Below are 127,409 nucleotides of genomic sequence, written 5' to 3'. Positions count from 1 at the left end.
AGATCAGGCTGGCTCAAAGCCCCAACCCTTTTATCTTGGGGTTGATCTTTCTGGTGACCAGTCCCCCTCCTGAGTCATCTCATATCTTAGCAGAAATTCATGTTTATGACCTAAATAGCACATGACCTTACTGGCACACAGTAAGTTCTTAGGGAATATTTGCAGAATGAATGAATGATTTGTTAAATAAATAACATGCTGGGTTAGGGTGTTATTCCATCGACCTATTCATCCACCTACCCACATTCAGCCAGCCAGCTAGCCATCCATCCATCCATCCATCCATCCATCCATCCATCCATCCAACATCCATCCATCCATCCATCCATCCATCCATCCATCCATCCATCCAATGAATAGTTACTGCACTACCCCACCCCACAGTGTGTCCCAGAGATACAAAAATGAATTGGCACAAAAGTAGAGGAGATGTGTCCACAGATAATGGCAGTAGAGTATGACATGAGCTACACAGTAAAGAGACCCACTAACTGTATGCAGGCATACAATGATTCAACAACATTTATTTAATTTTGGACCTTATTGTCAATCAAAATTATTTGAAAATCTTGATTATAACAACATAATTAGTGACTTTGCTAGAATGAAGGAAAGAAAAAAATTTATGAAATAATTATTCATGAGTCTTGTATTTCTTTTTACTCATACAGGGTGGGGCAAAAGTAAGTTTAAAGTTGTTTGTATAAAAAATAATACAATAATTAATAATAATAATACAAGAATAAACTGTGTTTCACATACTTACAACTGTAAAGCTACTTTTGCCCCACCCTGTATATTACTGTCCATCAAAAGAATGCCATTAAATTCAGTAATCTTTGATATTTTGCTTACTTTCAATCATAAAAAATCCATAGCTTTTGAGCAAAAGAAGCCGGACACAAAAGAGTGCATATTGCATAATTCCATTTGTATGACATTCTGGAACAGGCAAAATTAACCTATCATATTAGAAATTAGATGGGTGGTTGCCTGGGGCAGAGGACAGGGGAAGTTGACTGCAAATAGACATAAGGAAACTTTTGGGGGTAATGGAAATATTCTATATTTGTAATTGGTTGGCGTGGTGATTACACAAGTGTAAACATTTGTCAAAGCTCCTCAAACTATGCACTTAAAATGTATGCATTTCATTGTATGTAAAATATACCTAAAAAAACTTAAGAAGACTTTATCTTTTACTAAATAACTGATTTAATTTGATGTATAACATAAATATTTAGACTTACAGTATGTGAGCCCCATTATTCTGGGCTGCAGGTATAATAACTCGGTTTCCAGCAAGAGTACCTGGGCATATGATGGTGCCATCCCTGAGGTGGGGAAAGCACAGGATGGTTAGGTTTGGTGGAGGCAGGGCTGATGTGCAGCTGGTGCATTTCAGGGCTGTATTACTGTCTGTGCCTGTTGGAAAAACCACTGCTGCCCTAAGCCCCTTTGCTGCCTCCTTACCCCCAGCTATGTGGACTTTCCCCTGGGATTCTCAGATCCTCTCACTCTCCAGCAACTAAAGAGTTAATACTTGGCACAGTGATGGGCCTTCAGGATGCTGATTCAAAACTCTGCGGACCTGTTTGTGCCTGTGCCTAAAATATTTTGAATATCACTGCTGGTAGGATTGGGCAAGAAAGCATGTCAGTCAGGGTTCATTTTGGGGAGTACAAAGTTAGAGATGACTATATGGCATCCAAGTGGAAATGTCAACATAATAGCACATATATGGCTCGAAGTTGAGAGGAGAGGTCTGGGCTGGAGATGGAGATGGATATTGTTGTCTCCCCACTGCCCGCAGAATCAAGTCCAAATTCCCTCTGTTGGCAGTGCAGGCCTTTACCATCCAGCCCTCACCTGTCTTTTTAGTTCCATCTCCTGCCACCTCCCTGCGAGGACCTGTGCCACCTTGCTGCTTCCTGATCACTCTGTGTTGTAGCCATGCCATTCCCTCTGCCTGGAATGCCCTACCATGTCTTCTCCACTGGTCAGCCTCCTCCTCACCCTTCAGGACTCAGCTCACACGTCTCTTCTTCCCGAGGCCTCCTGCCTCATGTTCTGCCTCCCATGGCCCTACACACAGACAAGAGCACCCTGCCTTGTGCACCCCTGTGCAGATCCCTGCCTCCCACACTGGGCCGTTAGCTCCTCCCAATCAGGAGGAGGTCTGGTGGCTCTCTGGGCCCAGCAGACACTCTGATATGGAGCAATTTTCCAGTAAATACTGGAGGAATGGATGGTAATACTGAGTCCTAACTGCGTTACCACAGCATCATCCTTACTCTATAGCCTCTCAAACTAAACTTGGTCTTCTTGAAAGAACAGGCTCTTTAAAGGCAAAGACCAATCCTTCCACATCACTTCTCGGTGTCTCACAGCCTGAGAAAGCACACAAATGCGAAGGGTAAAGGAGCCTGGTCAGACAGAATTGAATCAGCTGGACTGAGCTCAGTGATGTCTATGAGTGTTCAGTGGTTTCAAGGGGCTGGGAGGAGGGGAAGTGGGAAGTTATTAATGGGCACAGAGGTTCAGTTTGGGATGATAAAGTTTTTGAGATGGATGGTAATGATGGTTGTGCAACAATGTACATGTACTTAATGCCACTGAACTGTACACTTAAAAATGGGTAAAATGATAAATTTTATGTATACTTTACCGCAATAAAAATAAATACATAAATATCCTGAGTGAAGGAATCCAAACCCCTCTTCCCCACACAAAAAATGCCCTGTCCCAGGTACACAATGGATGATCCACATGTCTGAGTTTCCATTTTTTTTCCTTCTGGATTTCTCATTACCTGGGTTCCACGGCCTTGGCCAAGAGGCAGGATGAGGGAGAACAGGATGGGTGTTGAGAAAGGAAGTGATTAAATGTTGAATGAGGATCTAGTGGTTGTGGAGTCAAAGCCAGGAGGGCCCACTGGGAAGGCCAGGCATGAGGAGGTGGGCTGCCTTCCTGCCTGGAAGGAAGAAGGATGTCTGGGGTCAGGGATTACACTAGTGTTTTTGGCCATGGGAAAGAAGTGAGATATCTAAGTTAAGGAGGAAAGGCGGGTGAGAGTTGCAGGATGTCCATATTGGCCTATGTTGCAAAAATAAATGCTTCTGGAAGTAAATACATACGTAAATAAATAAGTACAGATTTTTTTTTTTTTTAAGCCCTCAAATCCACCTTCCTGGCCCACTTTACCAAGAATGAGGATAGCATAATAAGCTGAGAGGGAAACAAAGAGATTTTAGATTTCAGCTACTGTGGGGAAATTACGAACAAGGTCTGACGCTATCTTTGTTTCTTTTTCATTATGAAAAATACCTTCCCTGACATGGGCACATTGCCACCATTGGGAGAACCGTGAGAATCCAGTTTGTTCCCAAAACATTGCCATGGGGAGGGGAGGTCACAAGGGAACTTACTTTCCCCCAAGGCATCCCTGGCCAAAAATAAATAAATGAATAAATGATAAATAAATAATGTCCTGGAAGAAACCCTGAAATGGGAATCAGAGCATGTGGCTTCTGGTCTGGTGCTTTCACATCCTAGCGAGGTACCCTGGGGCAAGTCATTTCCCCTCTTTGCATGTTAGCTGTAGTCATCTTATAGGGCTCTTCTCTCTCATATTCTATGAGTCTAGGTAGAGAACAACAGTGAGAGTTGGTGAGAAAAGAAATGCTGAGCTGGATGGTGGAGCTGAATATCCCAGAGCTAGAAGAGAGGTCACCTATTCATTCATTCATTCATTCATTCATTCACCCATCCATTCAGTATCCCTCCCTGAGTAAATACCCTGTGCCTGGCCCTGTGTTGGGAAGTGAGGACCAGAAATGGGTCAGACTTAGTTCTTACCTTCCCTGAGCTTGCAATCTAAGAGATAGAGGGGATACTCTTGGGGTGAGGGAAGGCCCTACGGGTCTGTGGTCTGGGTGTACAGGGTATGGTAGGGGTGCAGAGTGGGTGAGACCCACTTAGCTTGTGGAGGCCAGTAAGGGCTTTCAGAGAAGAACTCACCCAAAGGACAAGTAGAAGATCACCAGGCAGATAGAGGAGGAAACAAAAGAGCAGCATATGCACAAATGTGTGACCCAGTCATTCCAATCCAAGGGACGATGTTCCTGTGCCAACTGAAAGTCAAATGGGGTCTTGAGGGTCTGTCGAAATGAAGATTTTCCAGGAGTGTGACCAGAGAAACGGGGCTGCCTGCTGTACACAGTGCCATGGGTATGCCAGACCAAAAGAACTGTGCCATAGTCAGGTTTCAAGTGTGGTCTTTTGTCACATTAAATTGGAGTTTTATTTGAATTTATAGGTTGAGTAGTTTTGCTTATTTTCTGTTTGTCTTGGCTTAGAGCTGTAGAAGAGCTGTAAGCACAGAAATATATATGCTGAGTTTTGTGCTTATAAATATGTAAATAGCATTAAAATTAAAATAATTCAAGTCAATTTTGGGGTGAGTCTGTGGGAATTTTAAACAGGGGCCCATCTATTGCTTGAGTTTGAGAAACATTCTGTTAGCTACTTGGAACCATTCTCATTGTTAAGAATTTCTTCTTTGAGTCTACCAGGAGTCTGTCCTGCTGCCACCTGAGATCAAAATGACCTCCAAAAAGATGAACCATAACGTAAAGTCCTTAGTTTCTCCAAGCTCTAGGTCCCTAATCTGTAATACATTCGTGCTAATAAAACTTTATGCCTCAAGGTTGTGAGGATTAATTGGACAAGTGCCTGGAATACAATAATAATAGTTCTAATAGCCACCATGAATGCTAAACACATTCCTATTTTATCTCAGTCTTCCCAACAAGCCTGCATGAAGAGAGTATATCTTAATTTTATAGCTCAAGAATCACTTATATGTGGAATCTGAAAAAGCCGAATTTATAGAAACAGAGAATTATGGTTCTGGGGGTTGGGGGCTGGGGAAATGTTGGTCAAAGGGTCAAAACTATAGTTAACAATACTGCATTATATGCATGAAAGTTTCTGAGAGAGTAAATCTTAAATGTTCTCACACAATTAGAAAGAAAAAGGTAATTATGTGAAGTGATGGAGGTGTTAACTAACCTTATTGTGGTAATCATTTTGCAATATGTACATGTATCAAACATCATGTATGCACCTTAAACTGAAAATGTTATGTGTCAATTAAATCTCAACAAAGCTGGGGGAAATGCTTGAAAAAGAAAGAAAGGAAGAAAGAAAGAAAGAAAGAAAGGAAGGAAGGAAGGAAGGAAGGAAGGAAGGAAGGAAGGAAGGAAGGAAGGAAGGAAGGAAGAAAGAAGAAAGAAAGAGAAAGAAAGAAAGAAAAAGAAAAAGAAAAAGAAAGAAAGCTCAGAGAGGTGAATGGAATTTACTCAAATGGGTAAGCTGGGATTCAAACCTAACTCTCAACCATGCAAATAACCTTTGCTTGTGACCATTACCCCAAATACTCACACCCTGACAGCTCCACCTATGGAAATCCTGCCTGCATTTTAACAATTCTTGCCCGAATTAAACTCTCCTCCTGTGTGTTTGGCCACCTTTGCTTGGCCTCGTGGATTGCAGGAATTTAATCTAGCTTTGTATCGTACAGGGTCAGTTTAACCAGGACACACCCGCTGGGGGTGGGGGTGCGGACAGATTATTTGGGGTCTGGGAACAATAAAATGTTCTCTGGCTCTGAGCCCCAACCCCGTGAAGTCACAAGCATCCAGAGCCCCTTCCCAGAAAACCCCACCACTCCTTTTCCTTGGCCGGGTTCCCAGGGGCTCACTGAAGTGTTTGTCGTATTGAATGGAATTGAATGGAGTCAAGAGACTCGGGCTCCAGCCCCTGCCCTGCCACTACAGTGTCTGACTCTGGACAAGTCATTTGAACTCTCTGGGCCTCATACTCAGTAAAATGGGGTGGAGGGGTGTGTGGAACGGTGCTTGGTGAAATTCTCTCTATCTTTATTTAACATTCTCTGCTTCTGAAGTTGTAGCCAGAATGTTGACATGAGACCTGTGGCCAGACTAAGCTTCTTGGAGCAGGGCACTTCATGAGATTACAGTTATTGTAGTATATCTTCATGAATTATAGCAAGAAAGGGGGGGGCGGGGACACTGAAGACAAAACTTACCATAGTCACGTTTGTCTTCCAGGGACTGCTATATTCATCAGGAGAGACAAGATTTTATTTGTCTAGACAAAAACCGTGATGAGCCTTCTTGGATGTGGAAGGTGAGCTTTTCTTGCTCACCTCTCGAATGGGGTATGATCTGGGGAGGGAGGGCGAAACGAAGAAATGTACAAATTATGCTGGGTAAGAGAATAATGAGAGTTTAGGTATTGTTCATGGGCCGCTTGAGAGACTAGAAGGGAGGGAGAAGGGTGCAGCTGGCACAGAATCCTCCCGACGGCATGGCTGATTTATCTTTAGAGAAGTAGTATTTGTCATTCCATTTCTTCCCTGACTGATGCAATCACTCTCTGTCCCCTGTAACTCTTCAGTAAGAGCCTTGTATTGTTAATGCCACTTTGGGAAAAAGGAGGCTAGAGGTGGGGGGTGGGCGGTGGGGACAGGGGTGGGGGGGTGGGGGGGGTGTCCAGGGAGTAGCAAAGTGGGTCAGAAACAGCACAGCAGGGGCCAGGGCAGGGTCAGAAACAGGACAGGGCAGAGCTGCGGCGGCAACTCAGCACAACCTGGACAGACTAGAAGTAGGTAAAATACCTTCTCAGACCCGCGGAGATATTGGGGAGGGCTCAGAATTGGTTCGTTTTACTTTTTATCCTTTAACACTTTATTGAGGTATAATTGACAGACCATAAACTGCACATACGTAAAATGCGCAGTTGATAAGTATTCACCTATGAATACGCCTGTGAGATCATCATTGCAATCATGATAATGGATGTTTCTGTTATCCCCGCAAAAGTTTTTTTATGCCCTTTGGAATCCCTTCCTCTGACCCCTTCATTCATTCCCAAGTAACCACTAATCTGCTTTCTGTCACTTATAGATTAGTTTGCATTTTCAAAAATTGCATATAGATGGATTCATATAGTATGTATGCTTCTTGTATGGCTTCTTTCACTACATGTAATTATTTTGAGATTTATCCATGTTGTAGCATAAATAATTCATTCCTTTGTCAGACTGGGTCATATTCCATTGTATGGATATATCTGTTTGTTTATTCATTTACCTGTTGATGGGCGTTTAGGTTCTTTCTGGTTCAGGACTACTACAAATAAAGCTGCTATGAATATTTGTGTACAAGTCCTTGTATGAGCATATGCTTTCATTTCTCTTGGGGAATTATGTAGGAGTGAAATGGTTGGATCATATGGTAGGAGTATGTTCAAATTTTTAAGAAACTGCTAGAATGTTTTCCAAACTGGTTATACCATTTTTCATTTCTGCCAGCAGAGTATGAGAGTTACAGTTGCTCCACATCTTCACCAACAGTTGGTATGGTCAGTCTTTTAATTTTGACCATTCTAATAGTTATGTAGTGGTATCTCACTGTGGACTTAATTTGTATTTCCCTAAAGACCAAGGAGACACACACACACACACACATCATATAGCATTTAACTTTTTGAACATATGGAATATACTTATAACAATTGTTTTAATGTCCTTACCTGCTCATTCTAAGATCTATACCAGTTCTGGGTCAGTTTCAATGGGTTAATTATTCTTCTCATTATGAGTCATGTTTTCCTGTCTCTTTGCACATCTCCTAATCTTTGATTAGATGTCGGACACTGTGATTTCTACCTTGTTGACTGCTGAATATTTTTGTATTTCTATAAATATTTTTTAGCTTTGTTCTGGGATATAGTTAAGTTACTTAGAAACTGTTTGATCTTCTTGGGTCTTGCTTTTATAGCTTTCTTAGGTGGATCTGGAGTAGTGCTTATTCTGTGACTAATTATTTCCACTAGTGAGTCCAGAACTTCCTGATTACTCCATCCAGTGCCCCATGAAATATAATTTTTACCAGTCTGGCTAGTGGGAATTACTGGCTACTGTCACATCTAATCCACTATGGTGATCTTTCCCCCTGGACCTAGTCGTTTCTTCACGTGCATACACTGATCATTAAGTAAGATATTCTGCAGATCTCTGGAGTTCTCCCTGTGTGAAGTTTTTTCCTCTCTGTTCAGTGCCTTGTGAACTCTAGCCATTCCTCCCTATTGAAAATTTGAAAAATTACTGTATGTTGCAATCAATGAATATATTAATAAGGATATTTATTAACATTTATTGAACAATTCCAATTTCTGAAAGAAGAAACTGATCTTAGAGAAGTTAACTAATGTATCAAAGGTCATTAAACAGAGGTGATCTCTCTCTAGCACCCACATTTTAAACCATTATATTGTACTGCCTTATCAGATATTTAATGTATTATTATTTCCTTATTTTTATGATTAACTGATCTTAAATCTATGGTGTGGTTTATAATTAATAGCAGTTTAGAATAGAGAACATTTAATAATTTAAAAAATAGCACAGAGAATAAGAGAATGTGAAGTCATATGAGTAGCTTAATAACAATAAGTATCACTAACATTTATCAAGCACTTGTTGCAGACCAGACATTTGGCTGAATGCTCTGCATGCTTTACCTATTTTATCTTCACATTCTATTCAGCAACTATTATCTCCATTTTACAGGTGAGGAAACTGGAGCTGAGGAAGATTAAAGCACTTGCCCACCATCCACAGTAAGATGGTGGACTTAGACCATACCTAGGTCTGTCTGACTGCTTAATCCATGCTATTTACCATTCCACTAAATTGTTTGTTTTTGGAGGGTCCAGAAAGACAAAAATAGATAATACAGGATCCCTGCCCTCTCAGAGTTTATAGTTTACTGGAGTATATAGGTGTGAAAACAGTTGCATTATATTCTTCACTTAGTCAGGACTTTCTTGAGTGCAAGTGACAGAATTCCAGTTTGCCCTAGTATAGTAAAAAGAGAATTTTTTCCCCAGGTAATCATGAGAACGGAAAGAAAGTAGCTGGGCTTTTAAGATAACTATACCCAGAGGCTGGAATCTCCCTAGGATTCTCTCACTATCTAACTCTTGTTGGTTTCTCCTCCCCACCCCTTCAATAATTATAAAAAATTTCAATATACAGAAAAGTTGAAAGATTTATAGACACATATGCCATCACTTAGATTTTACAACTGTTACCATTTTGCTATATTTGATTTATCATGTAGCTGTCCATCCATTTATATTTTATTTTGCATATTGGATTTATTTTCTCAGATTAGCTTCCCCCTGATGTGCAAGATTCCCATCTTATTTCTTCTTCAGCTCCAGTTCAAAAACTCCTATGGAAGGACTCCAACTCATCAACGTGGGTTGTACACCTTCCCTGAACTAAGGGGAAGGTATAATGCACTGGGCAGCTCCCACCAGGACTATATGGCAGGCAGGAAAGGGAGGCAACCAAACAAAACAATACAGGTGTGGTAAGTGCTGTGACAAATGGGAACATCAGGGGATTGTGGGAGTGTAAAAGGAAACACCTAATCCAGTTGGGATAGTCAAAACATGACTTCTTTCAAAGGAGGTGATTCCAGAACTGAGTCTTTAAAGATGTGGAAAGTTAAGCATTGGGAAAAGGCTGGAGGCTAATGAGATCATGGAGCTTGAAGTGCAAAGTAATGAGAAAGCCTGGGGAGGTATAAACTAAGAAAATAAAAATAATGTGGCCGCACAGTTGTGCTCCAGTGTTAAAATACTTTTTGATGCAGGCAGTAGTGAACTGGTTCTCAGAGATGATTATGTGCATGTTAGTAGTTTGAAATTGGCCATTGAAGGAGTGTTTACACAATTGAAATCAGCTAACCTGCAAATGAAGATTTTTTTTCTTAGAGATTGGTTAAACTTGAACCAACACCACTGGTCCCAGGATATAAGGACCCTTTTCCTGATGTTCTCTCATGGAGGTTGAAGTCTTTCTATTTTAAAAGTTTCTCTTAAATATTCTGTTTCTGGCCTTGAATTATTTTCCCTCAAAGTGTCACACATTCATTCAATTTACAAATCTGTCCACATGGTGCCATGCTAGTGCTGAGTGCTTTCAATATGACACCACCAAAAAGTCATGGCACCTGCCGTCAATTACTCCCAGGAGTCCATGGCCAATGCCCATTTTCCTGTCTGGACTTTTCAGAGCCTTTTACTAGGAGCTAAAGCAGGCAGATTGTTATCAGGAAAGAAAGATTCCTTAGCCTGTGGGGTTGTTGTTTTTTTTAAAAAAATAATCCATTAACATCGATGGAGTCATAGTTGGCTCCAGAGTACCTCCTGTCTGGCTCCCACAGGAGATTACAATAGGGGTTGGCAAACTTTCCCAAGTACTCTACCAAGTCCATGTATAACCATTCTCCTATTCAAAATTTTCTTTCCCTGCAGTGGTGTGTTCTATCTTCACTATCAACAATTATTTATCAAAGTACCCACTGAACCATGCTAAGATGAATAAGACATCTTCCTGCCCTTGAGGGGACTCAGGATACACTTATAAATATATAAAGAAAAACAAAAACAAATAAGAATAGTATTCAAGTTAGAAAATCATAAGAGTGGAAGGAACTATTTGATGCCTCCATTCTGGCTGTTGTGTTTTCATTTTCTTAATGGTGTCCTTTGAAGTACAGAAGTTTTTAATTTTGATGATGCCCAGTTTATTTTTTCTTTTGTTGTTTTAGTTTTTCATGTCATATCTAAGAAATATAAATATTTCTTAATACAATTACTTTCAAAATCAGTTATAAGAGGTAATAATTACCTTTACTAGCACTCTGTTTTGTTTTGTTTTCATGTAGATTTGCATTACCATCTGAGTGATAGTTGCTTTCAGGCTGAAGAACTTTACTTGAGAATTTATTGTAAGGTGCGTCTGCTAGCTAAAAATTCTCTCAGCTTTTATTTCTCTGGGAATTTCTCTATTTCACCTTCATTTATAAAAGATAGTTTTGCTGGATATAAGTTCTTGGTTGACATGTTTTTACTTTCATCTCTTTGAATATGTTATCCCACTGACTTCTGGCTTCCATTAAATCTTATGAGGAGTCAACTGTTAATCTCCTCAGGATATTTTTGTCTTTGCCTTTCAGCATTTTTTTTTTTTTTCTATGATAAACCTGAGTGTGGATCTCTTTCTATTTATCCTTCTTAGGATTCACTGGGCTACTTGGATGAATGTAGATGAATGTTTTTCATCAAATATGAGATATTTTCAGCCATTATTTCTTCAAATATTTTTTGCTTTTTCCTCTCCTTCTGGTACTCCCATTAAACATATGTTGGTGTACATAATAGTGTCCCATATTTCTCTGAAGCTCTGTTCATTTTTCCATATTTTTCTTTCTTTTTGTTCTTCAAATTGCATAAACCCTATCAATCTATCTTCAAGTTCAGTCATTGTTCTGTCAGATCAAATCTACTGTTGGGCCACCCTCATGAATTTTTCATTTTATTTATTGTACTTTTCAACCCCAGAATTTCCATTTGGTTATTTTTTTATAATCTCTGTCTTTGTTAACATTTTCAATTTGATGAGACTTTGTCATCACTCTTCCTTTACTTCTTTAACCATGTTTCTTTTGAGTTCTTTGAACTTTGAATGCTGAACATTGAATCCATGAAACATAATAGCTGCTTTGAAGTATTTGTTATATCTGACACATAGACTTTCTCATAGGCAGTTTCTGTTGGCTGCTTTAAAAAACAAACAAACAGTGTATAGACTACACTTTCCTGTTTCTTTGCATGTCTTAAAATTTTTTGTTGAAACTTGACACTTTAGGTATAATGGCATACCTCCACCAGCAATGTGTAATGATATCCATTTCCTTACTCATTAGCAAGGGCTGGATGTTCTCAAACATTTACTTTTTTGTCAGATATATTGTTGATAAACTGTATCCTATTTTTTTTAACTTGCATTTTCCTGACAAATAATGGGTTTGAGCATTTTTCATATGTTTATTGTTCATTTGCGTTTCCTCTTTTATGAATTGCCTGTTTATATTATCATTTGTCCATTTTTGTCTGTTGATAGTTTGTCTTGTATACATTTCGCACTGCAACTTAAGTGGTCAGTGAAAGAATCAGGACTACAGCTTGTTCTCCCAACTTCCAGTCTGGGAATTCCTTCACTAAAGACACTTCCTAAACGAAGTTTTTGTTATTGTGCTGTGTACTTGTTTTATTGTACTTGTACCTCCTCTGTTACAATGTAAGTGTAACTAGTTTGTTGAATGAGCAGGACTTGTACTGTTACAGATATATACCTTATTTTTCCTACCAGTTTCTAAAATTTAAGTTACTGTATAGGACTTTCCTTGCCACTAGATGAAATCTTGGGCAGATTCCCTCAGTTTTTGGTTTATCTGTTTTTTTGTGTGTGTTCAGTTAATGAAACTTCTCCAGTTCCTGTTAAGTATTAAAAAGAAGGTGAAGTCAGAGAGATGCACTCTGTCTGATCTGGAAGAAAGCAAACATTTGTGTTGTGAACTGAATGGGGAGGTACACAGTCAGCTCAGGCTGCCAGAGCAAAATACTATAGACTGAAGGGCTTACACACAGGAATTTATTTTCTCATTGATTTGGAGGCTGGAAGTCTAAGATCAGGGTGTCAGTTTTAGGTGAGAGCTCTCTTCATGGCTTTTTGATGGCTTTTTTCTCTTTGTATGCTCACATAGCACATAGAATGTGCTCTGATGTCTCTTCTTATAAGGACACTACTCTTGTTGGATCAGGGTCCCACCTTTATGATCTCACTTAACCTTAACTTTAACTTCCAATGGACCCATTTCCAAATACAGTTCACATTGGGGGTTAGGGCTTCAACATATAACTTTGGAGAGGATGGGACACAAACATTCAGTCCATAACAAAGGGCCACATGGCAAAGTATTGTGAGTGGTCTACAGGAGCCAAGAGGAGTCCTCAGCTGATAGCCAGCAGGAAAATAGGGGCGTCAGTCCTACAACCACGGAAATGAATTCTGCCAATAACCAGTAAGCTTGAAAGAAGATCCTGAGCCCCAGATCTCACTAACATCTTGTTCAGCCTAGAGAGACCCTGAACAGAGAATTGAGTCATGCCACGTCCAGACTTACAATCCCAGGTCACCTCCCTTCTTGTAGGTCCACATCAGTCCCTAGGACACATCTGGATTTGCCCGTGGCCAGTGGGAGAACAGCTGGTTCTCAGCACAATCATCTCTCTCTTTGTCCTACAAAGTTCCGTCAGTCTCTCATCTTGAAGTTCCTCAAGCATGTGTCAAAGCATCCCCAAACTTCAGGGTCACATGTCAAGCTTTCTGAGTGGTTTTCTAGAAGTCCCTTAATCTCCTTTGCATTGATTGTCACCCAGTAGAGAGAACATTGGTGTGGGATTCAGGAACTCTCTGAGGTCTAGTCTGGGTTCTGATACTAACTCAGTGTGTCCTTGGGAAGCTTTCTTTTCCATTCCAAGCTTTTCTTCCCTGGCTCAATGAAATGAAAGTGCTAGACTAGATTCACTCATTTATTCAGTAAATGTTTATTGAGCTCCTATTATATGTTGGGAACTGTTCTGGGTACTGGGAATCTGCAGAGAGCAAACTAGGTGACCTCTGAGGGCCCTTCCAACTTCACATTCTCTGATGCTTCTCCTCCACCCAGTTCCCATTCACCTCACCCACCCTTACAATAGACAGTCAGACCTGGTCTCTCACATGACCATCTTTCTGACCCCAGCAGTGTGCGTAGCCTCTTCTTGCTGGAACCTTCGATGGAACTAGGGGTGACCACCTCTGCAGGCAGTATTGCTATTTCTCTCTGCTACTGCTCATCTCTCTGTTACTGGTCTGTCTGGCCTGGAAGTACTGCCTCACCAACGACAACGGAAAGGTTTATTTGTTGAGGTCAGGAAGTCCCCCATGACCCTTCTCCATCCACCTCTGGGACAGGAAGCCCCAGGAGGAAAAAACAAAAGATGAAACGTTGGCTGACTTCCCAGCTTCCAAGTATTCAGCAATACTCTGGTCTGGAAGATTCTTTCTGCTCAATGGACAGTGACTTCCCTCAGTAACTCCTTCCTTGTCATTGGGCCCCGGGCCTTTGGTTCCTTTCCAGGGAACCCAGAAGGATTTAGGTGACGTCAAGGGGCAAAAGAAATGAAGACTGACTTTATGGGAAAGGATGCATGTTGTCTTATCTTAAGCTAAGCCTCTGCATCTGGGAGGGAGGGAGACTGAGTTCAGAGTGGAAAAAATATTCTCAGTGATTAAGGAAGCAAGTGACTCACCTGCTCTGACCTTCATCTATGTCTTCCTATGGCCAAGGTGATTTCGGGGAGGGGTGATGATGAAAGAGTTTCTCAAACTTTGATTTTTGCTTCCTGGGTTGTTTGGGCACCTTACCCGTGACACCACCACCCCAACAGATTAGCTAACCTGCCTGGAAGAAAATTAACATCGAGAGGATGACCCGTGTACATGGCCAGGTCCCTGTGCTGAGAAGGTCTCATGCTTGGTTTAATGCTCTGCTGTTGCCATCTTGAAATTCTAGATAATTTCTGAACAAAAAGCCCACATTTTTGTTTTACAGTGGGCCCTATGAATTTACATAGCTGGTCCTGATTTATAGTGTCTGATGTGTTAGGTTCTAAGCCAGGTACTTGACATACTTGTCTCATTCCAGCCTTTAACTGTGCTGAGCTAGGGACTGTTAGCTCCTTTTTACCATTGATGAAAATTAAGTTTAGGTAAGTAACTTGCTGAAGGTCACATACCATGTACAGAGTGGGGCCAGGATTCAAGCCCAAATGTAACTCTAGAGTTAGTGCTCATTCCGGTCCACATTGCTGTCTCACCAGGAGACATGCTTATACTTCCCACTTCATGGGAGAGCTAAATCTGGAAAAGCAATTCAAGGGAGTCAGGCAAGGGTGGATGAAGGGCTTTCACGAGAGCTGGAATTCCAAGCATGCCCTGAGTACGTATCTTTTTTGAGGATCACCTACATGCACATTCACAGTCACACAAACTTAGACTGAAACTCTCACACACACATACTTGCAGATATTCACATCCACTGACACACTCCACCTAGCCCAAAGGCTGCCTTCAGAAGCAGTTCAATTATGTGTATCATTATAGGGTCCTAAATAGAGTGTCAACACCTCAAGGGAAACACTTAATCTGATAATCTGATTCCTTCTCTTGACAAATGAGAAAATAGGCTTGGAGAGGAAAGAGACTTGTCCAGGTCACATCTTTATTAGTGGTAGAGCTAAGGGCCAAATACTAGCCTCTCAATTCAACAGTACAACATAAAGATGAATTGACAGGAGGTAAGATGAGGCAATTACAGGCATATTTGAGTAGAAAGGAAGCTCGAGCCTAAGGTTAACTAGGCTTTCTTTCTCTCCTGGCCACCCTGGCAAAACTTACCCATCAGTGTCTGAGAAATACTTTGCTTTTGATGCTGGCTGGGCACAGAATCTACCCCCACCTCCGTATAAATATTTATAGTAATGTTATTGTTCAAGACCCAAAAACACCTGCTTTAAGGAGTCAAGCAATTTGGATTAGCAAGACTGAATTGTTCTTTCATTCATAAGCAAAACAAAACAGAGGAAAAATGTAAACAGGATGAGGCCTGAGGGTTTAATTACCCTATAGAAATGGGAGAGTTTCTGTGAAGTAAAACAAAACAAAGTGTCAGGATGTGCCAGGTACTACCCTGGAGGGGTAGGTGACCTGGGGCTGGGCCCAGCTTTTGGACTTCCTGGGCAATCTCCCAATGCCAGCCCCTGAGACCAAACTGGGCTTGAAATGGAATCACGTGGCTAAAAGAGCAGGGTTTTGATATTCGAAAGACCATTCTCCCCATTCTCTCTACACGTTTCCTCCTAGACAGAACCAAGTTCAACTTTTGACTCTGTAACTTACTAAATGTGATTTTGAACATGTTGCATAATCTCTCTAAGGCTCAGTTTTCTCACCTGTAAAATGGACATGACACTCAAACTTATGTTCAGGTCTCTGGGATTCCGGGGATGTGGGACTTTCAGTGCTCAACCCAGGAAAGTCCTAGGCAAACTGGTCAACTTGGTCACCTTAAGCTATTAAGGAAGATAATGTTGGTAAAGCATTTATTATGGTGGCTGACACAGTAATTGCTCCAAAAATAATTATTATCCTTTCTTCTTACTTCAAACATTTAAAGAGCACCTTCTTTTTGCCACATCTTGTGTTAGGCACTGTAAAGATAAATTACAAGCATCCATAGAGCTCATTTTATAGTTTACAAAACAATTCCATGCCTATGATCTCATTTGATCTTTACAACAGCTCCATGAGCCCTCTCCATTGCCACTGCTGCCACCCTGGTCCTCTTCTGCCATCTAATGTCTGGACCATGGCAGGAGCCCACTAACTGACCGTTGCCCAGTCTCTCCTTCAGTTCATCCTCTACACAGCATCTAAACAATGTTTCGAAAACAAAATCTCCTTCAGTAGCTCTATATTGAAAAGAAGGAAGGCCAAACCGGTCTGAGCTATGCGGCCCTTCGTGGTCTGCCCAGGTGACTCTCCAGTCCTTCTTGCTGTGCTTCCAATGCAGCGTTGCCCATAGTTTCTCCAGTGCACTTGGCTGGTCCACGCCGCTGGAGTCTTCCCTTCTGCCTCGCAAGGCACCAACCCACCTTTTAAGATTCTCCTCAAGGTCACCTTGTCTGCAAAGACTTTCTAACCTTCTCCCCAAGGAGAAATGATCAGTCCCTTGCTTGTGCCTCTTTTTACTCCTTACATTTTTAGCCTGGGATCCATAACGTTCCTTTTTTCTTCTCCTGCTCGCTGTGAGCTCCTTGAGGGCGAGGTCAGTGTTTCACTTGTTTCTAACTACATGGGGCTTAGCATAGGGCTGGCAAAGAGTTTTTAGGTACTTAAAGTGCTTACAGTGATTGCAGGCATACATGAATGAACGGCTGTTTGAAAGACAGATTTTAACTGGAGTTATATTTGCGTTTATTTGTGTGTTTTTAAGAAATATATCTTTATTGATTTCAGAGAGAGGAAAGGAGAGGGAGAGGGAGCGATAGAAACATCAATGATGAGAGAGTCATTGATCGAGCCTGCAACCCGGGCATGTGCCCTGACCAAGAATCGAACCCCAATTGCCTGGATCCCAGGTCCACGCTCAACAGCTGAGCCACGCCTGGCCGGGCTATATTTGCATTTTAACTGGAGTTATATATACACGTATAAGGCAAGAGTTTGTTGTTGTGGTTGTTGTTGCTTGGTTGGTTGGTTGGTTTGCTCACTTGCCCAACATCTAAACAACTTTCTTCTAATTGAGGAATTCTCCACCATATGAGTCTTGGAAGGAGGCAGACCTTGTCTTCCATTATAGAAGAAAAAAGGCCAGATTTTTGCTTTCCCAGTCCTCCCTTGCAGCTAGGGTACACACATCTGACCTACGCTCAATCAGTCAGGTACATTCTCCTGGAACTTAGAATAACACACTTGTGTTGCAAAAAAGCAGGGTCAGTGGAGAGAGTTTGCCTTGGCCGTGGTAGGGCGCTAACATCTAGATTTCTGGGTAGCAATGCCAGCAAAGTGAGTGGTGGCCTCAGGATCCCGTGTTCAGGGCAGGGGTAGAGGTGGCAGTGGTGTACTTATTGAATTGGTTCTATAGCATGATTTGGGCTGAGGTTGTACCTGCCTTGGCTCCCTTTGTTTCTACCAGTTTTAAAAACTGCTTTATTGAGATATAATTCACATACCATACAATTCACCCATTTAAAATATACAGTTCATTTTTTAGTATATTCATAGGTATGTGCAATCATCACCATAGTGAATTTTAGAACATTTTTATTATTTTAAAAAGAAACCCTGTACCTTTAACTATTACTCCCCCACCTCCCCAGCCCTTCCCACCCCTGGGCAACAACTAATCTGCTTTCTGTCTATAAACTTATCTATTTTGGGCTTGCATATGACTGGAATCATATAGTATGTAATTATTAGTAACTGGCTTATTACATTTAGCATAATGCTTTCAAAGTTCATCTATGTTGCGGCTTGTTTCAGTACTTTATTCCTTTTTATGGCCAAATAATATTTAATTGTATACCAAATTTGGTTCATCCATTTTTCTCTTGATGGACATTTTGGTCTCTTCTACATTTTGCCTATTATGAATAATATTGTTATAACATTCCTATATAAGTGTGTGGATATATGCTTTCATTTTCTGCCCATCTTTTTAGCCTGATTCTCCAGGTTTTCTGGTGACTCCATGAGGTACAGAAGATAATCTTAACAAATTTATTTCTTATTCATATCAGCCTGAGTTGATTTCTGTTCTTATAACCATGAGGTCTTTTACCTTTCCCCTGGGGCCAAGTTCTTCACCCCAGAACAAAAGAGCTATAATTGGCTAATGTGATAAACTTCCCAATTAACCTTCAAAGTCTCAAGTTTAGCTTTCTCCATACTTTGATGTTCAGAATGAGATCCAGAGAGTGTAATTGACTTGCCCAACATCACACAGCCAGTCAGCAGTACAGCTAGGACTAGAATCTAGGACTATCCATCACAATTTAATATTCTTTCCTCTACACTATACTTCCTTTCATCAACTGAACAAATGTTTGTAAAGCTTTATGGCCACTGGGCATATGGATAAGCAGAGGCTATAGAGTGCAAAGATGTGATTTCTGTCACTTTTCATCTTTGCAACCTTGGACAAGTTACCCAATGTCTTTGGGCCTCAGTTATGTCATCCATAAAAGCTGGGGTGGGGGTGGTTGGGGAGGAAGGGTTGAGTTAAATGGTGGAATCTCAAATGCCTGCAGCCTGTGTAGGGCGTCACTCTTTCACTTATTCTATTTTATTCACTTATAATTTATTCCCACTTAATTAGTTTATAGCAGAAACATTTGTGTTCAAAAAAATACATTCTGTTGAGATTTTAGACCTTTTTTCATGTTGTTGCTTTTTCATCTCACATCTTTCGCATATTCTTCTTAGTTCTTACTGCGCTTTATTTCCAGAATGACATCTTAGGTTGCATTCTTTCGACAGTAACACTGTGCTTACTTAGTTTTCACAAAAGATGGGTTCTTCCCCCTTCCCTTTAAAAAAAACAGCAACTTGTGGTCTTCTCAATCTAGCTTTTATTTATTTTTTCCTTTTGCTGAAGACATGGTTAAGAAATATTTCACATATAAGAAAAAGGTTTAAGAATGATAACAGTACAAGTACTTGACCAGTGACAAAAGACATGTGGCCTAAGGACTGGGGAGACCATAGGGAATGATACGGACCGAAGTCCCACAGAACAGCACATGCCTTGGCAAAAGATGGCAGCTAGATGTTTGGATTAATAATAAAGCCTGAAATATGATTTTAATGTGAAGTTCCCCTGTTCTTTAAATCCAGGCAATCAATTCAATTAACGTTGAGCCCACAGAGTGTTTTCTAATCGGTCGTTAAGGTCCTATGTTCATTGCTATGCTTCAAGTGATAGGAGCACCAGCCGCTGAAACGGGAGATGACAAAAGGAGAGGTGACTCTGCCACCTGCTGCTCACTGACGGTATATACCTGCCGATCCTTTATTAGGATTCAGGTACCACCTACTGCCTGCAAGGGTCAGATATGGAAGGCCTTTGTGTGGGCCCCTCGTCTTATGGATGGGGTGTTCGAGGCACCCAGAAATCTTTCATCCCATTACCCAGAAGCCATCTAGCCAGCTCCCGGGTAGAACCCATGAGCAGAATCTGTCCTCTGGTGAGCATCAGAAATGTGCAGGCACAAAGCCCAAAATGTGTCTGGAAAAGAGTGTGAGGAGAAGAGAAAGGACTGGAGTGGGAGACACCAAAGGAAGTTGGAGGCTGTTGCAGATTTCCAGGAGTGTGGCAAGGTAGGAAAATGGACAGAAGAGAGTGGATGTGAGAAACAGCAGAGAAAGAAAACAGACTTGACGTGGGGAGATATGGGATCCAGAGGATGAAGGAGTGGGACTGCCAGTGCCTGCCAATGAGGTGCACTTTGTGCTACCAGATTAATCTTGACAAAACTTCAGTTTGGTCATTTATTAACTCCAGCCTATTTTGGCTTCATACTGAGACTATACACAAGGCAATCTGTCACCAGGTAGACACTGAATGCCCCTTCCCACCAGAAGCCAATCTCCCCTACTATTCTATTAGGAATCTTAGACTGGGTAGGGGTCAAGAAGTCCCATTGAGAGTCCCAAGTTCAGTCATTTCCTTGACATGTGTGTGTGGGGGGGACCAAGGAGGGGGAAGGTCATTAAACATCTGGGACTTTAGTTTACTCATCGGAACAATGGCTCCCTGTATGAGGCAGTTCTGCTGAGTCAAACAGCACATGAATTCAGGAGATGGGCACCACCATTATCCCCATTATTCAGATGAGGGCACTGAAGCTCAGGAAGATGGAGTAGCTTGCCCAAAGCTGCATATCTAGTAAGTGGCAGAACTGCAGTTAAAACCCAGGCTGCTTAGCTCCAAAGCTTTATTGCTCTGACTCTGTATCAGCTAGCTTTTGCTATCAAATGACTCACCCTTAAACATAGTGTGTTAAAAACAATGATCATTCTATTTAGCTCTCAGCTCTGTAGGTTGTCTAATCTTGACCAATTCAGCTGGCCTACTCTGGGATCCCTCATGGGTCTATGATCAGACATCAAGTCAGGTGGTGGCTGGGTGACCTAGCATAGCCTCATTCCCGCATTTAGTGATGGGCAGTCGTTGGCTGACTGTTGTCTGGGCACCTTGGTTTTCCTCCATGTGGCCTCTTGTCCCCCAGCAGCCTAGCTTAGACTTATTCACCCGGTGGTCTCAAATGCAACAGGAGAAGGCAAGCCCCCACACTCAGGCATGTTTCTTCTAGTTGAAGCCAAACCAGTCAGTTTGGAAGGGCACTTTCAAAAGGTGTAGACAGAAGAAAGGGGATAATTCCTGGCCATTTTTACAAGCTGCCATAGCTGCTAGACTACAGTCCCTGTCTATTTATCCCACAGAGTTGCTCAGAGGATGTGAATCACCTTTGTAAACTTCTATAAAGCACTGTCCAGATGAGAGGTGTTGTTTAATTATTAGCTGTTTTCCACTAGTACCTCAAACTCGATATGTCTGATTATTATCTCCATTTTACAGGTGTAAAACTAAAGTCCAGAGGGGTTAGGTAGCTTTCCCAAGGACACACAGCCAGAATCAGAACAGAGGTTCATGTGCCCTTCAACAACTTACTTTTTTGTTACTTTGTATTCTAATCAGCTTTTGTGAATAGATCGTGTTTCTCCAACTTAACTAACAATTCCTTGAATACTTCATGCATATCTTTTATTTCTTTTGTGGTCCCTGTAATGGTTAGCATTATACCCAACACATGGTAAGCACTCAGTTCAGACATATTAAATGATTGAGTCATTCATTCAGTTATTCACTCTTTAAGCATTTACTGAGCACTGACTATGTCTGAAGTAACACACCATCCCTTTCCTTAAGAGCTCATCACCTAGTAAAAGAAACAGTCAAACTGACATTATAATCTCATTTGATAGAGAGAAGCTCAAAGGGTTATGGGAGCAAAGAGAGGAAGTCCTAAACTGTCCTTGGAGCCAGAGAAGACACCTACCTTTTTATTTTTTAAATTTATCTTTATTGTATAAAGTATTACAGATGTCCCCCTTTTTACCCCCTTTGGTCCCCTCCTCCCTGCTCCCCTCCCCTCCCCAGGCCTTCACCACACTACTCTCTGTGTCCGTGGGCTATGCCTATATGCAAGTAAGTTCTTTGGTTAATCTCTTCCTGCCCCACTCCCTTCCCTCTGAGATTTGTCAGTCTGTTCCATGTTTCCATGTCTCTGGATCTATTCTGCTTGTCAGTTCATTTTGTTCGTTAGATTCCATATATAAGACACCTACCTTTTTAAGTGCAAAAGAAACTGGGAGGGTAATTCTAGAAGCGGGCACAGCATATGCAAAGAATCATAAGTGAGAGGTAACATAGTATGTGCGAGGACTTATCAGCAATGTGTGGTGTTGGAGCATAGACCCAGCAATGAGGGGGGAGAGGTGAAATAGAAGAGATAAGAAGCTTAAACTTGATCTCGAAAACATTGGGATCTACCAGAGAGAAATGAAAATATACATTCACACAAAGACTTGTCTGCAAAATTTTAAGCAGAAGTTTTAGCAGAAAAACTGGAAACAAATCAAATATCCATCCACTGAATAAATAAAACAAAATATGGTGTGATCGTACAAATGGAACACAGGAGTTCCTTAAATAATGTTGTTTCATTACAAAGTTGATGAGATGACATAGGAACTTCACTCTTGTTTATATCATTTAGCCTTTGGTGAAATTGACATCATTTCACTTAAAGTCACAGAAACTACCAAGGATGTTGAGTGAGGACTTGCTCTACTACTCAGTACTAGAAAGTAATAAACTACTGCCTTTTGCCCTGTCATGAAAGAATCTCAAAAAATCATGCTGCATGAAAGAAGCTGTATCTGTATTAGTTTGCTAGAGCTACCCTAGAAATAGTACCACAGACTGGGTGGCTAAAACAACAGAAATTTCTTTTCTCACAATTCTGGAGGCTAGAAGTCTGAGATCAAAGTATTGGCAGGGTTGATTTCTTCTGAGGCCTTTCTCCTAAATGGCGATTTTCCCCATGTCTTCACATGGTCTTCCCTCTATGTGTGTATGTGTCTTAATTTCCTCTTCTAATATGGACACCAGTCATATTAACCCAATGACCTAATTTTAACTTAATTACATCTTTAAAGATCCTGTTTCCAAACACAGTCACATTCTGAGGTACTGGGGTTAGGACGTCAACATATGACTGGGGGGCACAATTCAGCCCACAGCAGAAGCTGTACACAAAAAAGTACATGTTGTATGATTTTATTTACATAAAATTTCTAGAAAGGACAAAATTATAGAGATCAATGATCTGGGGCCTGGGGTGGGAACAGGGATTGATTATGTCAATGGAGAACGAGGGTATGAGGAAAGTTTTGGGAAGTGATGGAAGGGGTTCTAAAATTGGATTATGGGCCCTAGCTGGTTTGGCTCAGTGGTTAGAGTGTTGGCTGGTGGACTGAAGGGTCCTGGGTTCGCTTCCAGCCAAGGGCATGTACCTCGGTTGCAGGCTCGATCCCCGGCCCTGGTCGGGGCGCGTGTGGGAGGCAACCAATCAATGTGTCTCTCTCGCATGGATTTTCTCTCTTTCTCTCCACCCTCCCTCCACTCTCTCTGAAAAAGCAATGGAAAAAATATCCTCAGGTGAGATTTAAAATTAAAAAAATAAATAAATTGGATTGTGGTTTGAAGTGGAGGGTAACATCATCAGATCTATGTTTTAGAAACACCATCCTGGAACTGGTGTTAAAGGTGCATGGGTGAGAGTTGGGAGCAGCAGATTGGAACAGAGAAGATGAGGGTGAGCATGAATTTCCTTTATAAGGAGAAAAATGAGTTTTGTGTGTGTGTGTTTTTAAGACTGATGGCAAGGAGCATCTGAAATAGGGCAAGTGGAGAGTGATCAGAGGTGTAATGGAGGCATTTCCTTGTGGGACCGAGAAAGGGGAAATGAAAAGAACTAGTTTAGGGGAAGTCTACCATCTGATTTTGTCTTTTACTCTAAAGTCTTGGAAGAAAATATTCAAAGTTAAGATACTTTAAATTAGTAAGCCCTAAATGCAGGGAGTGTTTACTAGTGAAAATACTGTGTATTAAAGTTATACATATAGGGATGGATGAAGCCTCCCTTTGAGGTCTCCAGTAGCAGTGCTCTTTGCTGCTGTGAAGCCTGTTTAGGACCTGGGCTTGGTCCTAATTTTTTTCTATAAAAGGTCACCCCTCTCCCCTCATTTTTAATCACTGGGGCTTTGAAGGAAGCTGAATTTCCCGGCTTAGCTTATCAGTAATGCTCACCCTGATAACAGACTATTCGGTGGTGGAATGAAAGGTAGACAACACCTTCCACAAACACTATTCTGTAGATTAACAAAAGGGATTTTAGAGCAGAACAATAATTAATTCAATTTCATCCAGCCATTCATTCTGTTCATTCAGCCATTCAGTTATTCAGTCAACAAATATTTGCGAAGGGCCTACCCCATGCCAGCTATGGCCACAGTGGGAGCTGGAAATCCAGGGATGAAAAGACCTTTGAATAATTTCCATTCCGTGGGAGCTAAGAATTTGCTACATGCCTTCCTCCTGCAGATTCGGGCCTGCAGTTTCTGAGGCATCCCTGACTGAGGACATTCTAGATGGAAAAGACCCCAGAATGGCTGTCATACTGTTTTCTAAAACAAACGCCCACCATCACCTCCCACCCCTGTTACTTAGGCAGACGTGTTGTGAAGTTCATGACCACCCTCACCCCCACCACTTCTCCATTTCCACAGAGCGAATCTGCCAGTGTTGGCCCTACCCTCCATCTTCAATTCCTCTTCTATCTTTTCTCCTTAACTCACTGCAGTCTGGCTTTTGTGCCTCTCACTCCTCAGGCCAGTGTCACTAGAGGCCTCTAAATTGCCAAATTCAATGCATTGCTCTCAGTTTCTACCCAACACCATTTTGGGGAAGCATTTTACACTGTCCATTACTCTGTCCTTGAAACTCGCTTCTCCTTTTGTTTCCACACCTACCCCTCCCAGGGCTGCTTCTCCCTCTCAGTTCCCTGTTTTTCCCTTTTTTGCTTGTCCCTCAGCCTCTGATGTTCTCTGGGATTCTGCCTTCAGCTCTGTCCTTGAGTGACCTAATCTCCTCTGATGGCCTCAGTTACCATCTGTATGTTGTGGATCCCCAATCTCACTCTGCATCTGAGCACAGACATTTCCCACCGCCTCCTGGACATCTCTAGTGGGTGCACCCTGTTCATTTCCTCTTTTATAACACGATCTTGAAACTCTTAACTTACCTGTTTCCAACCAGGGCCATATGTGTCTTGTATTCTCCTGTATCTAATAATTATAGTGAGTTAGTACAAGGAATTCCATGAGCAATGAAAGAATGAATGAAAGAGCGCATGTCTATGAGGAACCTGCCCACTGGCTGCTCAGCATGCTGAAAAAGGTACTGGCAGTCCGAGATTAAAAAACCCAAAAACCTGAGATAAGCTGAGCAAATCAGGTTCAACCATTTAGGAATTACAAAATGAGGAATTATTGAGAAAATCTGCAGTGACAGGGCAAATGATGGAGGGACTGGTAGAGATGAGCCATGGCAACCTATGGCTGTGTTTAAACTAAAATGAAGAAGTAGAAACTGTGGTTAAGCCACAGAAGAAAACAGAATAGTCCTAGAGAAGCAGTGACGCCAGGAGAGAGACAATAAGGCAAAAAGAGCCTCCCACTTCATCACGACTGTGTCTGGAACAGCTTTTGCCCCTTCTTTAGGATACTGAAACTCAGGCCACATGACATTTGCTCAGACCAGCAGTGCTGGCAGCCAGAGAGCAATGGTCTGTGGGAAAAGGGTCATATGCTTCTTTCCAGCCCTGAATGCCAGCACCTCAACCCCAACCCTCACTTTTAATAATTCAGAAGTGATGTGCTTGCTTAAGATAAAATTTCTCATAACCAATTTCCAGGTATCTTCACTTTCACCATCACCCCTCCAAAATACCCTTCCAGCCCCCGAGGGAATGGAGCAAGGGGAACAATATACAAAGCAAGTGCAAGGTGGGGGCAGGTGTCCTCCTGCTCTTTTTCTGAATGTCCAAGGCAACAGAGGTAGCAGTGTGAACCCCTCCTGATTGAGCTGAGGGATAAACTAGCCGGGGTGTGAGTGTGAGAGTGGGTTGCAGTGGGATGATAGTGGGTGTGAAACAGGGGAAGCGGTGTCTGAGTGCCCTCTTGGCTCACCCATTTTTGTTTTGGTAACTGTTTTACACTGATTTGTATAGAACTGATAAGGTGTTTTGGAACAGCACTAGGAGGCTTATCTCACCATCCCATGGACTGCTTCCCCAGCTGTCAGGAAGGTTGATATGCCCTGGCCTTGGTGGCTGTACATTCCACAAGACAGTGTACTTTGGGTCTACAAATGTCTGCACAAAGTACACATGTTCTCGTAAAACAGCTTTTTAAAAAAAGAGGAAACAGTAGCTTGTGTTTGTTGTTAAAAGCTATAACTGACAACATGCTGATTTCCTTTTTTATATATTTTGCTTAAAGCTTAAAGTGAAAGAAGGGATTACATGGAATCTAATTCTGGAGACCTAAGTCGAGTTTCTCCCCACATTTCCTCTGATCCTCAGGCTGGGTTAGTTGCTTCTGCTGGGTTCCCATGTACCCTGTGCTTCCCTCTGCCCACTGGCTGCTCAGTATTCTGAAAAAGGTATTGATAGTCTGAGATTATAAAAACAATCCACTGTATTGCTGTTTACTCCCCACAGACTAAATCCTCAGGGATATAAACTGTGTTGTGCTCCCGATAGTCAGTCACATAGGGTCTGGTAGACCGGAGGCCTTGAGTAATGCTTGATGGATGAATGGACGAATGATCTAGTGCTAAATACCTGGTATTAATAAGTCTGGGGGCCCTGGGACTCTGGAATGAACCTTGGACAGTTATGTGGCTCCCAAGTCATAATCCTTAATCTTGTACTTCTTGATTCTGACCTGTTCCCCTGCCTGGAATGTTATCCCCCAGAGATGTGGAGTTCCTGAGCTGCTCCTGCAGGCCTCCTTTCCTGGTCAGAGGCCTGGCTCCCTTCCCCTGCTCGAAGTCTGGAGATCCTGCCTATATATAGGTTGATCTTACCCTCTCCCCAATATTGAGTCTTATATGGATTTCCCATCCCACGCCTTGTCAGAATCACTAGGCTCTCTGATGTCAGTCATTTCTGGGATGAAGTGGGACTAGCAGGAGGAAAGATGAGGGTCAGCCTTCTATTTCTGACATCAACCTTAGGTACTCTTTTGAGACACAGAGGCTAAAGAATCTTGATTCGATGGCTCCCACTGCAGGTATCAGCTGACTTTGCCATCCCCAACAGTTTTGTCTGGCTCCTTCATTTAGCAAATACTCTGGTTGATTGGTTGGTCCAGTCTCTGGAGAACTGCTCTTGTTCTTAACATTGAAGTTAAGCTTCATCCTTGAGGAACATGGAGTGAATTGTTTTTTGTTTTTGTTTTTTTAAGAAGCAGCATTTAAGGTATAGGTAGGAATGGTGATACTTTTACCTTTTGGAGATTTGCCTTTTACATTTCAAATAGGGAAAACATTACAGATGTCTAGAATAAGTAGATGAATTAATTTTACATTGCTAAATGTCCCATTTAAAAAAAAATGTTTATTTTTTGGTGATAAAAATGACATGGACTCTTATAAAAGTTCAAACATCTAGGAGGAAAAAAAAGAGAGAATAAAAATCAGCTAACTGCTTTCCCCTAAAGCCAAGGACAGTATTTGAGCATGGGCTTTGGGCACGCCTGAGCATAAACTCATGGCCTGCCACCACTTACTACCCTTATGATTTGGGGCAAATTACTTAACCTTTATGAGCTCCAGTTTCCTCATCTGTAAAACAGGGATAATAGAAGGCCAGTAATAATATTTAGTTACTTTACAGAATTGTTTTGAAGGTTAAGTAAGAATATTCAAGCAAAAGGCGTAGCATGGTGCTTGTGCACTTTACACACTCAATGAATAAGTAAGAGTGAACAATATTTCAGGACTCCTTGTTTGTTTGTTTTTGTTTGTTTTAAATACTCACCTGAGGATATTTTTCCATTGCTTTTCAGAGAGTGGAAGGGGGAGGGAGGGAGAGAGAGAGAGAGAGAGAGAGAGAGGGAGAGAGAAACATCGATGGGAGAGAGACACATCATTCGGTTGCCTCCCGCATGTGCCCCGACCCGGGCGGGGGATCAAGCCTGCAACTGAGATACATGCCCTTGGTCTATGGGCTGACGCTCCAACCACTGAGCCAAAACGGCCAGGGCTCTCCTTGTTTCTTAATCCAGTGTTTCCCTCCTCAAATCTCACTTCCTTCAGTGTAATTGAACTTAGGTCAACAAACATTTACTGAGAACCTATTAGATGCTCCTGTGGTAGTTGTTATTATATTAGAATGAGGCCAGTTCTAAAACCCTACTTAGTTATTAGTTTAAGAAAACCTTGTCTTGGAACCTATATGGAATCATTTCCTATTGACTCTTATCACTAACATAAAATTGATTAAATATGAGTCCTTTTTGGTGAAGGAATAATAGAATTTAACAGGATTGTTTGAGTATCAAATGAATCATTCTAAGAAGGCACCCACAACATGGTAGGTGCTCAGTTATTCTCACCCCAGCAATGCACAAGACTTTCACACCTGTGGTTTATGGGAGTGAAAGTACAGAGTGGTCCTCTTTTCTGGTTTCAGGCATTATCTAGATAAAACACTAATCTTCTGGACACAGTCCTAGGATTGTTTACTATCATTTGGTTCCCTTCTTAAACCTTACCAAAGATCTATCCTTCCTAACTTTCTTTCCCCTTATCTTCCCACTCCTCCCCTCACCCTCCAGCAACTGCCCTGACAACTTCCAAGATTAATTCCTGTTTTGCCTCAAGAGTCTGATCCCACATCCTGTAGATATTCAATATATACCATTTGTTACTTGGCTTCCATTGAAAGCAATTCTCATTTTACTGATGGTCTCAAAGTTCTACAGTAAAATGTTCTAGAGTTCACTGTACTTATTATTGGTTTCCCTACATGCAGTTATAAACTAATTATGAGACAGAAAAACACAATGTTTAAGATCATGGATGCTGGAGTCAGACTGCTTGGGTTGTAATTCTGGCTCTGCCAGTTATTTTGTGATCTTGGCCAAATTACTTAACCTCTCTATGCTAATGTTTACTTACCTTGAAAAAGGGGATAACAGCCTTATTTTCTAGGGTTCTTATGGAGATTAGATGGGTTAATATCTGTAAAGCACTTGGAACAGAGCTGACATATTGTTAGTGGTAGATAAGTGTTAGTTATGCAATAGTTATAATTTATAGAGCACTTAGCTATCTGCCAGGTACAGAACATATTACTTTCAATCCCCTCAATCATGCAAAGTGGATATTATTTGTAGTGATGTGTAAGAGCTGGCCTGTACCTGTTTATGAGAGTTGGATTTCAGCGTTTCGGAAAGTTTGCAAGTGAGTTGTTAAACAGAGCCATTATTAAAAATTATATAAATTTACAGTTAGATAAATTATATTAAAAACTAAGATAACAAATATTCAAATCTCATCACTTCCTAATTATTTTACTAAATTGTACTTTTAAAAGTTATTTTTTTCAATTACAGTTGAGATTCAATATTATATTAGTTTCAGGTATACATTTAGACATTTATATAATTTATGAAGTGATCCCCCAATAAGTCTAGTACCCACCTGCACCATACATAGTTATCACAATATTATTGACTATATTCCCTGTGCTGTACTTTGCATCCCCATGTTTATTGTACTCATATGGTGGAAATATGATGTGATGTTGTGCATCTTTACCTAACTGCATTCCGTGACATCAATATCAGTAGCTTGAAATCTGCTGTGGTGGGAGTATTTACACCATGGAAGTTGGTGTCCACTACAAATCAGGGCTTTTAAAATTTGGCTAATTGAATATTAAACTTTTGTCAATACACCACTATATATTATTGTTCCTTCCTTAAAGGGACATTTTTATTGTCCCAGTCTAGTCCCACTACTCAACCCAGACTTGGACATGCCTTTGATCATTTATCTTAATTTGACGATGCCATTATTGTCTTGCCTGGGCTCCATTTTTGCCCCTTTTTCCTTCTCCCCAGAATCTCTATTTTTGCGTGTCCAGGGTTAAAATTAGCCCATTCTTTCTAACAGGTTTTGCTGACTCTAAAAAGAAAACCAAATCACTAGGTTCTCTCAATTTTTACTACTATTATCCTATTTTAAGCCACTACCGTCCCTCACTTAAATATCTTCACAAGAATGTAAGCTACATGTGAACAAGCTCCCTGTATTACTGATCACAACTGTATGCCTAGCACCCCAGTACCCAGAACAGTGCCTGGCTCTTAAGCTTTTGCTAATGAATACATGTTGCAACAAATTTTGAAGTGGGCACTACTATTATTTCCATCTTATAGATGGGGAAATAGGCTTGTGATGGTTAAATAACTTACTTAAGGTCATAACAACAGATTCAAAACCAGGATTCAATTCCAGGGCCTAATTCTAGAGCCTGCTCGATTATCCACTATGCAGCCTTATTGAACTACACTGGCTTATGCTGCAGTCAATCATCAAGGGATTTTGGGCCGATGTTAAGAGGTATTTTAGTTGAAATTCTCCAACCTGAAAACTTCTCTTTAGAATAAAGTCCCTGTGCCCGTTCACACCGCCTTCCAGGCTTCTCCTAAGTCTCCTCTCTCCTCACTGGCCTCTTCACCCAGCAGTTCAGTCCTAATGAATTCTTTTCTCTTCCCAGCAAATGCTCCTGCCTCTATGGAACCACCGCCCCCTCCCACCCCTTCTTGAAAACCGTCCCTAATTTCTCAATTCTGAGGGATTATAACAAGCAGTACTTTATCCCAGCTGGCATCACTCTACTAAAATTACTTATTTCTTTATTGCTCGCTGCTGTGTCCCCAGTGCCTAAGAAGTGCCTGGAATAGACTAAGTACTTGATAAATGTTTGTTTAATAAAGATATGAAAGGTCAAGGATTATTTTATCAATTTATAGGTGGGGAGACTGCGGCTTCTAGAGGTCAGGTATTTTGCCCGGGGTCAGTCCCTAAGGGGCCGAGGTAAGATTTGAAACCAGGGCTCCGCGCACAGCGCCGCCAGACCGCGCCCGCTCTCCCAGTTCCTCTCTTCCGCCCTCTCCCATAGCCCCTCCCACTTCGGCCTGCGCCGTCTCTGAGACTAGTTTGACCCTCGCACGGCCGCCGTAGCGCGTCGCCGCCGTTGCCGTGGGAAACGACCCGGGACCTGGGTGGAGGAAAGACGTTTCCCGCCGGCGGGAGCTGGGGTTGTGACGGCGTAGGGAGCCTAGAGGCTGCGGGGCCCAGCGCCGCAGCACCATGGCGGACCAGCTTTATCTGGAAAATATAGACGAGTTCGTCATGGACCAGAACAAGATTGTGAGGAGCTAGGACTGGGGAACGCCGGGCGTCCTGGGCCCGGCGAGGGCGGCGGGGTCCTTGACCCCTCTGCGTGTGGTCTCGTAGGGGCTGGACGAGGGAGACAGGTCCCCACGCCTCGTACCCCAAGGGAGAGGTCTTCTGGTGCGCCCGCCAAGTCCCTGTCCCTCGGGTGGGCGTGTGGGCACTGTGCACCGACTAGGGGCCGCGGAGGGAGGATATTGGTTGTTAATATTTCTAAGGCATCTCTACACCGGTCTGATAAGGTGGTGGGCGTTTAAAGCTCCAAATTTACTGTTGAGGAAATTGTAACCGGGTTCAAGTGACAAGTTGTTTAACCTTCCAACACTCGGTTTCCTCTTACTGGAAATTTGGTATTGGTACAGGCTTGAGTTGCCTCACTAGGATGGAGTATAGATCAAGTGAGACAATGGACGTGAATGCACCTTGCAAATCGTGATGATTGCCTGCTGTGACCTTTGGATACACATTATTTCATTTACTCCTTGCAGTGACCCACCCTGAGGTCGGCAGATAAGGCAGTTGAAGCAGACGGAGGGGCCAAATAACATTTGTGGTTAGAAAGGGATAGGCAGTTTTCCAATCTAGGTCTGTCTCTCTTGCTAATGTTTTCTTTCTTATACATTACTGTCTTTGCCTAACCTCTGTAACACTTCTAATTATTGGAAACTCAGCGTTTAGGACTGGAAGACTTTGAGAGAGTGCCAGGAGAGTTCAAGGAAGGATGGAAGGAACATCTAGTCTTGAGGCCAGGAGTTCCCACTCTAACCTAAGATACAGCATTCATCCGCCTCATTCATTCCCTGACCCTGCAGCACCTGTGCCCTTTAATGTTTGTTTATAAGGCTGCAACTTTCCTTAGAAGTTTTTCTGAGTTATACACTTAAAAGTAATGTAGCTTCTGGGTGAGTTTTAGTATAGTTTTCCGTGGTGGTCCTCAAAAAGGACAGAATGTGAAAAAAGGGCCTTTCATAAAACAAGGAGTGGGAGGAAAATGAGAGCTTTTTCTTTAATGTATACCCAGCCGTCCTTTTTATACATCCTTTGCATTAATTGGTCTGTGAAACAAACTTCTTAATATTTGTAAGATAAATATATCAGTCCTGCCTGCCCAGACGGATGGTTCTTGGCAAAAGTGGAGTGGCATCTATTATAATTTATAAGGCATAATCATCTAAGACTGGGAATCTTTAGGAGCCCTTAGAACTGATCTGCACTCTGGAGTTATCTAATAAAACGTTAAAAAAAATTCCTTCTTTTTGCAGGTGACATACAAATGGCTGAGCTATACACTAGGAGTTCATGTTAACCAGGCCAAACAGTAAGTCCAATTTACTACTAATTTTAATCACATTGGAGTTTTTTGTTTGTTGTTTTGCTTTTGTTTATAGCCTTATAGATAGATTCTAGGTCAGAACTTTTTTTTCTGGGAAATGGGAAAGAATACAATTTTTACTAGTTTTGTCTATTATTTAGGAGATAGGTTAGACTTGTATACAAATGTGTAGTACACTTACTGTAATACATTTACTGGATTTATTTGTAGTCTTGTCTTCTGGTTAACATCACTTTGTTATTTCAGATTTATTAAATGGGCTAGCCAATTCTGTTTACATCTCAGATTTATATGTCTGTTATCTTACATCTTCATTAAACTTCACACATGTTCCTTAGGCCCATCTCTGGGTGTTGTTGAAATACCTCCAGAATGAGATCAACAGGTGTTTGACACAAGCTGTATAACAGTATAAGACAGGGGAGAACTTTTTAAGCAAAACTAAAACAGAAATGTTTAGGGTGGTGCAGAGCATTGCACTTCTTGAATTTTGCCATATCACCTTTCCTTGCTGAAAAGGAAAAAAGCAAGCTTAAATTTCTTGACCTGCAAATGTGCTGATGTTGTCTGTGTCCCAAGTGGAAGAATGGGTGAACAGGCTGAGGACACATATATTGAGTTAAATACTCATTTAGTTTATTTTATTCCTAAAGGTGGTCTGATTTTTTTCCTGTTCCTTGAGTCACAGGAACTTTCTTTAAGTGGTAGGAATGTTCCATCAGCCTTGGAAATTCCCTCTTCTTTAGAGTGGGTTGATTTGGCTTTGTTGCTGTTTGACAGTTCTAGGAGTCTGATTTTGACTGTACGTTTATGCCTTCCTGACTTAAACTCTTGGCCCAGGGCTGATTTTGACTAAGATTGCTGTTGTGTTCTGGCTCAGTTAATTAGGCATTGTCCCGTATACCGAAAGGTTCCTGGTTTGATTCCTGGCTAGGGCACATGCCTGGGTTGTGGGCTCAAATCCCCGATAGGCAGGAGGTGTGCATGAGGCAGCGGATCGATGTTTCGCTCTCACATCGATGTTTCTCTCTCTCCCTCTCCCTTCTTCTTGCTCTAAAAATCAATTTAAAAAAATCCTTAAGAAAAAAAGGTTGCTGTTTTAAGACCAGTCCTGTCCCAAACCAAGAGGTTCAGGTAATTTTGGGAATGGACACCTGTAAGAGTTATTATTTGTTGTCATTATAGGTGTTAAAATGTGAAATAAGGTAACTATTATTATATAAGCTTGTTGGGGTTTAAAGGTGCATATTGGAGATTAAATAAAATTGCCTGCAATTTTATTGTAGCTCTCCTATTACCTATAAGTTTTTAGAATTAACAGACTATCTTACCCCTGTCCCTCTACCATCTTCATCCCACACCACTCTCTACCTCTTATACTCCAGACATATTTGCCTTTCTGTTCCTCAAATATGCCAAGCCCATTCTCACCCTAGGACATTTGCACCACTCCCTCTGCCTGGAATGCTGTTCTCCCAGCTGTTGTCATCCCTCAGGTTTCCACTCAAATTTCACACATTACAAGACTTCGAACAGCCTTCCCCTAATGCTCTATTTCAGGTATTGTCAACCCTCCCTAACTGTGTCATATGTATTTCTTTCATATTTAAAAACAACACAAACTTTATTGAGATAGAATTCACATTCCATACAGCTCACCCACTGAAAATGTATAATTTAAAGGTTTTTAGTATATCCAAAGAATTGTGCAGCCATAGCTACAATTAATTTTAGAACATTTTCATCAGCCCCAAAAGGAACCCTGTATCCTCCCACAATCCTGCCTCATCTTCCCCTAGCGCCAGGCAACTACTAATATATTCTCTGTCTGTAGTTTTGCTAATTCTGAACATTTCATATAAATGGAATCATGTAATATGTAAACTTCTGTACCTGGTTTCTCTCACTTAGCATAATGTTTTCAAGGTTTGACCATGTTGTAGCATGTATTAGGATAATAAGTGCTCACTTAACATCATCTTGAAACGGCTTCTAATGAAACCAATTTCACCATAGGCTAACTGATACAGTAAACGAGTTAAGTTCCTACAGTATCTCATCAATATTGCAGTGGTACCTCGGTTTTCGAATGTCTCCATTGATGAACATTTTGGTTTAGGAATGCCATAAACCCGGAAGGAAATGCTTCAGTTTTCGAACATGCCTCGGAAGTCGATCATGCCACGCGGCTTCCGCTGAGGGCAAGATCCTGAGGCCTAGCTGTCGGCTGTTGAGACCTCAGTTTTCGAACATTTCAGAACTCAGTCTTCCAGAACGGATTATATTAGAAAACCGAGGTACCACTGTATAATGAAATGACCTTATTTGAGGAACTGGTTTACTGCATTCCTTTTTATAGCTGAATTATTCCATTATATGGTGTTATTCATTTCTTAGGGCTGCCATAACAAAGTACTGCAAACTTGGTGGTTTAAAATCACAGAAGTATATTATCTCACAGCTCTGGAGGCTAGAAGTCCAAAATTAAGGTGTCAACAGGGCCACACTCCCTCTGAAACCTGTAGAGCCTGTAGAGAAGAATCCTTCTTTGCCTCTTCTAGCTTTTGGTGGTTTGCTGGCAATCTTTGGCATTCCTTGGTTGCATGATCCCAGTCTCTGCCTTTGTTGTCACGTGGCATTTGTTGTCCCTCTGTGTCTCTTTCTTCACATGGCCATTTTATAAGGATACCAGTTATACTGGATTAGGAGCCCACCCTCCTCCAGTATGACCTCATCTTAACTGGTTATGTGTGCAAAGATCCCATTTCCAAGTAAGGTCACATCCTGAAGTACTGGTGGTTAGGACGTCAACATATATTTTGGCGGGGACACAATTCAACCAAGAACATATGGATAAACCATATTTTGTTTATCCTTTCATCAGCTGATGAACATTTAGGTTGCTTCCACATTTGGGTGTTATAAACAATGCGACTATCAACATTTAGTATAAGTTTTTGTGCAGACACGTATTCTCAATTTTCCTGAGTATATACTAGGATTGGAATTCTATATTTAACATTTTGAAGTATGGACGAACTGTTTTCAAAGTAGCCGTGCTATTTTACAATCCCACCAGCAATGTTTGAGGGTTCCAACTTCTCCATACTCTTTTCAACTCTTGATTATCTGTCTTTTTTTATTTTAGCCATCCTAATGGGTGTGAAGTGGTTTCAATTTGCAATTCCCTAATGACTAATGGTGTTAATTATCTGTTCATGTTCTGTTTGGCCATCTGTACATCTTCTTTGGAGAAATACTTATTCCAATCCTTTGCCCATTTTTTCATTGGGTTATTTGTCTTTTTTATTGCTGAGTTGTAAGAGTTCTTTATATATTCTGGACACTAGACCCTGATCACATACATAATTTGCAAAAATTTTCTCCTGTTCTGTGGGTTGTCTTTGTACTTTGTTGATAGTGTCTTTTAAAACACAAAGGTTTTAATTGTTGAAGTCCAATATATTTTTTTCTTTTTGCTGTTTGTGTTTTTTTATATAATGTCTAAGAAGGCTTTACCTTACTCAAGGTCAAGAAGATTTACTTCTATGTTTTCTTCTAAGAGTTTTATAGTTTTAGTTCTTACACCAGTAATTATTGCTATATTTAAGATTTCTGCATATCGAGTGCTTGTTAACTTGTTAAAAATGCCTCAGTCCTCACAATAAGAATACACTATAGTTTTCAAATTAGGTAGTTCACAGTGGGAATAACTTATCTCTGCTCTATAACGTCTGGTGCTTCAGCTGAGAAGCCTCAGTGGCGGAGCCCTATCATCTGTAGGCTTCTTTGTGCATGCCTGGCAGTTGATGCTGGCCATTAATTGGAACTTTGGCTGGGGCTGTTGACCAGACATTGCATTGGTGTGTCTGTATGGCCTGGGCTTCCATCAGAGTGTGCTGTCTCTGGGTAGCTGGACTTCTTACACAGCAGCTCAGGACATGAAAAGCTAGCTCTCCAGCCCAAGGCAGAAGCTGACTGCATCAAAAGTCAAGCAGTATCATGTTTGCATTATTCTTTTGGTTAAAGTGAATCACTAGCCTTCCCAGAGTCAAGGGAGAGGGCGGAGCTGACCTCTCTAGGTGGACGTAGAAGAGCATGTGGGATGAGTGACATTGTTGCAGCTACTTTTGGAAAAAACAGTATGCCATGTTGTATCTTTAGTGCTTGGCACATAATAGGTGTCAGTAAATATTTGTTGAATACTAAGCACTATGGTAGATATTTTCACAAACGTTTATCTCAACATCTTTTTAGCAATACAGTGTGATGGGTGTTATCAGCCTCTCTTAACTGGTGATAAAATTGAGACTTCAGTGTCCTGTCACCTTTTCTTATTTTACCTATAGTGTAAACATTTATTTATTTAGTTTAACATTTGAAATATTCTGACTTTTTAAAAAACTTTTTATTGAATTTATTGGGGTTACACTGGTTAATAAAATTATATAGGTTTCAAGTGTACAATTCTATAATATATCATAATATCTATAATATATCATCTGTATATTGTATTGTGTGTTCACCACCCAAAGTCAAGTCTCCTTCCGTCACTATTTATCCCTCCTTTGCCCTCTACTCCTTCCCCCTACCCTGCTGGTAATCATCACACTGTTGTCTGTGTGTGTGAGTTTTTTGTGCTTTTTTTTTTTTTTTTTTAATCTCTTCACCTTTTTCACCCAACTCCCCAACTCCCCTCCCCTCTGACAGCTGTTAGTCTGTTCTTTGTATCTCTGAGTCTGTTTCTGTTTGTTAGTTTATTTTGTTCATTAGATTCCATATGTAAGTGAAATCATATGGTATTTGTCTTTCACTGACTGGCTTATTTCGAAGTATCACTGTTGGCATTGAGGGAAGTGACTGGGCATGATTGGATTGATTTACTTGGATTCATTAAAGAAGTATTTTTTTCAGTTCTTACTATATATATGGCATTATTTTAGGCTCTGTCATAAAACAATAAACCTGATAGACAAGGTCCTTCCCATCATTGATTTATATAAGATAATTTCAGTTTGTAAAAATACTGTGAAGGTATTAAATTGAGTTAGGGAAGGCAGTATCCCCATACACTGTATTTGCCTGGGGAAAATTATAGGTGCAACTGATCACGAGGGAAAATTAATGAATTAAAATTAAGATATAGTTAATCATGTCTGTAAGAAGCGTGTCTTATAAGAATTCATATATGTTGTCATTCATATTTAAGAATATTTTGCATATTTTGTTGGTAAAATATTTGGTGTAATCAAATTAGATAAACATGTCTTAGAGACTAAAGGTATGCAGAAATTACTTTTTTTCCAAAAAGAGTTTGTGCAGTTTTGACCTCCCTGTTAATATAAAAGAACTGGAGTTGATTTGGGAAGACAAGTACATAGAGGATGTCTGTAATGATACATGGGTTGTAGATAAAAGATTTAGCCAGCAAGCTGGAGAGGATCTTGGGCATGGTACCTGCCTATCATTTCTTCTGTTAGCATGGTCCTAACTAGCATAAGTAAACCAAAATGTTCATGAATTTGTGTTACCTCATCTTCCCTAATGCAATTGCTGCATGGAAGGAAACACTAATGAGAACACTTAGAGCAATCAACAAAAATGGTAAATAGGGCACATTTTTGTCCTTAAGGAGCTTATAGTTTACTAGGGTGGCAGATATATAAAGTAAGTAATTAGAATACAGTATAGTAAGCACTCTAATAACAGATATGGGCTAGGCTCTGTTAGAGTTTAGAAGGCAGGAGTGTCCTGCTGGTCTGTGGTTTTAGGGAATGCTTCACATAAGAGGTGATAACTGAGCTGCTGTCTGGATGAGGAATTAGATAGATGAAGTCTGAGCAGAGCATTCCCAGCAGAAGGAGGGGCATACAAAGGAGCAAGGGGAACTGCAGAATGTTTAATGATGTTACTAGACAGGGGACCTGTCCCTGAACATGTCTGCTTAGGGTCAGTTGGTAGCATGTGGGTTCTTGACTTTGTGCAGGAAAGATTTCACAACACGCGGCCAGGTGATTGTGGGTATGTTTATTAAAGCTGGGGACAGTGAAATAAGGAAAGGCTTAGCATAGAAGAAGCAACAGGAGAGCCCAGGCTGGGCTGATTTAGCTTACTGGGAAGTCAGAGAAAAGGGGGCCTTGGAGACAGGCTCAGGAGATTAGCCCTGGATGAACTGCAGCTGCCCATTGCTCCCCTGGTTGCAGGTCTCTTGAGGACCCTCAGAGTTTAGGAAATGAGTGCCTGTGGGGGAAGAGGAAGAGAAAGGGGAAGGAACGGGTGTGCTCCCCAGAGGGAGAGCAGGAGCTGGGTCCTTTGTCTTGAAGCTTTTATCTCTCTTGCAGGCAGGAATCTTGGGGGAGGTCTTATGGGGGGGTTTCAGCAGAATATTCACTAATTTTCCAGGTGTGCTTTTCAGGGCCATGGTTTCCACTGATTAGTCAGTATCAGGGCAGGAGGTCTTCAGTCATTGCAGCTGGTCCTAGCATCGCCTACCTGATTTTGCTGGTTTTCTGGGCTTGGAGCTGAAATACAACTGAGGCCTAGATGTTATCCCTAGGGAGGTGACCTTCTGTATCTGGCTGTAAATTGCTTGGCCAGTTTGTTCAGCTATCTGTCTCAGTTTCCCTATTCCACTTGCTAAGGAATTTTCCTAGCTTCTTCTTATCCTGCCTCAATAAGGCTGAAAATAATGTGAGTGTGAGGGAATGGTGAGAGATACAGGGGACCAGAACAAGAAGGGTCTTACATGTCATTACTAGGGAGTTGGAGTTGATCCATAGGGGATGGAGAGCTACTGAAAAATTTTGAATAATAATATTTCACACAAGGATATCCAGCTACCTTTTCAACAGCACCTAATGACTAATAGGCATCTCAGAGTTAACATGCCCCAAAAGCTAACTCCTGATTTCTGTCCCCTACACCTACTTCTGCTTTTCTCCATCTTAGTGAATGACAACTTTATTCTTTGAGTTGGTTAGTTCAGTCATCCATAACTCCTTTTTCTCTATACCAATCAGGAAATACTGTTGTTCCTCCCTTTAAATTCTCCCAGAATTCATCCACTAATTTACTACCTCCATTGCAACCACCCTACTCTGAGCCACCATCATCTCTAGCCTGGATTACTGCAGTAGCGCCTCCTAACTAGTCTCCCTGCATCATCCCTTACACCTCAGCAGTGTATTTTACACACAGCAGTCAGGGACCCTTGTAAAAGGTGAGATCATGGTATTTCTGCTCTAAACCTTCTGATTACTTCCTTGCTTCAAGTTCTACATAGGGCCACAGAGCCCTGCATGTCTGGCCCTTAGCTGTCTCTGCCACCACTATTCTTATTCTGCTTCAGCGCACTTGCCTCCTTTCTGTTCTCTGGATCTTGCCTACATTTTTGCCTCAGAACCTTTGCATTTGCTATTCTCTGTCTGGAACAGTATTCCCCAAGATCTCCACAGTGGTGGCTTCCTCGCTTCCTCACTTCCTGCAGGGCTCTGCTCATGAGGCCTTTCCTAATCACCTTATAGCAAAAGTTCTTCTCAGGCACTCTTTACTCTTACTTTTTTCCCTATAGATTTGCTACCATTTAACATCTGTTTACTTGTTTGTCTCTTTTCTGCAACGTTAGCAGAAAGGTTAGAACTTTGGTTTGTTCGTTGCTCTCTCCCTAAGGCATAGAACATGAAGGAGCCACTCAATAAAGTTTTGTCGACCTAACGACTTGATTTGCATTTTCCTGTTGCAGCTTTTTGGATAATGAAGGGGTGAGAGTGCAGAATTGACACTTGGAATTGAAATAGTCCAGTCAAGAAATTTGGAGGGCATGGAGTCAAGAATTACTTGGGAGAGAGAACGGACCAGATTTGGCAACTCACTGGATAGGGAGAAGTGAAGGGTAATGACTCCCAGATTTCTGGCTTGGGTGGTTTGGGCAGATGTTGTTGTCAGGAATTAGTGAAGCCATGGGGATGAATGAAATAGACCAACCATCCTGGTTGGCTCAGGACTGTTGATTTTAGCACCAGAAGCCCATGTCTCAGGAAACCTTTCAAATCTAGGCAAACCCAGATGGTTTGTCACTCTAATATGTAGAGTGAAAAGATAGCTGAAGACAGAACTCTGTAATGGAAAAGGGGGAGGTAATCAAGTCTGTGCAGGAAATGGAGCAGGGGTAGTGAGAGGGGTGGGTAGCAGGGGACTCAGTGCGGAGTCATGGAAGCTGAGAGAGCAGATGCTTCAGCAGTGTGCAGCAGTGTAGGTTGAGTTTCCCTTGGAATTTTTGAGTTTGAGTTTCTAGCTTTCCTTTGCAAAAGTATGACGTTATAGAGACTCTGTATATACTTCTTGAAATAAAAAATACAAATGATATATCTCTTTTGTTGTTTTCATTAATCTGTAAAAAGTTATTTAGGGGAGCCAACCTCTGATACTTGCTGGATCATAAGGATAAAATGAATTTAGGGATGTTACTAAAAGCAGCATCGAGTGTTTGGTGTCTCGGGTTAATGGATACTCTGAACACTGGGCAGTGGAAGTAAGCTGCTACATTCTGTAGTTCTGAAACAGCATTGAGTCTGAGTGATTATCAAAGCTGGACATTTGTGATCATCTACTTAGTGGTTCTTAATGTTTTGGAACCCTTTTGAGAAACTATTGAAAATCCTGAACTCCCCGCAAAAAAGCACATTTTACCTCCAATTTTGGGGGTGGAGGGTTATAGATGCTACATGAATCCCATGGTAAAAGAATCACTAATATATCTAGTAACCCTCCCGATTTATACTGCAGGATATTAAGAGGCCTAGAAAAATTAATGAACTTATGCAGGATCACATAGTGACTGAATTCATTCTTGGTTGAGTGTTCTATTTGTTATATGCTACTGTTTTATTGCAGGTTCACTCCCTCTGGACCTATTACTAGATTTCTTTTATTTCAGTTATGAACTGGGTCACTGTGCCAGCTCAGTAAGTTCACCCCAGCTTAACTCTCTGTCCATAGACTGAGCAAAAATTCTGTAGAAAATCTGATGAAGATTTAATATACCTAACTTTTAAGTCACAAATTAAGAGTTGATGCCTGGCCAGGCGTAGCTCAGCAGGTTGAACATTGACCTAGGATCCAGGAGATCCAGGAGATGATGGTTTGATTCCCAGTCAGGGCACATGCCCAGGTTGCGGGCTCGATCTCCAGTCGGGGGCGTGCAGGAGGCAGCCAATCAATGACGACTCTCTCATCATTGATGTTTCTATCTCTCTCTCCCTCTCTCTCTTCAAAATCAATAAAGATATATTTAAAAAAAAAAAAAAGAGTTGAGGTAAAAACTCTTACTAATGATTTTGTGCCTTTTGTTTGGAACAGGATGCTGTATGATTATGTTGAAAGGAAGCGAAAGGAAAATTCAGGAGCCCAACTGCATGTCACCTATTTAGTGTCTGGAAGTCTTGTTCAGAATGGACATTTGGTAAGTTCTCAGAATCTTGTAATGAGCTTAAATATGTTTGAGCTATAAACTGTTAAATAACAAGATGAGGTGGGAAAGGAGGGGAACACAAAATTTAGTATTATGGAAATTTTAAAAAGCTACCTGAAGATGACTATTTTGAATTTAGACTAACCCTAAAACTCTGAGAAGTTTTGGTAGTATCTTGGCTGTGATGCGGAGACTGTATTATTATGCAGTTTTCCTAGGCACAAGACATTAGGAGACTGCCTCTGTTATTCCTCTTTCTTCCTCTTCCCTAAGGTGTATAAGGGAATCGGATGGTTAGTTTCCATCCTGTTCAACTGTCAAGTCACATACTCAGGTGTTCAGAAAGCATAATTTTATTCTTTTTAACTGAAGTTGATTTTAATTTGAGCATTAATTTTATTTAGTAGACTTATGTCTAAGTGACTGAAAGATGGGAGTGTTGGCAGGGGGTTGAGAATGCAGAGGCATGGGTTGGGAACATCTTTATTCTCATGCATTTTTTTCCAGTCTGGTATGTGGTCACCCTTCAACTCAGGTCACTGCTGCATTTTCATCATCCTGACCACGAAGCATTCTCAGGTCTGCTGACTTTCTCTTGGCTACTTCCATGTCCCTCTTAAGGGCAAAGCTCTGCTGAGATAACTTGTTCTTCTGCTCCAGACTGATCCTTGGGAACTTTGATAATTCTTCCTCTCTGGTTTTCTCCCAAAAGTATGGCACATTTTCTCTGTTCTCTCTTCCCCTAACCTCTAATCTGAAGGTTCTTTTGTTCCTTCCACCACCACCAGCCTTACAGAACTTAGCCCAAGGATCAGGGCTCCTCAGAGATCCACTAATAATATACGTGTTCCTCTTCCCTTTGATTTTTCTTCAGACTCATAAGTTCAGAAAACTGATTTATCAAAATACTGACTGGAGTCCCAAGCATGTGAGATTTAAAAGTAGAATGGCAATTTAGTAATTTACAAGGGGAAACGAAATTGCTAGGGGGATCAGATCCTTATATTCTCTGAAGAGCAACTTCTTTCCTTGTTGGTAAGCTATTTGGCAAGCCAGGTGATAATCAAGATATTTGCAAGTGTAGGATCAGATGTCATTGTATATCTGAAACACAAAATTAGGCAGACCTGATGCATTTACTCTGGCAACAGAATCCTCTCTTTGCATGGCTCTTGAATAGATATTGCCAAAGTTTGCGTCTGAATGTCTCCTTTCCCTTCCTTTCCAGGGTTAATTAACTCTCTTCTGTCTCTCTTTAGTCAATGCCTTCAGTCTAGTCATAGTCAGTTCTTTACCTGGGAATCACTGTGTTTCTTTAAGACAGTAGGTTTTATTTCTTTTTTGGTCACTGATTTTTTTTGAGAATCTGAAAGAAAAATTCATATGTTGACATTTATAAAGTTTTGAGTATTCACATATCTTCTGGAGCAGGGTCCAAGGTTAAGAATTTATGTTTTAAGATAAAGTTGTAGATTTAAGTTGTAAGTCACATGACAAAGTTTCTTAATTTGGGATCTTTGCAAGGTCTTTGAGATTCAAGGGATTCCTGGATAAACCCCTGAAAATGCATTCAGATTGTGTTCCTTGGTGTGTTTTTTGGAAACCATTTTTCAAAATTATGTGTAATCCATATCAGTTAAAAACTTCTAAGCTGATGCTTATAAAGTCTGTTTATTTTTAAATTTAAGAGGGCATTTAAATTCTGCCAACCTTTTTTTAAATAGCAGAATGCTTTCAAACAAAATCTTAATTAGAATCCTAATATAAAAAATATACTGAGAGTAGGATTGTTGTGGTTGAAGTGACTGAGGATTTTGGAGCCTTGTTCTCACCCTCCTCACAACCCCACAGGGCAGCTCTGTGGAACCCTCTAGAATGACTGACCAAGTGTGGCTGTTACCCATGTTTTTTCCCTTAAAGAGAGCCCTTCTATGGGAAGGCAGAATATTAAGCATAATTTCAAATTTTGTTCTTTTTAATTTCTTCTTTATGCTTTAAGTGTTTCTAGAAAGAAAAAAGATACACTATAGGCTTCATATGGATTTTTAAAAATACTGTACTATTTTTCCAATGATCATGATTATTGTAAAAGATGTTTAGTGATAGAAAGTACAAGCCTCCTTCTAATCTCATCCCAGAGCGTCTCATCCCAAAGAATTATTTGCAAATTTCAAGGGGACATTTGGTTGATTCTTTTTGTGTTAGAGGTTTTCACCCTGATCCATCCTTTCTGAAGTTCCCTATTAGCCTTTTTTCATGTAATGATTTTAGCTGAGATTGATTTTTATTATTGCCTAGATCATTAATTCATGAGGAGTTACAAAATGGTGATGCTTTACTTCTCTCATTCTTTCTGCATATTATTGGCTGGAATTTTTCTGTAAAGAAGAACTTGCTCTCATTAGCCATATTTTTCCTTTTTCTTTAACTGTTATAAAGCTCAGGGGCTTCCCCTCAGCCAGGCTCTGGGTTTGTGGATAGGTACTCCTGGGTCCTCCTCTTAACAGGAACCCACTGAATTGGAGTCCTCCTCTGGTGTGCATTGTTTAGCACCTGTAGGCTGGCATTTCCACTGAGTTGTTTTTATGTATTTTCAGTATCCCCTGAGGCAGCATATAACCACACTGAACTCTCTCGGTTGTTCAGATTTTCTCCTAAGGGTACCGATTATTATTTTTAGGGCTCTTATTACAAAGTTGCATAGGTTTGAGTGGTTAGTTCCTAATGCCCTTTTTCTCTTAAGCTCTGTAATTTTTATTGTACAGCTTTGCAGAATATGAAATTTTGAAGAATGCCTGTGTGTTTTTTTAAGAGAAAACACATGAAAACATACTAATATTCCCAGTTCAGATTTACAATTACTTTTTTTTTACAAAAGTTATTTGATTTTATATTGTTATTTTCTCTTACAATGTGAATTTTGGTGGTTCCTACATTAACATAATTATCTGCTTTAGCCGAATATATGAAATTTAGAAAAGCAAAACCAATATTTTTATTAACAATATGATTACTGAAAACAGTTTGACTTCTTTGCAGTTGTTTTTGTCTGTAGGATATATCCTACTAGGGATGCACAATCAGCCTGTGTTTTAGAATCACTTGAAATAATTCCTCTCTATAATTAAACCACCAACTAGTTAAGTTCGTTTTTTTCCCCTCTTTGAATTTATAGGTTCCTTCCTTTCCTTTATAGGTAACTCTTTTTATTGGTTTTGTGTTCTCTTTCCATTGTTTTTGTTGTTGTATATATTTTTAATATAAACAAATATATATTCATGTTACCCCCCTTTCTTAGATAAAAATTTTCGTACATTACATTCTATTTTGCTCTTTGCTTTTTTTACTTAACAGTAGATCCTGAGCATCAATCTAATAGTAGTTGTAGAAATATTCTGCATTCTTTTTTACAGCCACATGATCCTACATTAATAGATATCCCGTAGTTTATTCAGCAGTTCTTTACTGATAGTTTAGTTATTTATAATCTTTGGCTGTTATAAATAGTGCTGCAATGAATAGCTCAGTGTCTATGTATACTGTATATTTTTACCAGTGTGTTTTAAGGTTGCATTCCTAGAAGTAGGATGTTTATGTACTTTGTTGGATATTGCCAAATACCTCTCCATTTTTTATTCCCAAAAGCAATGTATGTGAATGCCTGTTTCCACACAGTCATATGTTTCAGGGTTATTTGCATTTCTTTTTCTGTAAACTGTCTATCTGTTCATATGTCTTGCTCATTTTTTTAAAGAATTGCTAGTCTTTCTTGTCTCCATTTTAGAAGCTATATGTTAACACTTTGGGATATAACTTGCAGACATTTTTTTCTACTTTATCATTTGTCCTTGTATTTTGGTTACAGTTTTTATTTATTTTTTATTTTTTGTCATCTAAAAGTTAGCTGTCAGTTTTTATGGATTATTGTAATTATTTTTGGATTTTGAATTATAGTTAGGAAACTTCTTCATTCTCAGATCATATCAGTTTCTTGAAGAATTCACCCATATTTTCTTCTAGTGCTTATATGGTTTTATTCTTTACATTTTGATCTCAGATTCTTTAAGAATTTATTGTTCTATGTTGTGAGAGACATATACAGTTTTTATCGGGTTCCATATGATTTTACAGTAATTCTTATTATATTACCTATTAAAAAATCCTCTTTTCCTCACACTGATTTGAGATGCTGTGGGATTTTTTTAAATTGTATTGATATCTATACTCTTTCACTTTCCTTAACATCATTGAGAAGTTTTAATTGTGCAAGTTAAAAATGAGTGTGATTCTTAAACTGTAACATATATTTTCAGGGGTACTTAATGTTCCTAATTTTACAACCAAGTGCAATTGACTTACTGGCTACGAAACTTTAAAATTGCAAGTTGTACTACTTTAAACATTAATGAAGTGTTATTTCCTTACAGTGCCACAAGGTTGCAGTAGTGAGAGAAGATAAGTTGGAAGGTAAGTGTTTTAGCAATTTAGCAAGTTTTTCCTCTTACAGTATCAATGTAGGTACAATAAAAAAAAATCTAATATCTGCATACAATATAGTTAGCTGTTTAACTGAAGAGCTCTATATTCCTTTTGTTAGTAGTTTCTGAAACATTAAAATATGATACTGCACCTGCCTACTTTCCCATTTTTAGGGTCAGTAGCTACTAATGTTTATAAAGCACTTTGATCACAGGATAGACTTGCAAAAAACTATCACGAATACCATATGGAACACCTCATCAACTGTGAAAAGACAGTAGTCTCTTAAGTATCGTGCTATGTTCCATAGCAGATTTTTAAGAAAGAAAATTAAAGAATGCTTTTCTAAAGTCAGAAATACTTAATAAAATGTCTACGTTAAATTTGTCCACCTGTTTCAAGACTATTTATGCTAATGTTCTATTTTTAAAAAAACTCATTTCAAAGGACTTGTATGATAGCAGGTCTCCACATGATCTTGGACCTGTGTCTCAAGACAAAACCTGCATAGTTATACTTTGTAAAGACAGACTCTGGAGGAGTTGTTTTATTACAAATTAACTTTGATGTATTCAGGGTGGTAGAGTTGTCTACTTTTTCTTTCTGAATTCCACACTGGTAGGCAAGGCAAGGTTTACTCATTCAGTCGATACATAGTGAGTATTTACTGTGTGTCAAGCTCTGGGCTAGGCACTAGAGACTCGGAACAAGTCAGGCACAGTCCTTTTCTTAAGGGAACCTAAAGTTTGTTCCTATGATGTTCTTTTGTGTTTTTCCTCTTCAGATTCACCTGGTTAGTAATATTTTGTTACAGAGTTGCTTTCTCTAAAGTTGAATTACGTGAGTCTTCTCAGATAAAAACTACCTACTCCTCAATTATATGCTAGAGTGTAAGAATCTTCCCTGACTGAAAAAAAATCAGTCATCATCAATCATTCATTAGTATTTACTGAGTGTCCACTGGATGAGTGATACCCTCACAGGTGCTGTACTTAGAACTGACTCACTACCACCTACCTTGTCATAACGTCCCTGTTGGGAGACAGAAGAGGTGATGTTATACTGTATATGTGGCTATTTGGCCTTTTAGAGTCTTTTGGACCACCACAGATTGCAAATGGTTTTACTGCAGAAGGGTTTCTTGTTAAAGTCCCCACATGCTATGAAGTTTGTGTATTAACAGACTGCTTTTCCTGTTGACTTGTAGCAGTGAAGTCCAAGCTAGCTGTGACTGCCAGCGTCCATGTGTACAGCATCCAGAAAGCCATGCTAAAGGACAGTGGGCCTCTGTTCAATACCGACTATGACATCCTTAAAAGCAACTTGCAGAACTGCAGCAAGTGAGCTCCTTAATGTTCCTTGTGGGCTTCTTTACGAATTGATTTTGTAAGATGTTTACACAGTGGCTGCCTCTTAAGAGTGAATGCCAAGTCTAGTAAAACCCCATTTATCTTGCAGTAAGACACATGCCTGGTTTTATTAGTACATCATAAGGTGAAAAATAGCAGCCACAACCCATATTGAAAACCCCAGTGGACTCCCCATAAATCTATTTCTCATGTATTTATCCTGTCACTGTCACCAGAAATGTTTGTTGTGCCCCCTCATTACTCCCTCAGCCGAGTCTGCTTTTCTAAATTCTGCCCATCCTTTAAGAACCAGTTCAAACGTTGTCCTTCAAACTGTTTCTAATTTGATATCCCTCTACCTTCTATCCAAAAGCAGTTGATCTTCCACAACCAGTATCAGATCTTTTTCATTTTTGGTATCCTTTGCAGCACAGGGATGTGATGGACTGTAACACATGTGGCTTTTGAGAATTGATGGTCCTGAGCTTGGGTTGTGGCTTTGCTGTTTAATACCCCATGACTTTGGACAAATTACTTAAACTCTTTGAGATTTGGTTTCTTCACCTTTAAATTAGATATAGTAATGCTTACTTTGTGGGGTTGTATTGAGGGTTCAGGTCGGCTCCCCAGATACATGTTGAATGCCTACTACTTTGACAGATACTAAGCAAGATAACTTGAATTCATTCAACAAAGATCTGATGTCTGTCCTTACGACGTGCCACACTCTATAGAATGAATATGGCTCAGTGCCTGCTTAATATACTGATCATCTGGGATGAAGGTAGAGATTTTGGAATCAGAAAATAGGTAATTAAATGGGTAGACATAGTTATACAGAAGGAATGTATAGAATGAAAGGACAGAAAGTAAAACTCTAGGCCATAATTACTAGCTGTGTTACCTTGGGCAAATTAACCTCTCTGTGCTTCAGTTTCCTCATTAGTAAAATGAAGCTAACCATGTAACATCCTCACAGGGCTGTAGTGCATTAAGTGAATTAATGTATGTAAAATGCTTAGAACTGTGCTTGGCACACAGTAAGCACTGTTTAAGTGAGAGCCATTTTTAAAGGGTGGTCAGAAAAAGAGGGCCCTGAGAGGGAGCAGCCAGAGATAAGAAAATTAGAGTATGTGGAGTTCTGAAAGCTAAGGAAAGAGTTTCAGGCAGGAGGGTTAATATCAAACCTTGCTGAAAAGCTAAGTAAAATAGGAACTGAAAAGTGGCCATTGGATTTAGTGATGGCCCTGGTAAGAGCATTTTCAGTGGAGTGACCAGAGTCTGGTCAGCTGAGTTAATATATAACTCTTTCCAGGAAATATGACTACAAAATGGAAAAAAAAAAAGGGACCTAGCTAAGGAGTAATTGAGACTAAGGGAAGATATATACATTTTTAAAGTTGAGAGTACCTTGAACTTGTATTGTTAGGAAAGAGCCAAAAAAGAGAAAATGGGTGAAGATACTGGGGAGATGAGATAACTGATAGAGGACAACTAGATATAGAATTGCCAAACATAATTTCTGTAAGTTCTATGAAAATAGGGATTGTGTCTATTTTGTTAAGCACTCTACCCATAATGGTGCCTGGCAGAAGGTAAGCGTTCAATAAATAATTGTGGAATGAACTAATGTTGGACATTAGGTCTTTTTCTTTAGTTTAAAACCTTGAGTGTAGTAGGCATACAGATATTTGTTAAATAAATATAATTATATAACCAAAGGAATAATTTATAAGTCTGGTGTCTTTTAGGGAAAGATTATAGGAAACAATACCTGATATTTATGTAAATTATATTATTAGATTTCAAAAATAGTCTGTTAAAATCTAGTCATGGTATGTTGAGCTCTAAAAATTGTTTCTTCTGTTGTATCTAGCAAGTAAGCAAATGAGTAAAAGTGACTCAAAGGTTTAAAAAATTTGCACAGGGACCTCTAAAATAAATACGGCAAGTAGAAATGTGGTAATAGGAAGCACTTTAATGAAACTTTACTTAAATACTTAAAGTAGCCTTGCTAAAAATGTGAAGAATTTATCTCCAATAAAGAAGTTTGTATTTGGTCCTGAGAATTATGGGCCAACTGAGATCTGACTCATTGTTTCATGTGTTTTTAAGAAGTGCTGTGACAGGAAGAAAGTTGAAATTTTAGGATTGAGCAGATTCTTCTCTCTTCGGACAAGTTCCCAGCCTAGCTTGGTCTCTTCCTCATTGCCAATTCCTGGTCCTGACCCTAAGGTGTGGAATGTAGACCAAATGGAGAAAGAGTTGTCTTGAGGCCAACTTTAGATGTTGACAATGAAATAAAACATTGCTCTTTTCCTTGTACATGGAAGCACTGCAAGGCCAGAGAGGTAGAGTGGTGGGTGAAAGGAAATGAGTTCCGTCTGTTCTTAATTCTGATGCACAGAATATTTGTGTTAATGTAGGGTTTTCTAATGTGGACCACAATAAGTCAGTGGAAGATTTTTGGAACTGTAAATTCTAGCTTTGGGGCTGTTCAATCTGAAGTTATTTTTCTTTTTTTAAATATATCTTTATTGATTTCAGAGAAAGTAAAGGAAAGGGAGAGAGAGATAGAAACATCAATGATGAAGGAGTCATTGACTGGCTGCCTCCTGCACACCCCCAACTGGGGATGGAGCCTGCAGCCGGCGTGTGCCCTGACCGGGAATTGAACCCCGATCACCTGGATCCTAGGTCAACACTCAACTGCTGAGCCACGCCCAGCTGGGCTGAAGTTCCTTTTGACATTAAATGATTTATCAGGGATTTTTTTCTTAGGCCAGTTATTTTAGCAGCTAATCTTTAATTTGTGCCTGGTTGATCACTAAGATAATTACTTTCACCATATAGTTTCCTAACCTCCATGTTCTCCTACTTCAGGTGATACATTGGACACGGGAGAGAAGGCAGAAGCCTCACTTTCAATGGCTTAAATAATCAGTCTTTCAATTTGTATTTCCTGACACTTACATGCCAGGTTTCATACAGAGTACCTGAAATACAAATGATGAATAGTACATTTCCCTATCTTCACAGAGCTCTTACATATACCCTCAATAAGCAAAAGACGGGGAAAGAAAATATTCTTTATTGGGAAAAGTTGGGGAGCCTACCTTTAATTATAGCCATTTGAGAAGGCTAGATAAGTTACCTATTCACAATGTGCAACGTTACATTATGGATCTGTGTGAAACAGGAACATCTATAATGAATGTTCCCTTTAATATCCATGCAAACAGTTCCAAATTTCTTCATTTGGCTTTGGACACGCTTTTCTGGTGCTGTTAGTTGGTATTATTAGAAATTATTAACAACAACTGTTAAGGACCACAGGTTTTAGGAGCCAATGGCTGTGTTCCCAGACTCTTCCATGTTTTATTTTTATTTAAAAAATATTTTTATTTATTGATTTTTTTTTAAGAGAGAGAGACATTGATTTGTTGTTCCACCTATTGATGCCTTCATTGGTTGCAATTGCTTCTTGTATGTGCCCTGACTGGAGAGCGAACCCGCAACCTTGGTATATCGGGATGACGCTCCAACCAACTGAGCTACCTGCCCGGGCACGGAGCTTCTTCCATGTTTTAAATCATGATCCACTCTGGTCAGGAGAGTTGCCTGGAAATTTGTTAATATTTATAGCTCTTAATTTTGATTCAGTCAATATTTATTGCATATCTGTCCCTGTAAGATGAAAGTCTTTTAAAAACAAGAGGATAATCATTTGGTTTCCCAAGTATGGTGAAATTATTAATCTATTATTATTGTTTGGTGTATTCTTACTATTTAGAATTAGCATGCTTTTTTCAAAACACTAATATTCAGTATGGTATGGTAGATTCCCTATCCTAGGTGTTTTTTAAAAAATTTTAAATAAGAATTAATTTGAGCCAAATTGATGACATGCTGGGGAGCAAGATCTCAGATGCTCCCCATATCCTAGTTTTGATTCCAATCCTAGTCCTGTTACTAACTAGACATATAACCTAAGACAAGTCACCAACTTCTAATACTTGTTTATCTGAATGAGAGTTTTGCACTAAATAATTTCTAAAATTTGTTTTAGTTCTAAAATTTTCTCCTTTTATAGTATTAGGCTTAGAAAGTATTATATTAAAGAAGCAAGAGTTTGAAAGTAACCTTTGATATTGATATTAATGTAACATTTCTGTCTCAGGTTTAGTGCCATACAGTGTGCAGCTGCAGTCCCTAGAGCTCCTGCTGAAACCTCATCTGAAAAATTTGAGCAGTCAAATCTTCAGGTATCAAGTGAGACACAAGCCAATAATGAGTTGACCACCAATGGTCATGGCCCACCTACCTCCAAACAGATTTCCCATCAACCTAAAGGAATTATGGGAATGTTTGCCTCTAAAGCTGCTTCTAAAACCCAAGATACCAACAAAGAAACCAAAACAGAAGCTAAAGAGGTAACAAATGTAAGTCTTCTTTAAAGATACGCCTTTCAGCTCAGAATGGGTAACTAGAAAAGCATTAATAGTTCCAGTGGTAGTAGTTTAATTATACTGTATATAAGGTTCTGATATTTAGTTCTAATTTTTATACTTTAGTTTGAACCCTTTAATTCTTGATATTTTCATCTGAAATAGTCCTTTTTCTTTTGATAGTGCTTCTCACCAAGCTTTGAGCTATTAAGTGGTGGAACCAGTATCAAATCCACTTCTGATGATTACAAATGTAATGTTTTGGAGGTTTTCTCCCCATCATGTACCATACTGCCTCTGCTCTATTTCAATTCTGTCAAACTAAGTAGTTTTTAAATATGCTCAAGAAAAGTTTAGACATATTCGTGGATAATAATTTTATAAGAACTGTGAAAACCTAAGCTTTGGAGATTAACACCCGATACTGGCGGGTCTGGATTTGTTCTTGTATCTAATGATATAAAGACTGAACCATCATGACAGTGCACTCTGCTATTGAAGAGATTTTTTTTTTAGGCTGTCTGAAGAGCAGCCTAAACACTAAGAAAAAAAATTGTGTTTTCTCTTTTCTATGCTTTTAGGCATCTTCAGCAGGCAACAAGCCACCAGGGAAAGGGAATGTGATGAGCAATTTTTTTGGAAAAGCTGCTATGAGTAAGCATGTTCTTACCTTCTTTTGACTACTAATACATGAAAATTATTATAATAAATTACTGCGTATCTGAGGTTTTACCCATCTAGGATACTACCATGCAGCATTCTTGAATTCTAACATAATTTTCAATATATTGATGAAAGTAACCCAACTAAAACAGTGGATTTAATGGGTGATCTGGGTTCAGTTTAGATCCCATAGAGTATAGTTTATTCTTCCTATTTTTACCTCCTGCCTTGAAAAGAGACATATTTGTTTCATAGAGCTCTTGAAAATGGTGATTAAAACAAAAGGGAGGCTGTTTGGTTAAGCAGTACAGTGTCAGTTTGCCTGGTGTGACCATTGTAACCCCGTCTCCCAAGATCTGCAAAAACAAAGCTTTTGCCTTTCTTTAGTTATTTTTGTAGATTACTCATAGTAATGAACTAGACCTCAGTGTGAATTGGAAGTGCCCAGATAGTATTGTCCATTTAAAAAAAATCTCCTTTATTTAAAAAAATTTCTAAAGAATTCTTTCATATGGAAGGAACCAATAGTCACATATTTTCATACTTCTCATATCAAGTAAACATCCCCTGAGGGTATGTGGCAGAATACCAGGAAGAATGTAGGAGCCGCAGGATAATTATAGCACACTTTTTTTGAGCATCAGTTTTATAAAGATTTTGTAGGGAAGCATTTTATTACGGGCCTATGCAAGCAAAATTAGTTAAAATTCTGCTTTTCCGTGATGGTCAAATTGGTGGTTGGGAGAGGAGTTGGAGTGATGGTTTTTATTTGCCATAAAAGTTATCAGAGAACATTTTTGTGTTCTGAAAGCATAAGGAGAATTTGATACTTTCAGGTTATTGGGAAACATGATTGTATTCTTGCGAGCACAGTGAACAAAGAGGGCTCCCTACTCCTATGAAAATAGATCATGCTAATTTCACTGGCCTGTGTACAGGCTGGTACTGCTCTGCTCCACTGTACCTGCTTTGATTGTGTGGTTTCTTGGCAACTTCCATGAGGTTTACATGTACATTTGTTTTTGTTTCTCTGTGTGTTTATAACCTTAATAACCAGTGAAATTTTAAATTATTATTTTTAAAATATGTAAGACATGAATATTTTGCTAACTATAAAAAAAATAAAATCAGCGTCTTCTCCAAGAAAACACCAAATGGCGGATGTCCCTGCTGCTTCTGGAGGGCCTAGAAGGGGGGGAATCAAACTATACAGAAGTATACACTTATTTATTCATGTGTGTTATTTAGCAAATATTTATTGGGTACCTGCTATGTGCTTGGCACTATTGTGCATTGGTGGTACAGTGGAGAAAACGTATGCAAACAAGGTTCCTGCCCTCGTGCCCTTATATTCTCCTGGTAGAGACACAAATAAGTACAAAACAATAAAATAGTTAATGATTATAATTGTTAGGTAGAGAGTAAAGGGTATTATGATAGAATGTAATAGAGAAGGAAAACCTGGATAAAATGAAAGAATTCAGTATTTATCTAACAAAAAGAATGGCTTACAAAGTTGATTAACATGATTTTTCGGGGCTGGATGATTAGAGTTAAATTATGAAAATTTTTATTATATTTAACACATAACAAGATCATTACAGTGAAAATGAAGCTTGAGAGTTAGATGGAAAGGTGATTGTGGAGACTTGAACCATTTACATCTTAATGCTGGGTAACCATTGGCAAGGATGTGGAGGAGTTGAACTCATGCATTGCTGTGGGGAATGTAAAATGATATGCTTACTTAAAAAAAAAGTGTGGCAATATTACAAAAAGTTAAATCTAGAGATACCCTGCAGTTCCACTCTCAGGTATCTACTCAAGAATTAAAACTGTATGTCCACACAAAACTTATACACAAGTGTTCATAGCAGCATTATTCATAATAGTTAAAAAAGGAAAGAATCCAAAGGTCCATCATCTGATGAATGGAATAAACAAATGTGGTATAACCACACAATGGAATGTTATTCAGTCAAAAAACAGTGAAGTACTGATACATGCTACAACATGGATGAACCTTGAAACATTGTGAGAAATGGAAGAAGCCAAAAACAAAAGACCATGTGTTGTTTGCTTCCATTTATACAAAATGTCCAGAATACACAAATCTATGGAGACAGAAAGTAGGTTAATGCTTGTCAAGGACTGGGCGTGGTGAAAATGTTCTAAAATTGGATACTGATGATGGTTGCACAAATAAAAACCACTGAATTGTACACTTTAAAAGGGTAAATTTTATGATGTGTGAATTATATTTCAGTAACAAAAACCTTAATGCTTTTTATGTTAAAAAGTTGTGTCATTAGTGACAAAGTCATCATGCTACCTTTCTCTGCTTGAAAAAGGGTTTCATATTTTCTTTAGTATAAAAATGAGATGCTTTTAATTAGTCAGATGATACAAGTAACTTGAACAGGCGATGAGAAAATGTGATTAAATTTTCCTTAACAGTTGTCTGGAATTGTTATAATAAACTACTTCTTTACCAGCTAATTGGCCAATTGTAGTTTCATATATGTATAAATTGGAGTTCCCAAAATGCTGTGAAACCAAGACAGAATAAAACTCTGGATGCTAAATCTGTTTGATCAATGGTATTTTAATTTAGATCAATTTTCTAAAATTGATAGACCTGATATAATAGCTTCTCTTTCCTTAACCCATGAGGTAGGTAGGAAATATATGGAGGTTTTTCCTCCTAATGATGTAATTTTGAAATAGATGCTAACAAAATGATGTAAGTTATGTAATAGAATGCAGAATTTGCATAAACTTTAAAGATACACGTGCAGTGTCATGGAACTTTTTGGAGGTCAGTCAGTGATCCCTGACCCCTTGGAGATACATGTTTACTCTCCTGTATAGTTTGGTGGGAAAGTTTGAGAAGTATTGATACTTGAGAACAGTAGTAGTGAAAATGCAAGAGAGAATGCCACCATGGGGCTGGTGGATTCAACCATTCAGATTTCCCATTTAAATTTTTAAAAAATAAAACATAAACAGATTGCATGTTATACTTTTACCCATCATCTATTCTTTCAAATAATATACTTTATTTATAAACTATTATACTAAGCTCTGTGGAACAGCCCAAAACTAAGATAGCAATCATTGTTTTTCCTTTTCTGTAGATGGCTTAATCTATTTTATGATGTATAACCAAAACTACTTATTGAAGAGCTTCATGCTGTTTACAACTTCCCGAGTACAGCATATAATTTCTTTATACTTATTCTATAATTTCTCAGATGGCAAGGCCCATCCTGCTTAAATTTTTTTGTCCTCTACAGCAGAGTTGTTTTGTGTTTTTCAGCTTGGGGTAGGGAAAGGGATAAAGACTTTGAGGAGTTAAACTGATTTAAGTTCAAATCCTGGCTCTTATCCATGTGTTTCCTTGAAGTAAATCTCTCTTAATCCCTGTGATAATCTTATAAGTATTACTCCATTTTTTTACAGAGAAAACTGATTTTAGATAAATTAACTTGCCCAGAATGAAGCAGGATTTGAACCAAACTTTTCTGATTCCAAAGTAGTCTTTCAATTATATCATTAAGGTAGTAGGATATAAAAGTATCCAGGCTTAAAAGGATAGAATATAATAGAAAATAAGGCCTTAGTACAAATTTCTCTTGTCACTATTTGTAAGCTGTGTACTCTTGGGAAACATCTTTTAATTCCTCTTAGTTTTCTTATCTAGCTAATGAGAATGGTGATACCTCTTAAAGTTGTATTTGTGTTTTTTTTCTAAACCTTGCTTTTACTCTCATTTGCCTTGGGCGCTGTGATATTATGAGAGATTAGCAGGAGGCAGAAATGAGAACAGTTGTAGCTAGAGTGGTAGTTAGAAAGGAGAAATGTTCTTTGACTAGACCATGAGCTCTGTTAGGACAGGGACTGTGTTTTTTTAACCCCTTTAGTCTGTGTCCCTAACATATTACCTGACACTTAGTAGACTGTCAAAGGAATAATAGATTAATATTGCATGATGGGATTATACATTGTCTGCTATACTTTATTTGTAGATAAACTAAAAGTCAGTTTGGATTCAGAACAAGCAGTGAAAGAAGAAAAAGGAGTGGAACAACCTCTACTCTCTGTCACAGAACCAAAGCTGGCAGCCCCTACAGGCCTGAAGAAATCCAGCAAAAAAGCAGAGCCTGTTAAGATGCAGCAAAAGGAGAAAAAAAGGTAGGAAAATTTTGTTACTTGTGGAGGAAGAGGGTTTCTGCTGGGGTTAAGAAGGTCTGTCTGGGCTTATTGACAGCAGGCAGTTTTTAGTTGAGCACTAAATCCTACTTAATGGGTTCAGGATACAGCTACATAACCAAAGTGAGGGGAGAAGCTCGATATCTTATCTAGTAAAGTAGACCTAGAATCTCCATTTTAGATAATTTAAAACCCAAAGTCCATTTTTTGGGCCCCATTGATCTAAATCTATTATCTTTTTCTCCTTTATTTTGAATTTGTGGACATGGCATAAGTGTGCCTGATTTTGTGTCTGTTTTTTACTTCAAATTGCAAATGAAAGGTTACTCGTTCCAGTCAAATTTAAGAGAAAAAGTTCTTTGTTTTCTTTTTATATCAATGAGTTTATTTTTCAAGTGGTAAAATGTAATTAGAAAAGAAAATAAAAAGCACACAAGCTGTTAAAAATGGATCCAGGAATTTGAGACACTACCTCATAGTTGGTAGGAATTAGTCTGTTGAAAGAAATTCTAAAGGACACTGTCAGCACTGATAGGCCCAGAAATACTTGACTTTTGTGGCAAGGTTGGGGATACTCTAATAGAAAACATCAACAAAATACTGAAGTTTCAGAGCGTCAAGGCTCTGTCCAGTTGGCCTCACCTCTTAGGAACATGTGATATGGGTGGATTAAAATGTCCCAACCATGGGTACAACACTCGTTGATGATTATTGCCAGGAATGCATTCAGTATTTTAGCACTAAGTATAAAATTAACTGTATATTTTTAGTAGATGCCCTTTACCAGATAGAGGAAGTTCTGTTCCTAGTTTGCTGGGAAGTTTTATTATGAATGAGTGTTGAATTTTGACAGATGCATTTTTTTGTACTTATTGAGTTGATAATACAATGTTTCTGTTAATGTAGTGAATTACATTGATTGGTTTTCAGTTGTTAAACCAACCTTGCATTCTTGGGATAAACCCCAACTTGGTTGTGATGTATTATTTTTTTTATATATTGCTGGATTCTATTTGTTAATATTATAAGGAATTTTTGCCTATGGATCTGGGCCTGGAGTGTTCTTTGTGGGAAGGTTTTTTAAAAAATGAATTTGATTTCTTTAAAGAGAGCTCTTCAAATTGTCTTGTTCTTTTTGGGTCAATTCGGTTGTGTTAATGCCAGTTGAATTATTGAAAGGCCAATAGAAGTAAGAATTTAGGAAGATTCTCAATAATCTGGTAGTAGTTTCCAGTGGTCTGTAGAGAGCTAGAGAAGATTTTTATTCTGGACATCCCATGAGGTAACCTGTTTGTGGTCAGTTAGCCTTAAAAAGAATCCTTATTAGTCTACTTTGACTTTTCTGTCCTCTGAAATTCAGACCATGAATTATGAAGCAAGACCCACAGTAGCATATGAATACTTATAATTTTATTTTGTGTAATATGCTTAAATTTTTCCTGGATGGCCACAGGGGGAAGCGAGTGGAGTTCTCTGATGATGAGACAAAAGAAACTGTGAACATGAAGAAAAAGAGAAGACTCAAATTTCCTGAGTCTGATAGCAGTGAAGATGAAGGTGGGCATTGCTGTTAATTTTTGGCTAGTGGGAGTGTCTGTCAGTTCAGGCTGCTATAACAAAGATACCATAGACTGTGTGGCTTAAACAAAAGAAATTTATTCCTCACAGTTTTGAAGGCTGTGAAGTCCAGGATCAAGGTATAGGCTGATTCAGTTCCTGATGAGAGCTTTCTTTCTGGTTTGCAGAACACCACCATTTTTGCTTTATCCTCACATGGCAAGAAGAGAAATCTTCTTTCTCATGTCTCTAATATAAAGGACCTAATCTCATTCATTAGGGCTCTACTCTCTTGACTCAATTACTTCCCCAAATTCCCACTTCCAAGGACTATCACATTAGGGATTGGGGCTTCAACATACAAATTTGGGGGGGGACACATTCAGTTCACAGCAGGGGTCAATTCTTCTGATGGTCAAAATGCTAAAAAGTAATTAATTATGGGTGACAACTACACTAGTAATCCTAGCATTGAGAGACATATAGCACCTATTTCTGTTTAAAATTTATTTTAGCCTTTTGACCAGAACTATCATTTTCATGTAATTTGCTAAAATAACAGATACAAAGGTAAAGAGAATAAGTATTATTAAAATATATATCATCAAATATATTTTCTTTTTAGTTTTTTAAATTCTATTTTTCAGGTATAGTTTACATTCAATATTATTTTGTATTAGTTTCAGGTGTACAGCATAGTGGTTAGACAAAAATATACTTTACAAAGTGGTCCCCCAATATTTCAAGTACCCACCTGGCATTGTATAAAATTATTACAATATTAACTATATTCCCTTTTCTGAACTTTACATCCCCAGGACAATTTTGTGACTACCAATTGTAGTTATTAATCCCTTCACCTTTTTCACCCAGCCCCACAAACACCACCACCACCACCACCACCATCACCACCATCCTTGCACTGCCCCCAACCCCCAACCATGTTTGTTCTCTATGTCTATGAGTCTGTTTTTATTTTGTTTATTCATTTATTTTGCTCTTTAGATTCCACATATAAGTGAAATCATATGGTATTTGTCTTTCTCTGTCTGACTTATTTCACTTAGCACAATTCTCTCTAGGTCCATGCTGTTGCAAATGGTAGGGTTTCATTTTTTATGGCCAAGTAATATTTCATTGTTTATATGTACCACTACTTATTTTATCTACTTGTGCGTTGTTGAGCACTTAAGTTGCTTTTGTATCTTGGCTATTAAAGATAATGCTACAGTGAACATAGGGGTGCATATATTCTTTCAAATTAGGATTTTGAATTTCTTTGGATATATACCCAGAGTGGAATCGCTAAGTCATAAGGTAGTTCCATTTTTAATTTTTTGAAGAACCTCCATACTGTTTTCCATAGTGGCTGTACCAATCTGCATTCCCACCAGCATTGAATTAGGGTTCCCTTTTCTCCACATCCTTGCCAGCACTTGTTAGCACTTGTTTGTTGATTTGTTGGTGGTAGCCATTCTGACAGGTGTGTGTGAGGTGATATCTCGTTTTAATTTGCATTTCTTTGATGATTAATGATGTTGAGCATCTTTTCATATATATCTATTGGCCAACTGTATGTCCTTTTTGGAGAAGTGTCAATTTAGGTCCTCTACCCATTTTTTAAATTAGATTATTTTATTTTTTTAGTGTTGAGTTGTATGAGTTCTTTATAAATTTTGGATATTAACCCCTTATCGGATATATCATTGGTGAATAACTTCTCCCATTCAGTAGGTTGTCTTTTTGTTTTGTTGATAGTTTTCTTCACTGTGCAAAAACTTTTTAGTTTCATGTAGCTCCATTCATTTATTTTTTCTTTTGTTTCCCTTGCCTTAGGAGATATATAAAAACAAAATATTGCTAATAGACATGTCAGCGACTTTATTGCCTATGTTTTCTTCTCGGGGTTTTAGGTTTTAAGTTTTACACTTAAGTCGTTACTGCATTTTAAGGTTATAATTATGTGTTATAAGGTTATAATTATAAGGTTATGTATATGGTATAGAAGGTGGTCTGGTTTCATTCATTGCATGTATCTGTCCAATTTTCCCAAAACCATTTATTGAATTGACTGTCTTTATCCCATTGTATGTTCTTGCTATATTAATTGACCATATAGGCATTGGTTCATTTCTGGGCTCTCTGTTCTGTTCCATTGATCTTTGTGTCTGTTTTTATGTCAGAACCATGCCATTTTGATTATTATAGCCTTGTAGTGTAGTTTGATATCAAAACCTCTGACTTTGTTCTTTCTCAAGATTACTCTGGCTTTGTGGGGTCTTTTGTGGTTTTATATAAATTTTTGGATTGTTAGTTCTAGTTTTGTGAAAAATGCCACTGGTATTTTGATAGGGATTGTGTGGAAACTATAGATTGCTTTAGGTATTATGGACATTTTAATAATGTTTAGTCTTCCTATCCGTGAGCATGGTATATGTTTCTATTTATTTGCATCTTTTCTTTCTTTAGTGTCTTATAATTTTCCAAGTACAGGTCTTTTACCACTTTGGTTAAATTTATTCCTAGGTATTTTATTTTATTTTGTTTCCCTTTCTAATAGTTCAGCAATTTTCAACCTTTTTCATTTCATGGCACACATAAACTAATTATTAAATTCAGCAGCACACCAAAAAATATATTTTTTGCCGATCTGACAGAAAAAAATAAGTATAATTTTGATTTATTCACACTGGATGGCTACTATGTGTTGGCTGTTGTCATTTTTTAAATTTGAAAATCTAAGGGAAAAGAGTTCAGTGCCCCTGACTCAATAGTCAGGTATTGCATGTTTTAAAATTCTTGTAGCACACTGGTTGAAAACTGCTATGATAGTTCATTATTGGTATATAAAAATGCTACTGATTTCTGAATATTTATTTGTATCCTGCTGCTTTACTGAAATTATCAGTTGTTTTTTGGTGGAATCTTTAGGATTCTCTGTATATATAGTATCATGTCATCTGCAAATAATGACAATTTTACTTCTTCCTTTCCAGTTTGGATGCCTTTTATTTCTTCTTCTTGCCTAATTGGTGTGGCTAGAACTTCCACTACTATGCTGAATAAGAGCAGTGTCTTATTCCTGATCTTAAGGGAAATGCTTTTAGTTTTTCCCCACTGAGTGCGATTTTAGCTGTGAGTTTGTCGTATGGTTTTTATTTTGTTGAGGTATGTTCCCTCTATTCCCACTTTGCTGAGAGTTTTTATCATAAATGCATACTAGGTTTTGTCAAATGCTTTTTCTGCATTATTGATATGATTATGTGATTTTTATTCTTCAGTTTGTTTATGTGGTATATCACTTTAATTGATCTGTGGATATTGTACCAACCTTGCATCCCAGGAATAAATCTCACTGTACCATGGTGTATGATCTATTTAATGTATTACTGAATTTGGTTTGCTAATATTTTGTAGAGGATATTTTGCATCTAAGTTCATTAGTGATATTGGCCTATAATTTTCTTTCTTTGTAGTATCTTTATGTGGTTTTGGAATTAAGATAATGCTGGCCTTGTAAAAAGGTTGGGAGTTTTCCCTCCTCTTGAATTTTTTTGGATTAGTTCAAGAAGGATAGGTATTACTTCTTTGAAAGTTTGGTAAAATTCACCTGTGAAGCCATCTGATCTAGGACTTTCTTTTGCTAGGAGTTTTTTGATTATGGCTTCAATTTCATTAATTATAATTGGTCTGTTCAGATTTTCTGTTTCTTCTTGATTCAGTTTTGGAAGATTGTAGATTGTATTTTTCTAGGAATTTATTAATTTCTTCCAGATTGTCCAATTTGTTGGCATATAGTTCATAATATTTTCTCATAATACTTTGTATTTCTGTGGTGTCAGTTGTTACTTCTCTTCTTTCATTTCTGATTTTATTTATTTGGGTCCTCTCTTTTTCTTGATGAGTCTGTTTAAAGGTTTATTAGTCTTTTTTAATTTTTCAAAGAACCAGCTCTTGGTTTCATTTATCTTTGTTGTTTTTTTAAGACTATTTTGTTTGTCTCCACTCTGATCTTTATTATTTCCTTTCTTCTGCTCCCTTTGGGCTTTGTTGTTCTTTTTTTGGTTGCTTTAGTTGTAAGGTAAGATTGTTTATTTGAGATTTTTCATGTTTCTTGAGGTACGCCTATGGTGCTATGAATTTCCCTCTTAGGACTGCTTTCACTGTGTCCCATAGATTTAGAGTTGTTGTATTCTCACTTGTCTCATGGTTTCTTTTGATTTCTTCCTTGATCTCATTGTTAACCCATTCATTGTTTGGTAGCATGTTATTTAGCCTCCATGTGTTTGTGTGTTTTTCCTTTCTCCCCCCTTGTAATTGATTTCTACTTTCATACCATTGTGGTTGTAGAGAAGACACGTGATATAGTTTCAATCTTCTTAATTTATTGAGACTTTTGTGTCCTAACATGTGGTCTATCCTGGAAAATGTTCCATGTGCACTTGAAAAGAATGTAAACTCTGTTGCTTTGGTGTGAAATGCTCTAAAAATATCAATTAAATCCATTTGGTCTACTGTGTCATTTAAGGCTGCTGTTTCTTGTTGATTTTATGTCTAGATGATCTATTCATTGATGTCAATAGTGTGTTGAAGTCTCCACTATTACTGTATTACTGTCGGTCTCTTCTTGTATGCCCAATATTTGATTTATATATTTCAGTGCTCCTATGTTGGGTACATGGGTTATGTCCTCTTGTTGGATTAATCCCTTTATCATTATGTCTTTCTTTGTCTCTAACTATAGCCTTTGTTTTAAAATCTATTTTGTCTGATATAAGTATTGCTACCCCAGCTCTTTTTTTGTTTCCATTTGCATATCTTTTTCCATCCCTTTACTTTCAGTCTGTGTGCGTCTTTTGATCTGAAGTGAGTGCCTTGTAGACAGCATATTGTAAGAGTCTTCTTTGCTTATCCATTCAGCTACCCTATGTCTTTTGATTATAGCATTTAGTCTATTTATATTTAAAGTGATTATTTATAGGTATGTACTTATTGCCATTTTATTATTCATATTTATGTTTCTTTTTTTTCCTTAAAGAAGTCCCTTTAACATTTCTCGTAATACTGGTTTGGTGGTAATGAACTCCTTTAGCCTTTTTAAAGTTTTTGGGTCTGGGAACCTATTTCACCTTAAATTTTAAATGATAGCCTTGTTGGATAGAGTAATCTTGGATGCAGGTACTTGCTTTTCATTACTTTGAAAACTTCATGCCATTCCCTCTGGCCTGTAGCATTTCTGTTGAGAAATCAGCTGACAGACTTATGGGTAATTGTAGGCTCAATTGTAGGTAACTGTCTTTCTCTTGCTGTTTTTTATTTTTATTTTTATTTTTTGTTCAAAATATTACAGATGTCCCTTTTTCACTCCAATGACCCATTCCACCCCATCCCATCCCCCTCCCCAGTCCCTCTCCACACCACTTTCCATGTCCTTGGGTTGTACATATATGCATATATGCTCTTTGGTTAATCTCTCCCACTCCACCTACCCACCCTCCTCCATCCCTCTGAGATTCGTCAAACTTATCTATGCTTCCAGGTCATTGAATCATTTCTGTTCATCAGTTTATTAAGTTCTTTAGATTCCACATATAAGTGGGATCATGTGATGTTTGTCTTTCTCTGTCTGGCTTATTTCGCTTAGCATAATATTCTCCAGATCCTTCCATACTGTCCCAAATGGTACGAGATCCTTGTTCTTTACAGCTGTGTAGTATTCCACAGTGTAAACGTCCCACAGCTTTTTAATCCACTCATCTACTGATGGGCACTTGGGCTATTTCCATATCTTAGCTATTATAAATTGTGCTGCTGTGAACATAGGGGTGCATATATTCTTTCTGATTAATGTTTCAGAATTCTTGGGATATATTCATAGAAGTGGGATCACTGGGTCAAAAGGTAGCTCCATTTTTAATTTTTTGAGGAACCTCCATACTGTTTTCCATAGTGGCTGCACCAGTCTGCATTCCCACCAGCAGTATACTGGGGTTCCCCTTTCTCCACATCCCCACCAGCACATGTCGTTTGTTGATTTGTTGATGGTAGCCATTCTTACAGGTGTGAAGTGATACCTCATTGTGGTTTTAATTTGCATCTCTCTGATAATTAGCAACGTTGAGCATTTTCTCATATGCCTTTTGGCCATCTGTATGTCCTTTTTGGAGAAGTGTCTACTTAGGTCCTTTGCCCATTTTTCAGTTGGATCGTTTGTCTTCCTCTTGCTGAGTAGTTTGAGTTCTTTGTACACTTTGGAAATTAGCCCCTTATCAGATACATCCTTGGCAAATATGTTTTCCCAGACTGTGGGGTTCCTTTGTATTTTGAGGCTGTTTTCTTTTGCTGTGCAGAAGCTTTTTAGTTTGATGTAGTCCCATATGTTTATTTTTTTCTTTTGTTTCTTTTGCCCTAGGAGATGTATCAGTAAACATTCCACTACGTAAGATGTCTGTGACTTTATTGCCTATGTTTCTTCCAGGATTTTATAGTTTTGTGACTTACATTTAAGATTTTATCCATTTTGAGTTTATTTTTGTGTGTGGTGAAAGTTGGTAGTCTAGTTTCACTTTTTTGCATGTACCTGTCTAATTTTCCCAGCACCACTTATTGAAGAGACTGTCTTTTCTCCATTGTATGCTCTTGCCTCCTTTGTCAAATATTAACTGACCATAATGGCTTGGGTCTATTTTTGGGGTCTCTGTTCTGTTCCATTGGTTTATATGTCTGGTGTTATACCATTACCAGGCTGTTTTGATTTCAGTGGCTTTGTAGTACAGTTTTATATCTGGTAAAGTGATCCCTCCCACTCTGTTCTTTTTTCTCAAGATGGCTGCAGCTATTCGGGGTCTTTTTTGGTTCCATATAAATTTTAAAAATGTTTGTTCTAGGTCTGCGAAATATGCTGTTGGTATTTTAATAGGAATTGCATTGAATCTATAAATTGCTTTGGGTAGTACGGACATTTTAATGATATTCTTCCAATCCATGAACATGGTATATTCTTCCACTTGTTTATATCTTCCTCTATTTCTTTTTTCAGTGTCCTGTAGTTTTCCGAGTACAGGTCTTTTACATCCTTGGTTAAGTTTATTCCTAGGTATCTTATTTTTTTAAGTTGCAGTGGTAAATGGTATTGCTTTTTTAGTTTCTCTTTCTGGTAGTTCATTGTTGGTGTATAAGAATGCCACCAATTTCCAGATGTTGATTTTGTATCTAGCTACCTTGCGGAATTCGTTTATCAAACCTAGTAGTACTTTGATGGAGTCTTTAGGGTTTTCTGATTAGCTAGTATTTTGTTGAGGATTTTAGCATCTATGTTCATCAGGGATATTGGCCTGTAATTTTTTTTTCTTTGTAGTGTCTTTATCTGGTTTGGGATTAGGATGATGCTGGCCTCATAAAAAGAGTTTGGGAGTTTTCCCTCCTCTTGAATTTTCTGGAATAGTTTGTGTAGAATAGGTGTTAATTCTTCTTTGAATGTTTGGTAAAACTTGCCTGTAAATCCATCTGGTCCCAGACTTTTGTTTGCTGAGAGTTTTTTATTACTGCTTCAGTTTCATTAGTTGTTATTGGCCTATTCAGGTTTTCTGCCTCTTCTTGATTCAGCTTTGGAAGATTGTATGCTTCTAGGAATTTGTCCATTTCACCCATGTTGTCCAGTTTGTTGGCATATAGTTGCTCATAGTATTTTCTTACAATCCTTTGTATTTCTCTTGGGTCGGTTATTATATTGCCTCTTTCATTTCTGATTTTATTTATTTGGGTCCTCTCTTTATTTCTTAGTGAGTCTGGCTAAAGGTGCATCAGTCTTATTTATCTTTTCAAAGAACGAGCTCTTGCTTCATTTATTTTTTTTTAGGCTCTATGACATTTATTTCTGCTCTGATCTTTGTTATTTCCTTCCTTCTACTTCCTGGAGGCTTTTCTTGCTGCTCTTGTTCTAGTTCTTTTTTTTTTTTTAATATATCTTTATTGATTTCAGAGAGAGGAAAGGAGAGGGAGAGAGATAGAAACATCAATGATGAGAGAGTCATTGATCGAGCCCACAACCTGGGCATGTGCCCTGACCGGGAATCGAACCCCGATCGCCTGGATCCTAGGTCGACGCTCAACCGCTGAGCCACGCCTGGCCGGGCATTGTTCTAGTTCTTTTAGTTGTTGTGTTAGATGGTTTATTAGAGCTTTTTCTTGTTTCTTAAGGTAGGCCTGTACTGCTACTAACTTTCCTCTCAGGACAGCTTTCTCTGTATCCCATAGATTTTGGGTTGTTGTCTGTTCATTTTCATTTTTTCCCAAGAAGTTTTATTTCTTCCTTGATCTCATTGGTAACCCATTCATTGTTTAATAACATGCTATTTAGCCTCCATGTGTTTGAATATTTTTGAGTTTTTTTATAGTGGTTGATTTCTAGTTTCATGGCATTGTGATCCAAGAGGATGCTTGATATGATTTCAGTCTTCTTGCATTTGTAGAGACTTGCCCTATATCCTAACAAGTGGCCTATTTTTGAGAATGTTCCATGTGCACTTGAGAAGAGTGTGTATTCTGCTGCTTTGGGATGAAATGTTCTGTAAATGTCAATTAAAGCCATTTGATCTAGTGAGTCACTTAAGGTCTGTGTTTTCCTGTTGATTTTTTGTCTTGATGATCTGTCCAGTGCTGACAGTGGGGTGTTAAAGTATCCCACTATGATTGTGTTGCTGTCAATCTCCCCCTTAAAGTTCTCCAAGAAATTTTTTATATATTTAGGTGTTTCTATATTGGGTGCATATATGTTTATAAGGGTTATTTCCTCCTGTTGGATTGATCCCTTTAGTATTATGTAGTGACCATCATTGTCTCTTGTTATGGTCTTTATTTTGAAGTCTATTTTGTCAGAAATAAGTATTGCTACTCCAGCTTTTTTTTCCTTTCCATTTGCATGGAATATTTTATTCCATCCCTTCACTTTTAGCCTGTGTGAATCTTTTGCTGTCAAGTTGGACTCTTGTAGACAGCATATATTTGGGTCCTGTTTTCTTATCCATTCAGCTAATCTGTGTCTTTTGATTGGACCATTTATTCCATTTACATTTAAGGTTACTATTGATATAAACTTATTTAATGCCTTTTTTCCCCTTTGTGCTGATGTACCGTTCTCTCACTATTCTTTCTTTGTCTTAGAGCAGTCCTTTTACCATTTTTTGGAATGCTGGTTTTGTGGTACTGAACTCCTTTAGCCTTTTTTTTGTCTCGGAAGCTCTTTATTTCACCTTCAATTTTAAATGATAGCCTTGCTGGATAAAGCAATCTTAGTTGCATGTTCCTGCTTTTCATTACTTTGAGAACTTCGTGCTACTCCCTTCTGGCCTGAAGAGTTTCTGTTAAGAGATCCCATGTCAGCCTTATGGGGTTTCCCTTGTAGGTCACTGCTTGTCTCTCTCTTGCAGCCCTTAATCTCTCTTTGTTCTTGACATTTGTCATTTTAATTATGATGTGTCTTGGAGTGGTTCTCTTTCGGTCCTTCTTATGTGGAACCCTCTGTACTTCCTGAACTTGTATGGCTTTCTCCCTCGCCAGCATAGGGAAGGTTTCTGTCATTATTTCCTCCATCAAGTTCTCTATCCCTTGCTCTCTTTCCTCTCCCTCTGGTATTTCTATAATGTGAATGTTGTTTCACTTCATGTTGTTGTCCCAAAGCTCCCTTAGACTGTCCTCATGCTTTTTAAGTGTTTTTCTTTTTGCTGCTCTGATTGTTTTTTCCTACCTTATCTTCTAAGTCACTTATTCTGTCCTCTGCTTCATTGAGCCTGCTTTTAATTCCTTCCAGTGTATTCTTTTTTATTTATTTATTTTTTAAATATCTTTATTGATTTCAGAGAGAGGAAAGGAGAGGGAGAGAGAGAGATAGAAACATCAATGATGAGAGAGTCATTGATTGGTTGCCTAGCCTGCAACTCGGGCATGTGCCCTGACCGGGAATCGAACCCCTATCGCCTGGATCCTAGGTCGATGCTCAACCACTGAGCCACTCCTGGCCGGGCTTCCAGTGTATTCTTGATATCAGATATAGTATTCTTTATTTCTGCCTGGTTCTTTTTTATGATATGTATCTCTTTTTTTCATGTTTTTACTAAGTTTCTTGACCTTACCATGCGGTGCCTTGTTGTTCTCATTAATTTCTTTGAGCATCTTTATAACCATTCCTATGAACTCTATTTCTGATAATTTGCTTAATTCTATCTCATTGAAGTCTTTTTCTGGCTGTTTTTCCTTTTCTTTAGTTTGGGGGTTATGTCTTTCTCTTGCTGTTTTTAAGATTTCTCTTTGTCTTTAAGCTTTGCCATTTTAAGTATGATGTTTCTTGGTGTGGGCCTCTTTGGGTTCTTTTTGTTTGGGACTCTGCACTTCCTGGACTTGTGCGCCTTTTTTCTTCACCAGGTTAGGAAAGTTTTCTGTCTTTATTTCTTCAAATAGGTCCTCAATTCCTTTGTCTTTCTCTTTTCCTGCAGTGCTCCTATAATGCAGATGTTATGCTTAATGTTGTCCTTGAGGTTCCTTAAACTCATTTGAAAAAACTCTTTTTTTCTTTTGCTGTTATGATTGTGTATTTTCTGTTACTTTGTCTTCCAAATTGCTGATTTGATCCTCTGCTTCATCTAATCTGCTGTTGATTCCTTCTAGTGTATTCTTCACTTCTGACTGGCTCTTTTGTGTTTTCTATGGCCTTTTTTTATGCTTACTATCTCTCTTAAAGTTCTCACTGAATTCATTCATTCATCCCCTAAGTTCCTTGAGTATCTTAATAATCATTGTAAAGTTATTGCTCCATTTCACTTATTTCTTTTTCTGGGGATTTCTCTTGTTCTTTCATTTGGGGCATGTTCCTTTGTCTCCCCATTTTGGCTGCTTCTCTGTATTTGTTTCTGTGTATTAGGTACATCTACTGTGTCCTGTGGGGCTCTGTGGTGCAGTCTCTCTGATCACCTGAGCTAGGTGCTCCAGGAATGTCCCCTGTGTGGGTTATGTCAACCCTCCTGTTGTATTTTAGTCTTGATGGCTGTTTGCCTGTTTGTGGGTGAGGTTGGTCCTCAGGCTGACTGGCTATGAGGATTCACCCTGACCACAGTGCATGAGCTGGTGTTTGGGGGCTTATTCCATGAAGTGGAATACAGCCCATCAGGGCATCAGGGCCTGCTGAGATCTCCTTTTGGGTGTGCTGCTTGTGGAACTGGGTTGTGCTTTGATGTTTTCTGAAGCCAGCTACTATATGTGTTGGTTCTGGGCTTCTTGGGAGGGACTCTAGTGCAGATTGATGTCACTGGTTAACTCTGGGCTACCTGTGAGAAGCTACAAAGTAATCCACGGTTGGTGGCTGCCTCTGCTGGGTGTAGGTGCATGTGGGAGGGCCCAAGCTTCATACTGAGGCCTGCTTCCACCAGTACTGAGCCTGAGGCAGGTCAGAAAAAGGCCCATGGTACCCCAAGATCTGGCTTTCCATACGATATAGGTAAAACCATGCTAAGATGAAGAATCTGTGGTGTCATCGTTGAAAGAGAGTGACATCATGGGCCCTTTCAGTTTTAGATTGTGGATACTGTTGTAAGATCAACAGACTAAGGGCAAAGATTCTCATCTAGAAAATTAATGTGCCTTTTAAAAGAATATTAAGTATTCTAAGAGCCAAAATCTCTTTCCAAATTGTATAAATGAAAGTGTATAGGAAGAGAAGGAGGCTTAAGAGAAAGACCCTTGGTTTGAACTGATATGCCAGATGACTTCTACCCTGAAAAGCCTGCTTTGAGAACCAGGGGTGAAAAGTTTGAGTTGTTGTAGTTGTTTCTCCATGAGTTCATGCCATAATGAGTATAAGACATTTTAGGTAATTGAAGGGGAGGGAAGAACGCTAGTCCAAAGGAATTCAGTATCGCATAAGAGGACGTAGACACAAACAAATTGATGCGAAGAGAGATTAAAGAAGAAAAGTGAATGAAAATAAAAAAGAACCTGCTATGCTGTTGGACAAAACTAAACTCATTAGTCTCTACTTTTACCAGAAACTGCTATAACAACTGAAAATGATAACAGAAGTCCTCTAAAAGGGGGTATTAGGTCAAACATATCCCCTGCTTTTGAGTGGAAAAAAAATTTCTGTATAGATGACAGTAATGCAAAAGAAAGGAATAGACCTAAGAAATTTTACAAAAGGTTGAATCTGGTTAAGACAGAGGTACATCTTTGACTCTTCCATGGATTTAGATCCCCCTAGTTATGCTTATATGTTAAAGTTATGGCCTCTATCCTGTGAGACGTACAGTGCCCACCAGAGCCATGGTTTTTAATGAATCCTTGGAATGGGTAAGGAGAAGGCATTGTGGGCATCTCAGAGGGGCAGTTGCTATATACTCATTCCATGTCATTTATCAAAATGCTTTGGCCCAGCTGGCATGGCTCAGTGGTTGAGCATCAACCTGTGATCCAGGAGATCACAGTTCGATTTCCAGTCAGGGCACATACCTGGGTTTCAATCCCCAGTGAGGTGTGTGCAGGAGGCAGCCGATCAATGACTCTTTCTCATCATTGTTGTTTCTCTCTCCCTTCTTCTCTCTGAAATCACTAAAAACAACATATTTACCAAGAAAAAGATATTATTAAAAAAATGCTTTAACCATGACTACTTAAAGGAAAATTCCCAAGTGTGTTGATGAAACAACCATCAAGGAACATTCTGACCAATTAAGAGTTGAGAAAATAGAGACAACTCTATGCAGACACATGGGAAAATAATTAGGAAGTAACTTAGGGAATATGTGTTAATTGAAACAGTCTTCCCTATTTCCATCCAGGAAAAGAACTTGGGGAAGATTCTGGAAAAGTCTTTGAAGCCATGAGCCTAATGTACATTAAAAAGGGAAACTAGATACTGTAGTATTAGTGAAGGAGTCAGCTCTAAGTCAGGAATTACTGTGGTTGATTGAGCACTCATTGCATACTTTTGAAATAATCTCTGTGATTCTGATCCTTAGCCCACAACAATTATACCCATGGGTGATTTGAAATATGAGTGAGGTTATTTAGTTTGGAAAGGAGCAAGAAGAAATGTGATAGAGATGGACAACCTATAGTAACAGATGATATAAAGCAGAGGCTCTCAGATTTTTTTTTCTGGCAAAGATAATTTTTGGCATCTGACTAAATTTATAAACCATGGCCATTTTACTCCTAAATTTCTTTGTCTCAAAGCCATTGGGATTTTATTTTAAACCTTTCCACAGTCTCTAATCTATTATTGTTTTATTCCTGTTACACTGAATATGTGCTATTAGTTTAGTATGCCATTTTAAGCTTGAAATTAGCAAATGAGCAGCAAGAGTGGATTTTATGGCAGGGGCTTTGGAGTCAGACAGACTGAGTTTAAATTTTACCTCTACCACTTACTGTGTGACACTTTAGACAGATTACTTAACTTCTTCAATTCCTTGTTTTCTCATCTCTAAAATGGAGATATTATTAGAAACTGTGTAGGCTTTTTATGAACACCAAATAAGATGATGTGGCAAAAGTGCCAGGACAGTGCTTGACACAGACTAGGTTTTTGTTGTTACCCCATTTTCTCGTTGAGGTGGTCAATAAGTACCAATAGTAAATATGTACCTAGTACCTTCTCTCAGAAAATTCCCAGCCTCACATCCTTAACTCTTTACTAAGAGACTATCCTTTCTTCCCTCCCTGGCAGATCAGCACCTTTAGCAATTCTATATATGCTCTTTGTAAAGCAAGAAAAGGCTGGACCCAGAAAGAAGTAACATTAAGAACTATACACTGCTAGGAAGAAATAGTTTTAACTAATATGTTTGCTTTTGCTAAACATTTTCAGTCCTTGTAGATTGCTTATAGAGAATGTTAAGCAAATGACCCTCCTTTTGAAGGTTAAGATAGGTAGTAAAAAAATTTCCTAGGAAGCTGTGAATGATTTCCAAGAATTCTAATTAACAATCTCTGCCAGAAAACTCTGATAAACAGTGGTTATCTTGCTGGATCCCTGAAATTAGTTTTACCACAGTCTTATCTGCTCCCAACAAAGGGTGCTTTCCTGGGGAAGGTGATATTTCACTACTTGAGTGTTTTTCATCTGAAAAACTGCAAACTGTTACAGATATACAGGGTGGAGCAAAAGTAGGTTTACAATTGTTTGTATGGAAAATAATACAATAATAAGAATAAACTCTTTTCACACACTCACAACTGTAAACCTACTTTTACCCCACCCTGTATTTAAGTTACACCAGTGCACCCTAGCTGGTGTGGCTCGGTTGGCTGGAGTGTTGTCCTGTATACCAAAAGGTTGTGGGTTCAATTCCTGGTCAGGGCACATACCCAGGTTGTGGGTTCGATCTGGTTGGAGTGCATACAAAAGGCAACTGATTGATGTTTCCTTTTCACATCACTGTGAGAACTAAAATCGATAACAACATATTCTCTGGTGAGGATTAAAAATAAATAAGGAAAAATAAATTATACCAGTACATCAAACATTCCATATGCTTATGTTACTAAAAGTATATTGAGGGAGAATGCAAGGCTTGATAATAAAGACTAAGGCAGACAGACTTGGATTCTAGCATGAATGTGGGCGTGTTTGTGTTTTTAATGTCTTTGAATGAACCTCAGTTGTTTAATTTTTTTTTTTTTTTAATCCTCACCCGAGAATATTTTTTCCATTGCTTTTCAGAGAGAGTGGGGGGGGGGGGAGAGACATCGATGTGAGACACACTGATTGGTTGCCTCCTGCAGGTGCCCCTACTGGGGCGGGGGATCCAGCCTGTAACCGAGGTACATTCCCTTGGCCAGAATTCAACCGGCACTCTTCAGTCTGCAGGCCAACATTCTAACCACTGAACCAAATGGGATAGGGCAAACCTTACTTGTTTAAAACAGAAATAATAGAGATAGTAATGACTTTGTGGGGTTATTATGAAAATGAATGAATGGTTGTAACGTCCAGAAAATTCTAGTTGTTTTCCCTATCTTTTTTCTTTTTTAATTAATTAATTAATTAAAATTTATCTTTATTGTTGAGAGTATTACAGGTATCCCATTCCCCCCCCCCCAACTGACCCCCTCCACCTCGCTCCCACTCCCTCCCCAGGCCTTCACCCCGTAATTGACTGTGTCCATGGGTTATGCATATATGCATGTAACTTCTTTGGTTAATCTCTTCCCACTCTCCACCCACCCTTCCCTCTTTCCTCTGAAATATGATCGTCTGTTGCATGCGTCAGTGTCTCTGGATCTATTTAGTTTGTCAGATTCTTTTGTTCATTAGCTTCTTCAAGTTTTCCTGTAGTGTTGGTCTGGTGGTGATGAACTCCTTTAGCCTTTTCTTATCTGTGAAGCTCTTTATTTGACCTTCAATTCTAAATGATAGCTTTGCTGGGTAGAGCAATCTTAGTTGTAGTTCTGTGTTTTTTATCATTTTGAATATTTCTTGCCACTCCCTTCTGGCCTGCAAGGTTTCTGTTGAGAAATCAGCTGACAGTTGTATTGGTGCTCCCTTGTAGGTAACTAATGCTTTTCTCTTGCTGCTTTTAAGATCCTCTCTTTGTCTTTAACCTTTGGCATTTTAATTATGATGCGTCTTGCTGTGGGTCTCTTTGGGTTCCTCTTGTTTGGGACCCTCTGTGCTTCCTCAACTTGTAAGTCTATTTCTTTTCCCAGGTAGGCGAAATTTTCTGTAATTATTTTTTTCAAATAGGTTTTCAATTTCTTGCTCTCTTTCTTCTCCTTCTGGCACCCCAATAATACGAATGTTGGGCCTCTTGAAGTTGTCCCAGAGGCTCCATATGTTATCTCAATATCTCAATATTTTGGGATTCTTCTTGCTTTTTGTTCTTCTGGTTGGGTGTTGTTTCCTCATGTTCCAAATTGCTGATTTGATTCTCAGCATCCTCTACTCTACTGTTGATTCCCTATAAATTATTCTTCATTTCAGTTTGTGCAGCCTTCATTTCAAATTGCTACTTTATTGTGTTATTGATTTTCTCAGTTATTTCCCTAATAGTCAGCTTAAACATCCTTATAAATAAAATTCTGAACTCTGTATCTGTTAGCTTGCTTGGATCTATTTCATTTAGTTCCTCTTCTAGAGATTTTTTCTGTTCTTTCCTTTGTGATATGTTTCTTTGCCTCCACATTTTGGCTGCTTCCAGGTGTTTGTTTCTATGTATTAGCTGCTATGTCTCCTGGAATTTGTAGAGTGGCTTTGTGTAGTAGGTGTCCTGTAGGATCCAGTGGCTCAGCCTCCCCAGTCACCTGAGCTGGGCCTTCTAGGTGCTCCCCTGTGTGGGCTGTGTGCACTGTCCTGTTGTAGTTGAGCCTTGGTTGCTGTTGGTGTCACTGGGAGGAATTGGCCCCCTGGCCAATCAGCTGTGAGGACCAGCTGCAACTACAGCCAAAGAGCTGCTGTGCTGGAGATACCCCTGTGGAGCAGAATTTACTTCAGTGGGGCTTTGATGTTCACCAAGTGCGCCCTTGAGTGTGTCACTCGTGGATGTGGTAGGGTTGTAATCCTGCGTGGTTGAGTCTGACCACCAGGTGCACTGTCTTTGGAGCCTCCTGGGAGGTGCAAAGTCAGCCTGTGCCAGTGCCTTGCCCAGGGCCACCCAGCATGAGCTACTCAGCAAACCGTAGTTGGCTGCTACTTGTGCTGGGCTTGGAGGTGTCCAGGAGCGGCCAAGCTATGAGCCAATGCAGGCTGCTGCTAGTGCCAGGCCTGGGCCACTTATCAAGCCGTATGGGGCACGCTGCTGCTTGTTTGAGAGATTTTAGGAAAGTCCTAAGCATGAGGCTCGAGAGGCCACTTGCACAGAAAAGCCACTGGAAATGGCTTGAGCCTCCAGGTAGGGAGGGGTGGGGCCTCCAGGAATCACTGGGGTGGGGCCAAAGGTGTGAGTCAGGTGCTGGAGATTCAAATATCCCACCTGCCTGCCGGCTGTGCATGGGAAGGACTCGCCAAAGGAGCCATGGCCTCTGCCAGCTCTTCTGCCTGGGAGAAAGCTGCCCCTCCAGCTCTCGCCCTGATTTCAGGCAGGTTAGCTCCTCCAAAATTGTCCCAGGTCTTTTCCAGCTGCTGCCTGGCGCTGGGGCTCAGAGGGAGCACATCCGAGTCCGTGAGCGGGCCCTTCAAGAGGAAAGCCTGGGGCTCTCACAGCCTCCATGACCCTCAGCGACAGTCCCTGCTGGTTTTCACAGCCCGAAGCTGTGGGTACTTCTCTTCCTGGCCCTGGAGCCCTGGGCTGGGGGCCTCCTGTGGGGCTGGGACCCCTCACTCCTCTGGGAAACCTCCACCAGGGAGATGTCTCTCCAGGCTTAAACCGCAGCACTGGGTGTGGGCCCACGGCCCTGTCTCCAGGATCCAGCCCCGATCCACCCACGTCTCCCCATTTCCGCCCCTCCTACCGGTCTGGGTGCTTCTTCAGTTCCCTGGTTGCAGGGCTTCTGTTCAGCCAGATTTCAGGAGGCTTTGAGTGGTTGTGGGAGGCGGCGGGTGCAGCTGTTACCTACGCCATCATCTTGTTTCTCCTCCCTTTTTTCTTAAAATATTTTATTTAAAAAAAACCCCTATATACAAATTCAAAAATCAGATAAAACAGAAGGTTTTTTTGTTTTTTCCAGAAGTTTTATAATAGATAGTAACCTCTCCTATCTGACTCATCTAATTGATTGGTGCTTCTCTTGTCAACTTTTTCCCATCTACCTTCCATCTTTCAGGGATTTGTTGAAATTTCTTATCAAGAGCTCTTGGCTCCTCTTCCGTTCTCTTCCTTGGCATGGGGTGGGGGAACTTACATTTCACTCCTTTATCATGATAATGTTTCTCTCTGGGGATGTGTAGAGAGGGAGGTATATGTTGGATCTTTCTTGACCAAGAAGCGCCTCACCCCAAATTTAGTTCCAAAAATGATTGTTTTCCTTTATTTAAAAAAATATATTGTTACTGTGTTCAGTGCTAGGGAAGTCATGGTACCTATGCCTCTATGGAGCTTAGAGTCTGGAGGGGGAATCTAGATAGTTTCATATAGTGCAGTGGAAAAGGGGGTCTTAGAGGGTGCCGCTAGGATTAAGTGTTTTCCTTCGTTAAGTCAGGTGGTTATAGAACTGGAAATAGAGTAAGTACTCCTGAGTTTATTACTGTGAGCACTCAGAATTCCTTTTCTTTGGCTTCCTCACTGCATAAACTTTTCTCCTATCACTGAAACACATTCTGACACAGCTTAATAGCTTGGAAAAAAGCGTTCTTGGTTCTGTAGTTTAACTTTTGCTTGCTGGAGCGCCCATCAGGTTCTGTCCTCCCAGAGCTGGGTTAATAACTGGACCACTTTTTTTTTTATGTGTCTGTTTCTTGTGTCCCAGAGCTTATAAAGTTTTGGGGCCCATTTCATACTTGAAGTGTATAATTTATTGTTTTGTTCTGGCTCTTGTTCTGCTTCACCTCTTTAGGTCATTTGGCCTTGAACCCTCCACTGTCATAATATTTAACACTGACCTAATCAGCTGGGAAGATTTCAGATTCAAGACTTGTGCTAAGAATTTGAATACAGCCAGGAGATTCAGAAGCAGGTGTGGCTAAGCAGCTACCCAGTCCTTTGACCAGCAGTTTCTTTGTGGTGATTAAGCAATAGGTCAGCTGAGGATTTTCATATCTCTCATGGGCCTCATACTAAGACCACTGTTTCTGGAACTATTTGGAAATGATGGGATCCCCTTGGTGGTGCTCTCGTCTCGGGAGGTATCACTTCTATAGCAATGTTTGTTTCCTAAAAGTGTTCTCAGTGTAGCAAAACAAGCCTCATCAGTGGGGCAATCACTAGAAATAGTTCCCATACAATCTATTAAGCAGGTCTTAGTTGTTAGAGCTATAATTGTGATCACTTCAAAGATGATTTCTCCTGCCCCTAAAGTTTATGCTCTTAACATTAGCTGGAAAATTTCAGTCTAACAAACATCTCAGGTGATTGCAAATAATCCTTAGACCACAACCACAAAGATTCTGGCAAGGAGCATTTGGTATAATCTGAGATTATCCACTTACTTGATGTTAAGAGAAAATGTCTGGTCCTGAATGGTAAGGCAGCATGGGATAGTTGGAGTAGTAAAGCTGAAGAATCAAACTGACTTGGGTTTAAAATCTTCTGCCTCAGTTGCAGGCTCTGTGACCTTGTCAAGTTAACCTCTCTGAACCTCTGTTTACTCGATTCTAATGTGTGAATAATAATATTTGTCTCTTGGGTTGTTGTGAGGATAAAGTGAAACAGTATTAGTGATATACATGACTCGTAGTGGGTGATCAGTGGATATTTAAAAAACAACTTCATACCCTAACTTATCTGTAACATAAAAGGTTTAGCTAAGATTATCTCCAAGGTACATTCTAGCTCTAATAATTCTTGATTCTCTAATTTTTTTTGGTATAAAATTAATAAGATGTATATTTTAAAGATATATATGTGTAGACATATGTAACTGCAGAGTCCTTGGTTGTCATGAATTACTGCCTGCAAAATGTCCTTTGCTGGACATGGGAACTTAGCCAGTGGAGAAGGCGATGTACTAGATACTGTTCTCTTATCTAAGCTTGTTTTATAATTTCAGTCATACCAGATTCTCCTGGGGTTTATGAAGCTGAGTCACCATCCCCACCTCCTCCTGCATCTCCACCTCCTGAACCAGTGCCGGAGACTGAACCAGAGCCTCCTTCTGTCCAGGTACAACTTTACTGGAATGGTTGCCTTTCTGTGTGTTTTTTCACCCAAGGACCTAAAACTATGTTAAATCCATTCTCTGCTGTATACTTCACAAATGCCAGTAGAGGGCTCTTGTCTCATTCTGCTCTCCTATAGGTCTCCTATAGGTCTTCCTTCTCACCTGAAGTGAGATTTCAGCTATAGGTCAAAGTTTCAGGAAGGTTGCAGAGGCGAATCCTGGGAGCTGTTTTGTTTTCCATGACTTCCAGCATCAGGGCTGCTGTGCTACCCAAATCCCGTTGGAATTATACAAAATGAGGTCTTGCCTGCATCAGAGCAAAGTGTGTGAAAGAGAACAAACAACTTATGCATTTGGTTACTCTTCTGGAAAAGGGCTGGATGAGAAAAACGGGCAACCAATGGGGAAATGTAGTTTTGAGTGATCTCTAGCTGTACCCTGTCTACATCTATTAGTGTAGATAATAAAGAGTTGAGAAGAGGGTTGCTGACAAGTTTCTTTTTCCTATATAACTATCATTTTTCCTTAATTCATTGTATTAAGGCTCATTTAAATTTTGTATTGATTTCATTAGCTGAAGAGCAAATAGGATTAAAGACCAGTGGGGATAAAAGGAAAGTAATACCAGTCTGAAACTAAATTAGATGGACATATGTTGCAGTGTCAAGGCTAAAATAGCAAGTATTTACAGCAAGAGCAGATGTTGTGGAAACTTCTGGTCTGTTTAGGGGCTTTCCCTGTGTGCTCCCATAATACCCTCCTCTGCCCTGCCTGCCTGCCTGCCAGGTATTATGGGAGCACACAGGGAAAGCCCTTATCAAAATGGTCTGTTTTCCTGTCTGTCTTCTCCACAAAGGTTCTTATCCTGTTGGTCTTTTTAACCCACGGTGCCTGCACTACTTAACAAAAGTATGTTGCTGAATGAACACAAATGTTTGCTCAACATGTTACTTTAGCTTGAGCATCACTTACCTGTGTGGGAGGGCTGGTCCTCTAAAAGGAAATGTGTAGAATCCCTCGTTCAGCTTATCATCATGGAACATTGGAGGCTTATTGTTATAAATTAAAAAGCTTTTTCCCCCCTGTAGTTTTATTGGTCACCTTAATGTTATAACCTCTGATCTTTCTCTGATCTTTTAGAGCTTAAGTGGAGAAAATAAAAGAAAACGAAAGCGTGTGCTGAAATCTAAAACCTATGTGGATGATGAAGGCTGCATAGGTAAGAAAAAATTTTGGCTCCAAATCCAGAGAGAGAGTTATTACCACAGAGAGGCACCATAATCCTTTATAGAGCAGCGTGCCTCAAACTTTAATGTGCATGTGACTTACCCCCAAGTGGTGCCTCGCTCCTTGTCTGTGGCCCACACTTTGAGTAGCACGGTATAGAGACCACTACAACTAAAGTTAGAACACCTAGTTCTTGATTGGGCCATACACTATACAAATAAGCTTTGAGATCTTAGATGAAGATTGTCACCTCTGGTGGTGAGTTTCTTGATTGATGGAATGGAGGTAAAATTTCCATTTTGCCTACATGTGGGGTTGTTGCGAAGATGCAGGTGAGGAAATATATCTAAAAACACTTTCAAGATGGAAGTCACAATACCAACCTAAGATGTTTTCGTAGATGTTGATAAACATTTGTTTTTTTAGAATGGTTGTTTTATACATTTGAATAGTGGAAAAGAAGCTTCTACAGATGATTAGACTGAAGAGAATGTCATGAGTCTTTGGTATTTTGTCCCATTTGTTCTTCAGAGACGTTTGAGTCTTCCAAATCACTTTCTTAATGTCTCGTATTTGTAAGCCATGTTAGGTAAAAATATGTGCTTTTTATGCAGGCCTAGAGGGGAACAGAATTTAGGCTTTGAAACAACCTAAGTGTCTGTAAGTGAATGAAAGAATAAAGAAGTATGTATATAGAATATTATTCAGTCATAAAAAAACAAATCCTGCCATGTGTAACAACATGGATGGACCTTGAGGGTAATCAGATAGAGAAAGACAAATACTGTATGATCTCTTTCCCATGTGGAACCTAAACAACTCAAAGGGATCGGATTTGTGGTTACCAGAGGCAGGGGGAATAGGAAAAAGGTGGTCTACTTACAAGATAAAAAAGCACTAGGGATATATGTACAGCATGATGCCTGTAGTTAACACTGTTGTATGATATATATCACAGTAATGAGAGTATATCTGAAGAGTTATCTTCACAAGGAAAAATTATTTTTTTCTTTTGCTTTCTGTATTTATGTGAGATGATGGATGCTACCTACTAACTAAACTTATAGCAGTTATCATTTCACAGTATATTTAAGTCAAACTATTATGCTGTACATCTTAAACTTATACAGTGGTGTACTTTATATCTCAATATAACTGGAAAAGCATATTTAATATTTTAGAAAAATAATTCAGGCTTTGAGTCATTGGGTTATTCAGCCATGTTTTAGCTTGTTGTACCTTTCCCACAATTGAACCAGACTTCTGTGGGGCATTTAGGATTTGGCCTGGAGGCCTGATGGGATGCTCAGATCCTGGTATTATATTTCTGTATTTGAAAGAGTTGTTGGTTGAGCCTCTAAAACCTCTTGTTAATTGGATTAGCCCATAATTGTTTCTTCTTTTCTGTGGCACCTGCTACAACATGGCTGTCCTAGAGAAATATTTTTTCTTCTTTCTTGGCTTTCCTTATTTAAATTTTTGTCTTAAAAGTATTGATTGAAGAACCAGTTTTTTCTAGGCATTGAGGTTGTTAAAACTAGTGAAGACATCTTGTCAGTTGTGAGCCTTGTCCCATTACTCCCCACTTCCCACTCCTCTGAAAAGGCCTGACATTTTAATTTAGCATATGATTGGGGAATAAAATTCCTTACATGTGGAAGTTCTGTCTTTTCAGTGTCAAATTTATTGTGAGCCTATGAATTCTGGACTTTGAGTAGTAGTCTGTTTTGAGTCTTCTAATAGTGCATTTTCAAGCCTCTTAGTTTGACTGTTGGTGGTAATATATGTATTTTCTGTTGAATTTCTTATAGTTAAAAAAAGAATAAGAGGACAAAAACATCAGTGCTAGTTTTTTTCTCCTTCTACCCCAAAAGAAAAATGTCAACTATATCTTTGTGAGAGTTCATTGGGAATGTGGCTAATTACCTATTGTTTTGTTCAAAACACAGTACTCAAGTTTTGGCCAGGTGGGGATGTGGACCTTTTGCAGTCCTGACTCCAGACAGGACTAATAAGAGCCTTGGATGCAGCAGTGAAAACTGTGCTCACATAGCAGTTTTTTGTGTGTGTGTTTTTTTTTTTTTTTTAAAGGTTTTTAGTCCAAGCTCAACCTAATGAATCTTGGCTCCCGTTACCAACAAAAGAGTTCTGCTTTCCTCTCTGCTCAGACTGTTCCAGATATATCAGCACAGAGGTCTTGCCCTGTCCTGTGCTGGATCAGAGTTGGTCTGTGGGTTTAAAAAGCTGATCTTTTCCTTTCTGTGAGTTTGTTGCAGGGGAGTTGGGCCCCTGAGATAAGTTTGTGGTGGACTTCTGAACAAGGTGGATTTCTAAAGCAAAACAGTTGATGGAAAAGAATTCTGATGTTACTCATGTAAACTGGACCTTTTTAGTTATTTTTTTCAAACTGGGACTTTTTAAGTGGCATCCTAGGAAAGTGGCATGTTATTTAGTTAAAATAAAGATCCTGTATTTTTAAGTTGAAATCTCCTTTGTTCTGTAGTTTGAAATAGCTACAGCTTTGAATATAGAAAGTGTTCCTTTTAGCTCGTAAGATATACTAAGTGTGCTGCTTAAGAAACTTTGTTGGTGCTGCCCTGACTGGTTTCTAACAGCCTCCCACCCCCCAAGCAATGCATTGCACAAAACTGGAACTGCGACAACCAGTGATTTCAATAATAAGTAATGAGAGAATGAAGTAATTGATGCTGGAATTTAATATTTTAGACATGCTGCCATTTGAATACAGAGTATAGCTTATGAAGAAGCAAGTCTATACCACCAATTAGTAGTAAGTCGTTTCTTTTCTGTGTCGATAGGTGGCTCTTCAGACTTCCCTCAGACTTTGAGATGCTAATAGCCAGCTCATAATTTTTTTCCAATATTCCAGTTACATGTGCTTTTGAAGTTGCATATAAGGTGGGATCGTAATTGCTGAACTGATATGTGTCTCAAGGAAATTCCCTAAGTATTTTGGAGCAACATTTCTCAAACTTTGCTGAGTATATGCATTACTTGAAGATCTTGCTAAAATTCAGATTCTGATTCAGTAGAACCTGAGTGTCTAGATTTCTAATGAGCTCATGGGAGATTCTAATGCCCTCTGGTCTGTGGAGCAAAGTTGAGTAGGAAGGCCTTTGAGAACACTTAATACGTATTTAAACGCTTATCAGTGTTTTCAGCTTCTCAGTTTGCAAGAGTCAGCAAAGTAAATTCTAGGCTCTTGAAAGTAATGCGGAATCCTGGGAACCCTTAGGGAGGGGACTGTTAGTTATGCAGCCTAATGGCGCTGGAGGGAATAAGGTGAAGGAGCGCTGCAGTGGCAGTAGCCAGTTGACCTTCAGCTGGCCCATTGTGAGGGAGAAACAGCACGGAAGGGTGCTTGCCAGAGATTACTAGGTGTACTTCTACATTCTGTGAGGCAGTGTGATCTCCATTTTATGAAGGCGGGGCGGCGGGGGTGACTCTCAAGGTGAGTTCCCCAGACATGTTAGGAAAGCAAATGCTTAGGTCCACCTCAGACCTAGTGACTGTGAAACTCTGGAAATAGAGCCCAGCAATCTGTGTTTTAACAAGCCTTCCAAGTGATTCTGGTGCACATTAAAGTTTGAAATTATCTATGTTCTAATACCTAGTCTGACATTTATATATATTTAATTCCAATGCCTATACCTCTAGAACAATTTGACTGATATATGTTATTAGAGAGAAATGATCAATAATTAAGAGCTTAAGACTGGCATTGTTTTTAAATGGGAAAAATACCTTTTACTTTAATCATCTGAGCATTTATTATGCATATTGGGTTATTCTATTCAACTAAGAAAAGATGTTTTTCTTTACTGTTTCTCTATCATTTGCTGCAACCAGGAAGTCTGAGAAAGAATTTAGATGACATTGGTTATACAGCTGCCTCAGCTCTCTAAAGTCACAGGAAGGTGGCATTGTTCTGGTTCTTGTGGTTGGTGTATGCACTGCAGTAATATTGGAGAGACACCCTCATCACTTCTGTAACATCATTGTTGGGAACCATTGTCTGTGCCCTTTGGTGCTTCCTTATAACGACTGCTCACTAGTAGAATGCTTTTCAAAGTGTTCATTAGGCAGGTTTTAGTGAGTTTTATTGGCAGGGGAAAAAGTAAAATATGCCTTAGGCTGATAGGGAGTAAGGGTATTAGTAACTATGTTTCTCATTGTATCATGGTCCTTCCTTAAAACTACCAAGTTTGTCATCTGATAAAGTTTGCTTGGGACAGTTATATTCATGATGTAGACCACTAGTAAATCTTGGGTTAATTTGCAGTCATTCAAAACTAAGAACCGAACAATTGAGTCACTAATCTCCAATTCTCTGTACTTAGGATGTGCAGAGAGTGAGTGACATCAGGATAGAGCTAGTAAGAGGGTCCATTGCCCTGGCTAGACAGGATTGAAACTGGCAAATAGAGCAGAGATTAAGACCAGGAAAACGAGCAGTGGAAATAGGCAGGCACCGATAAGAGCTCAAGAAATTAACTAGAGCAGAACCCAAATGCCGAATTTGGGCGGTGAAATGATAAAGGCCCATTTAAAGACGTGGGGCACGGCAGTGAGGGAGTAAGGATGAAGGCTGATGCTGAGCCCCAGCTGGAGGCTGCGTGAGCTCAAGATGCCCGGGGCTGGACCCGATCTCCCAGTGGGAGGACACTTCGGTAGATGAGCACACCTTCCTTGATCATAGGGTCTGAGGGGAACTGGGTGAACAAGACATCTCATTCTCGTGATAGAACTGTGATCTAATTGACTTGATCCACTCATGTTCCATTTTTTTTCCTTATTCTACCAGTGACTGAAAAAGTCTACGAGAGTGAATCCTGCACAGATAGTGAAGAAGAACTTAAGATGAAGACATCTTCTATGCACAGACCCCCAGCAATGACTGTAAAGAAAGAGCCCAAAGAGGAACGAAAGGGCCCCAAGAAAGGGGCTGCTGCCCTGGGCAAAGCCAATAGACAAGTGTCCATTACTGGCTTCTTCCAGAGGAAATGAACTGCCATCTCTGTTAGGTCAGAGGTGTGGAGTGGTCGGGGAGAAGACCAAGACATACAGACTCTCACTTACTGTGTAAGTTCATCCAGCGCCTCACCTCACCTATGTCAGAAGACTGTTCTTCCACCTTGAAAGGTTTATACCACTGGTTTTTAACCAAAAAGAAATCACCTGGGAGCATGAGGCAAAAGAATATTTAAAAAGCTGTTACCTTCTAATGACATTTTTAAAGCACAATCTTTGATGTGTCCAGGAGAAGAATTTACTCCGAAAAAAAACCAAAAAACTTTTGAACGGGTTTCAGAATTATCGCTGGAGCCGTTGAGTGGCTAACCCACGCACCCTGCCTGCCCGCAGCGGACCTGCCTATGCCCCGGGGTGCTCTTCCTTGTCCCTTTGTATTCTGTGGGCTTGTGCTGGTCTTTTTTTATCCCTGAATTTCACTGGATGTGTTTACCACTCCCCCTTATCATCCCTTCCCCACTAACACCATTCTGTGTGAAGCCGTTTTCTGTAAGTCTTTCAAATCTTGGTTGGACTAAGGCTGAAACAAAAATCTCCCTGTAATCCTCTTTTCCTCCATTATAAAGAACACTGACACCCGACCACATACCAGCACATGACTTGTGTTTTACCCCTTTCACAGAAGTTCTCTAGACCTTCACTCGCAATTAGTGGTTAGGGAAAAGTCTCAGGTTGAGCGCAAATAGAAATATAATGATGTATTCACTCCACCAGAAATTACTTCGAGTCAGCATTGACAGTATTAGAGGGCTTGTCATGTTGCTGACACAGGGTGTGCTGTACACTGCTCTTTGTGATTTCTGTCTCCTCCCTTTTCTCCCTTTCCCCTTGTCAGTACCTAGAGAGTAAAACCCATACAATGAAATCAATGCTAAAAAGAGAAATCTTTTCCTACATACATTATGTAACAGTTAAGTAAAATTTCTTCTTAAGGAAACTGAATGTTTAGAAACAACAATTTTCTAAGAAGGTCATGAGGAAAAGATAAAAGCACACATTTACAATACAGATGTTGCGCCTCTGTATTTTTAACCCTTCCATTTGCCTAAAAGTACAGGCTCCCTAGGGAGAAATGGAGAGACTGAGTTGTTAATAGGTCTAAACTGCTATTAAATATGTTCATTTGTTACTTAAGGAAACTCATCTATTCCAGTGATAATTTTTAAGCAACTTCCATTATGGCTGGACAATGAGCTCAATGGATGGAGGTGGTGTGGCAGCAATCTGCACAGTGAGCTCTGGGGAAAGGAGCACAGGCTTGGCTGCTGGTGTGATTCACTATGAACAGACAAGGGATGTCTGACTTCTTTCCATCTTAGCCTGGTGTATGTCCTGAGTGATACAGTCAGCCATCTACTGTCTAAAGTTAGTATTGTGACGGACTTTGGATTGAGAGCAGCTGCTTGAGCAGCTGTCACCTACGGCTCTCTAGCCAGGCACCCATGGACTTGATTAAGCCCAGAGGTTTGGGGGATGAGTGCTGGCATTACATCTAGGACTTGTAAAGGCAGAGGCTTTGTGTAGCAAGCTGAGTAAAGGTTGACATATTCCAAACCCCTTTCTTTTTTAAATCTAAAAGGATGGAGAAAAATATGGAAAGCCTGGACTTGCACTATTACAAAATTTCTGGAGAGGAATCCCTTTTAAGTGATTATTTTTGTCACTGCCTCTAGTCATTTTTCTAAATTGAAATGAAAAATTAAAGAAAAAAAATCAACTCAGTCTTTTTTTTTTTTTTAATTACTATGCTGAGATCTTTAGTAAACTAAATTTTGGATTGGAAACCTCTGGTGCTGGTTGAAAGGAAAATGCAGATTCTGTGATAGTGATCCTGTGGTTACTATGTCCAATATGCTGCCTAATCTCTGAGTTGTCTGCAGGATTTAGTAAGTGGTGGCTTTTTCCCCCCCTTTTTACACAAAACTCGACCATATTATCCCATGACTTAAATAAATTTGAGAAGTTGTTTTAAAATAGTTCTTCAAACTGAATGTCTGATGAGTCTGTTATTTGACAGGATGGCAACAGTGTGTGCAGTTAAACTGAACAGGAACAAGGCTGGTTTTTAGTTTATATTGTTAAAATTGCATACCCATAGTCTGAGATGGACAAGTTATTTGCTGCCTTCATCATTTTTTCAGCCCTGTGGGAAATCTTAGTTCCAGCCAAACTCATTTTTTAGTTCATTTAGAAGAAAATCTAGTCCTGATCTTGCACATTGTATTAGTTTGGCTTCATTATTTGCTAGCTCTGTGACCTTGGGCAAATTCCTAAGGCTCAGGTTCTTTACCAAAAAAGAGCTAAAAAAGAGCTACCATGGATTGTGAAGACTGAAATAATGTATATATAGCATAAATTTAGTACACAGTGGCAGCACATAGGTGCTGTACAAATGGTATATTTGGCTACCAACTTCCTGAAATTTTATCAAGGATATGACCCCGATGTTACTCTTTCAAAGTCATCCTTCTGCCTATAAGTGTGGTCAAAAGGGGAAGACAATTGTCCCATTTTAGAAAGGTTTTAGAGAGATTAGATATTTTCCTATTGAAAGAAAGTGAGATTTATAGATGGCTACATGTACTATTCATTAAAACATTTAGTGTGTGTCTACTATGTGTCAGGCCTCTGACCTGGGCACTAGAGGATATAATAGAAGCTAGTGGAAAAGACAAGCCAGTAAAAGAAAACAATGTCATGGTGAGTGCAACGACAAACATGGTCCTCTGAGAGCTCATAAGAGGGTAGGAGAAGTATGGCTTTTGGGGGGAAATGGACTGTTGAATTTAGGAATAAGGAGGAAAACCTATTGAGAAATGAAGTTGGGGTCCTGCTAAGGAGTCTGGATTTTATTAGAACTATGAGGTCCAAGTGAAGAATTTCAAGAGGAGGTGAGTAACAGAAGTTGATTCTCATTTATGAGTGACAGCTGCGACTGAGGTATGTGGTGGTGGTGGTGGTGGTGGTGGTGTAGGAAGATGCAGAACTCTCACAAGCACACTGAAATGTACACCTATACAAAGCAGTTCCTCCTGAGAGACAACTGAAGGCTGATTGAACACCTTCTTCTGCACAACATATGAAGAGACTGAGGGGAGAAGGCTGGGTAAACATGAGAGCTCTCCGTGATTGGGGGAGCTGGTAAGTGCCATTGTTTATGTCCTCCTTCACCTTGGTAGAGCGAGCAGGAGCTCTATGCAGGTGCTCTGGCCTACCTGCAAGATAGCTATAGCACATTCCCAACCACACTGCTGGGAACCCATTTTGGCCTAAACAAAGGGAGCAAGCAGGATCAACAGGATGTCACCACATGCACCTGGCCTCCCTGCCTGGAACTGCTCTAGCTGGGCAAGCCAGCACCCCAGGCACAGTAAGTGTCTGCCTTGCTCCAACCGGTCTGCCATAACTACCTGGCGCACAGATCACACAGGTTGCTTCTACACAAGATCACTTTCTTCACAACAAATGAGAGACCTTAAAGAGAAGACTGGGGAGCTGCAGGAGTTCTCCAGGATCTGCAGGGATTCTCCACTATCCAAAGTGCTGGTGAGCACCATTGTTTACATTTCCCTCTACTTCCACAGAGTGAGGGAAGCAGTCATGCAGGTACTATGGCCCTGCATGACATAGTGCATTCCCAACCACATCGCCCAGAACCCATTTTGGTCTCTGAACAAAGGGAACAAGCAGGATCAATAGGGCACCAGTCCACCCCACCTGGAGCTACTCCAGTCCAGTAAGGTGATGCGCCAGATGCCGTTGGCAACCACTGGGCGGCAACCACTGGGCTCCAACCAGCCGCCCAAAACTACTGGCATATATAGTCTATACAGAGGTTGCTTCTACACAAGGCCAGTTTTTCAAGACTGGGAAAGATAGCTAATTTATTTGAGTGAGAAATAAACATAGGAAGTCAAACAAAATGACAAGATAGAATATTTCTCAAGTGAAAAAACAAGAAAAATCCCCAGAAAAAAAAATTCCAAAAACCTAGTGAAATAGAAATAAGTAATTTGCCTGATAAAGACTTAAAGGGAATGATCGTAAGGATGCTCACTAAACTTGAGAGTGGAATAGAGAAATTTAGGGATAACTTCAACAAATAATATAATAAAGAACCAAGCAGACCTGAAGAATGCAGTAACTGAAATGAAAAAATACTATAGAAGGAATCAACAGCAGAATAGCTAATCCAGATGAAGGATCAATGACCTGGAAGACAGACTGGTGGAAGTCAACCAATAAAACAGCAAAAAAAATACCTTTTTTTTTTTTTTCCCAAAGAATAATAACTTAAGGAATCTCTGGGACAACATCATGCACACAAACATTTGCTTTATAGGGATTACAGAAGGAGAAAAAGAAAAAGGAAATTGATTTGAAGAAATAATGGCTGAGACTTTCCTAACCTGGGAAAGGAAACAGACATTCAGGTCCAGGAAACATGGAGAGTTCCAAACAGATGAACCCAAAGACTACACCAAGACATATTGTAATTAAAATAATAAAAGTTAACGACAGACAATCGATTTCTGGTCAAGGTGGTGGAGTAGGTATATACTGTGCTCATCTCCTCCCATGACTACATCAAAATTGCAACTAAATTACAGAACATCAAAATTGAGAACTACCTGAATACTAGCTGAACAGAATTCCTATAATAAGGTATAAGAAAGAGACCATGTCAAGACTGGCAGGAGGGGCAGAGACGTAAAACAGGCAGGTCCCATACCCACGGTGTGGTGGTTAAGAAACAGGAGGGATATTTCAGCTGTGGAGATTCCTCCAGAGGAGCAATGGGTCCCAGTCTCACAGCTGTCTCCCCAGACCAGGACTCCATGCCAGGAAAAGTACCCAGAAAAGTCACTGTGAAAACGAGTGGGAATTGTGGCTGAGTGAGATAGCTGCTGGAAACCAAGCTGTAATGAGACAAGGGCATTTCATAATGATAAAGAATCAACCAGAGGATAAAACTCTTGTAAACATTTATGCACACAATGTAAGAACACCTAAATATATAAAGTAAATATTGACAGACATAAGGGAAGAGATTGACAGTAATACAGTAATAGGGGACTTTAACACCCCACAGACATCAATGGCTAGATCTTCCAGACAGAAAATAAGAGAACAGCAGCCTCAAATGACACATTGGACCTACCAGATGGATTTAATTAATAATTTTAGAGGATTTCACACCAAAGCAGCAGAATATATATTCTTTTCAAGTGCACATGGAACATTTTCCAGGATAGACCACGTTAGGACAGCAAAAAAGTCTCAATAAATTTAAGGAGATTGAAATCATATCAAGCATATTTTCTGATCACAATGGTATGAAACTAGAAATCAATTTTTCAGAAAATTGAAAAAAATCAAATGTGGAGGCTAAATAACATGCTACTAAACAATGAATGTGTTAACAAGATCAAGGAAGAAATCAAAAGATACCCTGAGACAAATGAAAATGAAAACACAATGACCCAAAATCTATGGGCTATGGCCAGAACAGTTCTAAGAGGGAATTTCATAATACTACAGGCCTACCACAAGAAACAACAACAAAACCTCAAATAACTTTACACTAAAGGAACTAAAAATGGAAGAATAAACAAAGCCCAAAGTGAGTATAAGGAAGGAAATAATACATATCAAAGTGGGAAAAAATGAGTCTAAAAAAACAATAGAAAGGATCAATAAAAACAAGAGCTAGTTCTTTGAAAAGATAAACAAAATTGATAACCCATTAGCCACACTCATGAAGAAAAAAAGAGCAAGCCCAAATAAACTCAGAAATGAAAGAGAAGTGACAATTGACACCACAGAAATACAAAGGATTATAAGAAAATACTATGAACAATGTTATGCCAACAATTGGGACAACCTGGAAGAAATGGTTATATTCCTAGATACATACAATCTTCCAAGACTGAATCAGGAAGAAACAGAGAATCTGAAAAGACCAATAACTACGAATGAAATTGAATCAGTAATTTAAAAACTCTCAACAAACAAAAGTCCTGGACCAGATGGCTTCACTGGTAAATTTTACCAAATAACCAAAAAAGACTTAATACCTATTCTTCTTAAACTATTCCAAGCACTTGAAGGGTGCTAAGGCTCCCAAACTCATTTTATGAGGCCAGCATTACCCTGATACCAAAACCAGATCAAGGCATTATGATAAAATTACAGGCCAATATTCTTGATGAACATAGATGCATAAATTCTCAACAAAATATTAGCAAACTGTATTCAACAATATAGTAAAAGGACTATACACCATGACCAAGTGGAATTTATTCCAGGGACACAGGATGGTTCAACATCTGATGTAAATCAATTAATATAATACATCAAATCAACAAAATCAAGGATAGAAACCATATAATCATCTTAATAGATGCATAAGCAGCATGTGATGTAATTCAACATCCTTTAATGATAAAAACTCTCAACAAAGTAGTTAGAAGGAACGTACCTCAACAGAATAAAGGCTATGTGTGACAAAGACATAACTAATATATTCAATGGTGAAAACTGAAAGCTTCTCTAAGATCAGGAACAAGCCAGGGATACCCACTATCACCACTTCTATTCAACATAGTGTTGAATGTACTAGCCACAGCAGTCAGACAATAAATAAATAAATATCATCCAGATTGGAAAGGAAGAAGTAAAACTGTCACTATTTGCAGATGACATGATTCTATATATAGAACAGACTCCACCAATAAACTATTAGAACAAATATATTCAATATAGTAGCAGGATACAAAATCAATTCAGAAATCAGTTGCATTTTTATATATCAACAAACGATCAGATGAAGAAATTAGGAAACAATCCCATTTACTATTGCATCAAAAGGCATAAAATACCTAGGAATAAATTTAACCAAAGAGGTGAAAGGTGCAAGATATTGAAAAAGAAATTGAAGAGGATACATATAGGTGGAAGGATACACCATGTTCATGGATAGGAATGATTAATGTTGTTAAAATGTCCTTACTACCTAAAGCAATATACATATGTGATGCAGCTCTTATTAAAATACCAACGGCATTCTTCTCACAACCAGAACAACTAATCCTAAAATGTATATAGAACCACAAAAGACCCCACATAGTCAAAGAAACCTTGAGAAAGAACAAAGTGGGAGTTATTACACTCCCTGATTCCAAACTGTACTACAGAGCTACAATAATCAAAAGGGTATGGTACTGGAATATAAACATAAATAGATCGATGGAGTAGACTAGAGAGCTGTACCAACAGAATTGACTCCACCTTGAGGCTAATCCACCAGCTTACTTTCTGTGTAAATGACTCAGGATCTTTGAACCCCTCCCTTTCCCTGGGTGGACTCAAGAATGTGTACAGAGGCTTTGGGCTAATCACAGAATTTCCATTGATCCTTCCTCTGGGCCAAGGAGCCCCTGAAGTTATCTATCTCTTAGCTCACCTTGGTGCCAGAGCCTCCCAGTATCTGATATCTTTGTTTCTCTTGACCACCCACACATTCCTTCCCCAGCTCATAGGTTCATTTCTGAGGGGGGGGGGAATGTAAAAATGGGTGGTCTGGGAGTAAAGAGATGTGGAGATATGAACATCCTGCTGCCACCCAGGACTGCATTTCTGTAAGTAAGTTTCCTATTAAACTCATTAACCAATAAGCTGGACTTCTCTGCCTGGTGCTTTGGTCTTTTGGCTCCTATGGCATTTGAGAGCCACTTTGCATATACAACCTTTTCATGGAACAAGAGCCCAGAATTAACCTAAGACAAAAGAGGTAAGGATATACAATGGGGTAAAGACAGCCTCTTCAATAAGTGGTGCTGGACACTGGACAGATCCATGTAAAAAAATGAAATTGGACCACTTTCTTATACTATATAAAAAATAAACTCAAAATGGATTAAAGACTTAAATGTAAGACCTGAAACCACAAAACTCCTAGAAGAAAACATAGGCAGTAACTCTTTTACACTGGTCTTAGCAATATCTTTTTGGATATGTCTCCTTCCCTCCAAGGGAGACAAAAGCACAAATAAACAAGTGGGACTACATCAAACTAAAATGTTTTTGCACAGCAAAGGAAACCATCAACAAAACAAAAAGACAACCTACTGAATACAAGAAGATAATCACCAATGTTACATTCAATAAGGGGTCGATATCCAAAGTATATAAGGAACTCATAATTTAACACCAAAAAACAATCCAATTAAAAAATGGGCAGAGGACAGACAGATGGCCAACAGACATGAAAAATGCTTGATGTCGCTAATCATCAGGATGGCTATCAGAATGGCTATAATAAAAAAACAAGTAAATACTGGTGAGGGTGTAGAGAAAAGGGAGCACTTCTTCACTGCTGGTGGGATTGTAAATTGGTACAGCCGCTTTGGAAAATAGTATGAAGATTCCTCGAAAAGTTAAAAATGCAGTTGTCATGTGATACAGCATTTCCACTTCTGGGTATTCATTTGAAGAAAATAAAAACATTAATTTGAAAAGATGTATGCACCCCTATGTTCACTGCAGCATCATTCCTAATAGCTGAGATATGGAAGCAACCTAGGTGCCCACTGATAGATGAATGGATAAATAAGCTGTGAGATTATATATATAATGAAATACTACTCAGCAATACAAAAGAATAAAATTTTGTCATTTGCAACATGGGTAGACCTAGAGGGCATTATGCTAAGTGAAATGTCAGACAAAGAAAGACAAATACCACATACCACTTATATGTGGAATCTAAAACAAAACAAAACAAATGAACGTACAAAACAGAAAGAAATCCACAGATGCAGAGAACAAACTGATGGTTGCCAAAGGGGAGTGGGTGGGAGGATGGGTAAAAAGGTAAAAATGATATTTTAAAATAGTGACAGCTGGCATTTTGATTTTGTGTGCTGTACAGTGAGTGTTTTACCCACGCAAACACATTGTATCTTAGTTCTAATAGTATTAAAATGAAAGTTCAAGTGGGATTAAAGTAAAATGTCATGGTTAAAATAAGGCTGCTTCATTCTGGCAGCCAGTTTAGACAATCGCAGTATTTCTTTTGTCTTCCCCCATCAATGTAGATTTCTCTAGCGGAAATAATTTCAGTTTTTAAAAAGTGATTTTAAAAGCTAGTAGTTCTCTGCACTGTCAATGACAGGAGTCTCCACTCGCTTCCCTGGAATAAATGGGGGAGGGGGCCAGTGGAACGGTTCTATTCCTTTTCTATCTTTGTTTCTCCAAGAAGACTTTAGTTACTGTACAGGAGAGCGCTGAAGAGAAGGGCCATATAAGGAAATGAAATAGCTTCCCCAGGACCTGAGGAGAATGAGTGCATAATAATGCATTTGCCAGAAACGTACTCTGTGTCAAGGCTCGTTTGGTAAACTTGTCTCCTTTCATTGGTCCCGGGACCTCACTATGCTGTAATGCAGCTTTTACCACCGCGAAGCATTCTGGGGCCGCCTCGTTTTGCTGTGAGAGGGCAGGATTGCTTTCTGAGTTATTGCCCTGGCAGCTCTGCAAATTAGCCCATGCTGTCACCATGCCCTCTCTGAAGGGCACATTGTACCCAAATGACTGCATTTCGGATTGACGCTCGCCACTCCCTGCCGCAGGACACTTCTCACCACTTGTATCTGTGTCCAGTTTTTTTTGTTGTTGTTCCTAAGTGTGGGCCACCCACAGACTGCCACCCAGGCACTTTAGCCGGAGAAACTTGGTCAGGCTTCTGATCCAAACCCACCTCAACACTAGACTTCGCTTCCATTTCAAACGCTAAAAATGTCTGGCTCTCCCTCCCCTCTTCCCACTTTTTTTCTCATTTGTTCTTGCCAGGCTCCTTGTTTCTTGAGGCTTCACCTTGGCTTCTCCCCCGCCCCCCCTTTTTCTTAATACTCAAAGTTCGTCATGGCTAGTTCTTCTTTAACTTTTCTTTGGTCTTTTAGGCTTTCTTTCTCAAGGTTCTTATTTCATGTCTTTTACTGGAATGCACTTGAAGAATGGAAAAACCACGTTGCTTAGTATCTGCTTTGGATCATATGGATCCAAAGCACCAAGCGGTTGTTGACCAGCCATGTCTAGGCCCGGACAAGATACTTTAGGGACTGCAGGAGCTCAAGGGTTGCCGTTTTGGAGTAACAGGACATACACACTAAGTAGCAGTTGAGATGATGCTTAGATGAGTGGTAGACGAGGGACTCAATTCAGGAAAGAACTGAGATAATCATAATGGGCAGAACTTTATAGTCCTGTGCAAAGAACAACAAAGGATTGAAAACAAGACACAGGCTGAGGAAGGTGCAGCATTTTAGTGCGTTTTATTTAGCCGTTTGAACGTCACTCACCATTTACACAATCATGATGCAAGTGAACTGTGATGAAGTAAACCCTTAATGGAGTTATTTCTGTCCTACCTTAAGAATGAGAATATTGACCAAAAAGCAGGCAGGTACCAAGGATTACCCCAAAGGGTACCATATAGGATATAGACCGGCTCAGCCTAAGTTCAGCTCCGCTGTGTGCACCCTCCACAAGTGTGGGCGCCGGGAGTGAGGGCGCCGCGATGGCAACGCCACAGCACTGGGAGGCAGGGGGCTCTGGATGCAAACCCTGAAGTACTCCTAGAGCCTGTTTCTTCATCTTTACAATGAGCTACCACCTACCTTAAAGGGTTGTTTTAAGGCTTTAATGAAGTACTGCTTGGGCAGCCCCGAGTATTTTGACATATATTAAGCTAACACAGAGCAGAATAGCTCACATTTTTTGTGCACCAACTATGTACCAGGCACTGTTCCAAGTCTGTTAGACATATTAACTCTTAATCTTCATAACCACCCTGTAAGATAAGTTCTTTTATTCCCATTTTACTCATGAGGAGACTGAGGCGAGAAGTAACTTGTTCAAGGTCACAGAGTTAGCAAGCAGCAGAGCCAGGGGATATAAATCTTGACAATTTGGCTTCAGTGCCTGCGGTCTTAACCACCCTGCTATAGGGCTCTTGGCTCTGTGTGGTTCACACTTCCATATTGCCCAATGTTGATTCATGTCTGTGTTTATACGCCCAAGTACAACTAGTTGTTCAGATCCCAGATTGTCGGATTTGAAGGCAATCTTAATGTTTATCTAACTCAACCACTCATCTGCCTGAGTCCTCTCCATAGCATCCCTGCCAAGCGGTCTTGAAATCTATAAACAAAGATTCAATTATGTTCAGTATACCATACTTACTAAATTGCAACATTAGGTAAGTAGGCTAATAAATGTTAAGAAGAATTTAAAGACAGGCTAGAATAAAATAAAGTTTTCTGACTAATTTCATATCACCAGGAAACTCTTCTAAATAGAGCATAGTTTCCTAAGCAATCCATTTAATTGGTTTTAGTTTAAATCCAGAACATTGTTTTGCCTTGAAAAAAATTTCTCCAGTTCTTGGTCTTGCCTTTGACTTAACCTTTGTAAGAAAATCAAGAGGAAATTTGCCTTTCCCCCCCTACTTAAGCCATGCTGCAGGCTCACAAGATGGGATAATTCAAAAGGTAGCTATGTCCTACCTTTATTTATATGTTGCTATACTTTATCTTATTCTACCCCTATGATGACCCATAAGAATTCTCTCTCCTCCATTTTGCAGGAAACTAGGCCAGGTTGTTTAGCCCAACATCTCACAGTAAAGACGTGAACCGGGGCTAGATCCTAGGTCTTCGGACTTCATATCATGTGACTTTTCCACTGCACAGAAACCCCTAAGGAAGAGAAGTGTTGGTCCACTCATAAGTTGCCCTGAATGAATTCTTATTGATTTGTCCAGTAACCATGGTGGCTGCTGTGAAAGACACGAGAAGCACATGACAAGTCCTCTGCCTTCCAGACACTGACAGTCATGGTTATGCATTAAAGAGTTTTATGTGTGTGTTTTTAAGTTTACTATATGCCCAGCACTGTTGTACTAGATGCTGGGGATACAAAGATGAACTTCTTGTCCTTAAGGGATTTACTGTCTAGCGGAGGGAAGACACAGACTAATAATTATAATGTGCTATACTAGTAATATAATATTTATGAGTGCTTACCATGGGCAAAATTTGTGCTAGATATCTAAATACATTTTCTCTAAACCTCACATTTTTCATTTACAAATGAAAATATGGAGGTTCAGAGAGTTTAAATGATTTGCCCAAAGGTGAGATGTGTTTTTTTTAATAATAAATTTATAATGAAAAATTGTAGAAACTAGAATGCTGGAATGGTTATGATGAGCAAACCTATATAGGAAGCTGACTCCCTGTCAGATGGGTTTGTAATCAAACATGGAAGTTGGAACAAAAGGAGTAAAATGAATTACAAGTTTAAAATTGCCGATCCCAGAGAGGGGTGATCTTGCCAATGGTTCAGGTCCCTAGGTGTTTTGGCTGTGATCCCCTGCATCTATCTTGATATAAGGAAAGCCACGCCAGTGGGCTATACATTAGGCCAGAGACAGACTTTCTCTCCTCTGGCTGGTATTCGGGCTGGCCTGGAGGGAGGGTCAGAATTTGAACTCTAGGCTTTCTGACTTGAAGCTTGTTTTCTTTCTGCTGACCATGTCCTTCCTTCTCTGTTAAAGGACATATGGACCCAAAAGTCAGTGTGGGCCCAGGGAAGGGTTGTCTGTGACTGCCTTGGGGATTAAGGATTCACAGAGAAGTATGTGCTTAAACTGAAGTCTTGAGTGTAGGAACTTGACACATGGGAAAGTGAAGGGCATCCCAGGAAGAAGGAATGGGACATACAACATAAGAGGCATAAGAAAAATCATGGAGAGTTTAGAGTTACACACAGTGTGGTAAGAGGCAGAATAGTGGGTTATAAGGCCAAATAAGTAGGCAGGGCCCAGATCACAGAGGCCTTAGCTACGTAGTTTAGCCTTCACTTTATAGGCAATAAGAAGCCACTGAAGAATTTAACATCAGACTTGTACGTTTGAAAAATCACTCTTTGTAGCCTGAAGAGAGACTTACTGGTATGATGTAGGTCATGAGTCCCTGAGAATCAGATTGTACCTGCATCTTGAGATAGAGCAAGTGGAAGAAAATATGAAGTTGGACATAGTTCAGTTTTAGGCAAATGACTCCTTTGATTTCCTCAGAAACTCAGGACAAAAGAGAATTGAGAGTGACTTCAAATGTGGAATGATTAGCCTTTTGCTCGGTCATCTCATGCTTAGAAATCCTCTGGCTCTTGCCTGAGCCATGGTCCTAGTTAAACCATGGAGATGGGATTGGTTCCACGGTTCCACTAAGGATACACAGAGGCCACTCTCTGACGCACAAACACACTCTGATTTAGACCTGGGACTGACTGCATCTCCCTGGAATTCTCTGGGCCAAAATGACCCACAGTCCCAGACTGGTCAACTAAATTCATCCCAAGTCGTGTTTATTGTACACCTAGTCTATGCCAAGTGCTTCCATATACTTTATGTCACTTAATCTTAACAATTCTGTGATGTGTAGCAATCAGCCCGATTTCGTGAAATAGGAAATTGACTGGCAGAGAGGCTGCCTGGCTAAGGAGCACATGGCAGAGCTCAGATTTAAGGCCAGACTGTGAGTGTCCTGTTGGCATCTATTCTTGACGTGAGTTCTTTTCCACTGGGGGGGAGCGCAGTAAACAGTCTCGCGTGTCGTGATCCGGGTGCATGTCAGGTACTCACTAAACGGCCATTATACCTGGGGCTGCGTAATGACACGCTTCTCCTCGAGCAGTAAGTTTTTTGCTGCAAAAAGCTCACCCCTAAAATGAGGGATCAGCTGTCCCAAAGCTCCTTGCATGAAGCCCCCAGCTCTTATGTAAAATTGCGCATAGCTCTCATTAGAAGTTGGGTGGCTTCCCAGCCTATAAAACAGTAGAAGCAGCAGAGCAGCTAGGGACAGTCCCTTTTTGCTATCAGGCAAGTGGTGGCCACTTCTTGGTTTTGTAGAAAGTACTTGGACTTTAGAGTTGAACGGGTTGGAGCTCAGTGCCCGTTTACTACCAGTGTGACTTCTAAAAAGACACTGAACTTGAATCTTAGCCTCAGTTTGCTCATCTGTAAGATGAAGGCTATATCTACCTCAAGATTAGTGTGAGGATTAGAAAAAATAAATATAAAGTGCCCGATTCAGAGTGGTCGGTCAGTAAATAATATGATTTTCAAAGCATTGCTTTGGGCTTTGATCTTACCTATGTGAGAGAATGAGCTGTTATCCTTCATTTATTTTTTTCAACTATTTTTTTTTTAATCCTTACCCAAGGATATTTTTTCCATTGCTTTTCAGAGAGTGAGAGAGAGAGGAGAGAGAAACATCGATGTGAGAGAGACGCATCGCTTGGTTGCCTCCTGCACACGCCCGACCAGGGCCGGGGATTGAGCCTGCAACCGAGGTACATGCCCTTGACTGGAACCGAACCCGGGACCCTTCGGTTCACAGGCCAACGCTCTCAGCCAAACTGGCCAGGACTCAGCTACTCTTTATTAGAGTGTCCACTTTATGTCATAGACGACACACTAACCTACTGAAACTGACGCTATGACGAAGGGAGCAGGGAGTGCTGACCCCGACCCCCCCCCCCCCCCCCCCCCCCCCCCCCGTCGGCGGTGGCCCTGTGATCCTGGCCACCTGTCGGGTTCATGGCTCCCGTGACCCACCAGAACCTTCCCTTCCCTCTGGGCCGCCGCGTCATTTTGCGCATGTTCTACACTCTTGTTTCAACCACATTTCTACTTCAAACAGTCTAGAAGCCAGCGGTCTGAGTGGACAACCCATTTCCCCAAGTGCAGACATGAGAGGGCGCCTTTATAAGGGAAAAAGCAAACAGGTCAGCGGCGAAGGGCGCCCCTCGCTCTTGCTCCCCGGTGAGGACGGGGCGCAGGCGCTCGTCACGCCTGCAGCCGAGCCGCCTGTTTTCTGTGCGCGCCTCCCGAGTGCTGTCCCCTCGCGGTTTGCCTCACTCCCAGAGACCGGCCAACTCCAACTCCTCGGTTTGCTCGGTCAATAGCTGTCTTATTCAAACACACTCCCTCTCTCTTCGGGCGCCAGATGTGAAGTTTCAAGACAGCCGAGGCCAGGCTGGCTAACGCCGTGACACCTGCTTTAGCAGCGAAGCCAGTCAGCTGCTGCTTCTGATGATGTTGGCCCCTTTTCATGGCCAGCGTGAGGGCTTCACCCCACCAGCCACACACACGGGCAGCTGAGGGAGCCTCATAAATTATGGTTCTGTTTGTTTACTCAGCGCAGGCAGCGTGGTGTAGTGGAAAGAGCCTTGCACTTTGAAGTAGAAAACATGGGTGTGAGTCCTCGCTGGTTATGTGATTTTTGTCTTCAGAGCGCCTCTTTCTTCATAGATATGGATTTGAGCTAGTGAGAAGTGATAAGAGCTATTTGTTTACCTGCTTGTCGGCCGTCTCCACCACAATGTAAGTTCTAGGAGGTCGGGGGCTGTCTAACCATCATTGTATCTCCAGCACCTATCTCCAGACAGTGCCTGGAACATAGTAAATGCTTAGGAAATATTGGATGACTGACTGACTGACTGACTGAATGAATGAATGAATGAATGAATGAATTCTAAAACAGCTTCTTCTACTCACTGGCCATGTGGTCCTGGAAAAGTCATTTCTCCTGTCTGGGCCTTAGTTTTGTCAGCTGTAAAACAAAGGCCTTATATCTCTATCTCTGACACTCTAAGATTATAACATTCATTCATTTAACAAATTACCTTGTGTCTCTGTGCTGGACAAATCAGAAACAGAACCTGTCCTCATGGAGCTCTGCAAGGGAGAGGCAACCAAATAAATAATGGTGTGAACAGGTATTAAAGGACCATTGTGATGAGCCTTACAAAGGATCTGCAGGGGGCTCTGTGAAAGGATGTAGGAGAGGGGCCTGACCATGTTGGGAACCTTGTGGCTGTGGTAAGGATTTTGTTATTCTAAAAGCAAAGGGAAGCCAATGGAGACAGTTCCTGTTGTTACAGAGAGCTCACTAGTACAGATAAAAGCTGGAGCCCCTCCTCACATACCTGTCAGAAGCAGATCGCACAGATTTACCCCCTTTTTTAGACAAGAAAACCGGCCTAGGGAGGTCAGGGGACTTACCAAGACCACTGCACAGGGGTGGGGCCTTATCTCAGAAATTTTAGTCCACGCCTCTCAATACCTCATTACAGAGTTGAGAGAGTTTTTCTTCTCAAAATCTCCAAATGCCTAAACTTTGGAGCTGAATACCTTGTAATAATAATTCCCATCTGAATCCTGAATGTCTTGTAAGCAACTTTTAACCGAGTCTGAGAAAGACAAATTTCTCCTGAGCTTTATGCTTGCATTTTAGGCAACTACAACCAAATCTTTGATGTATTTTAAATTATCCTTACGAAAGATTCCTAGGAATAGAATTACTTTGTCAAAGGATATAAATTTTTAGACACTCTTGCCACATATTGCTAAATTGCCCTTCTTAAGGTTGTACCATTTTTTATGGTTATCATCAGTACATATGAATGACTTTCCTGCTGCTTCAAGTAACAGAGACCAAGCTAATTTAACTTAAGCAAAACTGAATAAAGCTGAGTTTCCGCTATACTTATTTTGCTGATTTAGAGTCAGGAAATACAACGAGGCCTGGACAGTTTTAATTGCGGAGAGAAGAGGAAGCTATAGACATAGTGTCCAAGTGAGGCAGAAAACTCCCCGAGGCCTCAGAGGAAGCCAAAAGGTACCCGCACATGGTCTGGTCATTCGCCTCCAGGGAGGTGCCTGCGTGTGGAGCTAGCGCGGCTGCTGCTGCTCGGAACTTGACCTGGTTCCTGGACATAAGCAGCGTCCGTGAGGTGGATGGAACTCTGTGCACTGGGGGCCTTAAAGTGCTGAGAAGGAAGAAAAGTCTTCTTCAGCAGAAGCTGCACCGGTGGGGGGGAGCAACAGTGAGCTCTTGCTGCCAGGGGATCGAGAGGGTACCAGCATGGGCTCGTTATCTCAGCAAGTGGGGACACGGGCCCAAGTGTCAGAGATCTTGGGGGTTGTTACCCTCACTTAGCCTAATGTGATGGACCCATATCTTTATCTCCCACAGTGTCTTGCACAGAGTAGGTGTTCTGGGCATGTTTCAGAGCCAAGCGAGGTTTCAGTAATTTGCTAAAAATTCAACAAATATTTAATGTGCTAGACAGTGAAGGTAAAATGATAATTAGGACTACATGGTCCATGCCCCCACAGAGCTTACAATCTAGTGAGGGTTAAGGATAAGTAATAAGCAATTGCAATAGATCAAGAGAAGGGCTCTGCAAGTACAGGGAACCATGAAAGTACATAGCAGGGAGCCCCAAGGCCAGACCTGGCAGATATGTTTGGGCTACAAGCTACATTCCAGTGAGGACAGACAGTATAGACCCTGTTCACTGCTGTATCCCGGTACCTGCTACATGATGGGTTCTCCATCAACACTTGACGAATGAATGAGCACAAGAAGGAATGAATGAATGAATGCATGAATGAATGAATGAATGAAGTGATGTCTAAATTGGTAAGCCAACTCGAGGGTAGGAATAACATTCCATGGAGAGCAAAAGGCAGCATGAAGGCCTGGATAGATTAAGAAAGTAGTTTAATGTGGCTGAAACGAAGTTAAGGAAGCTCAGAGTGGCAAGATTCAAGGCTAAAGAAGTAAAAGGAGGTCAGGTCATTGAGGGTCTTATAAACCATATTTAAAAGTTTGGATTTTTTCTTAAGGGAAATAAGAAAGCCAAGGAAAATTATTAAGCTAGGAAGTAATATAATCAGATGATAGAGATAATAATATTTGTTAGTTATTATATGTCAGTTATATACTAGAGACTTTACATATAGTATCTCTTATTTCAAGAACCTTGAAAGGTATATATAATTCTGTTTTATACATGAAATGGCGTGGCTTATCTAAGGTCAAATAACACATCTGCGATTGAGCCCCGGCCTGTCTGACTCCAAGGCCTGTGTATTCTTTCCACTATATCCCACCGCCTCCACTGTGCCTGATACTCTCACTTTCATTCCTCGTTATGGACAATGGCCTTCACTTGGTTCTTGACTACAAGAACACCATCCTTTAACCAGGCATGTCAGGAGCTTGTTAGGGTGACCCAAAGCCCATAGGCTGTGCCATTGCTGCTGAAGTGTTGCTGTGTAGGATGGTGAGAGCTGTGGCGTCAGGGATGGTTCTTCACCTGACTGTGGTGCTCTCCTGCCTTTTCAGTCGCACCTGCCCAATACAGATCGTAACACACTGTAACATAACCACAGCAATAAACAGCGAGCCTTTGGGAGCTTCTGCAAATGCTTTAGAAATTCATATATATTATTTTTTCATCTTAACAATATTTTGAAGTAGCTATTATTAGTCCGATTTTGACATGAAAAAATTGATGCTAGAAGTTAAGTGACTTTTCCAAGATCATATAGTTAAAAAATGAGAGAGGGAGTAACTGGTACTGAATTAGCAAACAACTATAACACAGGATACAAAATATGAAATAATTAGATGTTCGACAACAGGCAGAATAGGAATATGATCCTTAATAGAATGGAAACAGATGCAATGTGCCTCGATATCACCTAATTGGGAGGCATTTTCTAGACCTGAATTCAGGGAAGGGGAGGCCAAACAGACCATTTGCTAAGGTGAGGAGACAAATCAGAGGTCAGGGATACTGAGGCAGCTGAAATTTGCAAGGCAGGGTCTCAGAGAGAATGGAGTGGTACAGAAAAGGAGCTCCAGAAACAGGCAGAGGAGCCCCTACACTCCATAAGGAAGACACTTCATAGGAAGACACTCCATAAGGCCAGGCAGGGAAGAACTACTAGAGATAAACAACTACCATTACATGCAGAGAACTGAGATGTATTTGAATTATAACTAGCCAGGCTATTGAGATCTCATTGGTACTCCAAGCATTCAGTAGAGCTCTCAGAAAGGCCAGGCCTTAAGGGTAGGCAGGCTATCTAGCCCTAGAGTAAAGGCTATTTTAGATGTCCCCTAACAAAGCTTTAAAACCAGCCTCAAAAAGCTCAAGCTCATCCACAAGTAAATTATGTGCCTGCCAGAGCAAAACTCAACACCCCACTAAGGAAGACAACAAAATCCTGACACCCAACAATGTAGCATCAATAATGTCCAGCATAAAATATTAGTAGACATGCAAAGAAGCAGAAAAATGTGACTGCTAATGACAAGAAAAATAATTTAATAGAAACAGACCCATAAATGACATTAATGTTGGAATTAGCAGACAAGGAGCTTAAAATCGTTATAAACATGTTCAAGTCATTATAAAAAAGTGTAAACATAATAAGAGAAAATGAGGAATCTCAACAGAGAACTGAAAATTATGTTTATAAGAATCAAATAGAAATTACAGAACTGAAAAATATAATAATTTTAAAAAAATTACTGCTTGATCTATAGATTCAATGTAATCCCAATAAAAATCCAGGAAGTTATTTTGTGGATATGGACAAGCTGATTATAAAGTTTATATGGAGAGGTAAAAGATCCAGAATAATCAACCCATTATTGGAGAAGAACAGAGTTCAAAGTCACTGCCTGACTTCAAGACTTACATAAAATGATAGTAATCAAGATAGTGTGATGTTGGTGAAAGAATAGACAAATAGATCAATGTAACAGAATAGAGAACCTAAAAGTAGACTCATATAAATATATCAACTGATCTTTGATAAAGGAGCAAAGACAATACAGGGGAACAAAGACAGTCCTTTCAACAAATGGTGCAGTAACAACTGGACATTCATAAGCCAAAATAAATTAAAAATTCTAGACACAGATCTTATACTGTTCACAAAAATTAATTCAAAATGAATCACAGACCTAAATGTGAAGCACAAAACTATAAAACTCCTAGAAGCAAATAGGAGAAAATCTAGATGACTATGGGTATGGCAATGGCTTCTTAGATACAACATTGAAAACATGATCCATGAAAGAAAGACTTGAAAAAACTGGATTTTATTAAAATAAATGAAGAACAATTAACAGACTGGGAGAAAATATTTGCAGTTGCTATATCTAATATAAGACTGTTATCTGAAATATACAAAGAACTCTCAAAACTCAATAAGTGAGCAAACAACCCAGTTTAAAAAAATGGACAAATGACTTAGACACCTCACCATAGAAGATGCAGTAAGCCTTCACTTAACGTTGTCAATAGGTTCTGAGAAACACTGAATTTAAGCAAAACAATGTATAGCAAAACCAATTTTGCCACAGGCTAATTGATATAAACAAGAATTAAGTTTCTGTAGCATATTTCTGGTCACAAAAACACCATCAAACTTCTAAATAAAGACCCAAAACACCTTTAATATTAAACATATAAATAAATGTGATATATACATTTAACAAAGATTAAGAAAACAAGTACAGTAATTATTTTCCAACCCACTTATTCCAGTTCAAGGTTGCAGGTGGCTGGAGCCTATCCCAGCAGCTCAGGAACCAACCCTGGACAGAACATCATTCCATCGTAGGGCCACTTACATTCACACACACACCCACTCAGACTGGTACACTCCAGTTAACCTCATATGCACATCTTTGGGATGTGGGAGGAAATTGGTATATCCAGAGATGCAGACATGAGGAGAACGGGCAAACTCCACACAGGCAGTAGCCTCGGCCAGGAATTGTCTTTTCTCTCATCAACATCATCATGAAAAATTGTTGAACAAAATGATGTTATTCAAAGGTCTGCTATATACACATGGCAAACATATGAAAAGATGCTCTATATCACATATTATTTGGGAATTACAAATTAAACAACAATGAGATACCACTGCACACCTATTAGAAAGGCCAAAATCCAAAACACCGACACCACCAAATGCTGGCAAGTATGTGGAGCAACAGGGACTCTCATTTATTACTGATGGGAATGCAAAATAGTACAGTCACTTTAGAGGACAGCCTGGCAGTTTCTTACAAAACTAAACAGTTTTACCATATAATGCAGTGATTTTGCTTTTTGATATTTATACAAGTTAGTTGAAAACTTATATCCACATATAAAAATTTTATGTCCATACAAAAACCTACATGTGGACTTTTGGAACAGCTTTTTTCATACATGAAGTAAAAGCTAACAGAACTGAACAAAAGTAGATACATTCACTATTTAGAAGGAAATGGAGTGATGGGGTCAGGACTTCTGGAATGGCAGAGTAAGGAGCTCAGAAAATCCTCATAAAAAAACAAAAATAAAGAACCCAAAATGTTAAAACTGGACAAAATTGTCAAAAACAGAAGTGATCAAAGGCTCACAACAAATTGAAAAGCATTATTCATGAAAAACTACTGAATATCCTATAAGAACAGTGGCAGTCTGTGACATCTTAGCCTGTGACTGCTCCTAACACTTTTCCCTCACACCACCACCCCAGCTCAGTCACCATGGTAATTGTTCTACAGAGAGAGGCACTACAGCTTTGCTTCGGAAAGGGGATCACTTGAGTTGGAGCAGAGCTTGAACAATCCCATGCCCAGGGGCATTGACAGAAACTAGCAATCTCAGTGAAAATAAAACAAGACAAAAAAACAAACAGGGAAGGCCAGCAACTCAGCTAGCTTAAGGTTGAGGTCCTGATTGGAGCAAATAAGGGACCTGAAATATAACAGAGATATACAGGGAACAAGACAGCCATAGTGGAACTCGATAAGCTCCCACATTTCTGGCAAAACACATGAGCAGGAGAGACCAAAGAGTGTCCTGGCTATCTACATACTCCTGGTGTAACTTGAGATCATGCAGACAGGCAAAGGGAACATGACAGGCTTAAGAGAAAGTAAAAGCTGGGGCAGACTTGTAAACTACCTAAGTTTTGAATGTACTATCTAACCCACACAAAAGATTTATCATAGAGTCATTGAAGAAGTGGAAGTATTACAGGCTCAACATGTTTAAGCACAATCTCTGACCGATCATTGACTGACTACTTAGTAATGCTGACACAGAGGCAATCCCTAGGAAGAAAGGCTTAAAAATAAAGACAAAAATTAAATAAGAAAAAAAAAGCCACCAGTGGCTACACACTGCAGGTTCCACAGGTTAATCCATGCAAGTTAAACAAGCAAAAGCAACAACAACCCTTAGAGGGAAAATATCAGATATCAGAATTGCTAGAATATATTAACTAACAAAACCAAAAAAACAAGATATGCAGAGAAATGGGAAAGTGGACCCATATTCGGTAAAAAACAATCAATATTACAATAGACAAGACTTGAAAACCCTTATCAACCAGTTTGACCTGATACTTGCAGAACACTAACTCAACTTCAGAATGCCTGTTCTTTTCAAGTACACATGGAAGAGAAACCGTGTATTTTTACAAAATTCAACACTTATTCTTGATAAAAAGGAAAAAAATCCAACTTTCCAAAAAATAAAAATAGAATAAAACATCCTCAATAAAGCAAAATGTACAAAAACCTATGCTAAATATACTCTTGGTGAAATAATGACTTTACCACTAAGTTTAGAAACAAGGCAACAATATCCGCAATCATGAATTCATTCAATATTATATTAGTTGAACTTCCAGCCAATGCAATAAGACGAGAAAATTAAGTACAAGGCATTGAAAAGGAAGATGTAAAATTGTTTTTACTTTCAAAGAACATGATACATATATAGAAAAACTTAAGAAAGCTAAAAATAAATCTCCTAAAGCCAATAAATTAATCTAGTAAAGTGATAGGATAACAGGTCAATATGCAAGAATCAAATGTCTTTACCTATACTAGCAAAAGTAAATTGGAAAATTAAAAAAATGAAATACCATTTATGATAACATTGAAAACAAAGTATTTCAGGAAAAATATAACAAAATATGTGCAATATGTCTACACTAAAAACTACAAAACACTGAAAAGAAAAATTAAAGCAACTCAAAACTAATAGAGAGATATACCATATTCATGGATCAAAGGAATACAATATTGTTAACTTGTCAATTCTCCCCAAATCGATCAATAGGTTCAAAGCAATATTAATCAAATTTCTAGCAGTCATTTTTAAAGAAATTGACAACTTGGTTATCAATTTTATAAGGAAATATAAAAGATCTAGAATAAAGCAGTCTTGTAATAAGACAAAGGTGAAGAATTTACCTTACCTGATACCAAGATTACAATAATGCTACAGTAGTCAAGACGGTGTGGTATTGACATAAAGATGGAAAAAATAAAGATCAATGGAGCAGAATAGTTAGTCTAGAAATAGTGAATGGTTAATTGATTTTCATTCAAGGGGCAAAAGCAACTCAATGTGGAAAGAAAAGTCTGTTCAACAAACATTGCTAAAAACACTGGCTATGAAAGTATTTTCTAGAAGAAAACAGATTATTTTTATAATCTTTGGACAGGCAAAGATTTCTTAGCCAGAAAGTAATAACCAAAAAAGAAAAATCAATAAAATGGAATTCATCAAAATTCAAAGTTTAAAGCTTCTGCTCATCCAAAGACACTATTAAAAAACAAATAGGAAAGCCATAGAGTAAATATTATCTATCTATCTATCTATCTATCTATCTATCTATCTATCTATCTATCTATCTACCTACCTACCTATCATCTATCAATCATCTATCTATCTATGTATTTGACAGTGGACTTCTATCCAGAGTTTATTAACAACTACAGCCCAGTAGTAAGAAGACCCAATTAAAGTCCATTAAAAAAAATGGGCAGGAGGAGCAGGACTGGGGTGGAAGGGGCCAATGTGTGTGGGGGGAGACATCTGTAATACTTTCAACAATAAAGATAAATTTTTAAAAAATGGGCAAAAGATATGAACAGGCTCTGTACAAGGGAATATATACAAACGGCCAGTAAACACATGAACATGTGTTTAGTGTCATTATTCATCAGAAAATATAAATGAAACAACTGTGCAATATCACAACATTTCCCACTAGAATGGCTAAAATTAAAAAGACTGGCAACACCTAATTTGGTGAGGATGTGGAGTAAGCAAAATCATTACTGGTGGGAGTGTAAAGTGCAGTGATGCAACCACTTTGAGAATTAGTCTGGAACTTTCTCGTAAAGTTAACATGTACCTACCAAATGACCTAGAAATTCCACTTGGAAATATTTACTCAAGAAAATGGAAACATATGTCCATATAAATATTTGTTCACTAATGTTCATAGCAGCTTTATTCCAAAACTGAAAACAGCCCAAATATCTATCAACAGGTGACTGGATAAACAAACTGTGCTATATTCATATAATGGAATACAACACAGCAATAAAAAGGAATGGACTCTACCAAACATTTAAAGAAAATTTACTACCAATTCTTCACAAACTCTTCCACAAATTAGAAAAGGAGAAAACACTTTTCAACTTATTTTATGAGGTTATTGTTACCTTGATACCAGACAAAGACTTCAGAAAAAAACTACAGACTAATATTTCTTGTGAATATGTATGAAAAAATCCTCAACACAATACTACCAAACCGAATCCAGCAACACATACAAAGGGTTATGCACCGTGGCCAAATGAAATTTACTCCTAGCAATGTATAATTGACTTAACATCTGAAAATTAGTTAACATAACACTTAATAGGATAAAGGACAAACCCGCATAATCATCTCATTAGAGTCAGGAAAAGCATTTGACAAAAGTCAACACCATTTTATAAATTTTAAAAATCCACTCCAAAAATTAAGAATAGAAGGGAACTTTCTCAACCTGATAAAAGGCATCTATGAAAACCCACAGCTAACATCAATACTTAATGGTGAAAACCTGAAACCTTTCCCCATATAATCCAGAACAAGACAAGGATGTGTATGCTTTTACCACTTCTATTTAACATTGTACTGGAAGTTCTAGCTAGGACAATTCATCAAGAAAAAGCAATATAAGGGACCTATATTGGAAAGGAAGAAGTAAAACTATCTTCATAGTCAGATGACATGATCTATATAGAAAATCCTAAGGAATCCACTAAAAATACTATTAGACCTAATAAACAAGTTCAGCAAGATTTCAGGATACAAGATCAATATACAAAATTCAATTATATTTCTACAAACTAGCAATGAACAATCTGAAAATGAAATTAGAAAACAATTCCATTTAGAACAGTATCAAAAAGAACAAAAATACTCAGAGATAAATTTAACAAAAGTACAAAATTTATATTCTGAAACGCACAAAACATTGTTGAAAGAAATGAACGAAGACCTAAATAAATGAAAAGACATCTCATGTTCCTGAATCAAAAAACTTAATAGTATTGTTAAGATGGCCATAGTCACTACACTGATCTACAGATTCAATCAATCTCTATCAAAAGCCCAACTGGCTTTATTTTGCAGAAATTGACAGGCTAATCCTGAAATTCATATGGAAATGCAAGGGACCAAAATTTGTAAAAACAATCTTAAAAGGAAGAACAAAATTGGAGGACTTACACTTTTTGGTTTCAAAACTTACTGCAAAGATACAGTAATCAAGACAGTCTGATACCAGCATAGGGATAGACATATAGATCAGTGGAACAGAACTGGCAGTCTAGAACTAAACCCTTTTATTTATGGCCAGTTGCTGTTCAACAAGGGTGCCAAGACAATTCATAGGAATAGTTTTTTCAATAAATGGTAGTGGAACAACTGGGTATTCATATGCAAGGGCCCCTCCCTCCCTTTTATCCTCACCAGAGGATATTTTTTCCATTGCTTTTCAGAGAGAGAACATCAATTCGAAAGAGACACATTGATTGGTTGCCTCCTGCACTTGCCCTGACCAGGGCCAGGGATTGAGCCTGCAACTGAGGTATGGTGCCCTTGAGTGGAATTGAACCCCAGACCCTTTGGTCTGCAGACCGACGCTCTAACCACTGAACCAAACCGGCGAGGGGGGCCTTTCTTATACTATACATAAAAACTAGCTCAACATGGCCTGGGAATAGAAGAAAATGGGGAATTCTTTGAGTATAAAATTTCAATTTTGTAAGATTAAAAGTTTTGGAGATTGGTTGTATAACAATATAAATGAACTTAACGCTACTGAACTTTAAAATTGTTAAGATGGTGGATTTTATGTTACAGATTTTATCACAAATTTAAGAATTTTAGAAAAAACATTTACTCAAAATGGATCATATGAAAAAACCAGGGGTAAATCTTTGTGATCTTGGGTTAGACAAAGCCTTCTTAAACATCAAAATCATAAGTGACAAAAGGACAAATAGTTAAATTGGACTTCAAAGCACACCCTCAAAAAATGAAAAGACCACCTATAGAATGGAAGAAAATATTTGCAAATTATTTATCTAATAAGGGAATTGCATCCATAATATACAGGGTATCCCCCCAAAAAAATGTATACACACTTTACAGCTGATAGCTCAATTGATGTTTCTTTCTTTTCAGATTTAACCCATTGGAATTAATAATTGTTCAAAGTGTGTATATATTTTGGGTGGATACTCTGTATAAAGAACTATTACAACTCACCAAAAAAAGACAAATAACTGAAAAACAGGCAAAGGACCTGAACAGACATTTCTCTAAAGAATATATACAAATGACCAATAAACACATGAAAAAATGCTCAGTATCATTAGTCATTAGGGAAATACAAATCAGAATTACATTGAGAAACCACTTTATACCTACTGAAACGGCTATAGTAAAAAAGACAGATAATAACAAGTGCTGATGAGGACCTGGATAAATTGGAACTCATATCTTGTTGATGGGAATATAAAACAGTGCAGCCATTTTGGAAAACTGTTTGGTAGTTCCTCAAAATGTTAAACCTATATTACCATATGACCCAGAAATTCTACTGCTAGGTATACACTTAAAAGAAATATGTACACATATGTCACTCAAAAACCTGTACACAAATTTTCATAGTAGCATTATTCATAATAGCCAAAAAGTAGAAACAACCCAATGTCCATCAACTGATGAAAAGATACATAAAATGTGGTCTATCCATACAATGGAATATTATTCAGCCATAAAAATGGATGAAGTACTGATGCATGCTATAAGATGAATGAACCTTATAAACATTACACTGAGTAAAAGCCACCAGACACACAAGACTACCTATTATGTAACAGTGGGAGGCAGAGTAGACTGGAACGGTCTAGCATACAATTAGTATTTGCTGGATGAATAAGGGAATGAAATAATATGCCCAGGACTTGGCCAACTGGATTTAAAAGGTGCAAGAGAAATGAAACTAAGGTAATGCTGAGTTTTCTAAGCTGGCTGAGTGAGAGGCAGGTGGGAACATTAAAGAGACCAGAGAAGCATGGCAGAATCTGAAGATTTCAGGTCCCGGGGGAAGCACAGAGTTAAGTCATTGGCTTAGAGGTGATGGTTACGTTCACCAAGGGAAAAAGTTCAAAAATGAAAAGAGCAGAATCAGGGCCAGCTGAGCCTTCTGCCCTTTCTTGTTTTTGGAAGAGGGTGTTAGAGACCCTGGGCATTTAAGTGACATGAGGGGTGTGTGGTGCAGGGGAAAGAACTGAGGCCTTGGGTCAGAAGACCCATGTTCTTTGCTTTAGCTTCATCTTGCTGCGTGACCTTGGGCAGCTGATCTTACTGAGTGAGGCTTACTTTCCTCACCTGTAGCCGGGGCTGATCATGCCAGGCCTCTCTCCCTCCCAAAACTGTTTCATGGAGCAGAAAGGAGAATGCATAAGAAAGTGCTTTGTATACTGTAAAGACTCATCAAATGTAGGGGATGATTATTACTGCAGTGGGAAATGCAGAAGGCCAATAAAGTGGATTTGGTTGCAGTAAGCACAGGGGTTACTTTCTGTTTCTAAAAAAAAAAAAAGAAGAAGAAGAAAACCCAGCAGCAGCAAATATTGCCAGGTGCACAGTGTAGTTTTTCCAACTTTGAAAAGCAAATAACAGAGAGGCCAACTGGCTCATTCCAGGAGGCCTGTCTTCACCAATTGAATCTGAAATCACGGCCCAGGGAATGGCCGAAGGCACGAGCCCAGGACAGCAGGCCCTGTCCTGGCGGGGTGGGACCCAGGGAGTACAGGGCCAACAGAGGTTGTCCACATGGCCAGACACCTGGTCCTTGGGCCCCTGCAGCTTGGAGCTTCCTTCAGCCATCCCTGCCCCCAGCCAGATGTACTCCTTAGAGTCCCAGGTGGCCTATGAAGGGTGCTGCCCAGCCCCCAGGCCATGTTCAGGGGTATCATCTCAGGGTTAGGTGGGTTCAAAATAGGCCAGGCTGGGTTTCTATGGCCCCCCAGGTAGCCAGCCTCATTAGACCTGAGGGCCACATTGGGCCTGCCAAAACTGTGGGACAAGGTCCAGCGCAAGAGGTGTGGGGAAGCTGCTTCTAGTTCTTTCCACGCCCAGAGACACATCCCCCCAGTGCCTGGCTAGATGTGAGCCCCTGCAATTTGTGTGCCAGCCTGGAGAGAGTCCTCTCAAATGGTACTTTAAGGCAACCACACTCTTCTCAAACCTTCTTGGCCAGGACTAGAGAGGATCTTGGTGACCCTCTAGTCCGCCCCCCCCCCCCCATTTTCAGCTGAAGAACTTGAGGCCCAGAGAGGCAAGAACTTACCGAAAGGTCAGATCAGGGGAGCTTTTCTGAGGCCGAACAATGGCAGTGAGCAGAAATCAGGCCTCCAGCCTCCCAGCTGTCCACCTCTTCCCTCCCTCCTTTCCCCATTACTGGTATTTTCCAGCCTCTGCCCCTTGGGGCCACTGTCCTCTCACCTCTCTCTGAGCTTCCTGGCCAGCCCTGCTGCCTGAGGTCTCCACCTGAGGCTACGATTCTGTTTCCCGCATCTGCTCTGCACTGGCCAGCACACGGCTGCCCTGAGCTGCCCCAGAGATGCTCCCCCCGTGGGCCTGAAGCACAGGGGAGGTGAAGGGGAGGTCAGGTGCTGCAGCACCAGGTCCAGTTCCGCCACTAATGAATATGAGTGGGCACACAAAGAATGTCACCTTTTGGAAAACAACTCTTGCATTGAGACCCTGTGTTGGAGCTTCAACTATCCCTCTTTATGCCACCTCCCAGAGCACTTGCTTTTCCCTTTAACATTCATTCTTCATTCCCTGAAACCTTGCTGAGGGCTTAGACTCAGCGCCCTGCAGGGGTCAGGGCACCAGGGCGTGGGTAGCACTTACCAGCTCAGTCCCGCCCTTGGCGCACCCGGTCAGACAGAGGAGCGAGCAGAGTGGCGTTTGTAACCCGTGTGACCAGCGTACGATAGAGGAAAGCACAGGGCCCAGAGGATGCCCCCTCTACCCCAGCCTAGGCTGCTCAGAGAAGGCCTGGAGCTCAAAGGGAGCTCGAGAAAACATTTCCTAGGCAAACAAGGTGGGGAAAGGATCCAGGGAAGCCCGAACGAAAGGGAGAAGGGGAGAGGGGCAACAGGCTCAGAAAACAGTGCCTGATTGGACGGCTTAAACCGCGGGCTGTGCAGGAGTGAGGCTGGGTGAGGCTGGGGGTCAGCAGAGCCCACACAGGAAGGGTCCAATGTGCGTTTTCCAACACCACCAAGCAATTAACTCAATTCTGATGCTATAATGGCGTCAGATCCCACAGGGTAAGGGCTCAGGCCCACAAGACTGCCCCCACCTGTGCTTCTGACAAATTGGCTATACAGGCATACCTTGGAAATACTGTGGGTTTGGTTCCAGACCGCTTCAATAAAGGGAATCGTCATCTTTTTGCTTGTGGAAGGTCTTGCCTTCAATCTGTAGAAATGCAACACCTGTGCAGTGCAATAAAGCGAAGTACAAGTAAATGAGATATGTTTTTAAATAAATTGGAGGGTCCTGTGACTTCCTCCTCAGGTTCAATTAATTTGCTAGAGGGGCTCACCAAACTCAGAGAAACATTTACTTACATTAACATGTTTGTTATGAAGGGGATTATAAAAGATACAGATGAATAGACAAATAAAGAAGTTCAAAGAGTGATGTCAGGTCCAACCCTCCCTTTTCCCTCCTGCCCTGGGCCACCTGGAGAGGTGCCAGGCCCACATTTTTGTATAGTGCCAGGCCTGCTATTTCTTTTTCTTACTGAGCCCTAGGCTTCCCATCCAGTCATGGAACTTTCTAAATGACAAACATGTGGGCCCCATCCCAACCTTACTAAGTCATCCTTTCATTCCACAAATATTTGTTGAGCACATACGACACAATGCATACAGTTCTAGGCAGTAGGGATACAGCACTGGGCAAAGCCCCTGCCCCACCCTTGTGGAGTTTACACTCAGAACCCCTGACATCTGTATTGAGAAAAGCTCCCCTAGTGATCCTAAAGCCTAGTGTTATGGGCTGAATTGTGTCCTCCTCAGAATTCATAGGTTGAAGTCCTATTCCCCAGCCCTAAGAATGTAACTGTATTAGAATGAGGTCATTGAGGTGGGCCTAATCCAATAGGACTGGTGTTCTCATAAGAAGAAGGGATTAGGACACAGACACAAAGGAAAGAGGGAATGAAGACACAGGGAGAAGGCGGCCATCTACAAGCCAAAGAGAGAGACCTCAGAAGACACCAACTCTGCCAACACCTTGATCTTAGACTTCTCTCCTCTAGAACTGTGAGAAATAAATTTCTATTGCTTAAGCCACCTAGTCTATGGTACTCAGTAATGGTAGCCCTAGCCAACTAATACACCCAGCCTCACCCAGTAACAACTACTTAAAAGAACTAGCCAAGGATGCAGAATGCAAAGGGAAGCACATCTGGCCAGTGTGAGCTTAGTAACCCAAAGTTTCAAGATATCTGTAACTGAAACCAAGGTTCTGCTGCCTGTTGCCATGAAAGCCAAATTGGTGAGATAAGTGCTGGTCAAAAAGGAGAGTCGGCCACCTGAGAAAATGGGGGACTCTTGTCCAAAGCCCATCTCTCCATCTCAGTGCAGGCAGAGGGTTTTATAAGAAGGGAGAAGCAAAGCAGAAGAGATCAAGGGGAAGGGGTTAGAAAGCTCTCTACATGCAGACTAGCACAGTCCATTCCGAGAAGGACCTCGAAACTGGCCAAGTGATGGTCTGGCGTGTATCAGCATTTCGTCATTCTGGATCTACAGCTGAAGGTCAGCAATTCTCCTGGAGCTGGGATGACTGAAGGTCAGAGTCTGTATCTTCTGAAGTTAGTTTCTGGGATTTTTTTTTTTTTAATATATCTTTATTGATTTCAGAGAAAGGAAAGGAGAGGGAGAGAGAGAGATAGAAACATCAATGATGAGAGAGTCATTGATCGGCTGCAGCCGGCAACCTGGGCATGTGCCCTGACTGGGAATTGAACCCCGATCGCCTGGATCCCAGGTGAATGCTCAACCGCTGAGCCACGCACGGCTGGGATTCTTATACAAACATGCTATTTATCTATAAGCTATGTATTAGAATCAGCAGTTACAGAAACAATGTCAAAAGAATGGCGGGGTGGGTTACAATTCCCCACTGTTACATCTCTACAGGTTTGATCCTCACATCCACAGGAATGACTGGAAGAACCCCAAGGTTCTTGCCCTCCACAAGGGGGCTCCAGAGGGAACAGCTCTCAGGAACAGCACCAAGAACCCATGCTGCCCAGAGAGACCCAGAATGGGCAAGGACCTGGCCTGAGGTCACACAGCATGATGGATGGCACTCAAGCTGCAGCCTCACCCTCTTCTGGCCCCAGCTGCTTTCTCCTCCAGCCTCGGCGTTTTGCCCAAACCTGCTGCCACCCACCCTGCTTTCCCACCCTCTCCTTCCACCTCGCTGCCTCTGACTAAGGCCGGGAGCATGGTTTCAGAGTGATGAAACAAGCTCCTGAGGTCATGCCGGCCTCTTCGCAGTGGCTGCGATTTTGCATGGTCTCATCCCTGCCACCCCCCCTCCAGTAGGCTGGGGAAGCTGCCAGGCCTTTGGCACATGTCTGGGGGGAATGTGACGATGAGATAACCAGAAGATATCACTTCAAGCCAGGTTGAGAGGAACTGTGCATTAGGGACCATCTCCTGACCCTCTGGTCTGAGGGACGCACAGACCAATAATGTGACCTTATGCTCACGTCACGCCTTCACCTATCATCCCACTAATCCTCACAGCATCCTCTTTACACTCAGACTTTCCAGTCAACAGTACCAAGCTACTTTTGTGCTGATTTACGTCTCTGGGTCTTGCTTGTGCTGTGTCCTCTGCCTGGAATGTTCTTTCCTCCTTCCCTGTCCTCCTTGTCTGCTTTGCCTGCCTAATTCCTACTCATCCGCTAAGGCCCAGCTCCGGTTCACCGTTTCCAGGAAGCCTTCCCTGGCCATCCTCCCACTGCCAGCAGGTGGCCTATACCTCTCTGTACACTCATAAAAATTTATCTGTGTGTTCATCACATTGAATTTAAGTTACCTGCTTCCATGTCTGCTGTCTTCCTATCCAGAATGGAAGCTTCTCAAGAGCAGGGATGGGATTGGGACTAGGTCTGGTTCCTTTTGGTGCCCAGCCCCTAGTGCAGAGCTGGCAGAGAATGAGTCATTGAATGTTAGGCAAGCCTCCCCACCCCCCTCAAAGAGAGAGGAGGCAGGGATTGTTAGCTCCCATTTTATGGAGAGAAAACTGAGGCCCAAGAGGATTTACCTGACCTGGTCAAGGCCCCAGGGTGAGTTAGCATCAGAGCAGAGACTAGAATTTAGCTCTCCTGGAGCTCAGACTAGTTCTCTTATGCTCCAAGGAGAGCTTTCGGGGAGCAGTCAGCTAAAAAGCCCCACTGAGCAATCCTAGGTGTATAGTCTCCTATTGCTGCTATGACCAATCACCACAAACTTAGTGGCTTAAAACAACACATATTTATTATTTTACAGTCCTGGAGGTCAGAAGCTCAAAATGGGTCTCACAGGGCAGAACTCAAGGCATTAGCAGATCTGAAATTCCTTCTGGAGGCTTCAGGAAAGAATCCATTTTCTTACTCTTTCCAGCATCTAGAAGCTGCCCGCATTCCTTGGTTCATGGCGCCCTGCCATCATCAAAGCCAATACTGGCTGGTCAAGTCTCTCTTACCTGGAACCACTCTGACCCTCCCTCTTCTACTTCCCTCTTCAATTTCCCAAGATCCTGTGATTCCATTGGGCTCACCCAGATAATCCAGGACCATCTGCCCCTCTCAAGGTCAGCTGATCTGCAACCTGAATTTTTTTTTGCCATGAGATGTAACATATCCTCAGGTTCCAGGGATTAGGAAGTGGCTATCTTTTGGGGGTGGGGGGAGACATTACTCTGCCTGCCACACTAGAGGGCAAGGAGGTAATGGATCTATGGAGGGTGGAGTGACCGGACTTCGCAGTGTGCCCAGAACTTAAACCTGTCACCCTAAGGTAATTATTGATAGCACTCACTCTCAAAGGTATTCTAGTTTGAAGGAAAAATTATATGGTTACCCTAGTCACAGACTATTCAAGCAGGAAATCCAAATCCACCATTTTGCAGAGGAAACTAAGGCAAGGAGAGGGGAAAGAACTTGCCTTCCTTGTCACATGATTAGTGACAGAATTGATACTAGAATCCTGATCTTTTGCCAGGAGGAGATGTTGAGCTTGGTGCCCAATTTAGACTGAAATATTTCTTTATCAAGTCAAGAAGGCTTCCTAGAGGATGACTGATGGCTCATTGCCATCAGTCACCATGGGGATGGCAATGAAGATAATGATAATGATGACAATTCACTATTTCTTATGTCCCAGGCACTGCTAATTAATGCTGAATGCTTTGTATGTATTATCTCCTCGGGTCCTCACAAACATCTTGGGTCCTTTTACAAATAGGAGAACAGGTTTAGAGTGGCTAAGTGACCAACCAGTAGGTACTGAAGCTAAGTTTCAAACCCATATCTTTCTTATTATAAACATCTATTTAGAAAGTTACTGGGGAGCGAAGAGGAGCGGAAGCTGTGCTCTGGAGAAGTGTCAGCTCAGAGCAGAGATGGGGGGCGGGCTGCAGACCTGCCGGGCCTGTGCCTGCGAAAGGCCATGAGGATGAGGCGGCACAGACGGTTACGTTTAATTTCCACCGAAGATCAAAATGTTGGTCATAGAAGGGAGTTTATTTATTTTAAAAGGCTTAGTTAGTTTTTCCATATCTGCTCAATGTAGAACCTTTGGAAAATACTAAAAGTGAAAAGAAAATGATAACAATCGTGAGAATTCCGTGCTCCCAAGGAACCACTGTTAAGATTTTGGCCAATTTCCTTATTACAAGAATTTTAAGAAATAAATCAGCATATGAAAATGAATAAAAGTAATATCAACACTCATGTCCCTACAGCTAAGAATAACCTGCTGCGTGTGTAATAGAAGTCTGAGGTACCTGTTTCCCAGTGTATTGCCTCCCTCCCGGACAGGAGGGCCTTCCACGCTTTGCTCTATGCATATTGCTTTTACTTGGTTGGTGGCAGTGTGATTTTACAATTTTGTCCCAGAAGAGTTCAGGGGAGATATCAGAGGGTCCCCAACACTCCCACAGTCAGTGGTTCCAAAATTTTTTCTTTTGATAAACGGAAAGCAGCTTTAGCCTGGCTCCTCCTCTACACATCTGCTCTTGGTAGCTCAGGGATGTCACTCCATCCTTGGTGGCTCCTGCCCCAGGTGTGCAGCTGTGGACCTAGTTCAGGGCCCCTCCCCCCATGTCTGACCTGTGCTCCCTCCACCCTCCCTCTCCGTCTTGATGGCTCCATTGTATCTCCTCTCAGCCCCTCTGCCTTCTCCTGTCAGTCCCTTCCCATCTCCTTTCTTGGGCACCTGCCCTCATCTAGGTCCCTGCCCCTCCCCTATGTGTGCTCAGCCAGGCCAAGCAGCTGCCCAGGTGGAGAGAGCAGTTCTGCTTCCTGCCTGGGGCCCTGCTGCCCAAAGTATGAAGGTCTCCCCATCTCCCAAAGTATGAAGGTCTCCCCATCTCCCAGAGTATGAAGGTCTCCCCATCTCCCCTGCTCGTGCCTGGAGTTCCTCTGTTTCAGCGAACTCCTGGGCCATCAGGGCTGCAAGACTATCTACCCCCGCCCCCCCCCCCCCCCAGCCCCAGCCCTGCATTTTACAGCTGAGGAACTAGGCTGAGGGCGGATACTAACCTGCTAGACATCACTCAGCAGAGTGGACAACAGTGCAGAACAGGAGTCCAGAGCTCCTGCCTCTTACTCCCATGCTCTTGGGGCGCCTCCCATGGGGTAGCACCCACCGGGGCTGGACCCCTCCAGAAGCCTGCTTCCAGTGGACCGGTGTGTTGGGTGGGTTGGTGGGGTGTTGGTCACTGCCACCATCCTGTCTGGAGCAAGGAGCACCTGCAGCAGGGTATGAGGGGGTCAGTGAAAGCCTGGCAGCTGCGTCCTTTCAGGAGGAGTGTTAGGGCTGGTGTGGTCTCAGAGATCATCCAGAGCCCACTCCTGCCAGGCAGGAGGAAGGCAGAGCTCAGAGAGACTGGGCTTTGAGCAGAGTAACACGCACAGCCGGTGGCTTTCAGTTGATTGACTCACACTGCCCACACGAGCAGGCCGCAGGGGAAGGAAACCCGGAGGAGATGCTGGCCTCTCCTCCTGCGCTCATGTTTCCCCTCTTTCTAGTTTTCTGAGACACCTTGCTCTCCTCCCTCCCTTCCCAACTCTCCTGCTCCTCAGGGCCCTCTCCCCATCCTTTATGTGCTCAGATGGGGACGAGTAGGGAGAGATATCCTGGTGGCAAAGGGCGTGAACAGGTGTTGGTGGGAAGGAACAGGCCGGCTCGGGTACAGGGAGGAGGGAGACCTGTCTGATTGATGGTTTTGAGGTCATCCTGCAAAAACTTTTGAATGCTAAATGAAGAATTTGATCTTTACCCAAAGGCTGCTGTGGGATGCAGGGAGTCAAGAGGCAGGATGGAGGTCCAGCTCTATCATGTTCTAGTTGTGTGACCTTGGGCAAGTCACTAAACCTCTCTGAGCCTCCACATCTTCATTTGTGAAATTGGATAACAATAATATTTAATGTACAGATTAAATAAGACAATTCAGGGTGGGTTCCCAGCACAGAGCCTGACACACACATTTAACTACAGGAAATAGCAGCTGTGCAACCCCCTTGGACATCCTGGGCTCACACTGGACCGCTGTTGCTAAGACCTTGCTAAGGCCACTAACCAAGGGTTTGACCCCATAGAGAGACAAAGGTGAGGGGATTCATTCTCTCTAACCTGTCAAATGTAGAGCTCACAGTCTTTCCTGGGAGCTAGCTGCATGCATACACAAGAGCTGCAATTCTTACTGGTGAAGGCTCGGGCATGCTAGGGAAGGGGTGGGCACACTGGGAGGTGTAGATTTGAGAGAGATAAAAGCTCAAGACTATGCTCTGGATACCAGTGCCCAGCAAAGAGCCAGGCAAGAGCAGACTTCAGGAGTGAGAGTTGGCAGCCCCCTCCCGGTGCATCCAGAACCCCCTCCACAGCATCCACAGGCAGCAGGAGATGCTGCAAAGACCATAGGCCTCAGAGGTAGCTCCTCCTGGGTTCCAGCCCAGCACCACTAACTGTGGAACGTTGAACCAGCCTCCCTGAACCTCAGGTTCCTCATGTGTAGACTGAGGCTAAACAGCACCCACCTGAGGGGGTATCTATTCAATGAAAGGTCACGTAAGAGCACACTGCACGGCGCTGGCATAGAGTAGGTGCTTCCAAAAATGGTGGTGATTATGTTTTGTGTGACACTCATCTTCCCAGACAGACTGTGAGCCCTTGGAAGATGGCACTGAGGTCTTTTTCTCTTGTGCTCCCCAGACCCAAGTGGTGCCAGGCACCCAAGTGGGGCTTTTTCTGTACTAACTGACCAAGCGGCTGAATAATCTGCTAACCTGAGGCGGGGGGAAGAAGGCGAGGATTTGCCATTTGGTGTTTTCAAGCTGGTGAGGTCATAAATGATGAATCACATGTAACTGGATGCTCAGTCTTGGTGTGGTTTCCAATTTGTGATCTCATTTCATTTGTACAACCCCCACCCCCTGCCAACACCATGTCTTGTGGGAGGATATGGACAGACTGGGATTGGTCTCCCCAATTTCCAGATGGGAAAATTGAGCTTGGGAGAGGCCGAGTGACATGTCTGGGCCGCCGGGCAGTGAATGCCATGGTTGGGGCTTCTCCCTTCCAGGTCAAGGGTGTTTGTAGGAGTCCAGTGGTAAGTTTGGATTGCTCAGGTTGCAAGGAACAGAGACCCACTAAGGTACTGTGAGGACATGTGGGAACGCTGAGGGAGCACAGAAGGACATCTCCAGTGGCACAGCCTTTTCAATACCAGTATCTAAACTGCAGCTCAGCCGGCCCGGCCTCCCCTCCAGCGCCCCCCGGAGGTGCATCCTTAGCTCTAACCTTAGCCTCTCCTGGTCCCATGACTCTGGGCCTCCCATTCAAACCCCCTAAGAGACAGAATCTATCAACTAGACAAGCATTTTGGTTGCAAGAAGCAAAGGCTCTCTCAGTCCATCTTAAGAATCCTTTTTGGGGGGGTGGGGGAGCACATGGTCTGGAACTGGGAAGGGCTCAGACACCAAGACAGCCCTCCACACACCCCACCTTCCTCCACATTCATCTGCCCATTGCTCTGATGGGCCCCAGTCCAGGGAAGGCAGGGCTACCAACATCCTTAGTGCCTTCAGATTGGGTTTGCTTCTACTTACCCTGGCGTGCTCTAGGGGGCAGTCTTCCAGAGCCAGACCACCCATAGAGCACTACTCTCTCTTAGGTCTAGCCTGGAGATGGGTGCCTTTGGCTAAGGTGGAAGGGGGGTGTAACTCAAAACTGGCAATTTATGTGCCCAGGGTGCCCATTTTGATCAGACAGCACTGTGTGGGTAGCAGGCTCTCTGAGGCAGGGGATGCCTCTAGTGTAAGTGGATCTAAGAGTCTACAAGCAGAGTGGGACAGTTAGTGCCTGGGTCCATGGCCAGAGCCCTGTCAGCCCATAAGGTGTGTAATAGATGGGAACTCAAGGCAAGCATTGCATCATGGTGTTCTGGAAAGTTCTAGGCAGCAAGTGGGAGGTGCAGATGTGATGATGTGCCCCTGTGGGTGCAGGGGACTAGTTGGAGTGAATGTGAGGCCCCAGATAAGCTCACCTGGAATGAACCTATTGCAGAGTAGAATTTACTGTGGCATCAAAAGAGAAAGAAATGGCACACAGGTCCCCACCCTGGGTGAGCCTGGGGACCTAGAGACCACAGTGGGGCAATGGCCAGGGGCTGCTGTGAGGGCCCCTGCACAGCAAGGCCCCCCTGGAGAGAGAAGTCAAGTGCCTTCACATGTGTTGACCACCCACAATAGAACCTGAAAGGGGCCTGTGTGATGGCCAGCTCTGGCTTTACTTTCCCATTCTAGCAATAGGCATTTGTGTCTGGTTGGACTGATCCAGGGGAGGGCTCGGGAGAGCAGGGTAGAAGCTACCTAGTAGGGAGCAGCCAGGCTTCCCATGAGCTCTGTGAGCGCCAGGATCTACCTATGTAATGAGTCCAGGGAATGTCACCGAATACAACCAAAAGCACTGGGGGGCCGCCTGATGTTCCTGCTCATGGGGCCTCCCAGTGCCCTCTTACTCTCATCCACCGGGGGCATCCAGAACAGGAGGCTTCCAGGAGCACGTGCTGGCCTCCTACAAGCCATCTTCACTGATTTAGAAGGAACCCAAGGCCCCTTGAGGCAACGTGAGTAAGCTGTAGTCCCAATGTTACCAGCTGACCTTGGACAAGTGATTAACTGTCTCAGTTTCCTCAACTGTAGCCTGGGAAACACAATATATATAGTTTTGTGAGTTTAGGTGAAAGCACCTTGAGCACAGCAGGGTCCTGTGCACACTTGAACAGTTCTTGATATTAGACTGTAATGGAACTTACCAGAAATCAGAGGCCTGTCTGTCCAGTTCTTTTTTGTGTACCTAGTGTCTGGCACATAATAGGTGCTCAGTAAATCTTTTCTAAATAAACCAACAATGAAAAAGGAGCATTTCAAGACTCATTAGTTATGACAACCATTCCATCAGCCAGCAAGAGGGAGACCAAGGGGCCAGCAGACCCAAGTTCCAGCCCAGTCCTGCCGCTGGCTTGCTGAGGTACCTGGGGCAAGTCACATCTCCAGTCCAGGTCTCAGTTCATCATTTGTTCAATGAGGGCTTGGATACAATGAGCTCTCAGCTTCCTGGCTCTCTCATCCTGAAGATTTGCTGGGGGGTGACCGTGTGCCCGCCCCCTATCTGGGTCCATGATGACCATGGAGCCACTCTCCTGGCCCTGCCTTCTTCCCCTTGTGTTTTCTTTCTTCATCTTCTTGATTTTTTTTTTTACTCTGATTGTGGTATTTTCATTTTCAGGAGTTTAAGCCCTGCTTTGGTCTTTTTGTACATATGTGTCCTTCCCCCACCCCCATCCCATTTGGGGAGTTCCCTGAGGGCAGCACTGTTTTCCCCCTCAGCCTGTACATCCCAGCCCCTCTTCGGATGGGGACAATCCTCATCTTCTCTCTGGGTCTCTCCCCTGGATTGGACCCAGGGCTGTGACTGCCCTCATGATGGGTGGGGGGAAGGCAGAGTGACACACTTGCTGACAGACTGAGGCGGCGCTCTGAGGGGACCGGGCCAGCAGCCGCAAAGGTGCAGCCTGTGCCAGGTGGGCCTTGCCAGCCGGAGCTATTTTTAGAAGCCATGTTTGCAAATTTTGTGTTAATAGTGTCTCTGTCCAAGCTTTGGCTCCCAGGGCTTAGGGAGGGAGAGAGTCTGAGAAATCCTCCCTCCCCGTTCTCCTTCGAGTTCTCCTCACAGGTGGCTGGGATTAGTGGGAGATCCCATCCAGGGCCGAGCCCTCCCCAGCTATCAGTCTGCAGACAGGGAACACGGGGGTGGGTGCTGGGGGTGGAGGAAGGTAGAGAGGTCTAGAGCTCAGGTTGCTAGAAGCCCAGTATCAGGGGAGTGGGACATACAGCCACAGGACACCTCAGCATTCATGTCACTGGATGAGACAGTTGCCTTGTCTGTCACTGCCTTAGGCAGTGAACTGGGTCCCCAACCAAAGTTCTGTACCTCTCTGACAATGCCCACCCTCACCCCTATTCCCTCAGCCAGGCCTTAACTGATCCCGTTGGAACCAGAGGAAATACTATCCAGTGCATCTTGACCCCACCCAGTTCATCAAGAGAGGGGACTGGTGGCAAAGGTGAGCAAGGCCCATACAGACCCATCCTCAGGGGCCCAGGTCTGGTAGGGAAGGCAACAACCTTGAGCAGATCATTACTGCTGTAACAGTTATTCCCAAGGTCAAATGGTGGATGCTGAGAGAGTCTAACCTGCTCTGAGCTGACAACTGCAGGAGGAATGTAAGTCAAGTGAAAAGTGGGTGGAAGAGATTCACATGGCAGGAGCAAGTTCTCCTCACAGGAGTGTAAAGGCCCAGAGCTGAGCCTAAGTGATTCGATGACCACAGAGGTCAGGGGATCCCACCAACCACCGGGCTCCCAAGGAGGAGGCGCCCATCTTCCCCTGGTTCCCATCATTCATGCAGATCTGCACCCCAAACCCACCCCAAACTCCCATACAGCCCAAGATGCTGAGCAGTGCCATTGTGCTTAGCCAGGGATCCTAAAGAGCTGGACTGAAGGTACCTCTGAGAACCATCACTAGTTGTGTTTAGGGTTTTGCTTGAATACAGCAGCGCCGGGAGCTCACACCAATCAACAGCTTTATAGGTAACAAGCAGGCTGTGATCAGGAAAATTTTCCTGCTTAAACCCACCTTCCTGTGCTCCCCCAGCTGGCCCCAGCCCTGCTCTCCCTCTGCTAAGAAGCAGCCTCCTATAGCGTCTAGAGTCATAGTCTTGGATCCCAGGCCTGACTCTCTCATTTAGAACTGCATGACCTTGGGCAAGGCACTCAACCTCTCCGGCCTTCAACTCTAAAATGGGGATATTATTAGCGCTGGGAGAATGAAATAAAATGAAACGGGAAAAGCCTTAGCCCAGGCCCTGGAATACAGAAAGTGCTCAATAAATATTACTTCTTAGTAATACCGTTAGGTTACCATCATTACCATGCATTGCACGGGGAAACTGAGGCCGGCGTGGGAAGGGACTAGCCCAAGGTCGCCCTGGTGGGCGAGGGCAGCCGAGCGGGGAGCAGTGCGCAGCCAGGCCGGCGGAGGTGGCCAGCCGTGGCCTCAGGGGCCCTCTCCCAGCTCGGCCCCCCCAGCCGCCCGGGCACCGCTCGGCCGCCGCGCTTTACGAGCAAAAACAAACACGTCCCACAAGCGGCCCCTGTGCCGCGCGGCCCCGCGCCCGCCAGCGCCGCCGCCGCCCGGTCAAAGCAGGCTTTGTGCCCGCCCTGCCGCCCCCGCGGCCCAGGCGATTTTAATTAGCGTCTGGGTCTGCGCCGGGAGATGCGAATCAAAGCCCCCGTTCTTCCCGCGCCCCCGCGCCGCCCCCCGCCTCCCGCGCCCGGTCCCGGGGCTCCGCGTACCCCTGCCGGCAGCCGCGGGAAGTGGAGTCCTCCCGGAGCCGGCGCCTCGGGTTCGAATCTCACCCTGTGCAGCGCGGGGATCTGGGGCACGCTGTCGACTCTCTAAGCCTCAGTTTCCCGATGCTGTTCCCTCATGAGAGCACTTAGATGGGTCAACCAGCCCTTGAAAGGTGTCTGGGAGGATTGCTGAGGCCTGCTTCAGCTGAGGCGGCCCCCAGAGGAAGGGGGAAGAGGAGGGGGTCTTGAGACAGTGGCTGCACCCATGGGACGTGCAGGGACTGAGATTCTGGCTCTTACGCTCTTGAGAGTTTCTTAAAGGGGAGACACCTGGTCCACCGAGGGCGCTTGTTTAAAAGGCCAATACCTGGCCCCACTCCACACCTGCTGAATCAGGACCTTTGGATTTGGGGCCCCAGGATCGACGTTTCAAACAATCCCCATGTTGATTCTGGCGCATGAATGTGGGATGTGCAAAGGATGAGTGAGGGAAAAATATAATCCCTGGTCCCCAGGCCCCCAGTACCACAACTGAAGTGGGACATTTGACCCCACTACTGAGTCTCATTCCCCTCATAAAGCACGATGTCTTTCAATGGACCTCAGTGTGCTTGCCCATAAAATGGGCACAGCCTTGCTCACCCACCCTCCCTCGTGGGAGGGCTTTGGGAGAGCCAAAGGTGTCCTTGAATGGCCTTTAGAGGTAGAAAAACTCTATTAACAGTCCCCTCTCCCACAGCTGACATTAACTCATCTAAAGGCACTTTCGTGTATGGCTGCTGCTACTACTGCTCAATATCCTTCTGTGGCTCCCACTGCCTTCAAAATAAAGCTCTGACTCCTTATCCTGGTGTCAACCAAAAGCCATCACCACCAATTTGACACCAACAGGGGGACCCAATTTGGGGTGGGGTGAACCGGGGAGACTAAATCATGCAACAGCACAACTGGGAGGAGGTCCTGATGTTGCAGCTGCAGCCAAAGAAACACACTCTTCAGTGGAAACTGAAAGCACGCTCCCTTGTGAAGCTTATGTAGAGAAGGGTGCCCGTATCTGGTCCCCCATCGGTCCATATCTATGCAAAGGTGGGTTCCAAATTCTCACGGTTTGATTGGTCCAAATAATACCTTCTGATTGGTCAGTGAGG

At 40.9% G+C, this 127,409-nt stretch overlaps 1 protein-coding gene across 2 annotated transcripts; it reads left to right on the top strand.

Moving 5' to 3' along the window:
* The first annotated feature begins 31,019 nt into the window (after positions 1 to 31,019).
* POLD3 (DNA polymerase delta 3, accessory subunit) lies at positions 31,020 to 86,726 on the top strand. 2 transcript variants are annotated; one of them, XM_081154802.1, is made up of 12 exons: positions 31,020 to 31,187; positions 32,474 to 32,529; positions 41,902 to 42,004; positions 46,441 to 46,480; positions 47,700 to 47,832; positions 52,022 to 52,283; positions 52,871 to 52,943; positions 56,981 to 57,146; positions 58,618 to 58,721; positions 78,351 to 78,463; positions 79,602 to 79,680; positions 84,514 to 86,726. In XM_081154802.1, exons 1-12 carry the CDS (start codon positions 31,128 to 31,130, stop codon positions 84,714 to 84,716), a joined length of 1,392 nt encoding a protein of 463 aa, XP_081010928.1. In that variant the 5' UTR covers positions 31,020 to 31,127; the 3' UTR covers positions 84,717 to 86,726. The 2 variants fall into 2 exon arrangements, with proteins under 2 accessions (XP_081010928.1, XP_081010929.1); XM_081154803.1 differs by having other exon boundaries at positions 31,042 to 31,187; positions 52,022 to 52,274.
* The last annotated feature ends 40,683 nt before the right edge of the window (positions 86,727 to 127,409 follow it).

The sequence above is a fragment of the Miniopterus schreibersii genome, assembly GCF_964146895.1.
Source record: "Miniopterus schreibersii genome assembly, chromosome: 12".
Taxonomy (NCBI): Eukaryota; Metazoa; Chordata; class Mammalia; order Chiroptera; family Miniopteridae; genus Miniopterus; species Miniopterus schreibersii.
This window is presented reverse-complemented; position numbering and strand designations above follow the sequence as displayed.

Coding starts and splice junctions, on each gene's coding strand:
- POLD3 (XM_081154802.1), top strand. CDS start 31,128: ATGGCGGACCAGCTTTATCTGGAAAATATAGACGAGTTCGTCATGGAC. Junction 52,944..56,980: donor TTTTGGAAAAGCTGCTATGA/GTAAGCATGTTC, acceptor CTTTATTTGTAG/ATAAACTAAAAGTCAGTTTG. Junction 58,722..78,350: donor TGATAGCAGTGAAGATGAAG/GTGGGCATTGCT, acceptor TTATAATTTCAG/TCATACCAGATTCTCCTGGG.